The following is a 144179-nucleotide window of genomic DNA, read 5'->3' as shown; positions in this document are numbered from 1 at the left end:
TTTTTCTGTCCATCTAGACGGATTTCCATGACAAACGGAGAAAAAGTGCGGATGGCGGCAATTCGAGTACCGTATCTGCAAGCAGGGATTTGACATGGCACACGCCGTGCCTCACGAATGATTTGTAGAAAGCATCCGGCAGTGATTCCAGGGCGAGACTTGTCAAGTGCCGGGTCAGCATTCGAGACACGCCGGGTCACTAAGTTGCACCACGGGGGCACGGATAACCCTTGACAAGCAAATTGCACTGCCGGACCGCTACCAGAAGCACACCAGCTTTCACACGACACGAGTGGTGTACGTTCTTTGTCAAAAGCTTCGATTTGGCGTGCCATTGTGGAGGGAACTGCTGTGGCGCGGCCTAGTGCGGAATACTGTGGAAGGTGAACTGCAATATCCAAGCGAGACACTAGAATTAACAGCTCGGTTCCTTCCTGTGCCCTTCGAACAGCAAGACGCGATCTATGAGCGTTCCTGATAAATGTGCGGGGTTTGCGCGCGAGGTGCGTATTTGTGACGTTGCCGCGAAGATTAAGCGGCTAAAAAATTTGTTAATGTGACATGAGTGACGCCAGCATGAGTATGCTTCTAGCTGTTTTCATCATTGACAAAGAAATAAAACTTTTTTTACAACCTTGACACGGTCGCGCACATTGTGGGGCGAATGCTCTAATTTACTAGATTTATTGTTCGAAAGTGACAACTAAGCTCCAGGAAAGGTATTAGTGAATTGCAAGGCAATTCCCTATCACTGAAGTTATTGTGCAGGCGTATTTTTTGGCGAAGCTCTATATTGGTAGGTTCTGATGAACAATGTGTCAGCGGGCAAGAGCCATGTAGAATGGAACAAAATATGTAGTCGTCCAGCGATAGAGAAAGAAATTCAGCAAGAGGGAAGACTCGGCAAAAATTGGCGACAGGAAGCGCGTCACGCCTAGCGTTAATTCCATACGTTAGCTGATGCGAGCATGGGGGAAAAAGTTAAATAACTTTGCTTAGCGTTTTATTACCTTTTCTTTCCCGCTAGAACTAAAATAGTTCCGACTATATATGAACCTATAATTTGCGGCTTAGTTTTCTTGCGACCCGCCATGGTTGCTCAGTGGCTATGGTGTTGGCCTGCTGAGCACGAGGTCGCGGGATCGAATCCCGGCCATGGCGGCCGCATTTCGGAGGGAGCGAAATCTGAAAACACCCGTGGTACTTAGATTTAGGTGCACGTTAAAGAACTCCAGGTGTTCAAAATTTTCGGAGTCCTCCGCTACGGCGTGCCTCATAATCATAAATTGGTTTTGGCACGTTAAACCCCATAATTAAAAAAAGTGTTCTTGCGTTACCTAGCAACCAGCTATCGGCATGACAGGCTCGTCAGAGATGCCACCGAAGCGAGCGAGGACGGCGGCGCAAGTGAGAAATTTCGTTTGCCAGTCTGCGATGCATTTCAAGCAATTTAGGCTTTTACGGCCCATGAAGCGAGACGTGTAAAGCAGTTGTCGAAAACCAGCTCGGCCATGCTGGCGTAGTAAATTTGAGCTAATGACTCGAACTTAGAAATGTTCACAACGCTTTCTGGTAGTTCTTCATACGCCCGCCCCACCCGGCTTTGTGACGCAGTTAGTTTCCTGTGTACTGAATTTTACAGGGACAAGATTTTGCGCTTTCTCTGAACCCTAGCATTATTGTAATTAATTTCCCTACTTTTTCGGATACTTTTGAGGCACACTCACCACGCCTGATGTTGTGGCGCAGTTAGGAAAAAGTAGCTTGGTCGTGTTGAGAAAGCAAGTTTCGCGTTTACCGAGTCTTGCTGGAACAAGTTCGTGACGCATTCTGTGATTTCCAACGTTGTTATAATTTTGTTACTTTTGAGGAACTCCCTCCGCGCCTGGCGTTTCGACGCCGTCAGCGAAAAGCTACTTCCTGATAGTGAGAAAGTTAGTTTGCGGCGTACTCAATCTCAGTGGGACAAGTTTGTGACGCTTTTTGAGGCTCCGCAAGAACATATACCTTGTGTCGATACTCACGCTTGCTAAGACTTCACGAGTGATTGTCAGAAGAGTGTGAGTGAAGTGTAAAGAATGTGAGTTTGAGGTGTGTGTGAAGGGTGGGTTGCTTGCGCTGGCAGAACGCGCAAAAGATAATGCCGAGGAGCTCAAAAACCAAAAGCTTTGAAAACTCTGTCTTCTGAACGACTAAAAACAGGCTTTGCACCCATGAATTCGTCTTGAGTGCGAGTAGAAGGAATTCTGCCAGCGTCTAGCATAGTCTGGCTAGGAACCTGTCTCTGTAGCTCACTATCGCATCCGCTGCGGCGAAGTTGTTTTGTAAACCCGCAGTCGCCCGTGTATTTGTAATTTTAAGTTCAGCAAATAATGATCACGAATGAGGAATGCTTGTAAATCAGATGTTTTCATATTTTATATGTCGTTTGAAATGTGTCGCGTATTTTCTACGCCGTGTGTACGTAGAAGCGAATTGTTTTACTTTGTAATGTCACCCATTCACGACTTTCGCACGCTCCGCCTCTACACGTGGTATCCCTAAAAGGTCTAAACATCAAAATGACACATGCTTCTAATTTTTTGAGCTGATGCCATCGGGTAGAGCCTCGTACGAGACCTACTGCCACTTACCTGGTGCCGCAACGGTGGATGAACGCACAAAAATCCTGGGACGAGCATTTATGTAGAGCGAAATAAACATTTCCTCATATGCAAGGCGTATTGCGTTTGCTTTATGAAATTGCACGTGTCACAGATTCCATGGAGGCATGTAAAGATTGTTGGCAATCATTTTTACTAGATAACGAAACGATTCGGCACTAAGAGCGCGCGTGGTTCAGTAGCACAAGCAAAAAAAATTCATGATCTATTTCATTATGTGAAAGTGGATGACCATGGACGGTGATGCGATCGACGTTTAGCGTGGGAAGATGCGCCGGCCCACGTGGGTCCACGTAACCTTTCGTCGCCGAGAAACGTGGAACTGCACCTTATAGCAGAACTTGTGTACACGCGTTGCAGTGAAGCGAGGTACGTTATCCTTTTATCAGCGTCTTTCTTCGCGTGCCTTAGGCTCGAAGTTCCCCAACGTTCTCGCGTGGAAAGCATCGCGTCAGCACAACCACCGCCTTCTCCCGTCGCTCTTCCGACCGTATGCCATTGATTTGCAAGAGGTGGTTATTGAACCATGCGCGATCATATAATCGGCAGCTTGATCCAAAGTAGAGATCGGGAAAGTCTCTTCGGAACCTTGCGCAGGCGCCGTCGAAACCCGGCACCGTGCCTTCGTCGCGTCGGCATCCTCGGCGTCGCGATATGGTTCGTCGACTCTTGCTCGTGGCTTGCGTACCATATCGCGGGCTACCTCTTCTTCTCGGGCCGTCGGGTTGGACCGACGTCCATGGTGTCTCTGCCGCCGCGGATCCCGCTGTCGCTCCTTGTAGATACGCTGCACTTTAAGCGTATGCATCCCGATTGGCCTTCTCATAGCAATAGTGCAGCGAATTGGTGCCAAAAATTTCACTTGGTCACCTTATCAGGAGCACAGAGTGTCACGCATTGCGTCATACATCTACAGTTACACAGCTGCGATGGAGCGCCGTTTTCGACACAGGTGGCCTTTAAACCGAGCTTTGGCGCGAGTGGTGAAATGCATTTGCTCTTGTTGATTCTTTCCCTCTCGCTCTTTAGGGGAGAGTTTCTAGGGGAGAAAATTTATGCTTGAATGCCATAAAATCCCACATCCTAGCCATAGACAGCATCGCTGTACACTGTAACGAACGATACCATTGCCGACAGGAAATGCTGTCATGCTGATAACGCGCGTGCCGTTCGTTACTGGAAAGTACCGAGCTCGCAGCGTTAATGAAGGGAAACACATCAAGGCAGATGACGATTATCGTTGTGTGGCAGAAGGGGCACTTAGAGTGTGAAAAAATGCCGCACTGTTCTGCGCAGCCAGCGTAACCCGTGATAGCTAGCGTTCTAAACGCATCCGCAGAAAGCGGGACCGTAAGTGTGATTCAGGTGTTAATCGCGTACTCTCGGTGCGCTACAGGCACCTCGGCCGCTGGGCTCTATGGGGGTGTCCACTCTTATTGAATGTCTTCCTCTACGCGCCAACTGCGAACGGGGCTTCGCTGAAGTCAGCGGATTCATTTGCCTTTGTTGTCTCGTGCGTTACGGCCAAAATAGCGGCATTTTAATTACCTCATTTGCGTTCTTATTGCGTGCTAGCGCCAATAATGTGCTCTCTAAATACTGCTAGCTTTCTTTATAGTGTTGCTTTTATAGATGCCATCACTGCGACCACTACAAACCTTATATATTTATTATATCTTCTATCTAACCACACAATGTGGTAGTCATCTGGATGTTGCGTTGCGCTACTAAGCTCGAGGTCACGGTTTCCATCATAGCCCCGGCAGCTGCATTTCTATCAAGACGACATGCAAAAAGGAGCGTCGGGATTGGTTTACGTGCTCGTCAGATAACCTGAGTTTGTCCAGAACAAACTGCACTCTACTACTACGGCCTGCCTGATAGTAATACTGTGGTTTTGGCATGCAAAACCTCAAACTTATTCCCTATTATTTTGTGCCATACACGCCATACGCATACACGCATGCCATACACGCACTTGTATAATATGACAGCTAGAGCACTACAGGCGCAGCAACGACGCTAGGTGTGGTGACGACGCTATTGTCAAATTCACGGAGTATACCTCGGAACATTCCGTACGTACTGTTCTACAAACCTGCAGGCTCACATTTTAAGACGTCGACCGGTTGGGTCCTATGGATGCTACTCGAGCCGGTAGAGCGCGCGGCGCTGCAGCAGAGTCACACACGAGAGGGCGCCACTTTGAGATCCAGGGGCTAATATCAGCTTTCACGCATGCGATATGAGCAATTCACGAGAAGAGGAATTAGCACTGCCGGTGTCATGGAAGTAGGCGGGGCAACACACAAACGCTATGGTTGCACCCCGCAACAACATAGCGAAGCACGTGGTGGTGCTGCCACCAGAGTCGGTGCGGGCCAAGTGTGCGTGTACGAAATCTACTGGTGCATGTATTCATGTCGGCAATAATAGTTCTCGAGAGTTACATTGCACATATTGTTAGTTTGAAGCAGTTAACCGTTTGCTTACAAGCACGCTCCTCGTTTCTAAACCTACTTTTCCTTGACGCCGCCATAGGGCTTATGTAATGGCGCTATTTATGAGCTTTCGCTATGCTGGCTTGGGGAGAATGTTCCGAGTTGTATGCCAGGTATACACTAGGCAGCACTTGCTGGTAGTTGTTTTCTGGCTCCTTGTGCCTGCTTAAAATGAAGTGGCGCCTTTTACGTTGGATACGGGTCCATGGGATGCACTCAGGTGGTTCAAATCTGCCTGGCAGGAGTTTATGCTGGCGTTGTAACGCACCGAGCGTTCAGAGCGATGTGTGCTCGCATGTTCGAGCGTATAATCACTCTCGGAAATTTGTCGCGTATTTCTAAACATTCATTTCACGAGTTTGACGTTACTGCAACAACCTCACAGTAATTCTAAGCAGTGACGGGTCCATGGGATGCACTCAGGTGGTTCAAGTCTGCCTGGCAGGAGTTTATGCTAGCTTTGTAACGCACCGTGCGTTCAGAGCGACGTGTGCTCGCATGTTCGAGCCCATAATCACTCTCGGAAATTTATCGCGTATTTCTAAACATTCGTTTCACGAGTGTGACGTTATTGCAACAACCTCACACTAATTCTAAGCTGTCGTTCAGCAGCAATGAGTAGCTAAGAAAGATGGGCAACAATGGTAACGGCTCAATTCGAGTACCGTACGCGTAATGAAAAGACGTATGATCGTTCCCCACCTGCGGCAAGTTGTTCTTCCATCCCCTTTCATTCCCATTATTATTTCATTTCTTTAATTCAGTTAGTAAGTACAAGCAATTTCTCCTATGTTCTCCTTGGCGTCTTCATTTGTTAGCTTCTCCTCATATTATTATTAAAATTTGGGCACCTCCGTTAACTCCCTTTCTTCTTGTTCATACATAACGAGGGTCTCGAATACGGCAACATTGATGCCTTCAGCCAGCATGTGCGGGTTTATGGACCAGTTGCCTTCACCTACAAAGATCAGGTACTGTAACGCCTGCGGCAGAAAGGATGTTCCACATCCGCCGCTAAGGTTTGTGACTGCTGGCGCTGGCTAACACTCCCAAGGTTAGTTCTATTAGTAACACATATGCCCCAGAAAGTGGATGAGGAAACGTCGCCTCGGTAGCTCAATTGGTTAGAGCATCGCACGGGTAATGCTAAGACGTGGACTCGTTCCCGCTCTGCAGCCAGTTGTCTTTACATCCACTTTCATTAGCATTAATATATCATTTCTTCAATTGAATTAATAAGTAGTAGCAATGTCCCCTGTGTTCTCCTTGGTGTCCCCATTTGTTCACTTGTCATGATATAGCACAACATAAATTATATAACCATTTTGTTCCAGTGTTAGTCATCGCTTCATTAGTAGCCCCAGCGACGTTCAGAATAAGTTGTCACGCCGTTTGCGAGACCACGCAGTAGTTTTGTTCAGAAATTTGCGGCAGAAATCATAGAAACTTATTGTCAAAGCCAGTGATAGCTTTCTCGTCTAGTTTGTTTCATATCTTCATGTCATCTATGAAGAGCGAAACCTTCTGGGCATGATAGCCGACACATAAATTCGTAATCTTCATGCCAACCATAACTGCGAACGTTATAAGGACACAGTATATGTTGTAGCCGGTGCACCACTGTTGAACCTATAGATAGCGACTCCCACAGCCCATAGCATCGGGGCTGCAACTTCGTTGCAATGGCTACCCATGAAGTGGCCGTATTTGGCACGCAGGTGTATGTTGCGGTTGGGTTGCTCTCTTTATTATATTTTTGAGTGCATGTCTTTTGCTTCTCCGTGGTACGTTAATTCTGCACAATTCGCCGAGAATGGGGCCTATACGAATGTGGCACACGCATTGCGAAAGTTGTCTTTTTCGGGAAACCCCAAACGACCGCCATTGTGATGTTTACTAAGACAAACAACAACCTGTTTATTCGTGCACATACACGCGACCGACATTGACCTTTGGGCAACACAACATACAACACACACACCCAATGACCAAAGCTACTAGCTATGTTTTGTGAACAGGTATGTGGGACTTTTCTTTTTTTGTTCTAGAAGGTTGTACAATGATCCAAATCAAAAGAAATCACTAAAGAAAGCTATCTTTTTTAAACAAATGGAATTGAGTAAAAAAGGGATCGTTTTATGATACCGTCACTAAATATTGCGCTCTGCAACCGGCATATTCCTGCATTTTGTGCTCTCAAATATTACAACGACTGATGCAGATCTAACACAGATTGTTGAATATACGCATGTGCAGCAAAATTTGCCTGAACTAGCCGCTTAATAATTGCTAGAACAGTGCTCCTATTCTCCTATGTATTTCACAGCCAAGTGGCTACCAATTTGGCTGCCCTGCAAAACACGGAAACCACGGCCACCTGGCCTATGTAATCAATGTGACCACGGATAACATTTGGCACGAAATTTTGCCTGCGATTCATCACGCCATATGCGAAGTTAGCCTATCTATTAGATAGCGCATGTTTCAGGATTGGACCACGTTAGCCATCAAGAGGGCGACGAAGCAGAAGTTCCAAACTCGGGAAAAGGCGCAAAAAGTACTACTTCATGAAATAACGTGTGCACTCCAAGCCATCCATGTGTTGCAGTTAGGTTGGTGTTTCGGCGCCTTGTTGTTTCAATGCGTTGTTATTTAGTAGAAAACAGAGCTGACAACCAGCACATTCGTTGGGGAAGTACACACGGGCCCAGGTGCTCGATGCTGGTTCAATATATGAGTGCTGGCCCTTGTGCAAGCTACGGTATTCAGCAAGACGACAGCAGCAGTGGTCATCGCATTACGAGATGATTTTTGCTTCTCGCAGAAAGCTTCACATACAAACGAGTGGCCGCGCTACTGCTACATTGAATTCGTCGCGGCATTTCAGTGATCGTGCCATCCATTGCGATCTTGGAGGCCACTCAGTGACTTCTCACGAATATTCCTGAGCAAAAACGTTGCTACCATGCATTTTCAGCATGTCATCAAAGGCACATGTTTAAACATATCCGTGCTGTCATATAGTGCTATTGCGACACATGGCCAAGGAAGTGTAAGCACAATGTTCCTTTCCAGCCTATGGATGGCGCCATGCCCCACTCTTCGGGGAATGCTTTGAGAACACGTCACAGTATTGATCGAGTGGTAAATTTGTATCTTCTATACAGTTTCTGACACTGTTACCTCAGCGGAAGAATGGTGATACGCCGCTGTCGTGCGAGCAGACATTGGGGAATGTGTCGGCTTCGAATTGGCGTCGATCTCGGACAGCCAGGAAACCTTGAAGGCGCTTCTGCCTAGTTCCGCTCCCTCCATCACTATAATGGTTCATTTTCTCTAAAACCAGCACATAAATGTTTTCCCTTCTTTGTTAATACACAAAATCAATTTTGCTTCAGTCATGAGAACTTATGCTTGAATGTACAAGCACATGAAATGCGAGAGCTACGGGGGCCCCCAAAGTAGGACGAAAGACGATTAGATCTGCGAGCGCTTTGCGGTAGTTTGTCTTCTGTTATTCTTTGGCATCAGTTGCATTACGCGTGGATGATGAGTATATCTTTGGACGATATATGGGTGACTGCGAAGGATTTATCCATCTTTCATTTTAATAAAGAATTACCTGTGCAGCCGCGAGCACGCTTTAGGCAAAGGCACGTTCGAGACAGAGCATAGCACAAACACATCCCTGCATTCCTAAAGCACCACGGCGTCAGTTCAGAAACTCTCGGGGACAGTGCCGACAAGTTTTCTCCTAAACTATGTTGTGGAAAACCGTATGATAGGTACTGTGTCCTGGGAATTGGAATCAAAGAGATGAGACGGCAGGTCAATAGATCCATTGTAGAGAAAATTCAAATATTGCTGGCGTTGCTCTCATAGAATCAAGTGAGCGAAACAACTGGCTGGAATCAATCTGTATTCCGTTTTAAACACGCGACATTTTTCACAATGAACATCTATGAGTTAATTCGTCCACACAATGTTTGTGTAAGAAGTGTTCGCATGCTCGAGTAGGTAAGGCCAAATGGAAAGCTTCTAGCTGCCACAGTGAGTTTTAAAGATAGACTCAGCAATAAAAGAAATCATTGCAGTAGCAGTAAGAGCAGAGCTTTGCGCAGCCTCTGGCATCGGAGAATACGCCACAACTTTACGGCATATATATGAAGATAATAATTATTCCACATTTTGCTGATCGAAAGGAAGAGGAGAACCATTCCTTTTTGCAGCGACCTTGTAGACACACCCCTCCGTTATTCGTCCTTTTCCAGTGTCTTCATGGCCTTCCTATCAAAATGAACAAGCCCATCTTAACTGTTGCGCTGTTCACTATATTTATAGATATTAAAAAAAACGAAGACTCACTGATAAACAGAAATTTGTCCACAAACAAATGTAACTTGTTATTGTGACATGTTCTATTATGTGACACTTTCTATATGTAACATATATTTCACATATATGGAAAATATATGCCTATGCTGGGGGGGGAGGGGGGGCTCATGCCAGCTGCATGTCCTACGAGAGATTTGGGATGCCACTGTCAAAAGAAACTGACGCATAACCTGCTTACCACAACCGCTTGCTTACCACATACACACACACACACGCACACGCACGCATGCACGCACGGACTCACGCACACGTACGTAAGCACTCACGCACGCAGAGCAGCTCGCGCAATGAGTGTGGTTTGAAAACCCTTGTAAATAGTAACGAGAACACCAGACGCATAAACTACTAATACGAGCGCTAAACTAACACGCCTTCGGATTGGCATCGGTACCATGTGCATTTTACTAGTGACTGCCGATGCCCTCATGCACTTGGTCACTCACGCCCGCAGCACTTTCTCGTTGGATATTGTTGCTCGCGACTTTTACGAACAGATGACAATAAAAATAAATATCCCTAACGATTTCTGAAAACCGTCCTGTATCAGCAGCAGAAACTTGATGTGGGCGAGTTGGTTTTGCATACTTGAAGAAAAGAGCGCTACGAGGACGCGGACTAAAAAAGGAACTTGTACGACGGACAAGGCGCTACTTCTAACTAAATATTTTCAGCAGAAATTACTGTGTCGTTACCCAATGAGTTAACGCACGCGTCATCTACCTTCAAGAAACAAGGAGCGAACGGAAGGCAACATATCGATCTATTGTTGGAACACAGACTATGCTGTGGCGAGCGACCGTCATATAGTGCCGAGAAATTCAAAACCTTTGTGCACATTGTACAACAGCGACAGGCGATTTACCATAAAACAAGGTAACCCGTAGCTGCGGAAAAACACGTCAATAAAGCTGGCATCAAGCATCTGATTAGATTTTTCGCCCCGACAGTTCGGCAACTTGTGCTGTGGGTATGATATAGAAAAGTAAAAACACCCGTCGAACTGAAGCGGTATCGATGGTAAAAACAATCCATTTGTTGGTAGTGTTGTATGGCTCTCCATGGAGAATAGCAGTGACGTATGTATTCGAAGTTGATGTCCCTTAGATGTATACGCTTGATCTATAAATGACTCCTGCAACATTCAGCCTATCTCGAGAGAATGCTGCCTAGCCAAAGTACGATCGCGCTACAGTAAACTACAATTGACCAACTGTAGACGCGGTCACGCAATTTTCTCATTGCCAAAAAATCAATGACTACGCTACCTACCTATCATGGGCCAAGTGTCATTGATCGCGGAACGAGTGCAAAAACAGCGTGTCTCTTCCATAACTCAAGTAGTTGAATATGCAAGAAACCGCAGCTGAATGTCGCGAGCATTTTTCAGACGACAAAAGTGAACAGAATTGTGCTTTTCTGTTCTTTATTTTGCCAGCACGTGGAGTCTTTCCTTAAGACACGCTAGTTGCCATTTCAGATGGAGGAAATATTTTTATATAAAAGGAAGCAAAAAGTTCATTTATTAGTATCGAGAGAATAAAAGCCGTTAAGTATAAGACAACATTTACTAAACTCAGTTACTGTTCGACCCGCCTGTGAAACTCCACCCCAGTGAACTGTACTCTCTAGGTAGATGCAAGCCTAACTGACTTAATTAGAGCGGAAATAGTCAATACTGTCTCAGTCACTCTTCATGATCCTCAAATCACAATTGAATGCGCGTTAGAGCATGGATGAGTCACGTGTGGTTTCATTCGTGCTTAAGATCCAGGATGCTTCCTTTATGCTTCCCTTGAATTTGAGTCGTTATTTCTACGATTGCTGCGAATTCGTAAAGTTCAGCCCCAGCGAAGGAACGAGAACCGAAAACTTCGATAGCCAATAAATCTGGCCCCAGGACGAATTTTCTTTCGCCGCGACGAACGTCTCTTCAACTGAGAAACATTCTTTCTGTCAAACCCGTATAGAATGGCTTTTTTCAATGGAGGACACTTCCTTATATTTATGTGCACAAACTATGTTTAGCATTTCCTTTTCTTCGCAGCGTAGGCGCGTCTGTTCTTAGTAGACTCTAACTATAATTAGGGGCTGTACTGTCATTATGTGTTTTTCTAAGGAGCGGCATGTTATTTTTATAAAGATTCATTACATATCATTAGGAGTTGAATCTCCATATTGGAAAAAAACAAACAAACAAGTCATAGAAGAAGAGAGTGGCAATAATCGGGGACGCAAGTTCCTTTGTTTTTGGTTTTTTGTCACGAGATTCCTCGCATTTCGTTCATGCAATATGGCGTAAATACCGTGTTGATAACAAAGAGACCTTTACCATGATCGCGGCCTGGAACTTTGTGTCCCAGTGGTGCCCTTGGGTGCCCTAAGAAGTTTGGATACGCCAAATGGAAAAATCGCCTCGTATCTTGGATGGACAGCGTTCTCGCGAATTATAATGAAACATGCCTAATTATTTTCTGAGGTTTCTCAGCAACCTGACAACATGCACACGGAATATAGGAATGCTATTTCATTCAGCATGCAAAGCCACAATAGAGAGTAAACTCAGTAGCAGTTTCTTCATGAAATGGCTGCGGCTCGAGTTTGACGGTAACAATAAAGTTCAGACAGCGCTAGACGACGGGACCAGAAAGAGGAGGAGACAAACACGGGGCAGAAGTTTGTGCCGTGTTTGTCTCCTCCTCTTTCTGGTCCTGTTGTCTAGCGCTGTTTGAATTTTACTGTTACCATGGAACACCAACTCGCCAAATCCGCTGCCCTTCTGAATTTTTACGGGTCTTCTCACTTTTGCATCTAATATTTGCAGCACTAATTGATATCCCTATTCAGAAAGCAGTTTCTTGTTCGTCAAAGTCCGTACTTAAACAGCAATTCTAGGTAGCATTTTACAACTGTTGCGAAATATTCAGCTTGAATATACATTCCTATACGCGACCTACTACTGAACACATTGAAAGAATCAATTCCGCTTGTAAGCAGTCACTTTTAGAAACAGGCATCACCTTCCCTATTCATGGCTGAGTGCGAACCTACGCAAATGGAGATGCCCAAACGAAGAATAAAAATGCATCGTATTCCAATTTTTTTCTGTGGGTAACCTTTATTCGTTATTTGTTTAATGATTAGACCATGTATTGCTACACGACTTTGGCTTTTAATAACGATAAAATTAGAAAAGATTCTGCCTCTTTAAGGAGGGATTCGCCACTTATAAGGAAAACAAGCCATATACGCCTCGGCATTAGCCACATAAGAAAGTTGCTTCCCTTATAGAAATCGGATGACGGCGTCGTCGAGCTAACCACTGATTATAGGTACTTTGGTGTAAAAGTCGCAAACAGGGATAACGTGCCTGAGAAAAGCTGGCCTACGTTTCGATAGGGACACTTCGTGAAAGGCGGCCTTGTCATCCAAGGGGGGTTAGATTTCAAGCTAACCAGCCACCCTTTTGAGGCGCCTTATCCCCTTTCAAAACTTATATACCATATTGTGAAAGCCCATCTGTCGGCCGCCTTTTTATTATGATTACAGTAAGGTATTTCTTATCGCAAATATCTCAGATCTGGTCTTCCTTCGCACGAAGAAAAGTCAGCGACAGGAGCTGGAGTGGCCCGAAGTACCTTGAGCTGTCTCGTATGAGACATGATGCGCAATGATGCGTCCTAGTGATTTATGACATTAAATAGTCACACCACCATGCAAGATAGCGATACCGTATACGTCAGCGTCAGACGCTTAGATAAGCAACGTGAGATGAAGGCTGAAGGTTCTGCCCATAAGAGTGGCATTTAATTGCCGAAAAGTGGCTGCCGCATGGAGAGCATTCCTGTCGTGAGGCGGTCCATATATTCGAAGTACATGTCCACTCAGTGTTCATGGCTCGTCTGGGACAAGATGACCGTGTAAGTTATCAGTGCGCCCGATATCTGTAATGAGAAAGATAAAAAAATTCAAACATTTATTTGTTGCAAAAAGCACAGAAAGTCAACCGATCTATTATTCACGGAATAATGGCAAAACCTTTCAAAAGTCTACGGGTGTTATACATGTGGAAGCCCAAGACCTTACATAATAATAAAAATAAAAGGACTTGAGCACAGGACAATAACCTTCTACTCATTTATGTAAGCCGTTTTGCCACTGAAAAAGACATAAAGCAACATTGCTAGGTAAACATTGGGGAATCTACTTTTGCTCCATATATATTCTATACACATACTACACTCCGAAACCTGGAAAAAAGTGAATATCATGAAGGAAAAAAGCTCTACAATTTTTTAAATTAGGTCGACTGATACTTTAGTAAAGAGGAATTGCAAACTACATATCATTGGACAAATTTTTGGGCTAAACAATGCTGGCTAGTTCTGCTCGCCATGGTTCTGGAGGCACAAAGTTTAGACCTCTTGATATTGAACTATTGAATACAACGCAGTGTGATTGTTGATAAGCTATGTAAGCTTATGCAAAAATTTATGCTTACATTGCCGTGAAAACGAATTCATCATTGCGCCGTTAAGCGCAAGCAAGCATACGATGCGCTGAGTACTTTAGCACGGATAGTCGCGTTTGCGTTCTTCTTATGACGCAAGGCGCCTAATAACAGCAATAGTATTAGCATGCATGTTCTGCAGGTTCCATAAATTATGCCATGGCCTAGATACACACTTCGGAGAACTATGTATGAAAGCCTCCAGCATTATTAACCTTTATATATGCCAAACACGATTGTATTAGCTCTTGCGGCCAAGCTTGGCGTGGAGGTTTACGTACTGATACGATGAGGGATCGGTCAAGGCGAAAGAAGCCGCCGCCAGTTATGCACATTCGTTCAGGGTCAATGGCGTCATATAATAGTTGTGCCTGCGAAGAAAAAGAAATGGTTTGACAAATCTGATATACTCGTTTTGTATATATTTAGTTGCGCTATCAACTCATTCACGACTAGAAAAATGCGTGCGACATTTGTCGCACACATTTTTCGCACATTTGTCCGGATATGAATAGTCATATAAAAGGTTCTAATTTATTCTACCGAAATCAGGCGCCATCAGAGTTTTCGAGCACTGAATTTTGCAAGACCCGCATACTTTGATAGCGAATGATGAATAAAACTATATTTTATTGCATAAGTGTAAACTGGCAACGTTTTAAAGAAACGAAAATAAACTTATGAATGGTAAAAAACATATTACCTGTCTGTAGTACGAGTCGGTGACGGCACGCATAGAGGACGAACGCACGGCGTCTCTGAGTTTCTCGGCCTGCAATAGTTGATATACTGAACTCAGATATTCCGGTAGTAATGTCCATCTGCTACAAAGGTGCGTCAGTGTAAAACCTCACAGGAAATAGATTTATCCTTCACAACTACACTTGCTCCTTAGCCGACGTGGAATATTACGCGCCGCTTCCGCAGATGCGAAGGAGCTATCTCGTAAATAGAAATGAGTGCATTGTGTGAGCAAATTGATTTATGTAAGATGATCTTGTACCCCTTGAATTCTGCAACCTTCTCAACGTAGCAAAAAAAGTTGTAAATAGATAGCACAACATCTAACCATGGCTCTGACACAACTATCCTCTCGTAGTGATCTATCATTCATCAAATTAAAAGAAATAAAATGGTAAACGCAAAGCTCTCCACTCGAGATGTGCAATTTTAACAATGGCGGATCTCGCGAAAAACTTTCCAACTGTTCAAAACAACTTTCCTCGAAAGTTCACTTAACGTAGAGGCCGTAGGCTAAGGAATAACCAAATCCTTCACCGGATACTAGTTATCAATGAAACACATCATGAGATACCCTTAGTTGGCAATAAAGCTGTTGTTACAGAGCGAACCCTAATTAATGTTGCTACAAATTTTGTAGGCATTAGACCCAGTACTGCTCAGAGCGAAAAAGAGTTGCTGCAATACTTACCACGTCACGCAAAGTGTAGCTCAAAGTTGCAAGCTCCGCAATGCTCAGTGTGGAGTGCGTCGCGTACAGTGGCGTTAAGAACGCAATGTTTCCAGTAGTGCCAGCATTCATAATGCTGTACAAAGCCATGCAGTTGACCCACAGAAGACAAGCTGCCGAAATGCAGATAGCCGGATTCCACGTATCGTTCATCCTGCTCTTGAGTTTATTTATGCTGCATAAGTTCCCGCGCACCGTTTCGAGCTTCCTGTGCGCCAACTCGATGGACGAAGAGCGTGATTCAGCGGACACTGCTACCTGGGCGACCTCGTTCAAGCATTCTTCAAGAGCTTCGTGCTGTGCGCGCACGTACCAGACTAGGATTTCGAAGGTCGAAGTCATAACAAGGTACATGATCGTATCGTAGAACGTGAACGCAAACACAGAGAACAATCCGCTGAGCGCTGCTCCCACACCTCTTTGCCGTTCAATATTTCCCGCGTCCCCCTGTGGAATGAAAACTATGAGTGCGCATGTTGTGGCGACTTTGGATATTATGAAGAAAAGCCTAAAGAGATAGAGTAGCCAATCTTTTTTGAGCATTTCGCTGAATCGTGGACGCCGAAATTGCGAGAAGGTTTCGTACTCTGAACTCTCGCGAAAGAAGATGAGGAGCTTCTCGGATCCCGAAATCATGCAAAATAAGTTTACGTAGACTTTAGCTGTCGCTGTGACGGTCAGAATGAACAAAATGGCTTCCGTAAAGTCAGCGTATGATTCTTTTCGCATGATCGTCTGCACGATGTGGCTAGCTTGGAAAAAAGCCAATGAAGAGAGCCAGGTAAGTGAGTACAGAGAGTAAGGACTCTTCCATTTTAAAGCGCATTTTTCGGGAGATCTGTGGTCGAGGTTTTGAACAAACAGGCAACCAAAGGCCCTGCAAAGCAGGCGACAAGGAGAGAACATGAGAATCATGAAGCAACCGGCCGGTTTCGTTCGTGTATTTCTCATTTCCTGGGCATCAGAAAGATGTGCTTTTTTTCCACAATGACTGCCACCTGCAAAGATAACCCTCTGTTATGCAATGTAACACAAACAACTATTGGGGCGCAAAAACTGCAATCTTGTAGAAAGTTGAGGTATTTATGAGGAAGGCATACATAAATCAGCGCGAAGACTGAAGGCAACGAGAAGGATACAGGATGAACACCGTTTATCAGCTGTATTTTGTTAGCAGCAAGCCATAAAAAAAGCACCAGCTGCGCACCGGTTCCTCTAAATGGTGTCATGGACTACGACTCAGTTTACCGTTGAAATGGACAGCTGGGATATGCAGCTGCGCTACCTCTGTATATAGAAAGCATCTGCAGTTTCATGCGCATTGTGCATAATGTTGATTTCAGTCTAGGAAACATTTGCAACCATGGTCGTTATCTTGGTGTTGCCTTGCTTTTTCGCGCTGATTTCATATGTAAAGCTATAGAGAACCACTTTGCGGATTCTCGCGGTCTAATTTAAGTTTGAAGCGAACTCTTTCAAGTAATTATGAAAACTCAGGCACATCGAAGAATAGAAATCCAAAGGAAAACGTCCCTGATAACACCTTCCGTGTTGTGGAAAAGTTGACGGAAGTGCTCCTAAATTTATTTATATCATGAATAGCACGTTAGAGGCTATTTGGAAGTGATAAACACATTAGCCATGATTTTATTGCACATTCCTTTCGCTCGGATAAACAAGTGAGACAAATCTACATGTGGCTTTTCGTGTATTATGAGCGTAGATTTATTTTGCAACGCTCATCGTTCTCACATCAAGAAGGGCTATGATGCGTACCCCTTTATTGAAGGCATACGTAAATGTCCGAAAAAAAGATTTTTTTTCTACCGAAACATGTAGAACACGTCTGGAATAAGCATAACAACAAAAAAAATATATTTGGCGGATATTTTTTTTGGTAATGGGGGCAATGCCAGTTAGAGAACTAGAAGTCGACGTTCAGTTCAATGTACCTATGGCTTAGTTTAGATTTTGCACAGACAGGTCTCGGTCATATGTTAGCCACAGAAGTATATTTCATTAGCTTCCCGTGTGTAAAACCACAGGAGCTGCAGAATTCACAGCGGCCTGTCTCCTCTGACCATGCTTGCAAAAGGAAGAGAATCGAATAGCAATCCTATTCCTCGTCCAATGTTGCTGCTCTCAATGAAGAAAGGACAATTCCTGCCCAACATTCAGTGTTGACGGAATACATTCAGCAAGGAACTTTATATTCAACGCCCAAACTCGTAAAGAAATAAATCTAGTATGGTGCTCATGGGCAACACTTGTCAATAAAGACGTAATTTTGCGATAGTCAATGACCCTGACAAAAGTACGCAAATTTGAAATTTTCTCTTGTGATTTCTTCCAACCGTATAATTAAAGAACTGCTCTCGTAAGTGGACTTGTCTGAATATCTTTCAATACTAGAACACATCGGGATATTTGTGTCCTGATATTTCATGTATAGAAAGGGCTCATTAAATATCTTGGGCTGCTATACATATATTCTATAAAAACATTTATAATTTAGGAAGAACAATCATAATTTAAATCAATGTACATTGATGCTACAGAGCAGTTTTACAGAATGCAAAAATAACAAATAGTTTTCAAAACTTCGGGCCGCCATACTTTGCTTCTTTGCCCATGAGTACGTAATTTACACAAAATATTCATACAATATATGTGCTTGGTGCAAAATTTTTAAAACTTCGTTAGCTTGTATAATTATTCGGTGGCAGTATCTTGTTAAACCAAGCTGAGCAATGACACCAAAGCGTCAATATAGGAGTGCTAAGGACCATTCCAATAGTCAAAATGCATAATAAATGTTCAAGAATAGGGGTGCAGCCTAAAAGCATGCGTGAAATAGTACAGCCATTTCATAGCGCATCTTTTTCGGAGTTAGTTTCTGTGCTACTTACGTTGAGGCATGAAGACCATTTTTGCGAGATACCTGCTCTCGTCTTCTCGCTCGCGCAGCTTTTTGGGTTGTCGAGTACCGTGCAACCAAGCGGCTGCCTTCTATATGTTGGGAAAGAAACTTTGGTTCTTACACTGCTATTGGTTGGACTAAAGGGTGCATAGATAAGCTTTTGTATACGTACCTTGCCAGAAATTTTATGTCGATAAATTGTGGGCTAGAGCATTGATTGCCGCGCCACGAAGCATTGTGCATGACAGCGAAACTTCTGGGCGTGATGCCACAGACTTCGAAACTTATGATCGGAGAATGTCGTGTTTACGGACGCAGGATCGTTTGCTTTCCCTTGATGGCCGTTTGCCCTGCATCAACAAACTCGTCTTCGGTATTCAGAAACAGTGCAAATTGTGTGTGGACTGAAGTTTTTTTGTTTTTCTTTCATCGGTTACCCTTCAACGGGTCGTTATGTTGAATTTGGATCCATCATTTCACTCTCGTTTATGGAAAGCAGAATTTATTTTTATCGTTTCTTAGACAGAGCTTCTGATGGTCAAGATGGCTTTATTTTCTATCACAGTTCGGTAGCTTTTGAAGCTCTTGACGTAAATTCAACCCTGCCTTACTCCAAGTATAAAGAAAGAATGGCTCTCAAGGTAAGATACCTTCATCAGCGTCCCATACAAGACAATTACATAGAACTAAATATTGTTTCAACTTTTATTCTAGTATCCGTGCACTTAACATTTCCAGGAATTGTGAACGTGGTAGTAACGGTTCTTATCATAGTTTTATCCCTGTGCTTCAGGAACATAAAACTAACTAGATAATGAGCAGCAAAATTACAGATTGCCGCGCCACAGGCATTGTACAAGTGCAGTACTGTATAAAATCCCATGCGTGGTGGTATTCTTTCATTATTTGTTATTGCCGTATAATGATGGTTTTCACTGCCGTTTATTAGAAAAAAAGAAGTACCTATTGTGCTTGTTGAGCGGTAAGCCGATTTGCACAATGCGCTTACGCGGTGAGCTCACCATATTTGCGCAGAAGTGCTTTTGCTTGCGGTTCACCTTCTAAGGAAATCAATTTTAGCACAGAAAGTCCAGGCAGAGCATCTCACCACGAATGCACGGTTACTTACTAGGAAGCTACAGCATCTTTAATAATTCACAGCAATGACTGTGTTCGGCAAAATGCATGAGCAAGTCAGCGAAATAAATTCATTAGGTGAAGCTACCTACACTGAATACGCGTGCAAGAAATCGCAACATTTCGTTAGGTTTCAAGTTTGAGGCATCCTTGACTAATACCAGACATTTAGTTTCACTTCCTACGGCCACTCGGATTTAGGATCATGGGCTTCGTTCTGTGTGGAAGTTGTTATCGAAGTGCCAGATGAATAGTGCTCCACGGAGTATTAGCAAGTGTTCCTCGCACCGAAGTGCATTAGCCCGGAAAGGCAGTGTTATATCACAGGATCGTAATAATTTATTTCCCACTGCTAAACTGCTTCCCAGAGCATTGTAACTGAATTTTGTTCGCTACGTTTCATCTATGATGGTACCGCTTTGCAAGTAAGTGGCCCTTTGCACATCGGTCTAGGCATTCGGGCAACTTTAGGAGAGCTCTGAATCCGACTTCAGAATACTTGGGTTAAGGTGGCCTCTTAATTTTGCCTGGAATATTGACTGCGATTGCATACCATGCTAGACATCCAGCTCGTCAGACCACAAGCTAACTGGACCTCGGCCAGCCATCAACACACAACAAGAGGTAGATACCAAAACAACGCTACCTTCGAGCAAATATCGATGAACGCATCTCTTGGCACCCTAAAGCTAAATATGCACGCAGCAAATCACAGTCACTCCACATATCTAAGGCGACCATTGCTGTTAGCAGTGCCGCCTGCGACGAGACCCCAGGGTTGTTGGAGTTGTGAATCATCTGTACACTGGCGTGATGTATGCTTGTTGTACAGGCGTGATGTATGCGTGATGCACGTATGCTGATGTATGCAAAACAAGAATGTGTGGCCTCGTGTGATGCCCAAACTGAAACGTATCATCGCGTTCCTTCCGACTCGTGATTGGCTCTGCTCTACGACGCCCAAACTATCCCAGTACTTACTGAAGCATACCTATTCCTTCTAAGGCTGAAAGCGGGCGAGAAAGCTCTGCGTCACTTTGAGCGAGTGCATCATCCATCCTATGACAGAATACTTCTTATACGCTCATTCGCCACACTTTTCGTGCCATAGGATTGAATTTTCGTAGAAGCCATTCCTCGATTATAGTAGCGATGAATGTTGATGATTGCCGCATTATATTCTCAACCTATTGCTTTCTAACAGCCCAATTACGCAGCCTTCAGAGCAGCTTTCATTCCCTTATGGAAAATATTTCTAACAAACCTTTCGAGATCATCATTTAAAACGCTATGAAAACCTGCAAACCAAGGTTCACCTAATCTGGCTTCGATGATTTTCAGGTTCCACACGAATCGGCGTTTTCTGGGCCCTTACCTATTGTACTGCACATCCTTGTCGTGCTCAAGCAATACATTTGTAGCGTGAAACTCAGTGATGAGGAAAGGAACAAAGGACATTGATATTGCAAAGACCACGCTAGAATTCTTGTGTTGCGTGAGTCGACCAAATCAGTGTGCACTTTTCAAATAAGGGAACTTGCATAGCAGCAACGGCTATGTATTTATTCACAGAAATTCTGCAGATAGTCTCAGTGTCAAACTGAGCCCCGGAGGCTAAATGAAGGTGAACTGCAAGAAATTATTTATTGGTCTTCGCAATACGCTCTCTTGAACTAACCGAGTGGGTCAACATAGCCTATATTGTGTGATAGAGTAAGTAGAATTTTGTGTACCTAAAGGCTTCCTGGCATAGATAAATGTGTCTTATTCGTTACGAGTACTTAATTTTCATTTTCTTTATTGTATATGGCTCCTTTATACAAAATGCCTAGTAAAGTAGTTCTGGAGGAACAGATATATATACCACTTTCGGCTCATTTATCCCTAAAAAGAGACCAAATTATATTTCAAGCAGTAGTGTATGTATTCAAAATAAAAATTAGCAATACAATTAAACGAAGACATACACGCATCCCCGGGTCAGTCGCCTTTTTGACCTCTGCCTAATCGCGCCGTGCGTATTTGGTACGAACCCGAACCAACTAGCCAGCCAGCATGCGTTACTGATATTATGTTTTTCTTCATTTGAATATTTACCGCGGTGCCTCAAAGTTCAGCATCGCGGTTGTGGCTGTATGTCGCTGCTAGAAGCCCTCCCCCCACCCCCCCAACATTACGTTCCGCATAAGTAAACAGATTTATGAGTGAGGAGCTAACCGCTTATCCACTGCCCACCGGGTAGCTGTAATTGCAACTGTCTCTATAGACTCGCAGATTTGAGTGCGTGGTTTTACTAAACACCCACGTGCTTACTTCAACTATCAACCTTACTAAAAGCTAATTTCGCCAAGTTTGATCGTGTGCTAGCGTGCTGTGCATTTAAGAAGAAATATAGCTTCTGATGTTCCTATGGCTGAAATACGAAGATTGTCCAGTCTTTAGGCGAATGTTACCGTTAGTTAAATTTTATTCCAATCCCACGCCAATACCGCATTCATCATAACACACTACGCAGTTTATAATTTGTAAACAGTATAACTTAGATTGCAAATCGCATACCGTGATGAGAGCTTAAGGAAGCTCTAGCATCGCCGCTTTTTCTTCTCAATATACGGCTGAATAAATATTATTTGACTCTTTGAAAGCAATAAACAAAGTTTTTAAGAGGCACTTAGTCTTAAACAGCACAATATTGAATCCTCTCCACTCAGGTCTCTTTTCACTCTATGCGCGTCGCTCTTATTGATTTATCGGTGAAGGGGCTCTGCTGCAAACACCTCCTTTATATATGCATTCTAACATTGAACGGATTGGAACGATTAAAGAAAGAACACAAATGTTTAAATAAACATGAAGTGGAGACTATAAACATTGTCCTAAATGCGTTAAGGTTCAGTCCCCCCAGTAATCATTCCCCATGGCACTTTACTCGAACCCATTTGCGAGGTATAGATGAACTTGTACTTCGTCTACTGGGTGACTACTTTTTTTGTTCCAGGGAGAAGTTGCAGTTAAAAAGTCTTTTATTAGACATAGAGTGTCACCCTAGCTTCACAGCCCGAAAATTTAGTTTTCATTATGCACCAGACGCTCATAGACACTGGAGGAAGTTGTGCTCGGCAAGGATATACAGCAAGTGTCAAAGACTTTGTGATATACATATAAACGAGCGGAGGCAGGCAGCCTGCAAGCATTCAGAAGTCAGTTAGAAGCCGTCAGTAAAAAGCTCGTCTTCTTTTCCGCCGACGGCCCCAACACATGAATGGATTTGTCACACATCACTAGTAATAGCATTGACTAAATGGCAGTTGTGATGACCCCACAGCTGCTTGATACACGCATCCCTGAGACTAGAACCGCTGAGGGAGAGAAAGGAAGCTGTTGCTTAGTTCTCAACAATACTTTTGGACTGGTTTTTATTATTTTGACAATCATTTGGCCCCTTAGCACTATGCCCTGCAAAAGAAGGAGGGTGTGGTGACACGTGCGTAGCAGTTACGGTACTACTAAAGCAATCAGTCTTTACTCACCCACCCACATTCATGAAAGGAGGTTGCGCACATTAAAGAAAATTAGTTTTCTGCAGATGTGGCTCCTCCTCCATCTATGAAATGCGAAACTCGTGCCGCTTCCAATGATACCGGCGAATTCGCTAGCATCAACCGCACAGAGCTGTTGCTGTTGCTGTGATGGTAGCGTTTCCTGGGAAACTGGCCTCGTATATAGGCCTACTATTTTTTGTGAGCACAGTGTACCAGGTAAGGCCAACCAATGCATTCAACTTTCATATTACAGTACCTGTTTACATGGATATAATAATTTGCGCAGTTTTTCGTTGAAATGACATTGAAGAGCATGATCCCCATTTGTAGCACACCTAGTATAATTGTTCTTTTCGAGCGCATACGACTGCGGCCAAGGAGGAGCAGTGGAGGAGACTTGGAATGACCTTGCAGGTGTTTCACCAAATGCGTGCTCTCCAAAAAATGTTCACATCTATAAACTGTAGTATAGAGAGATCACTAAATAACCCCCGAAGCTTGTCAGCCAGGAATTAGGCATAATAAGGAAATTGACATTTTATTGGCATTACAAATTCGCAACCTTCTAGCAGTACTTGCCAGCCATATCTACTGAAAGTAGGTGAGAATAGGCCATAAATATGCGGGTATCGCACCCATGCTATGAATCTGATGTAAGGCATGTCCTGCTTGAGAGGGCTACCACAACAGGAAAAGATGACGAGACTTATAAACTAAGTGCATCTATTTTCCCAAGTACCTCAACCTTAATATTGCATTTAAGGCATGCAGCTGCTTCCCTAGGAGATCAAAACTGACACCGTGGAATGTGATTACACTTTATATAACGTTTCGTTTTGATAGTATTCTACAGAATTAGAAGGCCGTCAGTACTCACCGAAATTTTAAACACGGACCCATTCCTGGGGATATGCACAGAATATGAGCGCCGGTGGGGAGGAGAGGAGGGAAAGATGGGAGTCGCAACCCTGTTGCTAGTGCAAGGTCTGTCAGCACAAGCGTTATTCGCTTACCAATGACAGTTTCCCCTCAGGGGAGTAGCCTGAAAAGATTACCAGTGTAGCACGGCGACTCAGAAAGGAACAGCGGCCGTTTCGCTTGTGTGTCACGGGTAGGCTGAATAGCGCAACGCTGCCCACCACCCTTTTCTGTGTGAAAGTGGCTGTAATACATTCACTGGTTTGGCTGCTGTAGGCAAATGTGTACGCGAATATACCGCCTGTTTTGTTTTCCAAGAGATTTTTTTAGTTGACCTTTAGAAATATCAGTATTATGCTTTTTAATCGTATTTATACGACAGGCGTAAATAATCTGTATGAGCAATCGGAAAGCGTAGTTAGATAACTGGAAAAGATTCATTATATACTTTTTCAAAGATAACTTGCTCTTGCAACATTTCAGCTAAGCCTCAGGGCAGGCATGTTTTCTTAGCAAGATCTGTAATACTTTCACCACTTTCGAGATGTCGGTCCTTGAGTGTGCCACCAAATACCTTGTAATTTCTGCTCACGGCTTCCCAAAAATGTTGGAAAGTCGGACATTATCTAAACTGTAACGGTAGTGACTTCTTTATGAGGTTTCCGGGATTGGTATCTTGAAAGCCTTGATAGTCTAGGAATTTCTACTAAGGAGACATATTGCCGCTTTCACGCTTAAATTTCAAAGTCGGAGCATGTCTCTCAAATTGAGCGATTCCAAAGCGAATTTTTTTTTTAATTTACGACAAATACATTGCAATTTCTCGCTCAAGTGGAGTCCGTCAATCCCTTAATCCGTCCTAAAAGGCCGAGTTATTCTGTTAGCTTTTTGCAATAATAAAAAGAAGTTATTCTAACTAAAAGAACACATATACGCCTTATAGCGATGTATGATACCCTCAACATGGAGTGAGTGCTGTAGCACTAAAAGGCCGAATTATAGTGCTAGCTTTTTGTACTTCGAAAAAAAGGTATTCTAACTAAAAAGTCCACAGATACGCGTTATAGCAATGTATGATGCCCTCAACGTGGAGTGAGTACTATAGGGATAACCGCATGATACGTTACGTAGTGATTGCTGTGGTGTGTATGTATCGCGTTTGACAGTAACAAAGACGAAGCAATCGTAACGTTAGTACAACAGGAGGTAAACAAATAGACAGCAGCTATAGGCCCTAATTTCACGTTAACTCACCTGTCGTGCAGGTTTCAATAGGTGATCATCGAATGACAGGAAATGATAGTGCTATCGCATTACACCCTTTTCGTGGAACATGAGAGGCTAAAATATATCAACGGCGCTATAATAGAAACAGAGGTAAACCATGCAGCTACAAGGTCTGTCAGACGAACAAAACAGTCAGAGTGTCGCAGAGTAACTAGCATTCGAGAAGCAGACCTTTATCTTGGCCGTCTACAAAGCTACATTACTTACTTACTACAGCCATCATATCATGACTCCTTTTCTTTAGTAACCTAATTCGAAGTGGACTACGTTAAAGGAGGACAATGCTGTTCATTGCTGTCGCGCTTTGCCAATACAGGCATCTAATACCATGTAGTAGAAGGGCATGTGCATGCAGAAAAATAAAATTTGATAAAGGAGGAATTCAAGGTTAAGTTAACGAAGTTAAGCAATCGCCTAGCAATTGCTTAACAATTCAAACTGGTGGTTCGCTCCTACACAAATAATTTCCCGCTGTGGGCTTCATCTTGATGTATAGTGTCAAACTATACTAAGAAACACAAACAACTTGGGTGGCCTTGCATAATCACAATCTAAATTTCAGTGAGCAATGTACTTGAAAAGAGGAACGCAGCGCATGGCTCTATCTTTGCTGTGCCCCAGAAGGCTTTGGCGGCCAAGTCCGTATGTTCGAAACAGCATGTCCAGAGGACAGGCACTGCACCACGTCTCGCTCTGCGTCTTACTTATATCATTGGTCCTGTTTCTGAAGTTATAAATGTGAAGCTTAATCAGCTGGCGTAGCTGTCTCGCAGGAAAACGTGGTTTCCGTTTCTCGGAAATTTCTCGCAGCAGCTCGCGTGCTTTGCGCGGAGCCACGTTTTTTCCTCGAAGCCAACGTCATGTAGTCAAGTGTAAGGCGACTTTCCTGTAAGTGCGCAAAACTTCAACCTGAAATAAGGACGGATTGGTCACAGGCAGATTGTTGATATCTATCGTCTTTCCAAAGACGCCTCCTAGAGACTGCCACACATCTTAAAAACACCCTTCAGTCGTGAATGCCGATTAATTATACATTTTTCTCTAGGAAATCTTTACAGAAAGGGTTCTTCATGTTAGTGCAATCGTCGAATAACAAACGACGTACGCTTTTGTTCTGCGGACAATCATCAGAAATCACAGATATCAGAAATGTCATCAGTTCTTGTGGCGCGGCAACCAATCATTTAACTGTTGCCTGCTTCCCGTGCCTAGTTAGCGCAAGATAGCGCCTTCTCGTAACATGCTTCATCTTCGCATCTAATATTGCAAATCTGAGCTAACTCCCTTTGGAATGCACCGCGAGCCTCCGTAGCGTAGATAACCAAAATATCATAATTTTCCCCAGCCCTAAATTACTTCGCGCATTTCCACCGATGGTAGTTCACCATTCATGACATGCTTATATATCCCCTGGAAGTGTCATTGGTCCTGCTGCTACGATTTTCCGAACCAATTTTAGTAAGCAGTTTTAGAAAATATTTTGTAGGGTCGTTCGCCCGGAATGTTTTTTCACTGGATCCTCCTCTCTGTTTAGACGTTTATTGGTGTACTATAGTAGGCGTATTGCATACTAGTGTCTACAACCTAAAAGGCACAGCTGGGCACATAACACATCATGGGGTAAACCTAGATATGCATGAGCGCATGTTCGGCACCAGAACATGTACGTAAACATACATTTAGCGTTCCAAATGGAATCTGAATAGCTAACGTTCTCGCAATAGCAGTACTTCCCGCTTACTATTGCGATAGCCTTTATACATGAACACCCCAGGAGCATTTTTGCCGTAGCCTTCTTCGTGATGGTCCGAATCAATCCCAATGGCGATGGCACCACTGCCGCGCGTGGTATGCTGCTTGTGAATGCTGCTTGTGAAGTGAATGCACACGAGGGAAGCCAACGATCGCGATGCAATCAGGCGCACGTGAAAAAAGAAAGTGGAGAGCAAATGCGCCATCTTCCGTGGCGCGAAAGGCCGCGGAGGATGGAGAGAGAGGCAGGGAGGGAGGGAGGGAGGGGGGCGGGTGCGTTGTGTTCTGGCAGCAACTGGGCATTTTGCGACCGGTTACAAGGGGAACAGAGGACCGCTGCTCAGTCTCGCGCGCCCTATATGGAGGAAAGTGGGCAGGCTGCGCAGGGGGGAGGGGAGCGGCTTCGACTACGCCGACAAGTGCGTACTTTGCACGGCCGCACTTGCTTGCGCAAGCCGTATCTTGAAAGGAATCTGAAGAAGGCGCATACCTTAGCAGGCGCTGTGTCCTCGCCGCTCTTTCGTTGAAACGATAGACAGCAGGAAGGTCACTTGACTCGCTGCTGCCTGTCGTAGTCATACCATCGTTTTGACAGCGAGTTTCCGCGCTCGTGTAATGTGAAGTATCCACGTTTGTTCGTGCGTGCTGACACCGTGCTTGTTTGTTCAGTTAGGCAGCAAACGTTTCCCTATTTATACGACAGATAAAAGTAATATCCTTAAGTCGTATAGCCATCCGGAAAGAACTGCGCCATTTTTTTCGCAACTGAAGAAATGGAGGTTTGTATATTATGCTGGGATTCTGCGCGTTTATGTAATTTTTATGTGCACGTATCAAGATAAAAAAATATAGACGCACCTTGATATATCTGAATTTTCTATGTAATCATTCCTCACGCTATAACGAGAGCATCTTAATATATTAGGTTGGTTCTAATGAACGTAACGCTAGAGAAAATATTTGTTCATTTTTATTTATGTCTCAATCACAACCATAATACTTTTTCTTTTAGGCCATTGGCTACAAGATTAATGGGGGAGGTGAGCTGCTGTTATTTTATATTTATAGTGCACAGTGTTCTATGTTTTATTATGATTAATGAAGCACAGTAAAACACTGAATAACAAGCCTAACCTCATTCGCGCAATGATATGCCAACAGACGGAGTCATTACGACGAAACCCTTTTTCCACCACGCCACGCGGTAATTGCTTTGTGTACTGCTTCTTTTGAAGAGTTACTAACAAGTGAAACACTCTAACTAATAAACAAATGCGCCAGCCGAGTGTTCTTCTGGCTTCCTAGGGTGCTCCGACATTGTTTCTTTAATTGGCAATTTCGTTCATATTTTTTAGACCTTTGAATATATGTAACCAGTTGTTTTTAACGCGCTGCCAACACTTTCATAAGGTATTTACCAATTATTAATCATCTATATTTAAATAATTATTTAATATATAGAAATGTCCGCCCTGTTTTTCACTATACTCAGTTTGAAGGCAAGGTTCATGGGAATATCTACGAGAATCCAATATGAGGACTATATTGCGGAATTTTTTGCGAACACTAAGGGGGGGGGGCAGGGGAGGGTGTCCTCATCCTCATGGTCACTCATACTGTAAATAGTCACCTCGTATGTATATCTGAAGCACAAATACATGTCGACAAAAGATGTGACACAATGTGTTTTGATTACAAACGTCGACAAAAGGTGTGGAGGATAGCCAAATAAACAGCGGTGCGCTTACACCAAAACTAATCAGCCCCGCATAAAGTGTACGGTGTCCCGGCGCTACTGCAACGCGCAATTTTCGGTGGGCCGTGCTAATCAGGCACTAAGCTGTCGCACAAAAGTTGTCCTGAGTAATTTGTGCGATGCATTGCTCTGAACAGAGACCTCGATATTTGTCGCGTCTGTGCCATTATTTTTGAGCCAATGCTACATTCGGCGTTGGGGAATTTGGGCGGCCGGCAACGTGCTGCTGTAGCAGTAAATGAGCTCACAGTTCGAGGAATCGCTGTAGTCTGCTCAAAGTTTTTGCTCTTTCCTTCTATATATATATATATATATATCTCTCTAAAGCAACATGACGGGTTCTTTATTATCCGAACTACATACTACATAAATCATTTGCAATAAAGCCTACAAAGCGAGTGTAATACCTGCCGTCTTCGCGTCTGTGCCTGACTAATGCAACACGCCCGGAGATCAGTACTTTTCGGCAGGTATTCCAGTACTATATTTGTGTGTACTTGCACGCCAATTTTATATTCCCCGACAAATATTGTATTGTGCTCGGCAGCATGCTTTCAGGTTTTTCAAGCATTTTGTTTGAGAATTGCACCTCTTAGCGGAAAAACATTCTGGGGACAAAGCAATCAAAACTGGGAGCATTCGTGCTAAGATACTTCATCGGCAAAGTTTAAATTGAAAACTGCGTGTCATCGTCTGTTGCTGTTCCTGTCACCGTCATCTTCATCTTCAACCTATTTTATGTCCACTGCAGCAAGAAGGTCGCTCCCTGCGATCTCCAATTACCGATATACTACACCAGTCCATTCCGACTAGCGCCTGCGCATTTCTTAATTTAATCACCCCACCTACTCCTATGCTGTCCTCGACTGCTCTTTCCTTCACTTTGCACCCCATCTGTAACCTGCCCAGCTCAGTTTTTTCCTTAATGTCTATTAGAACATCGGCTATCCCCGTTTGCTCTCTGATCCGCACTTCTCTCTTGCTATCTCCTAACGTTGCGCCTAACATTCTTCATTCCATCGCTCTTTTCGTGGTTTTTAACTTGTTTTCGAGCTTTTTGGTAAGTCTCTAAACTTCTGCCCCATATGTTAAAACCAGTAGAATGCACTGACTGTAATATCTTTTCCATGATATTGGTTAGCTTCCAGTCAGGTTCTTACAATGTGTGCCTTATGCGCTCCGACCCACTTTTATTCGTCTGTAAATTTCCTTCCCATGATCAGCGTCCCCTGTAAGTAATTGACCTAGATAAACGTACTCCTTCACAGACTCTAGAGGCTGACTGGCAATCCTGAACTCATGCTTCCTTGCCCGGGAAGCCAATTCTTAAACAATCATAAAAGCCCTGCTCACTGTATTGCAGAATTGTAAGTAATAACCGAATGTTCAGAACATAACCACTTGTCATCGTGCTATGCATTTCAGATTGTGGCAAGCCTGAAATGTCTCCTACTGCTAGAATAGTTGGTGGAAAGAACGTCGTAAGGGAGACGCAGCCATGGGTCGTGAGTGCTTTGCTTCAACTGTATACGACATTATAGATGGCAGTATATCTATTTGTGATATAGCAGAAATATCTTTAAAATTTGAAGCGTACATTTTTAAGTCGTTTTCCATTTGTTCTCGTGCTCTTGACATGTGAATGGTCACCGGTCAGCATTGTACGATATTTGTTTCTGCTGAAGCCAAGATTTTATTTTAACCACAGCTTACTCAAGCAAGTTTCAAGTATCTGACAATAAAAAAAAGACTAATTCGTAAGCTATGAACAATATTGCATAGTGTGACTTGTAACGACAGAAAGCTGAGCTTGTTCGCAAAGATTCATAATGCAAAAAAGGGTAAGGCGTGCAGACACGGGCACAAGAGAAGTGGACGACATGAACGCCAACTACCACCTGAAGGAAGCACTGAGGCAAAAAGAAAAGACACAAGACTCTTCTGTGTATGCTCTGGAATGGTAGCGCCACGTGTCACTCGGGTACACCTGCCGGTGTACTTGAGAGATTACTGTTGAGGCACTGTAAGGTAATCAGTGTACTGTATGGTAATCGTTCGTGGTGTGTAGATCTCTTGTCTTGTGTCCGTGTTAGCAAGCCTGACCTTTTTTTGCAGTCTGACTTAACCTCACGAATACCCGATTTCGACACTCATCGCGCAAAATTTATGCGCCTGCTGTACTTGATTTTGCAGATATTTTTTTCTTGAGCAGTACTCAAAATGCTTAACAGTAGACAGTGGCAGGCATTTTGTTGGCGCTGGATTTTCCCGATTATTTCAGTTGGATTTTACTGATGATATCTGCAGGTAAACCTGCAGGTGTATTTTGTTGAGGACAAGAAGAAGTCGGCAGCTCATCCCTGTGGTGGAACGCTGATAACACGCCGATTCGTGTTGACGGCAGCCCGCTGTGTTTTACGGGCGTGAGTACTTACACCAAATACTTAGTACAAAAGTGATTAGCTAGTAATCGTAAATGGACTTATCAGGTAGCAGAGTGAGAAGGACAAATTGCGCTGCTTTTAAGCAGCCTGAATTTATTTACTATGTTCAGTGTCGCAAGTGTAACTCATTTACTTGTAGGCGCAGACCAAGTCTGCAAAGGGCTGCACATGCATGTCGACTTCAAATACTGAACATGTCGACTTCAAATACTGAACAATGCCTTTGAACCTTATTGCCCCAACTATGCGCCTGGCCTGCTGCAATAGGCTTGGCTTCAGAAAGCAGTCTCGAGCCTAGCCAGTTTATACAATCAAAATGGCAAGTTGGGCCAGTTGGTTGGGATTCATAGTAAGGTTCGTTACACTCTAGATAATGCTGTCTGTAGAGGGCGGCGTTGGACGCCATAACGAGAACAAAGCAAAGGACGCGTTAAGTATTTCCTTCATTTGCGCAGAACTGCAGGTACGTGTGTACGCACACCCAAGTGCTGCACAAATGTTCACAGATGCTTTCTGCATCACAATGTTTTCGTTTTGCGGTAATACAAAAGTATATTGGTACAGCTGCGTTCTGCTATAATGTTTCCTCCATCAAAGTTTTCTGCGTGAAAAGGTCCACGTTATGCACGATGCCCGCTATGAAGTGAAATATATCCTACTTTGGCCGCCGATGACACTGGCTAACATCTTGTTAGGTGGCGTCGTAATTGCGCCTAAATATATGCCGAAGCAAGTCTGAAAGTGCGCACACATCCCCGTAGCTGAATTGGCCGAGCACTGCAGGCGTCAAGCCGAGGCAGTGAGCGTTGCAACTACTATTGGTCAAGTATTTCTTCGTCACATCGTTCTATTAATTAATTAGCAATGTACAACTAGTCGCACTGCTTTCATTTGTTATTATTTCAATAATTTACCAAAAAGAGACACGTTCATTTTCCTGATGCTCGCCCTCGCTTCAATCACTATTTGTTTCAAGCAGTTATTTAGACCAAGCTCCACGGTGTTCCCGAATATTCTTACTGCTTGGTAATGGTACGTTCTCTACCACTTCAGCCTCGACAAAGGAAAGGGATCATTGGCTAGCATCGTTGAAGTGTACCACAACGAAACAGAGAGGAGAAAAGGTGGCTTCCGCCGAGCACGGGATATAATTATTCATCCAGGCTTTGATCCACTTACCAGAAAACACAACATCGCTTTGCTGAGGGTAAGTGTTCAATACGTGCGGACCGACTCACAACATTCAGTTTTCTTTTGTTTCGATGAATCGGTTCGTCCCAGAGTATAGCGATTGCGAATGATTTACGCAATCAGTAGTATCTTTTTTTGCACTCCCCTTCATAAGTCTTGCCCAGGGCCGCGAGTGCTAGTAATATTTTCTTTACGGGGGCGGCGTTCTCGCCAAAGAAAAAAGATAATTCACGGTATATTACAGGAAATTATCTTAAGCTTCTTTACAACTAATAAAGCTTATTGCCTAAAAAGTTAAGGAACTTGGTTTCGCGGCTTATAATAAGTTATTTCAGACTGTCGTGCGTTCTAATTTTTTACCAATTTCGGTTTCTCATTTTCGTTACTTCCCAGTTGCGTCCCGGTGTGGGCGATAAGGGAAGCAGTTACTCTCCAGTGGCAGCAGTTGTTTCGCATAGTTGCATGTGACTTAGAAAAATCTGGTATGATGCTAAAAAGTTGCTCCATGAAGTTCACAGGGCTAAATTTCATTTGGTGATATAAAGTTAAAAAAGTACAAAGAAAAATCTAAGATACAAGCCTTTTTTATTACTCATCTCTGACCCTTTGCCTGGGCTACAAAGATGCATTCAATTTCATTTATCTACAGCGTCATAAAGCTCTACTTTTCACCTAGCTTTCCTTTATGGTGCTCGAAACTGGTTTTTTACCCGTTTGTGTACGTGTGGACGCACGTGTGTTCCTTATTTATAGTCCGGTGTTCCCTTGTTATATAGTCGTAATAGACCTGTAGTAGCAAGCCAAGCCTTTTGATCGTCTATCCTCTTCACCTATCAATCAAATCGCTCTCACCGTCGCGCCTGTGTTTTAAGAAACAAGTTGTTTCACGCGCTTTCCTTGGAATACATTCTTGGAGTAGGCAATATGTCTTAATAGTGGCTGGTTGCGCCACGTGAATAGCGTGAAGTTGCAACGCGTGTTCAAAAGACTGTTGCCATAGGCGATTTTTTGCAAACGGCAATATTCATTGTTTATTTATTTTATTTTTAATATTAAAACCCGCCCATATTGTTTTATATTTGATTTTGCAGCTTTTTAAACCTGTTCCGAAGAGTAAGCATTCCCGTCCAATATGTCTCATGGACAAGACAGAAGTGCTCATGCGAAAGAACGCAACTGCGCTTGGATGGGGCTGTAAGTAAACAATTGGCTAGGGAATACTCTCGAACATTTTCAAGCTCAACATCCTTTCAGCGTGCAGCGATAAGCACGTTATTGAGGTTCTCTGAGCATGTTCTGGAAACCCGCAAATTAGAAACTAGGGCAAATGACTTTAACATGGAGCAAGTCAACGACGGAGCTAGTATTAAATAAAGAAAACAATTTCCTATTAAATTGCATGCGCATCCAGAGCTATAGCAAAATAAATTGGCCCACGTCAACGACTAAAACGATCGGGTGGGATTTATCAAGGACACATCGACGTGCGGGTACGTGAAACGCTTTGTGCCTGAGGCAGAACGGGCATGGCCGCTAGGGTACTAAAATGGCGTCAGGAATTGAAAAACTGTTACTAGCGCATTAGACAGCATACCTCCTTACCTTATGTTACAACTAGTGCGGGTCCTACGGTGTAATTTCGCAATCATGCTCATTACCTATTCGGAGTGCGCTTCTTTGTTCTCCTCAAGAGGTTTGGGGACTGGCGTATGCAAAAGAGCTCACTAGTGGTAGCGCATGACGTTGCCCTGCATTTGTCGAGCACGGCGCTCCCTAGCGTAGTTGGGCTTACTGCACTTCCATCAATCTTCGGCGCTGTAACTCCCCAATGGAGACGAACACGTTCGGCCATGGTCGAATGGCCCGAGTATTGTGTTGTCTTAATGTCCGAGTCTCTTCAAACTACATCTACATTCCTGCCAGTTGAACGCAACGACGCCATAGCCCACAAAACGTGAAATTGCGGCGAAAAATAGCACACTTGTGGAGCTAATAACTCCTGATGTCTTCGCGAAACGAGACCCCGTGCTGCTCGGATCGACATCTCTACTGCCAAGCTCTCTCCGCCTGTCTGAGCGCTGCGTGGAAGATTAAAATCTAGCTCCGTCCAGGTCTTACCGGCCGCAAGAACAGTGCCATCTGCGCCATTGCTTTTCGTAATTTTTTGCCTATACACATCTGTTGCTTCTGCTTGTTACTTGCATGTCTGCTTGTGGACACGTGAGCTAGGCAATTACTCAACATTGATACATCAGCGCACAGAGACTTCGTTAAGTCAGTAACTTATGGCTCGGCATAAGGGTATCCGTGTCAGGTCACAGGGCACCCCCTATAAAGCGATATTCTTCAGAGCGCGGTTACACCTGGTATAAAGCTATTTGCCTAAGGAACACACCTCGTAACTCATATAGACAAAAGCGTTAACTTTAATTCTAGTGGTGAAAAAACGACGTACCTATGTCTAATATGCTTTGATTTTATCTGGCCTATACTTCCCGAGGATTAGACAAGATTTCATCAAATTGTGCTCGCGTGCTGTGAATTGAAGCAATGTTGCTGCAGTTCGCCTAGGAAACATTCTTGTATCTCCCAGTGGCAGTTTACTCGGCGGTAATGGAAATACTCCTCAGAGGCAAAAGCCAAACGTTACGAAATGGTACTGTTAATGATATCGGCTGTAGACCCCTGTGTTGTGATCTACACCTGTATATCTATTCGCATGTTTATTTAGACAGGTATTTTTGTACCTATATGTACATTCGCGAATCTGAGGCAAGGGCATGCTGTGACATAGTGAGACGATTCGGGTTTCGTATAAGTGAAGCAGCTTAACCACAGTCCAACTGATTTTCCACTTTTCTTCATCATCTGTTACAATTATGGTTCTCTGACGCAGGGATTACAGAGTCTCTAGCGCTACGCTACGCCACTGTGAAGATTGTGCCATTCACGACGTGCCAGAAGAAGCTCGAGATTATCAAAAAGCGCAAGGTTTTAGACAATAGGACTATGATTTGTACTTCTGGGGTGAAGAAAGGGCCGTGCAGAGTAAGTATATAAGACGTTGAATAATTCATATCTGTGATAATGGACGGCGGAAAGATTTCGCTTTTGCTTCGTAATATCTTTCTAGGGATTAGCAAATTGATCAGATATCGTAAAAATAACATTCATTCACATTGTCGGTTCATGTGCAATAAGCATTGACGTTTTAAGCACTTCAACTTGGTTTGTACGAAGACACACACTGGAAGAACAATAAAATATGTTTCGATAATGTGATGTGTTGTTCGAGTGTTATGATGTTCGGACTAATCATACCTGAAAATTGGCCTGTTGATTAAAGACTAAAGACTTAAATTCTGAAAGTCGCTGAAAGTACTAACGAGGACAGAGCTCAATTTTTGCGGCAGCAGACTTAAGTGCGAGTTAGCGACGGATTTCCTCATCTTCGGGCTTCACATTTTCTTGTATACACCACAATATTCTTTCAAGCAACGCTTTTCAGAGGCGCATTCCTAGAGAATAAACCAACTAGCCCAAAGCAAATTTTGTTTTAACATTTATATATGTTTGCAGGGTGACGGCGGTGGACCGGTGACCATTAAGAGGGAAGGCAACCGCATCTATCAAGTCGGGGTGATATCTTTCCCACGAAGCTGCGACGCTTCAAGGGACATACCCAGTGCTCACGTGCGCGTAGACTATTATTACGCATGGATAAAGAATGTGGTGGAGTACTTCCACAAATGGCACGTAATGTCACATGTGTCAGCTCGCGACGGCGGTTTCTTTTAAAAGAGCAGCTGCCTCAACTACAGTGACGTATCTGCGGGCTTTTGTGAAGGGTCATAATATCAAGGAATGATCATATTTCTAATCATATTACTGTGGTTTCCTAAGTAATAAATTGCTGGCTCGAAGCTGTTGGCAGAGTTGGTCTTCTTTCGCACTATCGTAATTTGGCTACGCATTATTCCGTCCTCCGTAATGAATATGCACTGTGGAGGAGGCCAAAGCAAAGCATTGGTAATATGGAAATGGCTGGTTGATTCGCTTGTCATTGTTTAGGCGTGTTATATTGCCAAGTCGCACCTATGTGCATGGAAACACCTATTGGCGTAACATGAATTTCAGCAATTCACCTTGGTGCGCAGTTTCTTTGGCAAAATACTCCAGCACAAATTTGCGAAACATTCGTGTAGTGTTTTATACAAAGGGTGCTGAAGCTTTCTCTGATGCCCACTTCGCTTTTCTTCTTTCCTAAGACACTTACTCAGGCTCCTTTCAGCAAATAAACAATCCGATATCTAGTATTCGCTTCTTACCTGTTTTGGTTACATTAAGGTTAGTTTTGTATAACTTCGCCTCCATTGTAGTTAGGTATGCCAACCAGTACACTTGTCTACATCTGTTACTATACTCCAAGGTGTAACGAATAAACAGAGCAATATTCTCAGCCATTAAGCAACACTTCACAAGCAATTGAGTTATGCGTGCTAGGCATTGCACTCATAACTGCGTGTAGTGCTTTGCACGCATAACTGTATAAGAGATTTGGCTAACTTACATACATGGCAATCCGCAGGATGAAGTGTGAAAATTATTAACTTGAACGCTTGATACAATTTTATGTAATGCTTTTATGTAATGCGCAGAAAAGTAGAAATTTGAGCCTATGTGACCAAAAAAATGAAACCCTAAAATTCAATCAGGGAGCGTGTCCTTCTAACACGAATCTGAGGTACCTCGTAAATAATTGCAGTGCCCTAAATTTTAAGGTGAAAATTATTCATTTCTGCATTGCACAAGATTTTGTCCAATGCATGTAACTGTAGTGCAATTTCTGCACTAGGGCTTCCTAAAGCTGAGTTTTGCAAAAATAGTTAGAATTTGCATTCTTACAGTTGCTTCAGCTTAGTAGGTCTGGTCACGAGGTGAAACGAAGCACCTATTTTGAGGATTGCGAAATGAAAATAACCCATCACAATGTGTCAGAAAATGTCAACTGCTTTATGTGTTTAGCCCAAAATTTACTGCTTCCCCTGAACACATGCCCATATTTCCTACATTTGTGTGCTCTGTTCCTTGTAATCGCTTTCGGCTAAAGGAAGTTTCCTTCCAGAGACTTAGGGCTAGTAATACTGTCACTTTCCTCCAACTGGGCCTCGGATCGAACACCAAAATACCCAGAGAACTGGCCCAAGCGATCTGCTTCAGTTTATCCGGTGGACGTTTACCACCTTTTGTGGCTCAACCTGTAACAAAGGCTACTCGGGAAAAGCTGCTAACTTCCGTATTCTCCACTTGACGCTTTCCCTCCACTCAACTGAGTTAAGCACTAACCCGTCCCTCGGCTTTTATAGAGGTTATAGTACTCTCCTGAATTATTGCCAATGTGCATCAACGAAGGCCAGTGAACCATTGGGGCAAGGAGCTACGCTGAAATGTACTTCGACGAGTACAGGTGTAAGGCTGAGTGGAAGGACGTTGAAGAACAGGGAGCTAAGAGCTACGAAGCTTCGGATCGACCAGGCAGGCAGTTACAGGCGCTCGCTACTGGACGACATCTTGGCCAAGTCACTTCCATTGCAATCAATTATGCTGCAGGGCAACCTTCAGAATACACACATCAATGGGGAACACAGTGATCATTGCTTGTAGTTTTCCTCATCGTCTGGCCCACTAAAATTGACGCAGTATTGCATACACAAACTGTGTAGCATAGAACAATCTGCCATCCGGTCAGTCTTTATGGCTTTATCAATGAGATTTATTAGGTTTTGGTTGCCTTGTTCCCAACGTTTGCCACCCCACTTTTTGTCAAAACAAACAACGAAAAAACGACTGGAAACACATACCCAGCATCACGGTTTCATTCTTTGATATTGGAAATTAGGGAGGCGCCGCAAAATGTCCCTGCAACAAGCTGACAGCTAATATGTTCGGTTTTTATAACCTATATTATTGGTAAACTGATAAGGTTATCAAATGCTCCTGAAGAGTCAAAAGTGTGAGATATTGCGCCTGACAGCAAACAGCACGCATAAACCATATTCGACGTCTAACAAGGTGAACTGGCTCACGCATGCCAATCTATATTTGCCTCATTATTAGAATTATTAGAGCATATGCGATTCATGAACATCTAACACAACTTCTCACGTAGCGCTTCTGAACCCTTATAACACACTCTGTAGTTTCGTGGCGTTAAACACCCACAAAAATGTAGATACCTAACCATACCCTCCGTCTTATAAAAGGCCGAGACACAACTGTGACACTGCTGTTTGTAGGAAAAACGAAAATCAAACTTTTTACCTAAGTAAGCATGCGGAAAATTAGTTCTCTGTTGTGTGCTATCTTTTTATGCCATCATATAGAAGGTCTTGCGCCAGACTTAAGTTATATGGTGGCCCAAGGAGACATGCGTAGCTTTCTTTTGATTTTGAGATAGGTTTGCAGAAAGGTATAAATGTTTAAAGTAAGGTGTACCTAAAACACTGCATCGTGCACGAACTTCAGCTGTGTCTCCGTAAACGTCCTGTCCAGCAGTCAACAGTTTTTCTTGAGTCTGGTTGCCAGCTTGCAAGAGCATTTAAAACAGGTGTGCAGCCTCTGATATTGCCACAGCCGCTTTCTCAGAGGTTGATTTGTGCCGTGAAATTGTGGCGTGTCATTTTCCTTCCCAAGGATTGACTTCTGACACAGACGAAGAAGGGATAAGAAGCAACTATCTTTAGAAGTGGAACAGCATATTTGTTACCACCCGTTTATTTGAACAGGCCTTGCACCACTTGAAATTACAGCTAGTAGCCATTTATTCCACGTTGTATTTCACATTCCACGTATTTTTTTTTTGCTGTCGGCCATAGTGCATTGGACTAAAATATATTTTGAGCACGTGGCTGGCTGAGAAGTTGAAGGGAGAGTTTCTGAAGGCAATGCAGCTTTCGGCTGAAAGCCGTGTGTTTTCGTGCATTAAACTTGGTATGGTGTGGCACATTAAAGAAAAGCACATCGACGTCTTCTGCAAAGCAAGCTAAATTCGCAGTAGGAGATAATAAGCACATGGATTTATTGTGGGCGTAATCGTTCCCGAGTCAGACAAAAGTAATTGCAGCGCTCACGGATTCGGTGCCAAGTGAAACTATATTGTAGTAATGAAACTTGCATCGGCGCTGTTTAAGATGAACAAATATGTAAAATACCCATTGTATTCCCCATCAGAAATGGAACGCGACGGGTACATTTAGGCACTGAGAACCAGAGCCGTAATTGTTACGTGTTGACATTACGTGTAGGATACGCCTGTTGCAGATAGTATATATTCCAAACTTGGCTGCCTACATGATAAACCTGTAGTTGCTGTCCACTGCTCACTGCGTCAGCAGTGAACATTAGAGCTTTTAACGAAACATAATTCACGGAGGATTTAAACGCTGTCTATATATACACGAGAATTTGTCGGGCTTCAAGGAGGCTGCTGTCTTTTGCCGGGGACAGCAGCTACTGAGGAAAAGTACGAATGAACAACTACTATAACGCCAAAGGTGACACTCCGGCATGGTTGCCGCCAGCATTCCCTCACCGTGGCTTTGTAGTTTCCGTCGTCAAATTCATAACCGAGGATGGACGGCGCCGACAGCTAGCGACTGTGTTCGCGATTAAGTGCACTCGCCCTAAAGTGGTGTGCGAGAATTAAATATGCTCATTTGTGGGCCTTTCGTGACCGACAGTACTAGCATCAGCAGCTCACCACGTTAGACCCGAACGCGTATCTACAAGGAAGCAGGGTAAGCAAAAATATTGAAAAAAAAATTTTTGGCGCGAATTAATATCCGCTGCCTTTTCTGAATATGTATCAGTTGTTTATTTTTCTCAATGTGGCTTTTTTTGCCAAAAAATGCCATATTCCGAAACCTTTACCTTCTGCCGAATGTATCTGCTTGCAGCTAAAGTGGCTCCGAATCAGCGAAGCCAAGTGTTTGTTACAAAGTTAGCGGTAATAAAGCAGTTTGCCTGCCAACAAATGCTTTTTTCAGCCAAGTCAAGCTCTAGCCGCAGCAAAAAACAAAAATGCATATCTGGCTGGGGACTTGTGAGCAATGCCATCCTTGACAAGCTCCAGAAGTACTAGAGTTTGGCCATTAGAATAAATGCAGCAAGATTAGAGGACATGCGGAAGGCTGTCTAGGCCACGTATTTTCACGTAGCATCAACGGATACCAAACTTTGCCACGGCCTTTGCCCGAAAGACGCCGACACTGGGGTAAATTCCACAAAGCCCAGTTGAATGGTGAACCATGTGTTCATAATGAACATCTTCGAGCAGCCAGCAGTTCTTGAGGCTGTGAAGCCCATATATCAGCAGCTAGCTATGAGCCCGAGCTATTTGATAAATGCCTCTACGGGAAAACTCAAAACTTCAACGAGTATTTCGACAAGGTCATGTGGGAACGTGCTCCAAAAAAGGTTTTCCTGGGCCATCAAACAGAAATTATTCACGCTTAATGCTGCGGTTAGGTCTAATAATGGCAGTATCGCCCGAGTCAACGTGCTGAACTCATTCTGAATTTCACCAGGGCGTTACACAGTGCAGGGGCTACGCGACATTGACCTGCGTCGTCAGTACTTCGCTGACGGGGCTGCACAGCAGGCGACGAAAGAGGCTCGGAAAGCAAGACGTCTAACCACAACAAGAAAAAGTGATTGTGGTGACGGTTACCTGATTGGTGCCTATTGGAACCGCTCTCCGATTTGGTGTTCTTTCATAGTACTTTTGTAATAAAGCCCATTTTCCGCTTTAAACGCAATTATTTCTTCCTTTATCTCAGCAACCACAAATGCTCAGAACATATTATTCAGCCAGTGTATAAGTACAGTATGCGCAGAATGTACAGTAGCAGAATTATTGCTGTATAATGAAATAATTTTCTTCAAAATGAAATTTAATGCCCAGTACGGAGTGATAATTAGGTGTCTACAGCAAAATATTATTAAAGAATGGCGCGGTCATATTAAGTGATAAATCTTTTACGGTAAAAAGAGGAAAAGCTTCTAATCACAGTGATATTATAAAAATTGTTGAAAACTCTACGATTATAAAGTGAAAGGTACATAAACATTGTCTAAAATACATCGCAGGTATAGGGCCGACCTTGTTCACTTAAAAGTACCTAGTACTCAGAAAATGCCTGAACCGAAATGCCGGGCGAACACACAACTGATTAGTTGTTATATTTTGACACAACAGTTTCATTTCATTACTAACAGAAATACTGATAGCCGCAGCGTCGCTCATACTAATTGCTGGAAAATCAATGTTGCAGCAAGAATATTATTTCCTCGTACCGATTGAGAACGTTTGAGTGTAGGCGATTTAAACACCGATTTATTTTCCAAACTACGGTGCCTTGAGGGGAAACACATATATCGAGAACAATGAAGCGTGGTGTTGTTTATTCCGATCGCAGTTATATGGACACTCAGCCGCATTCGTGCAGTAAGGGCCACGGCCGTGCTGACGCAGCGCTGACCACGCACGCGCTGCTCGTGCGGGATAGCTTAGTTCTCCCGACCCTTTCCAGAGAAGTTCAGTGAATTTGACTGCAGAAACGAAGAAGCCAACTGGATCCCCCTCAGCTTCGCTCAGTTGGCTCTGTAGTGGAGCAAGAGCAGCGCTCTGATATCCACAGCTGGTATGAACACTGTGCACACAACCACAAGCTTTCCTTCTATTACTATAGGTAGCTCTGTGTACACCAATTTGTCGTTTGTAACTAGTTCCTATGCAAACGCACAGCTCACTTTAAGCTACCAAAGCTGACGTGTTTGTTCTTTTATCTAAGCTGGTCCACCAATGATTTCCGGTACCTGCAACGAAGACGGCGGCACAGCGCGCATTAGCGGGTTAATCTTCTATAGCTCCAAAGATAATTCTTTCTGCAATGGAGTAGCAGTAGCCTGGTGTGCTGTGTAGGACCAAGGTTTCTCGTCCGCGTAATATTTGAAGACCAGCGCGGCGCTACATCTAGCTATTGGTTCCCATTTCTTTCACTTTGGGCGAAACTGCTCAAACGTCTACGCAATGTGAGGCAATGCACGCTAGCGAAGACAGCTGTGTGCCCCAGACGCCACGCATTGATCCAAGTTTATACCGACTAAGGTTCTACGACGAAACTGTCGTGGAAATTGATGTGCGCCAGTCACCTTTCACTATTTCATTCTACGAATCCGTGAGTTATCTTTTCGTTTCATTTCTGAAAGGCATGTCAATATCTTCTTTCTGCTAGAAGGGGCATAATTCATTCTTGCGGGCGACAGCACTTTTGGCATTTCCATTCAGGCACTACTTGGTATTTATGCTGGCTGTCCTGAGTAAAGATTCTTTTGAACAACCCAGCTGCGACAAGGCTCTTTTGAAAGTGATCACGATACATTTCGTTTAAGCAGCGGCAACGTGACTAGACAGCTCTAAAGCGTGAGGCGTTAGGAAAATGGCTCTTCATGTGGGCTGCATGCACACGAAATTATTTCAGGACAGTTTAGAGTTCACTAACTAATGTTTATCGTGAAAGAAGAATGCTTATATAGTTCCCTTTCTCTCAATTCAAAAGCTTTACAGTAAAATAATAATGACTATGAAACAAGCAAACGAGCAATAAGGAACAATGAACTGCTGTATACCTCTCTCAACTTTGGAAGGCAGCCGTAGCCGTGCCGTTCGATATGAAGTGTTGTTGCGTAAAACTAGCGCAGGAGCACCACACCTCCCCACTCTTGGACAAACAACTACTGACGTTGCACAAAAGCCATGCCGCAAATATGTCTTGCAATTTTTATTGCGCATCTTTGTCTTCAGGTGAGTGAGAGTGGATTTGTTTGAGCCAACACTGGAGATGCTAGGAGAGGTACATATGGAGGAAGTGAGAGTTGCTTGTATAGTGTTACTTGCAACGTGTCAATTTTACACCTCGTTAAATTTAATCCTACTTTAAGTAATCAACGGATTATGAGTTTTGGACAACATGAGAGACGTATGCAGCAAATGCATAATTTGCACATGATTGCAATGATTCGTTGGTAAATACCAATGAAATTTTTCGTATTCCAGTAGAGCGAGGGTAAATATGAAGCAGAATATGAGATGTTCAGGGAGAAAAAAAGTCAACTGATGCACTGTATGCACAAAAATGCAGTAGAAACTCATTACCACACCAGACTCTGTGCGTATGTCTAGTCACATCAACGTTCATACATGTGAGTCAGAAAACCCCACACTTTTTTTCTATTTTGTTACATGAGATACATAACGTTTTTTTTTTAAACAGGATCTGGTCCTGCTGCTCGACTTTTCCCTCCAGAAGTTTATCTTAGTATTGATTTTTGTAGTACATAATATATCGCTTCATATTACAGCCTTATGAACCTTCAGAATAAGCCTATTACTGTAAACAAGATAAATCTGAATTGTCTTCTGATCAGTCTTCTTTATTCCCTTTCGCCTTGGGATACTACCATTTCCATATAAATAAGATTGTGGAAACAAACAATCCAGTTACACTTATTGTCCTTTTTCTTCCTGTTAGACCCAGTGTGTTTATTGTATAACATCTTAAACACTTTGTCATAACTTACCAACACACACACAAACACACACATCTATCCGTATATATCACCTAAACCGTTGATAAACCAAGTAACCTGCGGATGCATTGAGCCTAATGTTTTTCTGGAAAATTGGTTCAGCTCAAAATTACGACAATCTATCAGAATTAACCAACACAGTGCTGAGTAGAAATAAAGCCATAAGGAGCTTTTGAAATCTAGCAAAAGAAGCTTTCAATAATAGCTACGCATCGATCTGTCGACATTCGATGAATGTGCAGTTTGCCTATTTTATTGAAGTGAGAGGAAAGCCACGTTCACATACTTGCCAACATTGTTATTTATGGGTTTTTCTCTATTTCTGACGTGACCTTATTTTTCGCGCGGTTTCCCTCTCATTACAAAATGTTGTAATTTCAAAAAGGTTATATTATTGAGCTTGTGCAGCTATATCTTGTGTTGCAATTTTTTGTGCTTTTCCAGATATCCTGTGAACGCATCAACACCCCACGTGAGCGCAATTCAATCGCTTACCCTAAAGAGTGTTGAGGCTCATGCAAATACCATGTAAAGAAGTGTCCCGAGGGGTCCTGGTATGCGTAGAAGCAAAGAAAACAATGCGCGTAGACAGGAATGAATGTTTAGCGCACAAGCGCAGCATTTTACGAACAACAGTAAGTACAAATCAGCATGGGCGCAGATTCATACTTAATATGCCATGTAATTAACAGTGAGCTTGTAAACTGCGGCTCAGTTACTCAACGCTTTCTTTCACTGAATCATTTGCCGAACTTGAGTGAAAAGTTGTGACATATTTAACACTGAGTAGTCATGAAAGAAGGAAGCGTGTTCTGAAAGCTCACCGTTCTCATGCTAAAAGAGCTGCTTTAATGTGAAAAGGTACGATGCTTCTGTGTTGAATTCGTTGGTGCCGCCATATCTTTCCCACACGCACCTTATAAACTAACACAATTGAACTTAGCGCAATACGTTTTTACCTTGACGTTGTATTTCTTGTGCGCGGAATGTGTGCGTTTAAGTTTTGTTTACTACTGATTAAATACAGCAACAGGCGAGCACCACAGGTCACGTACCCTCTGAACAGCCGGACGCTAGCCTTTGAACAGCTGTTTTTGAATATGTTAGTCCTCTTTTCATGCCTTCTTCGCGTCAAGCCACCCGCCTGCAACATGCGACAGTTCCTGATCGCAGGTGAGCATTACACGCTCAAGCGCTCAAGTGAAGTGCCCTTCCAGAGCCAGGAAGCTGGGTGGGAGGAAAGCTACAATTGGGTTACCTGCAGAACCGCATTATGCCGAAGAAGTACCGAGGAAGCATTCATTAAGGGTTTCCTCTGTACGGAATTTTTCTGAACGCACGTAAAGCAACCAAATTGTTCCGCCGGCTTGTAAGGAAAGTTTCAGACGTGACCAAGCATATCTGTTTTTTCAACAGCAGAAAGAAGTGAATTACTGTATACGCAAGTTTCACAGAGGTTTCACACAGTCGCAAACAATAGTACTTTATTGTGAGCGTCACATGCCTCACGAGAACCATTTAGGAAATTTTTTGAGCAGCACGACAATGTTACTACGTTAACACGAATGGTTTTTGCAGGTTGCGGTAGAGCGGTTCCACTTTCAAGAATTGTCAACGGACAAACAGTTTCAAGGACAAAAATGCCGTGGATTGTAAGCTACGTTTACCAAATTTATTCCGATATTGAAACCGCGAACCTAATTCCTACTGTCTCCTTTGTGAGGGTAGGTCTCACGCAACACTAAGGGATGTTTGTTTTACGTCAGAAAAGAAGTTAGATGCTTCAGAAGCATTGTTCTCTGAATGCACACTTCAGTTTACACTTGCAAATTTTTTTTAAAATCAGTAGCTCAATGTTCATACAGCTGTTCAGTGAAAAAAATAGGCCCTTAGCATCAGTATAGCGAATATGGGTTTTCTGTTACACTGATGCATAATATGAAGTATGTGAGAGAAGAATACTAAAATGAGATTTCGCTGCGACCATTCTACTGCAGTACAAAGGGCAATATGATAAAATTTTACCTCTCATTGCTCAAAGTAATAAATATCTGGAAATTTAGAGTTCTCCAGTCATGTTTTAAATGCTCGTATAGTTGAAATGTCGTTTTACAAATATAAAATCAAAAATAGGGGCTGACAAATGGAATATCACGCGTGGTATCAAGGTTATAAACAGGGATAAGGTGCCTCGGAAAGGTTGGCCGATGTGGGGAAAGGCAGGCCAGCGCTTCTGAGGCACCTTATCCCTATTTATCGCGTTTATGATATGCTTCCCAAATATTGTAATTTGTATTCCGATTGGAATATTTGCACATAAATGAACTACTATTTTCAATCACGCTTGTTTGCAAAGTGGTCGTAACCAACAGGCCTTAAAGTAGGTACGTTATTCTAGTACGCCTGTTGTAATACAAATGGTCCTAATAATATAGTTGTGCAGGCGCGTTTTATGTTGCCTTCTGGCTAAGCCTAGAATGTTTGGCATTCGACAGATTGCATAATGAACTGCTTTCCAAAATTGAAAATGGTAGCAGACGGAATGTCGCCGGAGCCACGGATTGCCAAGGGGCCTCGTCAGACAGGTCCCCCTGCATAAAATTTTGGCACCAGCAACATTTCTCGTTCGATCGGCGTTATTGACTTCAAGTCTAACTTTTCCTGAGAAATCCAGTCTTGTTTGCATCGCTTACAGTTTTCCGGGGTACTTAGGTGTTTCTTCGAGCGTCCTTTCGTCGAGGAAGCCAAGCTCACAACGTCCTGACCTGCAGCGGCAGTATTGTATCTCCCAGCTTTGTCGTGTCGGCTGCCCACTGCCTAACTGAACCGTTCGTACTTTTTCGCACTATTTAAACACTACATCTATGTGGCGCATTTTAAGGCTTAATATACTATCTTAGCAAACGTAACTTCCGCGGTATATCTGATCGACTGTATGGTATTTTTCAAAAGCAGTGAAGAAAACAAGCTTTAATTCTGCATTATGGTAGCCATAATTGAGCACGATGTATAACACTGACGTCACTAAGAGGTGCATAAGCGCAAGCTATCTTTGAAAAGGTAAAGTTACTTGGGAATAATTTTGCCATATAACGAATGCACCAATGAAAATAAATACGCACGGTAGAAATACTTCTAGAATTGATTTTTGGAACATGCATTCTGCATCAGACAATTGTAATTTGATAAGTGTGTATAGGATTTGCGAAAGTATGACCTTTATACAAGTAAACCTAGGGTGTGAGACATGAAAGTGCGGGAGCAAATTAAAAAATAAATTACATTATGGGATTTTACTTGCCAAAACCACAATCCGATTATGAGGCACGTCGTAGTGGGAGACACCTGAAATTTTGACCAGCGGGGTTTTTTAAGGTGCTTGTAAATCTAAGTACACGGGTGTTTTCGCATCTCGCCCCCATCGAACTGCGGCCGCCGTGGCTAGGTTTCGATCCCGCGACCTTGTGCTTAGCAGCCCAACACCATAGCCAAAAAGCCATTACGGTGGGTACGACGCAAATTTGGTTGGGAAGGTGGTGATGTAAGGCTCAAACAATATTATGGACTGTGTATGCTATAGAGCTTATTCTATCTTGTCGGTTTACTTATTCAATATTCCTCAAATTTGTTTTCATAATTTGTAACAGCTCCTCAAATAACCCTTATGTTCGTTAATTCAGTTCCCTGAAATGCAAGCAGGAAACGATACTGGTGAGCTAATAGCCGCCTTGATCACACGCTGCAGCAGTGAGGCATTCATATCGTGGTACATGCTATAAAAATGAAACTGTTGACAATCTAACGCTTTTCTCTAAAAGAAATCTTTGCTGTTATATAACAACTAACTGCTACATCTCTTATAGGATATTGTATTTATTTCTATAATTACGCTATACAGAGTAGTAAGGCTTACATATATTCTATATTGTAAATTGTAATGCTTTGTATAACTTCTTCAACTGTATAAGATTGCCCATTTTGGCTGCCAAGAAGGAATAATTAATTTGACTCGATGGCATTTCATATATATGATTTTGAATATATTAATAAAAGAAATTTGTTGCATGGTGGACTAATGTATACAGGAAGCAGTTTCCATGTATTTCTTGCAGTGGCTATAATGCATAGTTTCTCATGTTTTTTTTTTCATTTGTTTGTGAAGGAACGACAAAACAGCCGCCTCCAGTGTCGTGGTATACTATAACAGCACGGAAAGAAAAAATGGGCCCGAAATACAAGCGAAACGTTTCGCTCGCCACCCAAAATTTGTACTGAGCGTTTACGCTAATGACATTGCGGTTTTGCAGGTACGTATGCAAAATAGATGACCCCTATACGAAACCATTGCGCTTTGTACACACCGCAGGCGGCATGGGCAGCGCTTTGATGCACCGTGGGCCGGACTATTAGTCTTGACTTGTCTTGGTTTCACAATAGCTTTTATTCAGAAATACTGCACCTGTCTCTACGTTTGACCAGGCCGCAGCACCAGTTGTATTTCTGTTCCCCATTCTATCGTCATCGTCACCCATCATGCACCTCTTCCCTCTTTCTCTCCCTCTTCCCCTTCCCCCAATGCCGAGTAGCTGGCTAGAGGAATATACCTCAGGCCGACCTCTCAGCATTTCATATCATTAAACTTCTCTCTCTCTCTCTCTGTTCCCCATTGGATGTTCACGTAAATATGGAAGCAATCTGGATGAATTCTTTTCATCGCATCTTGTATCACATGAGCTTGCATCTGCAGGATTCTTTGGTGTTTTAACGCGTAGGCGTAAGAGGCCCGCGAGTGTAATGGGCAATATTTAGTTTGAAGCACCGAATGAAACGAGTGCCGGAGGAGGAATGCGCCTGAAGGTAGAGAACGGAATCGCGCCGAGGTGAAAATAAGAAGGAGTGCTTAGAGCACGCGGTAAAGCAACGCCACCTAGACGAAAAAGTCTAGGTGGCGCTGAGTGAAGCGGGGAAGTAGTGTCCCTTTGCATGCTCCCACAGGGAGTAGAGTTGCGCATAGGACCGGCATTATGTTCCAGCTGTGTTGCGAAGCCACTCCTCACGCGAGCAGGAGGCAAATGCCACACGGTATTTCATTAGCTTTTTGGTCTGCTGGTCTCGAGCTACATGCTGAAACGGTTCGCAAGCGTTGAGTTAAATGGCACTTTCTAATGCAGGCTACGCTCGAATCATTGGCGTCGCCGGAGGGGGGTAGGGCACCAGCCCATAGAAATTTTTCGTTTATATGTACTAATATCAACGTGCATATACAAAGACACCCACGAACGTGCATATAGGCGATATGACGACCCTGACTACGTCAGTAACTCGAATATCCCGAGTACGCCCGCGGCTCGAATAGCCGAAACCTTCGTGTGCAAACACGCGATAGTTGGGGTAATAGGTCTGCGGAAACACACAAGGTGGAGAGAAGTAATTAATAAAGGGAAAATGAGACATCCACCCAATCGTATCAATTGCTACGATTGGGTGGATGTTTGATTCTCTCTTTATTAAACACGCAGTACCATACAAGCAAAAGCCATGCAACGTTTTTCAGCATGCATATGAAGTTTCTCGCAGAGGCTAGAAGGCAAGAAATGTTTTAAAAGTTGCTTAAAGAAAACTTCACACACGTAAGGTGTACAATTATGTGAGTGCGTTTTGGCTCCTCAAATCATCCGATTAATGATCATCGCCAAGCGAACTACTGTGCCTGCAGTAATGTCAGTGACCGTTAACAGAACCTCGTTTATCATTAAGCGTCATTCACAGCGGCTGCACGTTTTCGACATGTCAATTTTATGGAAAGCTTATTTTTACGATTCATTCATACTGTTACGCGAACGAAATATTAACAGCTGGAGACTATTTACAATGTGTACTTACAAAGGATAATGCAGCGCTGGCCACTTCAGCGGACAGCTCGAGAGCCAGGGAGCGTTCGTCGTCTTTGTCGGGGTGCTTGCATGCATCGTCCACAAGAAACAGGTCATATGCATTTATCATATTACTCCCGGCGGCAGAAGCATCGTCCCGGTGCGTCTAAATATCGGTGATAACAGGAGAGTGATGTGGTTTGAGGCGTGGGACATGCACAACGTCAGTGGAATTCGGTGCAGATGAGGCACTGGTACTGACTGGGGCGATTTCGCAGGTAACTGGAGTCAGGGCACGCAGATCCCGATATGGGCCTGTGTACCGCGACAGGAGTTTTTCTAGCGGGCCAGCGTGACGAGTAGGGGACCACAGGAGTACCAGAGATCCAGGCGAAAAGTGGACATCTCTGTGTTGGCGATCGCACAAACGCCGTTGCTTCTCTTGGGAGGTCACGAAAAGAGCGCGGGTAATATCGCGTGCTTCGGTTGCCTTGGTGATGGCGTCAAGTGAATACTCGCTGGTCTCTGCGGTGGAGTTTGGAAGGGATGCGTCCAGTGGCAATGTGGGTTCTCGGCCGAACAACCGAAAGAAAGGGGAATAACCGACAGTGTCGTGACCGGAAGAACTATATGCAAGTGACATAGGGCAGGGCAAGGTCCCAATCAGTATGGTCCGACGAGACATACTTTGCAAGCATGTCTGTTAGGATACAATTCAGACTCTCCCACAGACCATTAGTCTGTGAATGGTAAGACGTAGTCAGCTTGTGCTTGGTTGAGCAGGACTGCAGGATGTCGGCGATGAGTTCAGAAAGGAATCTCCGACCACGGTCAGTGAGCAGCTGGTATGGAGCGCCATACTGCAGAATGACGTCGCGTAAAAGAAAATTGGCGCCATCTATGGCACTGTTCGTTGGAAGGGCTGTGGTGATGGTGTAGCGTGTGGCGTAATCTGTCGCCACAACGACCCACTTGTTGCCAGACGTGGATAGAGGGAAAGGGCCAAGTAGGTTCAGGCCAACGCGTAATAACGACTCCGAAGGAATGCCGAGAGGTTGAAGGCACCCGGCAGGCAGTGCCGATGGTGTTTTTCGGCGCTGGCATTTCTCACACGCCGCAACGTACTTCCGGACGGAGTGGGCAAGGCCTGGCCAAAATAAGCGTAGGCGAATCCAGTCGTAGGTGCGGGAGACGCCAAGGTGACCTCCCGTTGGTAAGTCGTGAAGTTCTTCGATAACAGCTGCCCGCTGGTGCTTAAGAATGACGAGGAGTAGGGCAGGACCGTAGAGGCGAGCATTTTGCCGGTACAATATACCATCCCTAAGAACAAACAGATAAAAAGACGAACCAGGAGACGACGATTCCAAGCCATTAATGATGGAACGCAAGGTGGCATCACGGCGTTGCTCGTCGGCAACATGTAGCATCTGAGAAACTGAGGAAACGCAAGCGTCGGCATCGGGGTTAGGGTCGGTGGGTGGTTCGCCCACTGGATAGCATGATAAACAGTCATAGTCTTGGTGTAATCGGCCCGACATGGACAGTACTGCATAGCAATATTCTTGTAGCCGCAAAGCCCATCGACCAAGCCGGCCGGTAGGATCCTTGAGCGAGGAAACCCAGCAGAGCGCGTGGTGATCTGTGATTGCAGAGAAGTGCGTGCCGTACAAGTACGGGCGGAATTTGGAAACCGCCCAGACGAGAGCCAGGCATTCAGGATATGCAATCGAATAGTCGCGCTCCGCTGCTCTGAGGACCCCGCTAGCGTAGGCGATGACGCGATCTTGACCCTACCATACCTTTGTTTCAAACATCACTCACAGCTCCTACAAGATCAACGGACCAAAAACAACGACGAAGACAAGCGTTGTCCTCATCGTTCTTTCAGTCCCTTGTCCTGGTATGCGCTGTAAGTGATGTTTGAAACAATGAAATACCAACTAGCCCATACCCAAACCTTGCTCCGATACCGTGACCACTGGCATTGGTATGGACCTCTGTAGTAGAGGATGGGTCAAAGTGAGCCAGTGTAGGTGGCGTGGTGAATATGTTGGTGAGCTGGGCAAACGCGGCAGTTTGAGCGGGGCCCCACGTAAATGGCACGTCCTTCTTCAGAAGATCAGTAAGTGGTCGGGCATTCGCTGCGAAGTCTTTAATGAGGCGTCAGAAGTAGAAGCAGAGTCCTACAAAACTTCAGACGTCTTTGACAGACTTAGGTACAGGAAAACACATGACAGCACGAATTTGCGCCGGGTCTGGTTGAATACCGGAAGCGTCCACGAGGTGGTCCAGCACTTTATTCTGCAGGCGACCGAAGTGACACTTCGATGAATTTAGTTGCAGCGCAGCCTCGCGGAAGACTTGAAAAGCAGCTGATAAGCATCCAAGGTGTATGTCCAATGTAGGAGAAAATACGAGAACGTCATCTAGGCAGCAGAGCCATATTGACCATTTGAACCCTTGAAGCAAAGAGTCCATCATACGTTCGAGCCTTGCTGGGGTGTTGCAGAGACCGAATGGAATAACTATTAATTGATATAGACCATCACCGGTAACGAATGCGGTCTTCTCGTGGTCATTTTCATCCATAGAAATTTGCCAATAACCAGACGGAAGGTCTATTGATGAAAAGTATTTGGCACCATGGAAAAGTATTTGACACCTGGGCTCCAGTATCTATCAACGCCGTCAAAGGGACACCCGTCGACGTGAACATCACGTAGGTTCTGGTTCGTTGGGAGCGTCAGTGGAGGATTTCGACACGACGAAGATAATGCAACGCTAGCTGCAAGAGCTGCATGGTCTTGTTTGCCATACGGGAGGGTTCATAATTGGGCGGCGACGAATAGCGGCGTGATTGAGGCGACGGGGACCGACGGCGCTGAGGTGACGGTGAGCGAGCAGGACGACTGTTATCGACGGATACGGCTGAGGTAGGAGGCATACAGCGCGGCGAGTAACGGCGCGGGTCGGCATATGGGGGAGGAGACGGGGAAAAGGAGCTCGAATATGGCGACGTCCAGGAAGTGCGACAGTGGCGAGCGACGTGTCCAATGTGGAGGCAACGGAAGCAAATGGGCTTGTCGTCCAGAGTTCGCCACTCCTTAGGGTTGTGGTATCTGGGAGGGGAATATAGATCGCTGTGAGGCGGAGCTGTCGGCACCGGTCGGGCGTCAGGTGGGCAAACGGAGCAGGTGGCAGGAAAACCGAGGTTGGCAAATTCTTGCCGTACCACTGCCTGAATGAGAGAGATCACTGGGGCCAGTTGATCAAAGGGTGGGTTAAGTGGGCGTGTATGGAGCGGCACAGGACTTGCAGCCTTGAGCTCCTGGCGAACAATATGTGTGACGTGCTCATTTAGAGGTGGTGGTAAAGCAGTCAGGTCGACGCAAGACGACGTCGCAGCCGTGTTAGGTAGCCGGGAGAATTGTGGAATGACGCGGTGGCTTTTGGTGAGCTGAAAGCGGCGGGACTCCTTGACAATGACGTCGATGGTGGACACATTTTTGAATACCAATAAGTTGAACGCGTCGTCCGCGATCCCTTTGAGTACGTGACCGACTTTGTCGACCTTTTCGTCAACAAATTTGACAACCATTTGGTCGTAGACTTTCCATCAAAGAGCGAGCAGGTCTTGCATGTACGAGACATACGATTCAGTAGAAAACTGAACTCGAACTGAACTCGGGTAGCAAGCTCTTTTCTAGCAGCCAGCTGCCGACCGGTGGAATTGCCAAAGAGGTCGCTGAGCCTCTTCTTGAAAGCATCCAAGCTATAGATCTCGCCCTCGTATGTGTGGAACCAGACGCGAGGAGTTCCGCCCAAGTAGAATAGGACATTTGCTGGCATATTGGTGGGGTCCCAGCGGTTGTTTTGCCCAACACGCTCATACAGGTTAAGCCAGTGCTCAACGTCGACATTATCTTGGCCGGAGAATATGGCAGGTTCGCGGGGGTTGGTTTTGGGCGTTTTCGGCGAGGACGCAGGAGTAGAAGCAAACCAGGTGTCGTCACTGGGAGCCATGGCGAAAAGCAGGACGGTGCGGCCACTGCGGAGCTCTGTTACCAAAATATTACGCGAACGAAAGATTAACAACTGGATACTACTTACAAAATATATTTACAAAGGATAATCGAGCGCTGACCAGTCCAGCTGACGGCTCGAGAGCCAGGGAGCGTTCGTCGTCTTCATCGGGGCGCCCGCGTGCTTCGTCCATAAGAAAACACAATATGCATGTATCAATACCATAGACTAAGCAGCTGCTTCGTAGCAGCAAATCTGCGAGTGGAAAAGGATTCTGAATACTGGAGCTTCTAGATTAAATTTATTAGATACGAGCGAATGGATGATGACTGGCTGCTCGCAGAAAGGCAAGATCGCTGGTGCTTGGATCTTTGGCGGGCAGAATTCAAAGCAACTGGAAAGGCAAAAGCTACCTAGAGTAACAACAGGTTATTTTTATTGCACTAATCACATAATGATGGCAAATTTGCAAAGTATTTATTAACACATTGTTTACTGTAATATGAGGACACATCTTTCTTGATCTCTTCATACTACTCAGGTCAATTTACTATAACACAGCGCTCACGAAACATACATTCCTCCTGTCGACTAAGGCCGAACTAAGAAATTACTGAGCACTGAGCATATTTTGATTCTTGGCAGCAGCTATTTATTCCCGGTTGTCTCGTGTCGTCTTCCTTCGTCCGTCGTTGTATTTCATGCCTTCGGCGCAATCATGATCTAACAAGCAAGATATTGCGGACGATAAATGGTGAAATAATCCCAGCTGTCTCATAAGCGGGAACGCGGGAGGTTTTCGTCTATTACAAAAATAATGAAGACTAGCACATCAATCAACGTTACATGGAAGTTGAAAAGCCGACAAAATATAACATAAATAACACAGAAGGGAAAAATCAGGGTGATACGGGTGAATTGCATCTCCTAGCATTCACACTGTTTTGAATACTCTGTCTAGATACACGTAGTCAGAACAATCATACAAGCAACACAAGGAATTGGGCGTATTTGTAAGTTTACAGTAGTCGCGCATATGTGCAGCGTGACACAAACGTGTCATTCATTCCTTGTCCTGTGTTCCTTTTTCTTCCGCTACACATATACTCTAAAAATTGCACGAGTGAACAACCTCTCGTGCCAGGCGTACGCATCTCAGCGTTAACAGGGGTGTTACTCGAGACACTATCACATCCTCGTCCCTTTCGCAGACGGCTGGTCTCGGCCCATACTCAGTAGCCATAGCAGCCACCGGCCCACGTCTGTCCGTTCGCACCACACTGCGTAAAAAGCTTTACCACCGTCCATGCGGTTTGTGCAGTTTGGTGCGCTACACCAGATCATGGTGAAACGTAAGTGTCAATATGATCTGCTTTGTATCACTTCACCAAAGTGCTTCACTTAATATCAGCGAATACAGTACCTGTAACCCGGAGCCGATTAATGCAACGCACGCATGACGGTCCGCTGATTGCAATGTCGATGGCACTAACTGAAACAACGCATCGGCATCGCGCCCGTAAAGTTGGCTTCGTAGCGGCGCGTTTGAACATTTAAGGTCATTTTGTACCGCGTGATGGCGCTCGACGAATAGCTGTGCCTGCGGTGCTGCAAAAGTTACGTGCAATTCTGCTCCCTGCGGGAGCATATACAGGAACATTCCGGACAAGGAGATAAAAGGCGAAGCGTCGCGGAGGAGGAGGGTAGGCGGAGGCGCGCTGGGTTGACCACCCCTGGCAGTTGCTACGGGTGCTGGGTGTAGTAAGGACGTTCCGGGTTCGTCTCGAGATAACATCGCTCTCTTGCCCCCTGTCCTAATTGCGCGAGTGAAAGCGTGCGACGGTGAGCCGACGATGGTGGCTCAATCTAGGGAGAAAAGCAGGGTGGAAGTGTGTCGTCGGGGAGTGGGTCTACTCCGGCTAATGCTGCGTATGGCGGGGCCGCGCGAGGCCTCTCTTGAAAGGTATCTGCGGTGTGGACAGTCTTGGTGCACCGAGGGCCCTTAGCTTCCCGAACCTGTCCCAACACCCACTCAACAGAGTATACGTTTATCCTTGACTTCACAAGAAGTGGGTGCTCCACAAGATAAAAGGTGTTCCTGCACAGAGCACTACGGATTTGCTAACGCATATAGTAAATACATAGCATCGTAGGGACGAGTAAGAATCCGACTTAGCTGTTTCTGGACAGTAACGCGGATTAGATTCGCCAAAATGTATCCGCATTGCGCCGACGTGCTGTACACGTTTCCCGTCGCATAAATCACATAAGGAGGCAAATTGTGTTATCTGTTGCTTTATGTAACAGGGTTTAGCCACTAAAAAATTACCCATAAGTAATCGGCTGATCTCAATGCAAAAGTCGCGTTGCAGCATCGCTTCACTTTAAGAGCGATCCCACTGCTACTCCAGGTACTAACCCGCAGCAGCAACAGCGAGGCACACTCGCTGCTGCTGCTGCGGCACCGAGCAGCGTCTATGTGTTGTTTGTTTCTGGAATTTATAACGAGCTTCCTGCGTTTATGATCCATCTCATCCTTGGAAGTGGACTGTATGCATCACCTAGAATTTATTATTGATGTTCAAATCAGTTCAATTTCTTTCACAGCTGGAAAAGCCATTAAACTTTGACAAGTTTGTGTCACCAGTATGTCTCCCTAAAAAGCCGCTTAATATTGCTGGAAGGCCTCTACTTATCGCTGGCTGGGGGCTCACCAAGGAAGGCAAGCATGTTTCATTTACATTTTTTTCCTATTTTATTCATGCATGACGAGCAACTTCAAGAAGCCATTACTGTTGGATGAAAATTGCCGTAAAACACATCAACGTTTTCGCGTTAGAGCAGATCCGCAGAGAGTCAATTCTGACCGACAATAGTTCGTCGACTATTCGTGGACTCAGTATTGCTCCGCCGTTACACCTGCTTCTGTGCTGCCACAGTGGCGTATTAGTTAAGGTTAGTGATTCCCGGAGCTGCGCAGCAGGACTAACATACTCACTCTGATTAGCACACCTAGTCAAGCACGTAACTAGTTCTAACACGGGCCGAATTTCAGCGGTAGCGTTGATACGGTAGCGCCACTTGGTGCTTTTTGTTGTAAAGCAACAAATTAGCGATCTTCGAGGCCTAAATTCATTCGTTACAAGGGCAAATTTGATGTACAGATTTTTGCTGTAGAGACATTTACAATACACATGAAAGACAAGAATTTCGCGGAGACATAGAGTATCCTTAGTTTTATATTTAATTTTGTTGTAGGGGCAATTGTTGTTCACCCATTCGGATGTTTAGTGTAGTGTTAGCATCTTAACTGCATGCAAGAATAAATTAATGACCACAAAAAATTTTTCTGATAGTAAAAATGTTTATTGAGGTAAGTAAAAATGATTCTGGTTAGAAGTGACGTTAGAATGGACTGTTCATGTTGCAGGTGGCCAGGACTCTGACACACTCCGATATATTCTGAAGAAGGAAATGCCATATAAACAGTGCAAGCCTTTCTTACATACTGAAGCTCAACTGACACTTAATGAAACCATCGTGGTTTGTGCGACAGCGAGGTCTAAAGATGCCTGCACTGTGAGTATAAAATCTGTGGCACTTAACAACTTCTCATATGTCTGGAACTTGTGCATTGGACCAGTAGCGGAAGTCTTGTGTGGTTGCCTCGAAAATAGTAAGCCGTCCTATGACATGAGGAGCCTGTATGGCCTCACATCCTCATACAGATTCCATGACAAGAGCGTTACTAAGGTATTACGATGCAGATGTAGCGACAATAGTGGTTGAGACATAAAATTTCATTCGTTCTAAATGTTCTACTCCTACCTGGCGTACAACATACCTGAACGCACGCCTGCTGTTTTTAGCAATCGCGTTCAAAAAATATTACGACCTAGGTATATAACCTGCGCTAATTAAACCAATTGATCAATTCATGCTGACGGAATTAGCTACAAAAGCTCTACAATATCTGAGTAACCGAAAGACAGTTACTGTGATGCGTGGGCTTGAAATAGAAGGCTACACAGAGAGCTGACGATGATCAAGCATAAAGAGTGATACACGAAGGTGTTCACATTCAGAGGTGTCACGGACCTTCCGGACGAAGTGAAGCTGAACTAGGTTCAAAGGCATAGAAACTGAAAATGACATAGTGCATGAAGTTCGACATTATGAAGAGTCACAACTGATTAGTCGCTCTGAATTTGTAAGATGGTAAATCTAATAATCTAAATGAGGGGACGTCTCGCGAAAAACTACAATTGTCGTGCACCAGGAATAAGCACGAAACCAAAAAGGAGCATCTTAAGTACAAATAATCATCTGGAAAAGAAGTTTTGCGAAAGGGGTCGCAGAAATAGGTTTTCAAAAGACTGCCTCATGTCCAAGTGAGAGTAGTAAGTGCTGAAAATTTGGCATACCATTAGAAAAAGAAGATTTTCAAAATCGGCATAGCAAGCACTGTTTTCAAAGAGAAATTGGTTAACAATTAAGGTATTCTTCCGTCATTTAATATGTACATGGTGTACTTCATATCAACAAAGCTACTGTTGTCTGAAGGACATGATGCGGAGAGCCAGTGGATATGGCGTTCTGCATCGGTAATGGCGTGCGGCATCGGAACATTTACTTCTATATGCAGAGCTACAGATACCAATAGCTAAATGCAATTACACTCAAAAACGATGTCTGACGTGCTTATCGTTGTAATCTTACGGTAACTTCCCTCCCACTTTGGCTGACAAACTGGCGTAAAACGTTTTAGCAACAGGTCCGCTGTCAATGTTCAGGTGAATTTTCAGCGCACAGACGAATGGCGGCCGACGAATTAATGCCTGGTTCAAGGGTTGTACCATTGGAGTTGTTGTTAACACACCGCATTGTTATCACACCGCCGAAACCAATACTTCTGTCAAACTTGATGTTTAGAACATTTGCAATGCTGAGAACAGTGTTGGTTTTGAATGCTTAGAGCCTCCATAGCAAAAAAGGCCATGCCACATGCAACTATAAGGTGAGGTCGCTGGTTATTCCACGCATATATATCGTCAGCTTCAAAAGTTCCTAAACGTCTTAAAATTTTTATACGTTTCTTCGTAGTAAACACTTGCCTTTCTCGTTTCTTTTCCCCAAGGGCGACTCTGGTGGACCAGTGACTACATGGAACAAACGTGGGAAATTTTTTCAAGTCGGGATTGTTTCCTTTGGCTACGGCTGCGCCAGGCCAAATCAAGCGAGTGGTTACACGAGGGTAGCCACTTTTGTACCCTGGATATTGAGTGTAATGAAACGCTACGAACGAGACGGCCACAGCAAATAAAAACTGAAGTCAGATACTTCATGTGCGATTTCTCAAGCATTTGCTGCTTCAAAACAAACGAGCATCATAAGAAAAATGAAAGCGAGCTTGCCAAATAGTCGTATACATAAAAAAGCCAGTAGGGTTTCATAATAGCTGAAGGAAAGCCGGTAATTTAAGTGAGGCAAGTGAAATTTACCACCAGCAGCCTAAAGTAGTAGCTATGAAATCGCCTCCATTCGCACAGTTTTTCTTTGTCCTAGGTTACGGCGAATGAGTCTGCATACTACAAAAAATATTAAACAGGGATATATTACTTTCACTAAAGGCCCAAGCTTCTATGTTTGGCCTGCATTAAGGTGTGCAGATATTATCGCGATTATATTGATCGATCGCCAATTTTGAGGAATTTTCTCCAATAGCGCGCGTCTGACAGCACGAATGCACAACAGTGACGTGTCGGCAAATGCTTTATTTTGACGCGGACATAACAAGCTTCATAAGAACTGTATGTTGGACGTGTTGATTTGTCACCTTAAAGTACAGCGCGAAACTACAGAGCATGAAATTGACAGGGATTAGGCTGCAGCTAAAATAGCGGAAACTTCCTACGATCGCAAGACAGTTTATTTATACTTTTCAGGTTGAAAATTGAATACCCTGCTGCTAATTTTTAAGAAAGATGGTGTAATTTTACTAGTTGTCACGTGTTTGGTAAATCCATTTACTCAATTGGTTTCAATAAAAAAACATGCTGATATTTCGGAATGTGGTCCGTCTTGTCTTGCTTTTTTGTGCTCTTTAGCTTCGCGCTGTGCTTTCAAGTGTAACAGGATGCCTTTAGTTGGATTTGAAAATTACATTAAAGTTATGTGCCATTTCTGTACATTTTATGGCTTAAAATGCACATTACACGAGCCTGTTGCATAGATCAAATGCTCGAACGATCGACCGAGCCGTTTAAATGCAGAACTGCCGCCTAGTCGATCACTGTTGCGTTACATGCGATGATGCAACGTTGGTTACCCTGTCTTGGCCATGGTAAAAATTTGGCGTGTCGAAAACATGCTGACACTGATCTTTTTTCTGCTAAGTGTACACGCACACACACACACACACACAGATATATATATATATATATATATATATATATATATATATATATATATATATATATATATATTGTAATGGCTGCACTGAACAATTCCGACGGTAACGTCTCTTCGTAACCGAGGAGGCAGGTGATGCAGAGGAGGAACAGCTGGTTGCCCGAACGGCTCACACTCGTGCCAAGCACTGGCGATCCGGCTGGCCCACTGGTTGCACCACAGGAATGGAAGAGACGATCTGGCTGGCCTTGTTCTTGTGCTCTTCTTCTTCATTACAATTACCCCCGGTGCAAAAGCGGAGCCATCGTGGCGACTTACGACGTGGAGACGAGCGGGTCATAGAATTGTTTCAGGCGGCGCACGTGCACAACATCCCGTTCACGGCGGCGCTTCTCGGATGTCAATGTAAGCGGTTCTATGAGATAGTTGACCGGAGAGGTGTGTTCGACGATGCGGTAGGGTCCATGATACTGCGAGAGAAGTTTTGTCGAAAGTCCAGGCGTGGTAGAAGGCACGGACAACAAGACAAGGGTGCCGGGAGCGAAGTTCGGATTCGTAGCGTCGCCATCACGATTGGCTTTTTGTCGTTGTTGGTCAGCGGGGGTGAACTTTCGGGTTAATTGACGGCATTCCGCGGCGTATCGGGCGACGGCTGAAATGGGAGCACATTCTGACGCGTCTGGTGTATAAGGCAAAACCGTATCGATGGTATGGGAAAAATGGCGACCATGGAGAAGAAAGTATGGATAAAATCCTGTGGTACTTTGTGTAGCGGTATTATATGCGTACGTGACAAATGGCAGGATGATGTCCCAGCTTGTATGCTTCGATGAAACGTACATGGCGAGCATATCACCAAGGGTGTGATTGAAACGCTCTATAAGTCCGTTAGTTTGAGGTTGTTGCGCCGTGGTGGTCCGGTGAACTATGCGGCATTGAGCAAGCAGAGCGTCAACCACCTGCGACAAAAACACACGGCCTCTATCACTCAGCAGCTCCCGAGGTGGGCCATGACGAAGAATGAAACGATGGAGCAGAAAGGATGCAACATCACTGGCGGTCGCTGCAGGTAAAGCAGCGGTTTCGGCATAGCGTGTAAGGTGATCAACTGCGACAGTAATCCATCATTTTCCACCGGGTGTTAGCGGTAGCGGCCCGTAGAGGTCAATTCCCACACGTTCGAAGGCACGAGCAGGGCACGGAAGCGGCTGTAATAAACGGTGGGCCGGATGAGGCAGATATTTGCGGCGTTGGCATTGCGGGAACGAACTGACAAACTTCTGGACAAAAGTAAACATTGCTCACCAGTAGTAACGTTGTCGCAGGCGCTCATACGTCTTCAAAACGCCTGCGTGTGGACATTGTGGGTCAGTATGGAAAGACGCGCACATGTCGGAACGCAAAGTCCTAGGGATAACCAGGAACCACTAGTGACCATCGGGCTGGTAGTTGCGTCGATACAAGAGGTTATCCGGGACAGCAAAATGGACAGCCTGGCGACGCAGGGAGCGGGAGATGGGAGATGCAGGCGAGCCAGAAAGAACATCCAAAACAGAGGCCACCCAAGATCCTTGCGCTGTTCTGATGCGAAGGTGTCGATGCGACCGAGGATACCGCCTTAATGGTGGAGAGGGAGGCCGCGTCGGCTGGCAGCGGAGAGCGGGAGAAAGCGTCAGCGTCAGAGTGCTTGCGACCTGAGCGGTATATGACGTATATGTCGTATTCTTGAATGCGCAGAGCCCAGCGGGCAAGGCGTCCAGACGGGTCTTTTAAAGAGGATCACCAACAAAGGGCGTGATGGTCCGTAACCACATTGAAAGGCCTGCCGTATAAATAGGGGCGAAACTTCCCGAGTGCCCAAACGATGGCCAGGCATTCTTTTTCTCTGACGCTGTAATTGCGTTCCGCTTTGGTCGGCGCACGACAGACGTAAGTAACGACGTACTCGGAGTAGCCAGACTTGCGCTGCGCAAGGAAAGCGCCAAGGCCAATACCACTGGCATCGGTATGCACTTCAGTTGGGGCGGTGGGGTCGTAGTGTCGCAGTATAGGCGGAGACGTCAGGAGATGGCGTAAGGTCACGAACGCGGTCTCGCATGCAGGAGACCAGGAGGATAGGTCGTTGGCGCCACTTAAGAGTTGTGTCCGAGGTAATCTTATCGAGGCAAAATTGCGAACAAAGTGTCTGAAGTAAGAACAGAGGCCGATGAAGGCGCGGAGTTCTTTCAGTGTCTTAGGTTTCGGAAATTCTGCCATGGCGCGAAGTTTTGATGGGTCGGGGAAATGCCGTCTTGTGTTACGACGTGACCTAGTATCATGCGCTTGCGCGCGGCGAACTGGTACTTTTTCAGGTTCAGTTGCAGGCCAGCGGGCAAGGCGTCTGGACGCCTTGCCCGCTGGGATCTGCGCATTCAAGAATACGACATACACGTCATATAACGCTCAGGTCGCAAGCTCTCGGACGCTGACGCTCTGTCCCGCTCTCCGCTGCTAGCCGACACGGCCTGCAACTGAACCGGTCAAGGACGTGAACACTTGCCTAAGCCGGAGGAGATGCGTGCTGAAATCAGGGGCGAACACAACTATGTCGTCGAGATAGCACAAATACTTGCTCCATTTTAGGCCGCGCAAGCTATTGTCCATCATTCGTTCAAAGGAAGCATGCGCATTGCATAGACCAAATGGCATCACATTAAATTCGTATAAACCATCTGGCGTAATGAATGCAGTTTTAGGGCGATCAACTTCTGACATCGGGGCCTGCCAGTAGCCCGAGCGTAAATCCAACGAAGAGAAGAATTTAGCGCATTGCAAGCTCTCCAGAGCGTCGTCAATGCGCGGTAGAGGGTAGACATCTTTGCACGTTATCTTACTGATACGGCGATAATCGACGCAGAACTGAATGGAACCATCTTTTTTGTGGCGAGAACCACCGGTGATGCCCACGGGCTGATGGAAGGTGGAATGGCACCGCGCTGAAGCATGTCGTGCACGTGCTCACTGATCACCTGACGCTCCTTTGCGGATACATGGTAGGCGCGCTGCCGCAATGGCGCGTTGGAGCCAGTGTCGATGTGTTGGCTGACGGTTGACGAGCGACCCAGATTAGGCTGAGCGACATCAAAGAAGAGCGGAACTGGGCTAGCAGGTGAAGAAGCTGGGAGCGCTGCTCGGAAGTAAGGTCATCGCCAATGAAAGGTGTGAATAAGTCAGGTGATGGCGGAGCAGAAGTGGAAAGTGCACAGAAGTCAATGAGCTCTGCATACGAAGCAACCGACACGTCCGTTATAAACATGTCATCAAGAGGCTGAACATGGCCAAGTGCTTCGCCGCGAAGAGCCATCAGGGCGGTAGGAACCGGATTGCAGACAACGATGGCGCTGAAACCGGCTGAAATGTCAAGCGCAGCGAAAGGCAGGGGAACGTCTTTGGGGGGTCATGAAGAGTTTTGAAGGAGTGAAGACGACAGCGCCTTCAGAGACAGCGCCACAGAAGGCGGAAACAACGGCAGACGAGTATGGCGGTATGGCGATGTCTTCTCGAAGAACTAGCTTAGCGGGAAGTGGCGCCGACGAGGGGCACGTCACACAGGGGCGATAATTCGACTATATATATATATATATATATATATATATATATATATATATATATATATATATATATATGTCGTACTGAACATTATGACTAGACGCGATGTCTTCAGCAGCACCAAGGAGCAGGTTAAGCTCAATAAACCAAACTTACCAATCGTTTATTTTGGTAAGGGCTTGTGCCTAATATACGCGAATTCAAAACACGAAGCCAAAAATGAAAGGACCGGCTCATAGAAAAGGACACAATTATTTAAAATTTACAACTCACTTCTGTCGGCAACGTGTGTGCTTGGGAAGTTAACGGTTTATTGGACTTTGAACGGGCTCTTCTGACACGAACCTGCATTCTTCCATGATCGTCTAATACTGCCTTTGCTCATCATCACGCCGCGTATCTTTATTATGCTGCACTTCCTCTTCGCTCTGAACAGAGTAGCTGCCAAGAGGATATTACCCCAGGCAAAACTCTCTACGTTTACTCAATAAACTCTTCTCTCTCTACACTGCCTTTCTTTTCGGTAAGCAATTGTAGCCCTCTTACGTCACGTTGTGTCTATATCCGTCCATTTACTTTCATTACGCTCTTTCTCTTGATTATGCCCGCCCACCGCTGGTTGGCGCAGTGTATTTAGGGGGAAACGCATGAGAGGAACCCCGCTTCTGCGCACCCAAAAGGAGGAAGACTTCACGCATCCGTCCCTAGAAAGTGCAGTGAACTCGCTTCCAGTACCTGGCTCATAGGTTATGCATTTCTACGGTTGCAATACGGTGTGTTGCAATATTGCTTGGATGTTAGTTACAATAGTGTCGGCAGGCTATCATAAGTTTGGTTGGGCCTGAACTTTTTTTTATCATGCGTATCGATAGAGCGTCCACCTTTGTGGTTTCATGAAATATCACCCGTAACAGCATTACTAGTCCTGGGCATCCTCCAAACTGAGGGAATTCGTGTCTGCGTTAAAGCCTGTTTATACCGATGCCTTCTTGCAGGCGGAGATGGAAAAATTTGTACACTCAAGCGGTATGCGTGCCACAGGATGGAGGATACTGGCAGGTACACTTTTTTATCCTTTTCCCGGAGACTGCACTTCGCCCACTAACTTGAATATATCACTCAGTACAAGACGCGTCTGAATGATTTGGAACTTAGGCGAACCTTACTGTTATGCTACCTGTTCCGTACATTCTCGCCGAAGCATGTATATTATGATTGTGGGCGCGATGAAAATTGTGTAGTACTTTCAGAAACACACGCACGCACCAGCGATTACGATGGAAATTTGTAAGTGTCGTGTATAAAAGCCGACGCGCTTGACCCACATTTTAGATTTTCGAAGATCGCCGACTGTGCTCCTCGTTATCACTGTGCTTCGAGTGTCGCCTGCTCTTTTCGGCACAGGTTCGCCCATAGAAAGTTTGTTTCATCATGCACAGTTTTTGTACTGTGTTCTTGACCGTCACTACAGTACGACATATAGCGATGCGTTCTTCCTCCGATTGCCTATATGAATGTGTTTATTTCAAGAATTCCAAGAATTCAAAAAAAATTCTGATATTGATTTCGACGCCAGCCGAACAAACTCCGAATTACGAGCGGTGGAGAAGCAGCCCTGGCAGATATTCGATAGAGCATTGTTCACGCGCTTTTAAATGCGCCGTGGCTATTGCGAATTCACTCAGATTGTAGCTCATCAAAACGACCAAGTGTATTGACTCCTCATAACATGTATATTAAAATAATAAGGAGAAGTACCACGACATAAATTGGTATCACACGGGGGCTGCATGCGTTAGTGCCTGAGGTGGTAGGTGAGTAATTCCTTACACCCAGCACTTAAAGCACGCAAGGATTAATGGCTTGCATCTCTTTGTCAAGCCCTTTGACAGCGCGAAGCTCGCGTTCGGTTTTCTTGGCCAACTCCTGGCTGTCTCCGTTTGTTATACAATGGAGGACAATATATATAAAAAACTCGTTGAGCGTCCTGTCATAGAAATTGGCAGAACACGAAAGTTAACGCGTGTCTTCAGAGAAGCTGTTCAGTTCACGCACCCCAGCACTGCGCAAAACTGGCATAAACAACAGTCGTTCGTAAATCGTACAAGTGAAACCGAACTGGTTTTAGGAAATCGTTTCACTGTTCACTGAACGATCCGTGCAGCCAAACGCACATGAATTGCCGGTCGAGCGCGTTGTTTCGGGATTGCTTGGCATGCGGCGTCCTGCGCGGCAGCAGGTAAGTTGTATTCAGAGGCGATATTCTCGGGCCATCTTTTTCCGGTAGAGCATTCTCTTCGAGACATTTCACGTGTCTAAGAAGACTAACGTGGAATCCTTTCTGAGACTGCCCCGAAAACGCTGCCTCCAGAGACCGCATGCTGTATTCATAACCAAAGGAGAACGCGACGTGGCGGCCGTGATGCAGATGCGGCGGAAAACCATGGAGCAAACGATACCACCAGAGCGAAACTTTACCACAGCCGGAGTCAGGCCTATCTTGCCATGACTTTACATGCACATTGAACCAAGCCCACGGGTAGACCGGGTAGGGCTTCAGGGTAGACCCCTCGAGCCCGACTGTCCGTTACTACAGATGGCGGTAGCTGTCTGATCGATCGACGAGTCCGGCGTTTCCAGCGTGCCAGACAGCGTGCCGCTGGAGTGGGATACGTCATGCCCAAGACGAGAAAATTTCGAGAAGTTTACCGTGCGGAATAAGCGTGACCGGCAGCAGCCCGGCATAAGTTGTTGCTGCAGCGCAAGCTAACAAGTGCAAGGCGAGTGAGTGCTTTGTTGTTTGTCGAAGGCGCAAATGTAACATGCTCGCTTCAGTGAACCAAACTGTATATAGGCCAGCAGGCGGCTGCTCAGCCAAGCCAGCGAGCAATGGACTTTGCTCCATCTGCTCGGGCGTGAGGTAGGGTATGTTCTATTCCCGGGCCAGCCACGTTAGAATGTACAGCGTCCAAGTTTCACCCAAGTAGCGTATTTTTGCATCTCGTTAGTCGCGTGCGCGTTACGCCGAATTATATTGGCGCCTTTAGCTTGGTCACCCCAATGCGCTCTTCTCCGAGCAGACCTTGAATGCATCGACGCCCTGCTCGCCGTAGACAAACCAGACAGAAAAAGCTGGCTTCACTCGTAGAATACTACGCATTAAAAAGAACATCATAGGCGCCCAACAGCGTGGGCATAGCGCATGGAGCTGCTAGCACAGTTTATTAATTATGTAGCTAGTAGATATGCGGGATCTACTCGCTAAACACAGGAACGGTGTAGAGGCATGGGGACCAGATGGCCTGTGCTCTGGCTCTCTAGTCATATTATCAAGTCATTGCCGGCGAGTGGCAATGGCAGCTTTTTCTTTCAGTTTCAATATTAAAAACGTCGTTTCTTTGAGAGCGTCTTAAGAAGCACCCAGTTGCGTAGCAAGCGTGAAATTTCACAAAGAGGCTACTGTATGTCTAGATTATCTCAATTGGTGGGTTTTTAGCGGTCCAGAATTTCGTTGCGATTGGCCTTTCAACGCTTCGCGCTCACCACAGATGATTACTGAAACTCTCTGCAATATGTAAATATTAATATTTCCAACCGCACTGCGCGTGATAGGTATTCCACTAGTGACCAAAGGCCAGTAAATGTCACGCCATAAATAAAGCTGTGCGTTATAAAATATGCCAATATATTTTCTATATTTCTTTAATTCTCTAAAGGTTTATGAGTATCTCATTGTTGACTATTGTGTGATTTTGAATTGTGCACTTATTCCAAGAAAAGTGCTTTAGATAAAAACAGGTGCGTTTACAATTTTTCTTCGTAATGATGTAAATCAACGAAGGTCTCTTGTGCCCTCCAGGAAACTTTGACCATTTGTCTTTCTTTTGTTCGTAGCAGTGTGTACGGTCTCCTATTCTTTAGTCAGAAATAGAGCACCGTGTACTCTTTCGTTATGAATTTGAAATTTCAACAAATACAACAAAAATTTCACAATGACCTGTTCCTTGGAAAAAGGCAATCGGGTTGCAGCGAAGTAGGTACACTGGTATTTACGAGCACAAACGTGAAGCGCCCTCATTTTGTCGCCTTCTCGGACGAGCGAATAGCACTAGATATGCAAGTAAATAACAAACAAAAACGGTCATTCTTTATTTACAGTCTATTCGTCTGTAAAATTGCCAGAATGTTTTCAAGCCACGGGTGTTTGCGCATGCCAAATCCTCATGAGATTGTTCTGCGACGGTAGCCAGTAATGTCTTCATGCTTTCGCAGAAGATGTGATGATGGAATTTTTCTCTCTGTCTAGGGCCACCTCAGTGAAAGTGCATGGCGAAGATGGGTACCTGTGTGCAACTATAGTGTTTGTTCTTTCTTTTTTTTATCGGAATATTGTCGAAGTACTTAGCGCTGAAGCTTCCCACGGAATGTTCATATTATAGAACGCAAACGCTAAGGAATGATAAGCGCTTCAAAATCAGTTGTTGTTAGCATATTATTGGGTTTCTGCCTGAGCTGGATTACCGGCACTTTTCAAGTAAGCACGAACGTTTCTTTCCCATCAACATTTTCGATCCCAAAACTATAAGAAACTGCTGAACTTACGAATGTTTCAGTGGGAAGTTCGTACGAAATTATTGAAGGCCGCTATTTTTGTGACCTTGTCTTTGAAACTGCAGCACTGTAATTAGTATCTGTAAACATATCTGTTGGGTAAATTAGCAAGAGTAGCTTATAATACGAATTTTTATTGCGTATGAGAGCAAAAGCGCAAAAAGAAGAGACAAAACATGTCTTATGTAATTTTGAACTGACCGGTTTATCACATACATTTTAACAAGACCTTCTCAAAAAATATCTAAGTGTAATAGGTTTGTAAGAAAACATTAGGATTAGCATTGTTATTTCCACGATTGCCATTTCAATAATGAAATTTCACGCTAAATAAGATCATTTTACGCCTGAGCTCCAACGACAAGAAACAACAGGGAGTTACTTGATTTTGTAGGTAAAAAAGTTGTGTTCGTGACAGATTTTCTTTAAATAAAGGTATTAGTCTCAGATTGTTTTCCCAAAGGATGTCCTCTATAAATTTGGGACCACTCCTACATGGAAGCGACTAAATCAAATCTTTGCAGTTGAAGTGTTTCCGTAAATATTCCGAGCCCTTTAACGGGGCTACTATATCTTTTCTTGTTACCAGGGGTAAATATTTGCAGTGAAGTAAAAGGAAACTTACTATGTGCACAGATTACTCCTGCTCAGCGTGGCGGTCATTAATCCTATTCTAGTCTCATATAATCCTTCTGTGTTTCGAACCAATAATACTGCTTTAGGAATGGCTGATTCGCGACTTAGGTAGAGAAGGCGGCAGAATAATTGTATATTAAGCCACGATATGCCCCGGTCAGTTTGCAATCAGGGATTTTATGACCTAAACGCTTGAGCTAACTTGTATTCATTTTTCTTCTTTTATTTTCAGAAGGAACAATATGCACTCAATGGAAAATGTGAGTACAGTGAAGCGAAGTTAGGTGTCCTTTTTTAAAATAAGAACAGAAAAAAAACGAGGCGCTTTTCTTGCTTCTGCAGCATGCGGTTTGTCGGAGCCGGAAGCGAGAATTATCAACGGAAAAGTGACATCGAAGCTACATGTGCCTTGGGTGGTAAAAAAAAATCTGTTTCGTAACAACCACTCCTCAAACTGCCAGACTTTCCTCTTTTGTTCAGGCGAGGTGACGTCGACACGAAAAGCGGCTAGATCAGGTGGACTGCCAAATGATCCTTGCCAGAGAAAGCGTAATGTGTCATATATTACATGAAACCTAACGCACAAAGCAACGCTCCCAGAGGTATGCGCAATATCAAACGACATTAAACATTTGACTCATTAATAAACACGCCTATCGCCACACGCCGAAAGGAAAAAAGATATGATAGTAATGATTTATAGACTATGAACACTCGCGCTCACTACGTGGGCATCACGATAAACGCTTGCAGCCCGGTAAGCACGCACTTGCTCGAAACTGAGCGTTCCCCGTCCGCTTCCTTTACTATTCCTCCTCGTCAGGCCTCATAAACTACGTAGATCATGCGATTTTTGAAACTGTGCATGCGACAGAATAGTGCCTATCTAGGTAAAGGCATTGCGGGCTCGATTACGCTTCTTTGTCGTCAAACCCTCAAATTCCCTACTGAGTTGATGTACTGCATTGTGGCTAAATTCGTGCTGGTGTCAGTAACCTCACTGAGATAAAACCAGCTTTTTACTGAGCAGAACAATAAGAACACTATTTATGTAAGAAGTAAGAGATGAGCGCAGATTATCGGGAAATAATGAATAGTGTTCAATGCCTGGAGTTCCGATACTGGGAGTGTTCACTCATTGCAGATGACTTTACTTGATTAGAAAGATCGGCAGCAGTTTTGCAGAACGTCGATGATCTTGTTCTGAATAGAAGATTGCTTGGGTCTCCTGCCTTATGAAAGCTCCTGCATGGTTGAAAAACAGTTGTTTAGGAAGCACGCATTTATAAAGTTAAATACAGGGCGTCCAGCACACTCCGCACAACCAACCCACCAGTCATTTTGGACATATACATAGCCCCGGTTGTTTGAGACGTCCCTGGATAAAATAGTCTCAGAAGCAACGAAAAGAAAACAACGTAGAGGACTGCTTTTTGAACGCAAATTCAAGTTCGCATGGTTGACTGCCTAAAATTGTACTACTGGCAGAAACGTTTTGCTCATGAATTTTCATTTCGTCCTAGGTTATTGTCTTGCGGATACTGGACAACTTCCACGTGCGAAGTTGTGGCGGTAGTATCATAACTAGGACCATCATTTTAACCGCTGCTCACTGTGTCCTAACCGAGTAAGTTGACAAAATTTATTCAAGCTGAATAGATTGAGCCCTGGCTTAAGTTAGGACAATTGGCAGGCTTATGCGCCCTATATTGTGTATTTCTTTAATAGTAACATTACAGCAGTAGCATATGTCCACTTTGTAGTTCAGAGATGTCTTGTTTATCCATTGCATAGTTACTTCCCGATATATGCTTATGCCTTTCTCACTTTTTTCTTTCAAGGAATATATTTATATAGCCATATTTACAGAGTGTAAACTGTCATGTTCTACGTCAGAAATTATGGAAACCAAATAGAAAAAAAGAAAACGTAACCAAGCCTTGCATTTAGAAGTCATATTCATACTTTATTTTGTTCTCTCTGTTTGTTACCCTTCTTTGTATGTTTACGCACATGTTCGTGGTTAAACTCATGGCGATTTTGTAAACATTTATTTTTAGACATGTTTCAACAGCTCAGTTATAGTGTTGTCGCATATCTAGGTTTCCCTCATATTAGTGGAACACCGCTATTTTTTTTAACTAGCTGACCTGGGCGCGACAATGCGCACCTTCTTTTAAAAAGTCTGGGGAGAAACCAAAGAAAAAGGTCAAGTTGGTAGGACTAGTGCGATTGACTTGTTGAGGCCGCAACACATCCGTTAAGTACGCTCTTTTTCTTTAGCCAGAGGTCAAACCTGAGCGGGTGACAGTGAACGTGACATCAAGTGGTGCTAGGCAAACAGCACCATTGCATTACAACAACATTATTTCAAAGCCAGTTTCTCGCACAAATCCTATGTTTGATTAATGCTAGTGGCGGTTGAAATGTAAGAGCGTTCGTGTACACTTCTCTCTGTTGACCCGAAAGAATACCGGGTGGTCAAAATTACTCAGTAGCCGCACATCATTCACTAAACGAACTACATACTCAGCTTTAGCGTACGCAGTTGTTTACGAGCGGGCCGCTAAGAGCTCTAGAGGACAATAACACTTGAGTTCACCTTCTGAAATATGACAAATAATTTGTCCCATATGAAATTATATAGTCATACAAAAACCCCGGGATCGAGGCTACTATAGTGTTGCTGACCCTTGCGTAAATACAGTGTAACTTTCTTAGCCAAGGAAATTTTCCATGTCCCAGCAACGGACTCGTAAATATGGCCTCAATAATGAGAATAAGAAAATGCAAGAAAATACTTCAATACCTATGATTATTTGTGCTCTATATATTCTGTGTTATTCATTTCGAGGCACACTCTGCAGAATTGTGCGCAATGTTTATAGATGCGGTACATTTTGGATAAGTTAATTTTTGAATTCTTTTTGTTGAACGTGCCCTTAAGCAGATGCAATATTTCTTTATTACAAAATTTCTTTTTCTTTTTTTAAAAGAGAGAAGGGGCGATCTGTGCGACAGTTGGTTGTTTACTACAACTCCAGTGACTTCTATTCAGGCCCCTGTATTGATGTGAAAGAAGGACTTATACACAACAAGTACATCGATGTATTCCGAGGCTATGACATCGCTCTATTGAAGGTAATGAAATTTTTCTTTATATTAAAAGCTATGTCAAGTCATTTCCATAATCCATGACAATATTGTAAAATACACATGGCGTCCGATGATATATGGTGTTGCTGGCTGCCGACTAGAGGAATGATATAACCATTACGCGTCTAATGCAGCAATCTTATTTTTGTATAGTGACTGTATGAACTCACATGAGAAAGAGCTACATTATATAACAAGATGACTGAAGCTAATTACCAATGTATATCTTTTTGAAGCTAATTTACCAATGTATATGGAAGTGAGTTACGACAACGAGAGCAGTTTAATGCACGCATGACACAAAGCGGGTGTTGTTTACATATGGCATTGCTGACAAATTCGTCCTGTTCAAACTCTATCCGGCAGCAGACCTACAGTATCGTTTTTCATTTGTGAATAAATATTACGTTTTCCTCATTTTTTTATTCGGAATTCTCGGGTCGGTTACAATTTGTGGATGAATGTCTGACATGGCAAACTTGTTTGGTATATTTGCGACTAAAGTATGCATTATTTTATTGCTGTTGAGAGGAAAATAGTGAGACTTTATATCACTCAGCAGCACGTTCAAGAGTACTGGTCAATGTACATTAGGAAGAAATGTGTTGTTTTTGACAATGTGCAATAAAAATTCGGAAACTTATTTTATAGACGAATCAAGCGAAGCTTATAAACTTTTTTGTCATTTGCACACTTCTGCTTTTTATGCTATATCGCTTAGGGATGAAGCGCCCATCCTAGTGGCGCTTATGATGACTTTGTACAGGTTTACTTAGTTCAAAGATATCCTGCTTTCCGTCGAATCACCAAAAACAAAGTAATATCATTTAGTAGCCTTTAAAAAGAAGACTGCAAAATTAATACTACTGCGATAATTTGAACTTTTCTATATAAAAAAATTCTCATGTGAGCTCTGCTACAGTAGAGTTTATAAGGACAAGTTTTCGAAAACCAAGCACAGTATAACTCAATATTCCACTGCCTACAGCTTTCAAGAGCTTTACCAAGGTTCGACCGATTCGTCAGGTCTGTTTGCCTGCCTAACAGAAGAGCCCCTACAAAGGAAGGTCCCATGCTCTTGCCAGGATATGGTACCACAAGTATAGGTACGTGACTGCATTGCATGCTTTAGACGCGTTAACATGCGCTCATATTTATTCATTTTTTGTTAGAGCCGTAACATTTTGCTGACTTTCATCGGTGTGACTAAACCTAACAGATGAATATCAAGTTTCCGTATTTTTCAATATCGACCGGCAGATTAGGTGCCATGGCAGCAAAATCACTTTGAACATTTGTATTGGAAGTGGCAGTTCCACGCCGATATAAAATTCACCTTATTTTGAGTTTACTCATAATCAACAGAATAACCATATCATTATCTTACCAAAATGCAGGTCTAAAGACAGAATACGTTGTTTTGCTAGATTAATTCGTCCCAGTCAGTGAAAAAACTGAATGCCTTATAACAACTACCTATATTCGTACTCTATTTTATTAATGCTTCCCAGAAAAACGTATGATTAAGTGTTTCTCAAAGGCAGGAAGAGATTTTCGTGTTAAGCTGTAGCACTTTTTCAGGAATGTAATAGAAGTAGTTCATGAACTATTCTATATGGTATGAGGTGTTCTTTCGTATTTTTTATAATATCAGGGTTATCGATCATGCGCTATTAATACCTCTCCTTAAGCTTCTACGTTAGAGTGTCCTTATATATACGTATAACTGATGAATAAAAATGAGCGGCTGCTGATCACCGAATAGCTTACTTCAGTTGACTAGAAAGGGAAAACATGCACTTCCGTCAGATTGAAACAAAATATATAAAAATATAGATTACACTAGATGCCTGAGGAACATATGTGAAAGCAAATGGTATGTAAATAAGCCTTCCGAAATTGTGCGAGGTCTTGTAATGCGAATGTTTGCACGACAGTTGAATGCTCATCCTAAACTGCATCGATTTTTTTTTCATTCTGTGGTTTTTCAGAAAACACATTAACAGATCGGCTTCGGTTCTACACTGCCCAAGTTTTCTCGGATGTGGATTGTGACAAAGGACTACATAAACAAGGCCGACACACTCTGAACAGCGACCTGGTTATTTGTAGCCGTAGCCACTTCGGGATGACATGGAATGTATGTTCACACTTTGGAAACGCAATTTCGTATTTCTGATGTAACCAAATGCCAGGAGTTGTAACAAATTGTTGTCACTGTTGATTGTAATTTTAGAGCGGTTGCCTCTCGCAAAAAGCGGGAGACACTATAGCTGCTTAACTCAAGCATCAGTACACTTGAAGTATTTCGGTATGTTGTGATGTGGAATGGATCCGTTAAAATTAGGCAATATAATCTTGAGAGTAATGTTTTGCATAAAACGCTTCCTGAAAGCCAGATTCCCATTATCTTACAGTAGCGCTAACGAAGCTGTGTCATCATGTTTTAATTGTATATCTTATGGTTCGTCATGCTCTGGCACTGCAGTTTATCAGCGCAACACTGACTCAAGACCATCCCAGATTAGTGCATGTGTGAGCTGCATCCCTTACCCTCACTACCAGTGTACACAGGGGAGGAAAAAGACCGACAAAACCAAAACTAACCTGCATGAACTTTTAAAAGAAGACACGGCAGGAATTTCATTGAGGACATGAAATCTAATAGCCAAATTGGTTTATTGTGTTCGCCTTGTATTCTCAGCGCGACTATGGCTGTATGTGGCGGCCCCGTCCCCGTGTTTGTGCGGATAAACTATTGGCGTCGCGTATTGAAACGTGCACGGGGCCGCGTCACTCGGTGATTTAGCCCTACTGTTTGCAATCCAAAAGCGTTATGCGGATGTATTTCCCTCTAATATCACACTTTTATTCAGCGAAACACGCTGATAGTCCCTGTTATACGTGAACAAAGCGCAAAGTGTTATTTAAGGAAGACTGCCACTGGGTAGCGTTCTTACGGTGGATTATAGAGTGGGCTCTACTTCTCCTCTCACACGATATGCGTAGCTGCCTTTTCTTTCCTTTTTTTTATTCTCTAGGTATAGTCACAAAGTCCAGTTTGGAAAGCTATGTCTCTATGATTGACAACCTGTTAGAATGATCGCCACGTCTCCTCACAGATGTTCATACTTGTTACTGTATCAGTAAAAACCTACAGTAAAAGAACAATTCCCTTTTTCTATGGCTCCGTGCACTACAGGTTGCAAAACAGTTTTCTTATGAAGACGCAGTCACATTGTTTGCTTCATTTACCGTAATGATGGCTGCTACATTGCGTCAATCGAACAACACTACAGTAATGAGCGATTGATAATAGCCACTTTCAACTACTTGTCACGAAGTCTAACGACTGTAACGTTACACATGATCGTCCCGTTTTATTGCATTCTTGCTTTCGTTTTGTAGCAGTAATTCAAAGTCACTCAATTCTAGAACGAGACAAAATGACGCTTCCGTAAGACATCAGAACCGCGTTTTGAAGGGGCACTACAAAACAGCTAAGACTGGTAGCGCACACTCCGAGCACCTGCCTAGGTTGCTTAGTGGCTACGGCACTACGCGCCTAAGCAAGAAGTTGCAGGATCAAACCCCGCCTTCGGCAGCAGCATTTCGATAGCTGGTGAAATGTAGAAATGCCCTTGTGCCGTGCTTTAGGTGCACGTTAAAGAAACGTATGCGGCCAAATTTCCCCTAAGGCCTCGGCTACGGTGTGCCTCGTAATCATGCCGCCATTTTCGCCCGTAAAACACCAGAATTACTTTTTTTACAAACTCGAAGTGGCAGTCAACACTTGCACCCCTTAGAACGTGTGTTATAAGGCGATATGTAAATTCTTTTGATTTTTTTCTCTTCTCGTATTGATGGTTGACCTTTAGGCCGCTTCACTTATGCTGCCTGGTAAAACAAAAATTAGGAAATAATCATCCCACCGCGACAATAAATCGCTCAGTCGCAGCCGTCGTCACTTGCTGCCCCCAACCGATTTATTTAAAGTGATTCGAAATTCTGTTTGCGATGTGTCTGAACTACTAGGTGGCAATGAAACCTAAATAATTTTGGCGAACAGCGTGCACGACTATAACGCATCACGTGCTGGACACAGGAAGTGCCTCCCCTTATTTCAGAGAAAGCCCAAAAGCTTCTTTACATCGTCGAAAAATACATACCACACTTACGACTGCACTCGACAACACACCAAGCTGCCTTTAGAGTATATGCACTCGGTACGCACACATGTGAAGTCCTAGTGGCTAGATGACGACGCATGATGACATCCAGACTGCGCGAGCTTAGGCCAATGTCTACCAGGTGGAGCTTGCACTCCGTCTCGCGGGCGACAGCCATCTATTGTCATGCAGTAAAATGCCGGCTATACTGAAAGCTCTATTTATTTATGTATTGATTTAGTTACCATACTTTCAAGGCCCGATGGCATAGCAGAAAGGAGTGTGGGAACATAAGAAAAAAATTATGCCATGTACAAAGACATATTCAAGGTGGCATTTCCTGAATGATGGTTTTGAAGGTGTCGGTATCCAAGAAGGCTGCGAGGGGGCGGGGGGGCGGGAAAGTGGTTCCAATCTTTACTTGTGCTAGGGATGAATGCACTGCTACAAAATTTAGTATTAGTGCTGGAGAGCCATGGTCAACTCTCTGGAAAGTTTGGGCATAAAATATTTTCCTGTTCGCAGCTTTCTTTTTCTTCTGTGTCCTGGCAAAAGGTAGTAGATGTAAGTAATTTTAGAAATTAACCTTCTGTTTTGCAACCTATTACTGCAGGGCGACTCGGGAAGCCCAGTGACAGCAGTCATGCGAAGCGGAAAATCAACACAATACGGCATCCATTCTATTGGAGGCGAAAACATGGACCTTCCTGTGCCGGCTATGCATACAAGGGTGGCCACGTTCGTTCGGTGGATCCGGAAGTCACTAAAGCATGTTGACGAATGGCCGATGGTCGTCACCGAAGGGCCAGGGAATGATGAGCCGTTGTGCAACCAACTTTTGACAGCAGCGGTATAATTGTTCCATTTCGCAGATATTGCAGCACGTTTTTATGTTACAGTGACGTTTGAGAGATGTCTTGCCGCACGCGTCGAAATTGGCATGGTTCTTATTTAGACTTTCGATATGCTAAGATGAAATATTTTTTTTCTCGTCAAACGTTTAACCTGCGGGTTGTCTATAAACGTAGTTTAAAGATTTGTTTTCGGCTTTTCCCGTTTTCTTCATGATTTAGGCACAGCACGATGCCGTCTCTCCTTAAGTGAATTTGTTTCAGGTTGTCGTCAGCTAATCGTATGGCCAGTTTATTTTGTTCACCTATGGGTAGATGTTGAGATTATGCTGACGTACATTTTTGTTATTCTACGTTGCATGTAGCTGAGGACTAAGATGCAACAAATTTTGACAGGAAATTAGATGCTTTTCACATATTCAAGAAAGCTTATGGAAACCTTGAAAGACAAATACGGAAATATTATGTCACCCTCACACTGCCTGCTATTGTCCTATTCGTTCGTTTAGATTATACGGCGTCTGAATGTAGGAGACTCTGCCTTTGAGTTCCACCGAGAGAATAGAGGTAATATTTTCTTAAGCATCTCGTTTTGCTTTCGGAAAAATGGTGCAGTGTTTAGAATTTTGTTTCAGACACACCAACAACGAATACTTTTCAATTTGAGAATCGTGCCCGTTTGTTTGGCAAGGTGGGCACTTTTCTTAACGTAAAATAGAAAACATTTGTCAGTTCATAATATGCAAGGAGTCTGGGTAGGTGATTTTAAGTGATTTTGCCTGTTAATTGCTGCCCAACCGAAATACACTATCTGTGTAAATATGGCTTCCGAAAATACTATTTTAGATGAATCTGTTTGAATTAGATGGTGTCTAAAAATTATTGCACAGAAATGATCAATATTTCAATCTGCCGATCACAATCACCGGCTCTTAATGATGTACGGTCGTGTGAACATGCTAGTGTGAGTTTTTCATGTGCAAATTCTAAGTAATAAAACCTCATTGACATTTTTATGCGTAAGTTGCACTTCGAAAAAAAACATTAACTACGCTACCAAAGCTACGGTTATGCGATATGGTACTGCTCGAACTTTCACAATAAGTATACATTCTTTATGAGAGATGTGAGTGCTTGCTCATCAGCAAAATACGTATTATTGTGTTTATAAGATTTGCGGGATTGTACTAGTCCTTTATTATTTCCGTGCAACAAAAAGGCTAAAAAGAACATTGCGAAATACGAATATTGCAGAACTGCTAAAATGTAATTCAGGAAAGCTATGTACGTGTCTCCTGCACGTCCAAACATATTGTGTACAGGAAATTCCACACGGCATGTGGCCGAGGAGCTATAGTGCGGCATGTTTCTAGGAAGTAAAAAGAAAGTCTCTGAGAACTTGCGGAGCATATGGTGAATACGTTTATTCACCACGAGCTTTTGTCGCTCAAGTCTTTGTAACGACATACATATATATAACAGGCCTCGATCGATCACGGATGCAGCAGAAAGAACGAAGTACAGCACGACTTGTTTTGTTTGCGGCTCGTTAAGTTCTCTTGATGCAAGAAAAAGGTCGCTGGAATGACCTGTCAAGGACATAGCACGGTAAATTTATAGGCTGTATGTCGTGTTCGGCATTTCTACACAGAGTTAGTGGAGCTGACGCTCACTTCAATGAAGTGCGCATTTTGTAAGGTGGTTAGAGAGACTCACTGGTTTGAAGTAAAATATATTATTATTCCTTTATTCAATAGCGCAGTAGCTAATAATGATGACGTGTTCTCATGATCACGTTAAAACCACATTATATTCGAATTGAAGTATTGTTAACGTGTAACGATTCCACCAATAAAGTATGTTTCATTGTTTCAGCTAAAGAAACAGCGGTGTTTGTTCTTAGTTTATTTGGAACAAAATATTTATTGTTCAAGATTTCTAAGGTACAGTGGATTTTAGCAGATAACTTGCCGCAATCGATAGGAGCAGTTCTTTTTCTTCCTTTGCGGAAAATGGTGCGAGACTATTAAAGGATAGTTATGCGAGAACAGCAACGATTTCCGCGCATTGTGACTAACATAAACGTGTCTTAGAGATGAAAGTAACATTGTATATTTGTACGTGGTTAAAGCTGATGGCCACAAGCATTCGAAATCACATGAGCTACCTTGCTCAGGGAATCGATTGGTTCACAGGTCCGATGGTAGCAAAGGTGGGTCTACACGTTTTCAGCTGTGAATAATCTTTACTGCAACGGCACCAAAAATGTGGACTTACATTGTGGAACTACTAAAGGTAGCTGCCGTACAAATTCTGGGTGGCGCTTCTTCAGTGTGATTGTGTATAATAGCTGCAATTCTTGGTTATGAGTGCCATTGCGACGCGTACTTTATCTTATCTTCGGGTGACCGCATTCCATCGGCTAACGAATGGTAACGTAACTTAGCAATGCTAAAGTTTTGACTAGTCGGTGGGTCATGGTTAATAAATATTACAGCACGAGGCTTCAGGTGGACGTAAGAAGAGTCGAGGACACAAACAGCGCTGACTTCCAACTGAATGTTTAACGACAGCAGTGCTTCTGTGCTCGCGTTTTCATTGTGAAAAGGCACATAAGTGCATTGTCGGTGTTAAGGATTTAACTGGAAAGCAGGGCTGTCTGGGTCCTTACTCTTCTTTCGTCCACATGAAGTCTTGTGCTGTAATAATAGTTAGAAATGTTAAATGTCATCGCTCAGCGGAAAGGCACAATCTTTATTCGAGGTTTCTTGAATGTTATCGCTGCTTTTAGATGTTACCTAATTTGCCCCTCAGCCTTGTATAATAAGATTGTGCGCGTGAAGCGAATACCGAGGCCCTTCGGTGATGAGTCCCTGATAGCCCCGGTCTGCTTGGGACTGATGTGTCACATTTGATTTTGATCGGACCGCTTCGGAAACTACGCGCACTACAGCGACAGTAATCAGAAGCGCGTTTTCTTTTTTCTTCTTTTTTTAAAAGCCGGAAGTTCCGGGCTGCCCGCTGACTGTCGGAGCTGTCGGAAGGTTTTTTTCTCGCGCAAGCGCAGACAGCTCTCCGACGATGGCTGTCTGAAAAAGATGCTTGGGCCGTCTGCCACCACGTTATGAAAGACGCCATGCGCTTGTGTGTAGTTAGCTCGTTCCAGACAGCATATATTGTACACTGAGCTGTCACATCTGTTATACCGGTGCATTGTGTGCCATCATGCCATCTGTTTCTGAGCCGTGTAATTTCGCAGTCTTAGTCCGTGTTTTTTACGAGAAGCACAATCACACTGATGAGGCGCCACATGCTTATTTTTCTTTATGTGCATTCGTGGAATATGTCGTGCTCGTTACTATATGTGTAGTAAAGAGGTAATTTTTGCCTCTTAGGTGAGTGACACAGGTGAGCTCGACGTTTTCTCGCCTGTAGCTGGGTGATAAATTACCGAAGCGTCGCCGGTTGTTTTTCACATATGTTGATCCCTTGTGTCGGGGAGTTGGAACACTTGCTTCTTGAGATGCAGGATTTGTGGACAGTGTACGTCCTTACTAAAGCTATCATTGTGCTGAGTGTTATTTGTATTGCTAACCACAGGTTGACCCATAAACAGTACTTTCGTGTCTCACATTCTGCCCCTCTCTTTCTTAGTCGTCGCGGCAACGTGACAATACAGTAACGTTGCTTAACTTGACAGCGCTGTGTTACCGCCTCAAGATGTAGATAACAGAAAAAATTGGCACATTTAAATTTTTTCGGTGATCGTGAACGCTGTATGTTCGACGGCTCCACGAGTTATGTTTTGCTTTGCCTGTTATGCGATTTAAGCCCTACTTCACATCAACTTCCTTTGGAAGTGTAGGTTGGCAAACCCATTCAATAGTCGACTGATTCAGACACAGACTGAGTTGTGACTGTGAATATGAGCAAGCTGAACGGAATACTAGGGGTTGTGCGGAAGCAAAGCTTAGTATAGCTTTCACATGTGTGAGTTCGTGTGAGGCCGGATGAATAGAATCTGATGGGTTTTAATTCGTGAGTGAGAAGAAAGTTAAAGAAAGTGTATTTTCTGAGTGACTTTAGGTGAGTCCTATGTTTTTAGCGACCTAGGTTTTGAAGTGTCAGTTCAAATAGTCACTACATTCATTACGGCAAGTATTTTTGCCGTGACACCCAATTGTGCTGGTGCTCTAGCTCTATAGCAAACAGGCCACGACACCCAATACTTCATCTCACTCAAAGAGAGTAAAAATGGACTTGCAAAAATTCTCATTACCAAGCGACCTCAATACTTGTTTCTGTCCTACACTGGCTGAAGGTCCAGACAACAGGCTCGGTATCCGCTCTATGCCCGTTACTTTAGTAAAATTTTGGTGTCTCTTGTAGGAAGATTGTTGGCGCAAGAGAAACAGGCTGCGTGCACGAACTCCACACATGTGTGTGTCACTCGTCGCTTGAAAAAAATCGCTGTAATTTCTTGAACTCATCCTCTATAAAACACTTCGTGGGAAACTGCACACCGTGTTAACAGTGATATCCTTTCTTCTCCGCGTAACAAGCATAACATTCTTGAATGAAAGATGAGAGCAGAGAAGTTAGATGCTGTTTCTATGTGTACTTGTGTGTGTACTATGTGTACTATGTGTGTTCTATGTGTGTGACGAGGACGCAAGGAAACAAATACCACAGACCGCGCTTGTCTGTGGTATTTGTTTCCTTGTGTCCTCGTCTTTTACGCACTCTTTCACCTCAGTTCTAAGTATGAACCAACTAGCCCTCATCGAGATCTTCTATGTGTAATTCTCAACTCACAAGTTGGTTCATTGAATGTAGAAGTTGGAGGATTTACGGCATTCCTTTACCTGGTACGAACTACTACACTGTTGAAACACCAAGGTACCTGAGTATAAGTGAGATATAAGTGCCTGAGTATAAGTAACGTATAAGTGAGAGAACACAGCAGCAGGCTAAACGAAGGTGTTACACCATCTAATTTTCTCGACATTCGCTGGGAAGAGTACCAATGCTTGCGCAATTTAAGGACATCGTCGCTGAAGAAGAAGATACAATCGTCTTGATTTGCCAGATGAATGGGGCTGAACAGCTGACAAGCTTTCGGGCATCATGTACCGCGAAACTCTCAGTGGGTCTTTTCGAGAAGGAGTTTTGGTTCCTGCTCATACCTTGATCCCAACCCTTCATTAACTGATTGTTTGCAAACGTTTTTAAAAGCAAACCTCGCCAGGCCGCGCCTGGCTCTTCTCTAGTCCAAGAGACCAAGCAATCTCAGGGGACTAAGCGCGCTGCGCGCACAGCTGAGTTCCATGCACCACCACCTGTGACCGCTTGTCTCTGCGCATCCGCAGCAGCGGGGGTGCCGGCCGTGGGGCAGGGAAAAAAAGAACCAGAAAGCTCATCTTCGCGCTTTTGCGGCAGCAGTGGTGGCATTGCATTAGCCTCTCTACCACGTTTTAATAAAGGCTTCCGTGTCATTTTATGCAGACATTCAATAAACACAAACTCATGTTTACACTCTTTGTGCACTCACAGAAACCTTCACTGCGTATGGATTTCAACACATCGTATCTGCTGCATTTTCCCGGTGTAGATTTTTCTACGTGTTTTCTCCTTGTTCTGTCATTTTGTTTGTTGTAGGTTCTTGTTTTTTTCAATTGGCTTTCAATGAACCTGATTCTTCTCGCTTTACTCTAATTGGTTGACGCTTCTAAAACACTGCGTAATGCTACGCCTATTTTAGAAACCCAAGTTCATGTTGACTTTATGGGCGCATAAACTCATTTACATAATGTGAAAGAATTTTTACGCTCAAAATATCTGAAAGATGTACGTAGTATATTGCAGCAATCCCAATGAAAGCTTCGGAAAGTGGCTGAACGCCATCATCAGGTTGTAAAATTATCATTACGTGCTGAAATACAGCAGTCACAGCATCATTATCGAAAATGCAGAGCGTAAATCTGCCTCATCCATTGTGTGGAGGCACTACGCTAGATATTCTTGATAAAACAATTGAAATAATGCACGCGCTGCACTCGGATCGGGCGACTCTCTCCCCGGACACAGAGACGCTCCTCTCACACACAACGAAATCACGAAATTCTTTTACTTAGAGAGAAGGGTTTTCCTCCCGCCTCACTCCAAGCTAAGCAGGCCGCAGGCGGTCACACTAAGACTTCTGCAAACGAACTCGTACCCAAATCCAGCGCCCCTTAATAGCATATATCCGGATATTTATCCGAATTGTTCTTGCGTGGCCTGTGGTGAGGTAGCTACGCTGCCTCATATGCTCTGGGAGTGCGGGTCGCTGGGCCCGAAGTTCACCAAGGAAGAGTGGGACGCGCTCCTACGAAGTCCCATCTTTGAGGACCAAATCCTGGCCGTCCAGCGCGCCCGCGATCGGGCCGGCAGACTAGATTTGTCAGTCCCGTCGTGGGATTAGCCGGGTGCGCGTTTTATTGCGCTGTGCTGGACCAAATAAAAGTTTATTCACTCACTCACTCACATACGGCTTTCTAAATTATACTGGAGGAAGACGTTTGAAATGACTTGTTTTCTGCGAAATAAACCTGCATTTGAGAAATGTGACTCCAAAAGAGCACGAGTTTTTATTGTAATGTTTCACTTGTAGATGTAAAAATGCCGCAAACAAATAAAACAACAAAATGTGCGAGCGTAACGATATATTTAGTGGAGACGAAAGCAATCAACAGACAATGACAACCTGTGCGAAGTCGGTGAGCAACGTTTTAATAAACGACACGTCTTGGATCGCAAAGACCTTACCACGTGCAAGAGTGGTCTGGTTCTGCAGCGAGCTGGGCAACGACGGGTTTCCAGCTCCGTATATTTTTCAGCGACTCCCGTATCCAGGGAACAAATACGGAAACGCGCGTATGGACCGTCGGGCCATGTGCATTTCTTTTTCCAGACCCAAAGGACACCATTCCATACAGAGTTGACTTCCCACTCTTCGATATAGCCGTTAGCGGTCCTCCGGAATCACCCTGCGCGAGCAAGACGAAGTTGTAGCTCGTAGCATCCACTTTCACTGCATAAATCCCTCTGTATTAAGGCTAAAGTATTTCGAGTTTGTGTTCCTAATATAGGGAAATGAAAAAGCATGTGGAAGCTATGGCAATGATTTGCAAAAAAAAATGAATTCCTCGGTAAGTTATTCACCAACTTACTCGCGCGCGCAAGTTCCTTAGGCCACGAAATTTAGGGAGATGCCTTTAAATATCAACCCGCTATTGTTTTTCCGTGATAGCTTTGGCATTCCATCTATGCCACAAAATATTGGCGTTCCTGTAGTATTTGGCTGATTTAGGAGAAATATCTTGCACTGCTCGCGAGAGCGGTAAATGTTGTGGAACGTCAGAATAGCCATGAAATTTCTTAAGCGTTTTATGATGCGAGTAGTAAATATTTTTTTTTTACTTTAGGTTGGCAACAAAATGATGTTTGCTTGTGGCTGTTACTCCCTGATATAGTTTGTATTGAGAATTGCAACAAGGTAATTTCCATATATTCGTCTGTCTCAACGCAATAAAAAGGACAATAGAAGATTAAAAGGACAAATGTATTTACCTTCCATGCCCTTTGGTGGCTGCTTGTTCCGCAGATTACGCGGGCACTAGTCGCGTGTATTCTTTGATCCTTCAGCGCAACATCACACTTTTTATCTGATAGAGCCTTTGTTGCATAGTACTGCAGGTGCTTTGATTCGGTATGATCTAAAAAGCAGGAGGTAAAATGTACAGATAAAGAACATTTGTCATACGATGTCATTAAGCTACAATATACAGGTTCCTGCAATATTTGCCTTGCGCAGGGACAAAGTTCACTGTGCTCAGTGAAAAGTGCAAAGGACGGTCACGTGACTGGTGAACTTTAGCAGTTGTAACTTATAATAGTGGCCTCGTGATGAAACACGTACATGTTTTCAGTTTAACGCGCACATAAATGTGGCTAAAACTTCGCTGGCCCAATACTAATGCAGGAATTGAGGAAAAAATTGCCAGTTGGAATTATAAGATTACTACTTAGCGTTGTCGAACGCACGCCGAAATATGGAAATTTGCGTATATACGCAAGTGACTTTTGTTGATATCTCTCGGGTACGTTCGCGTCGTGAAAAATAAGTTATCATCCCGTGATGGCTCAACACAGGCAAGAACACAATAGAACTAGGCGTATAAGTGTTGTGACCATATACGGTATGTTTATCGGCATATATTTAGTGAAATAACATAGATTGAGCTGTAAGAGTTGTTTGTCAGAGGCACTTTATTTTTTTTATTTTTTGAGTGCTGGCATTAGACATGCGTCACTCACGGGCTCTGTTCCCTATGAAAATTTGCTTCGAAAGAACAAACGCTTCCTAAATATTCTCTAAGCACGAATTGTGTGCCCTAAGGCGCATCAATTTTCTGTTAAATTGGGCCAGTATTCATAAACAACTAGTACGCTAGAATTGCTCGTAAGAACAAATCCTAAGCAATTCTGGTGCGGAACATATCATTATCAAAGGCGGCCGACCAACTGCAAATATAACTTAGTATTTAAAGGCTAGGTGAATTCGGCCCATGTAGTTTTTTTTTTCGGCCCGTTTTTGTACTGTCCAAAAGCGCTTGCTTTCGTACCACCAAGTTGTCGGGCACGCGTGCTGTTACTCTACTGACTGCAATGAAATATCGCGGCATCCGCTGTTCCTTAACCTCGTTAGGAGATCAAAAAAAGAGTAATTAACTTCATTTTTCTAACTGAGGAGTTCTGCGCTAAACTTATGTCTTCGACACTCCTAATACAAACGTATTCTGTACTCTTTTGTAAACTAACTGTTTGCTGTTATGTGTCTGTGCATCAAACTTCTACTTTTTGGATAAGTCTGTGCATAACAAAGTAATAGTGCAAACCGTGTTACCGCCTAAGCCATGTCATTATGTATAGCTAATGTGCATAGAAAAATGGTTCTCCAGCAAAGCATTTTTCCTCTCTGGCCGTGCAGCAAATGCAGTGACCCAAGCAACCACGATCCAGTTGCACTAATTAGGCATCAGCCACGCCTCACACGAAAGAGTACAGCCGCCACCCTGCGTTACGTATTATCGCGTAGGCTCACACTTGGAGCAGTCAAATCATGTTCTTGAACCCGCAGCTAGCAACAACGTTGAGGATAAGCAGTGTTTAAGCAGCAGAATTACTGTAGGAAAGCTGCAAAGGTAGTTTCCATTGATTTGTGTGTTAGATGCACTTTTGTTCTGTGGCGCCACCAGAGACTTCACCTGTCGCGCCTCTCAACGCCTGCTCATATGTTTGTCACAAGCAGACCACCGTTCAAAGAATAAATACAAATCCACTGGAAAGAATTAAATGTGTTGATGGCCTCACCTTTAGCGTGCTTACTTTTCACAAGCGCCCACTTCGAACTTAATTACCATAAAGGACTGCATCCCACAAATGAAATTGATTTATTTACGATATAAAATGGCATTGAAAGGTTTGAAATATACGTAGCAAACAATCCACGACAGAGTGTGGACGTAGAATAGATATTGGAACAATAATTGGCCCAGTTCATTACAGATTTCGGCTAGAGGCCACTATAAATTTAGAGTAACGGAATTCACGCACAAGAAGAAAAACCTGCCATTCATTTATTCGTAAGCTGATTCAGTGTTCAGCTATAACGTAGGTTGTTTTCAGGCGTAAGCTGTTATAAATTACCGCGGTCATCGGGTGATTGTCTATAATGCTGTATCACTTGCACTGACGGATAAAGTGGCACTGATGACTTTCACATGTTGCACGTTGTCAGTTAAGGTTCAGCCTCACATCATCTTTATTGTTTATGACAGCTGATCTGGACTAGATAAGAAAATATTTAAAAGAGTGGAAATATCGCGTTTCTTAAGGGGAACTCTATAGAAAGCGTACACTTACTGAAATCAATAGCACCAAATCCCACCACAAGCAACGAACGAGCTGGCGTTTTCGAGCTTGCCCGAGGGATACAAACAGGCCTCACAAACCTGCTGAAACCCGGAAGTGGTTTGACAAGCTTCCGAGAAAGAAAAAGGACAGCGTATGTCAGTTTCAGTTTGTTGCTTGAATGGGGTAATACATCAAGGGTATGTATGTTTAATACATATCACTGGTGCATTTGTTTTGGCAAAGCATAGCCCAGTAGAGGGCTTTGAAACGTCTTATGAAGGCTGTTATTGTTAAGCATTCGACTATGCTAATGCATTTTAATAGATACATACTAGAAATAGTCGTAGCAGCAAAGCTTCATTTTTGTCATTTTTCAAGCACGAAACTTCCGATATTAGCCCTAACTAACCCTTTTAATGTGTCTAATATTACGTTAACATCTTTAGAGTATTTCATGCACTTTCTTGGGGATAAATATTGATCTCAACATGTTTTTATGCATTTTTCTGTCTATGTATGTTTGCATCAAACCATTTTCGCGCCCAGCCTGGGTACTGTGTAGTTCCTGGTCGAATGGCTAGCACATAAGGCTGCTGTGCTGAGAAAACAAGGTTCAAAAGCAAGCGTCGGAACAAATTCAGTCACTGAGTAAATGTAATTTGTATATGCCTGCCGCTCTTCAACGAACCTCGTTTAAGCCGACATGGGTGCAGGAGCGTCTATGGAATGCACCACTGAATGGTGACTTTCAGTGATCAATTCTAGAGCGCGAGGTGGGATAAGAGCGTTATAGCGCGTTTTCCTTTGTAAATTTTAATGATGGTGAACTCTATGTTTTCGGTACCTACATATATTGACATACTTGAATCTAGTAATTAATTCGCAAGCATCTAGGGTGTTCCAGATGTTGGGCCGTCTTTTTGCACACGTCGGCATTTAGCATAACATTCGCCTTAGCTCTATACTAGCTAAAGTAGCCCCGAAAATAAAGTAATAAACGGATGTAATTAAGAATAGTTAGAGTGTCCACACACAGTTGCCGCTCAGTGCTTACCGTTAAATACTTAATAAAGCTTAATGAGTAGTTTACTTATAAACAAATTATGGAATTTATAAAACATTCGGATTCTTGTTTTTACTTTGGCAAATATAGCTTTATTAAAACGTGATAGTTACAGTGTTCTAACAAATTTGCATTTGTAAATTCGTAATTATTTTGTTGCATCATATTGGTTAGATTGCATAGTGCTACACGGTAGGCGCTCCATCTATCGCTTAGTCTTATCATCTTGAATTATTAGCGGAAACAACTGCACAATCTGTGGCTGACTTTTGATCTGAAGGGTTAGTATACATCAGGTCTACCTTTATGAGGGCAATGTCGTATCCTCGTTCAGGTCTTACATACTTTTGGTGAATAATCCCTCGTTCCACAGTCACGCATGTACCTCCTTTAGGAATCGAGGTATTGTAGAAAACGTGCATCTTTAGAATTGTGTCGCCTCTGTGAGACAAAAAGAAACAACGTAGTAAACGTCTTCATTACAAGCATTTCTCTTCACCCATACTCTCGTCTTCACATGTAGTATAATGCTAACGGGACGCGAAACAAAAAAATAACTCAACTTTGTTGCTAAACTACATTTCTGTTGCATTAAAAATGCACTATGTTCTTCGATAAGAGGTTCGATAAGCCACAAGAAAGAAAGGGATAACGAAAAATAGGTGGCGGCACTGCATTGACGTTCCTAAAGCCCCTGGATGTTCGGAAAGGAGCGACAAGATTTCATCTCATAGCCGAGCTACGTGATTGGAAGATAACTTTTGCGCGCCCCCTGGATTGAGCTAGGACCAGCTGCTAGACAAAACGCATTTATCGCGCATCATTTTGCGTTGTCGACCAGCACGCAAGTTTGCTCCTGGAAGTGCCGTTCGGTATGAGATAGCCTTGATTTAACGAGCACCCATTTCACCGTTGCCGGGTTCCCTGCTTGATCACGCAGAGGAATACAGAAAGCAGCGGATGGCTTAAGAGAGAGGCCGAACTCCCGCATTGGCTGCCTGCTATTACACACCCACCTAATATAACACAGACCGTAGAGCTTGAGCAAATGAGCAATGTTCTTTTGCCAAAAACTGCGAGCCGCTGCCGGCGGTTGTCGCTATTTTTATAATGGAGTTTCGCACGTTCCCACACCAGCTCTCTTTCACGTCGCACTTTTCCCCGGCGTGTGCCTGGCTCTAGAAAATATTTTTTTGTGAATAACAAGGGGTCCTATACCATGAAACAATTCCGATCTCTTTTTATTCTAATCCCTTGATGTGAATTTTTAGTAACCACTTAAGCAAGCACCGGGCGCTAACTCTTGCGTTGTTTAAAAACCCAATCGAACGCGCTCCTCGTTTGTAGGAGGTCACCTTTTTTGTTTAAAAGCGAACAGCATTGCCCATATTGAGCTTATTTTCTTATCGCATTGGCTGACAAGAGGTGAGAACCACGTTCAAGCGGAGAGGATTTCGATGAGGTCGAGCCAGCACAGTGAAAGTAGATAGCCGGATGGAGAGAGTGGTGCCGGTAGTGTCTGCGTCTGGTCCTCTCTCTTTTTGGTTAGGTTGTGGTGGCTGGTCGAAAATCGCGGCGGCGTGCAACGGAACGTTAAAAATGCAGCCATAACGGATCCTAAGCAAAGAATCAACCGTTGACAGAGTGATGTCGGGCCAAAATTGCTCGATAAAGTTATAATGCCGCGGAAAACAACTATATACTAAAATAAATGCATGCTGCCCGACAGCTTCGAAAAGGTATTGCCAGAGCGATTGGCGGGAAGCGACCTTCAATTGCTTTCAGAATGGGGCCACCTCGAGCTGTTCAGAAAAAAGAAAGGTTTTGTTCGCCATAATAATGTGTCTTTAACGCGTGCACGTCGCTTTGTCGCAGTGAGTTATTGCCGTTTTGTGACGTCACGTGACAGAGAGGCGAAGTGGACGCAAGCCCGAAAAGGTTTGATGAAAAGGAGAATCCTAATGGCGAAAAATACATCGAGTCAAAATAAGATTTTTTTTTCATTCGGTATAATCAGGCGTAATCACTGTGCAGTCATCATATCGGGTTTGGTTTCCGTGGCGTTACGTGACACAGAGGCGTAGTGAAGGTGGCCCGAAATTTTTTTCGGCTATCGTGAGATGCTGTTGCAGAATTGGAATAGAAATGTTTGTAATAGCTTTACGTTATAGCACCCACAGTCTCCATTGTATTGAAGAAATGCCAAAGTGCGAACACACCAAGTTTAGAAACCTCTACTGTGCTGTGGCAGCCCACATGAGATAAAAACAGAAACATACGATGTCATGCCTAAGTGCCAATGCAGTTCTTCTGACGCGAAGTTAAAGAAAGTGATGGTAGTTTAGCTTTCATTTTTGTTTGCAGTAATAAACAAGTTAACACAAAATGAACGAAAATGGTGCTTTGAAAGACTGCGTTTATTCTTTAAATTTACTTTGCGTTTCTCTTTAGTGTACCTATAGGTATAGAATACCAGAGCACATGAAACGACCTCTGGGGTGGAAAAAGTAAAAATTGAGAATGCCTTTCCACAATATATTTAGCGAGGTGCTATAGCGGATACAGTACATCAGCATCGACCACGACGAATTGGTGAGCCTCTTTGGTACGTCTTTGTGATCCCCTTTCTCCGCGTCTGGGAACGACCCGTAACAGTTTTGAGCATCAACATAATATAAAAACATACTACGGGGAGCATCGCGAATAATTATACATATGCCGCTCCCTCTTCCTGCTTTCAAATTATTAAAAAAAGTTGTTCGTTATTAGAAGAATTATTGCACATGGACTTCCTTTGATTGATGTTTACTTATAGGAAAGTGAATGACTATTACCTTGATTCAACACAGTGAGCCGCTGTTGCGATGACGTTCTTTGTTATTATGCTTCCAGTACAGTACCGCAGATATCCATGGTATACCCTACTAAGGAAGACCTTGAGCGAATAAGAAAGTGCATTTCATAATTGGATGACATCTTCACGTGTCATGTACCAGCAATCACGAGTAAACAAAAATGAAGCGAGAACAATTCACGATCGTCTACAGAGTAGAACTCTGAATTATTTCAGAATGAATGCAGCATCGGTCTCTTGTTGGTTGTGGGGCATAGATACACGCGAAGACATTGCCAACATTTTTCAGAAATGGTTTGATGATTTCTATCGGAAGCATGGACTCCGAACTGCATAAAATTGTTCAAATGATTAACTGCAGCAAAAGAGCCACAAAATGATACCATGACATTGCTTCATGCAATATATTGCACTCGCCCAATACTGAATTTTTTACATTACCGCATTGCAGTGCCTCAACGACCCTTTCATGCATGGCAAACCGCTACAAAATGTCTAAGGAAGCCATTCATATTCTTAACTTACGCTGCCAGTGGTGGTTGGAGGCAGATAATATGACTTTCATAACTATTAAGAGTGCGTAAATTTCACACACTTCTAAGTAAAATTCCCACAGAAACATTTCCGTACCTGCAAAAACGCTTTCTTTCGAACGTCTTTTCGCACGTGCACATACTCATGACCTCGCTAAAATACGTATTGTCATGCAAAGGGCAACCTAAAGTGTTATCACATGCAGGAAATATATTCGCTTGTCTTGCAGCAAGTTCGGCATTTTTTGTCGCGTCGTTTACTTTCAAGCAGGCCCCCTGCTTGCAATTGTAGTTTCTTCTTGTACACACGGGTGAGATTCCTTATCTTACCCGCCGTTGTTGCTCAGTGGCTATGGTGTTGGGCTACTGAGCTTGAGGTCGCGGGATCGAATCCCAGTCACGGAGGCCGCATTCCGATGGGGGCGAAATGCGAAAACACCGATGTGCTTACGTTTAGGTGCACGTTAAAGAACCCCAAGTGGTCGAAATTTCCGGAGTCCTCCACTACGGCGTGCCTCAGAAAGTGGTTTTGTCACGTAAAACCCCATAGTTTAAAATTGCTTAGCTTGCTGCGCTCTGTAGTTCAAATAAGGCAACTACTATAACGATTACCAGATTTTAGCGATAAGTGATTGTGGACGAAAATTTCCTTTTGATTGTGGACGAAAACATGCCCTGTATTCTGGATAAGTATAAAGAATTCGTTAAGAAGTTATTTCACAACGAACAATTCATAAATGTATGAATGCGCTTTCCATGCAAATTTATTCATTGAGAGGTTTTCGTGGAGCCTTGCTTGTTTATTATGCGCACTGCCACCCAGGCTGCACAATAAAAAAATCAAGAATGTTCCCCATTCATGGGATTCGGAATTCTCAGCTTAATGTTTACTTTCTCAATTCCTAGTTACGTGACTTGATCAAATTATAGTCATATTCATAGTTTTCATTTCTGCGTGTTAGCGGATCACGTTTCATTTTAACAAGATCAAGAAATAGTGGGTATGAAGTGAAGTTCTAGGATGTAATTATACGTATTTATTTCTGAATTATCAAGAACCAAGTCGCTATCATAAAGGAGCCAAACCGTAGTGGCGGAAACAACACATTTTTGAGTTGGAGTTTCAGGCATCTGCATTTGTATGCTATTGAACCATCCAAGACGAACATACAGCGCATGCTACTGAGGAGGAATAAAGCCATAATTAAACAGCGCTCTTGCCGGCGAAACGCAATAGCCCCAGTAGACTTCTCTTACGGAGCCTTTGCTTGCTCTCCATGCGATACTTTGCTTTAGAGAAAATTTAAAAAAATTGTTTCATTGCGCCAACGAGTATTGAGCTGTTGGACATACGTGAATACAATGAACGAAGTATGAAAAGCCACTTCTTACCACCCAGGGAACATGGGAGTGTGTTATATACCTCCCATTTACAACTCCACCTACTGGTTCGGACACTCCACATTCTACAATAAAAAATAACATATTTGCGGTTTACACTTTCAAGCAAATATTTCTGTTTGAAGAGAAAAATTTAGGCACAGTGAAGCAACTGCTGTTGTACTTACCCTTTGTATTCACTGGAAAGTCCTTCGCCTGCGGAACAACAGCAAGTTTACACAACAAATACCAACCAAAAGGGAGCCTTAAAAGTGTACAAAGTGTAAAAGTGTATGGAGCCAAAGCTCTAGTCCAGTTAAGTTATTGTATTAATATTTCCTTAGAACGTGATTGCGTACAGATTCAAGAGGAACGGAATCAACTGCCGCCAACTTCAAACTTTCCTCCGACTTCTATTTCCAACTTGTAAACAACTTACAGATATTCATATTTTAAAGCCCAAATAACTTATCATGTAATTGTCGGTGTGGTGCCGATTTTCAAGTATCAACTCTGACAATATTCACCATCAAACAATTTGTGATTCCATAGTATGTAAGGCACCGTTTGGTTGACCTTAGCCTTATTCCCAGAATGTTGCTAAGAAAACCAATTTACATGAGGGATAACCATCCAAAGTTTTTACACATATGTTCACCATGTTGCTACACTTTTAATTATCCCGTTTCTTTCATTCTTGTCATAAACACTGCCTACATTGCAATGAACATCCTAAAACTGTTCGATTGCTTTGGGGTACATAGAACGATTTCAGCGAACGAACACTACTTCAAAGACATGGCTCTTTAGCAACGGGATCTTATTTATTTGTGTTAAATCCAAATAAGAAGAAACCTTCTATTTCACTGAAAATTTCTTAGTCATTCTGATGTAAGCACTTCGGGCCAAGCAAATCACGCCCGGTTATCACGGTTTATGTTGAGGTTACATATTCACATTATGAAATTGAGGATATTTGTTTGCCGTCAGTTCGGCACCAACAAGTATAAGCGTAGCTAGCGCTTCGCATCACCAATAAGAAAAAATGCCTTCACATTGTACCATATGAAACCGTTTGCAATAATAGTTGTTTTCTTTAAATTTACAAACAAGCATTATTTTTGACCTTATGTAGCGTCAAGGTCAGAATGAAAATTCATTTATAATGCCATATCATCACACGTGAGTTGTTAGAGTAAGTCGCAAGAACGATGCAACAACCGACAAGTACCTGTTAATTGCCGTAACGTCTGCAAAAAAAAATATTTGTAACATTCTGTAAGATTGCACATTCTGACATCTTCCACAGAGGTAGTGAAAAAAGAAGACTATGAAGGAGCTGTAGCCCAATAAACTGGTCGAGATTGGTCGAGGTAGAAAATTGCAAAAAAAATGAAAAATAAACAAACGATTACAAAGCAACGAACACTTTTCGGTAGCTCGAATATTTACATTATTTTTGGAGTACATTACGCAAATACTACATAAATACCTAACTTCTTTAGATGAATACACTTGTAAAAATATAAAGGAACTCCTTCATCGGCAAGAATAAATATCTGAAATCATATTTCTCAGAGTCTAGGCGGTGCCCCAGACTGTACACGAATCACCCAGTGCGAAGATTTACCACAAACAAAAAATGATCAATCCCGCCTCCCAAGTGCAGATTCTGGACAGTAATAGATTTCCATTCCAAAATCCGGCGTTTGCGCAATATAAAAACGGTGCTGGGTCATATAAAGACGCGAGTGTAATCATTCGCTAATCTGGACATATAATTGCTTGCGTATAGCCGAGAGACAAATATTTTATCAATACAGATATTACGTCGTAATTTATCATTCACTTATCAACTCGGAGTGGAGGGCCGCTGACCGATGATAAGTTCCGGGCAAAACGGTCTTGTTATGCAGGCCGGCACATTCGGGCTTGAAGTCACGTAAGTGCCTTTATTAGAGTGTCGGTCATGAGTGCGCTCTTTTCGTGCCCTCTGGCAAGGCTGATATGGAGCAGTATATGGTCGATCTCACCGTTGCGGAGGAGTATATGCCGAACGGGCATGATCACCCTGCGGGACGATGACACATGAACGACAACAGTCATCGCCGTTCTCGTCAACGCTTTTAACAGCATGGAGTGGCATAGAAGAGCCAGTTTCGAGCTACTAGCTGCTGTTGCAATAACATTGACAGGCTCATTGGTAAAGGCTCAACTACATATTGCATCTAGATAATGCACCGTATAACTGATGCTCCTTAGTGGTTGGGTGCTTTTAGAAGAGAATACGTGGTGTCCCATGTAAAATTGTTTCCTTACCTGAGCAAGACGAGAGTAGTGAAGGATAGCGCTGGTCACATAAACAAAGAAGAAAAATTTTTCGTGCATCCTTACGGTCATCTGTCTATAAGAAAGACCTCTTGGGTGATGTGGTATGACAACAAGGCATGCTGTCTGTACAGCCGGCCCGAAAACTAATTTTCCCGCGCACAGGTGGTACTTTCATCGACTAACACTTGGCGCGGTGAAGTCGCCTAGGTAATATATTGAACCTAGTGACACTATACGCTCGAGTGGAGCTATATTTTGGCTTGTATTTTGTGGCGTTGAACGTTTCAGGTTCTCGTTAAATATTGCTTCGTTTTGATCTGTCATACGGAGCGCAGTTGAAACTTCAAGTTTGAAGACGCCCCCACAGAAAATGTAGTGTCAACAGACATGACGGCGTATTTAACGGATGTCTATGGAACATATTAATAGGATCCTGCTTCACCTTCCTGGAAAAGACTGAAACTTCAGCTGAAACGTAGCCTTGGCCCTGCATACTCCCACACGTTTTCGGCACCTGTATCGAAGAGCAAAATTTACAGCACCAAGAAAAAAAGATGTGCGCAAGTTATGTCGCAAAGAATATTAAGGCTTTCCTGAAGCACCCCTCAGGCTCCGTGAAATAACATAGCCCGCGGAAAACATAAGCTAGTGTGAGCACCTCAGCCAAGTTTCGCAGTCGGACGCGGCGCGTGGAGCTCTCGAGGGGAGCTTAAAATCACATTTTACTCAATCGAGGACTCTTGAACAAAAGCCTGCTACACACTCTTTTCTGTATGCTTTATTTCGTGCTATAGCGGATTCCCTTAAGAGGCGGCTACTGACCAGTAGCTGGCATCAATCAAGACGGTTGTTGAGACCAGTGCACTTCTTCCTCGCGCTACTGTGGTGATTTATAGATGTATTTTAATAAACAGGCTAAAGTAAGCGAAAATCTTTCAAATTTCGATAAAAGTTACATACGTTCTGAATAAGCCAATTATCGTCCGCTCACGCTTTGGAAGTAAACTTTGGCCACAGTGCGTGTCATTCCGGTAAACATCGGGCTTTGCGAATTTCTAGTAGTTTTGGACACTCAACTAGCCTGGAACCACGCAGAACTTAAGGTCAGACTATGCGCACGCTTTCCAGCTCGTGCTCACTCTAAGCCGCTCCTAGTTAGACGTCTTGGCTGACTTCGGTTCGTACTGAGCTATTGATAGCGCTTCAAAGTGCTCAAGTTGGAAGTGGCTACTAGAAATGGGTCGATGTGGTGCAGTACAGAGCCGGTCCGCACCGCGTAGCGTGGCCACATTGGAGCATATTACCGCGGGCACGCACTCAGGCACTGTCATACACAAAGAAAACGCTGCCCATAAGCACTACAATTGCATGTAGCTACGGTCGGCTACTTAGCGCAGGGACCACGGCCGCCGTGAGGTGACGCGATGAGTCCGCTGGCTCAGCGCACTGCGGCTCGCTAAGGACCGCCGGGTTAGGTGAGTCGTAGGCGCCAAAATCGGAAGTGGCGGCATCTGCGCGAACACGAAAAATCAAAGTTTAACTGCGCGTCACGGTGACGTTCAGTAGGAGGATTGTCTTGGGCACGCCCCACTTCGCCGTAGCCTTCGCAGTGCAAGTCATTGAAGAGGCAGCGGAAATACCGCCTAGGGGATGTTTGGTTCCGCTGAACGCATTGAAGTACGTTTTACGAAAAGCATTTCTGCAATTACCTGATGTAACTTGAGATCCCTTTATTGCATTTTTTTCTGGTGTCGATTAACTAAACGATGTTTAAAAAAAGTGAGCTTAAGCTGCTAGATTGAAAATTTCTAGCATGTAATATTGGTTCCTATCCTAAACTAGTCGTTTGGTGACTTAAGACACCGCAAAATGTTAGAGCTAGCCGCAAACTGAAGGAACCAAGTTTTACCTCATTAAGCAAAATATGTTCAACGTATCAGTTCATCGCATTGACTACTCCGGCTCGGAACTCTTTTCTGCATAGAAGGACAATATTTCAACGGAGGTGGTTACAGCAGGAAGTTGTTGCTGTTATGCTCTTAGATATAAATTTTGCACAAGAAAAAGATTGGTAGAGTGCGAATGGAATAAACTACACATAAAGACAAATGAAAAAAGGAAAGAGAATAAGCAGGAAGCAATTATACGTATTTTGACAAAAATCTATATTCTGCATTCTTTACATAAAAAAAGACGGCAGATAGTAGAAAAATATTTTATTTTGAGACGTAGTTCAAAGAAAGACATGACGACTGCAATTTCATTTTAATTTGAACTCTTCGCTAAGCAATCATCGCTTTCGTCTTCCATCGGCAACATTTTTCATCTTTCTGCTTCCTGGTAACCCGTATGTTCTAGGCAATAGTTTGCAATGTGAGTTGCATACGCTCACACATACAACGGGTGACGGGTGAAGAAGTGCCTGCACGTGTTTATAATTACCGTGATAATTTCTGACAATGGCACAAAGACAAAATGGGGGCAGTGGCGATGGCGCGCGTGGTACAAAATTAAGTCGTGGACAAAGAGCCGTTTCAGAGGATCACCACTAGTTTATAATTTTTATAATTTTTCTTGGCATGCAACATGCCCACAAGGGGCGATCTGCCAGGAAACGGCTGGTACATTGAAAATAAGTTAAATAAAATAAAAAAATGCAAGCCAACATATAGCATTTGCCACATTGCGGGGCACGGATGCGAAAAAGCACATGTGCGTGACAGCTTGCTATACACCAAAGCCGTAGAACAGAAACGGACAATTGTATAGCATTTAGTTGACCACTCCATTAAAAAATTTCTTCACATAGATTGACACATGTGCATTGGATCTGCATAATTTTTACCAGATGACGCAATAAATACAGGCTTGCTGTTTTATTTTAAATGCAAAATTATACCATCAGCTAGATAAATTATTGTGGTTCAACAATTACACAGATACGTGCTGAAACGCAATATAGTATGAAAAATATGAGCGAAAACAAAGGCATTTGATCCTTTTTGTTTTTACCATTTTTTATGTTATCGCTGTTCTGCTTTATACAGAACATCAAGGCGGAGGCCGACGCCTACGACGATTCTGGAGACACATATACAAACCTTGAGTGTTATATAGTTGCTATCGGAAAATAGAACAGCTGAATACACTTCTCGTTCTTCAGGTGTGATAATGCCGCAATGCGCCATGCCATCATGCTCCATAATCAAATTTCGCGCGAAATTAGGTTTTGAACAAACTCTTACATTTGTTATAATAAACAAACTCTCCACATCTCTGTTGATGACGTGGGATAATTTCATCAAGCATTGCAATTAAAATATTTCAGTTGCTTGCGGGCAATAATCATCAAATGTCTACACGTAGCGATGTCCATAAGTATGGAGAAAATAAAATGACTTTCTGTAAAATTTCTTATGAAATCGTAATATTTAGAGACGCTGCGACCCTAAACATGCATTTGGCTGAGCATCTGGGCCTGAAAATGCTATACTATACGTGAGAATGCTGAACACTATGTAGAGAGCTTACATAGAAACACAGACAGCACATTCAAAGGGTCTATGGACGCCAGCATTGTGTAAACTACAGCGAGCCAGCGTAGTAATAGCTGGCTCGCCGGTTACGTTGGTTTAACACGCGCCCCCCTCCCCCATACATACATGTTTCCTTGACACGTACTCTTAGGAGCTCGAGCACGGCGCTAAACCAGTCTCTTCTTAACCGTACTATCTCATTGACCGATTTGGCCGTAGGATGCGATTTCGGCTTTTAAAGCAAAGCTCTCCTATTGCAACATTCTGGGGGTTTGCTGACAGAGCCTGCTGCTCCATCTGCTCTCTTGCCGAATCGATGCGTGCTTCACGGCACCTCGATGAGGCAGAGCACGCGGGCGAGCTCTAGTTTGATCAGGTTGGAGGAGAAAGTATGAAACTAGGCGATGATAGTCAACTCTGTCACTGTCTAGCTGGGTACATTAGCGTGATTGCATGCCCTTTTACTGCGAACAATTTATTGGAACGAATTATCCCAAGATGCAGATCACCGATGAGAAAACATAATCCTCCTAAAAGTTTTCGATTTGGGAAGCGATAGTCTAATGCCGCTATTTACGCACCGAAATAATTTCTCCCAGCGTTTTCTGATTGTCAAAATTTTGCGATATTTCTTATTTTTTTTATTTATATGTACAAGTACCGGCCGCACCACAAGAGCACTATTGCAGGGGGGGGGGACAATTGAAGGAAAATCAACATGTGACAAGAACTTGAAACAGCTGAGCACCAGGTGGTAAAAGTAAAAAAAAATACGTAACATCGTTGAGTCATCTCGACGGCAAAACGGTCTTCAGTGAACTGCGGCGCAAAAGTTACAACACAGAAATGTAAAGGTACACTACTACATGAAGCGAAACGCCAGTCAAATGACATAAAGTAAACGGGATGATATACTACAGCAGACTGCGTGACAATAAAGACACAAACTCTGAACACATTTTACATTCACCAATACTTTTGGGAAGCCTATTCCAGTGCGCGGAAGCATGTGGAAAAAAGGAATTACGGTAGACATAAATACGACAGCGCATTTCAAGAACATTCAGCTCGTGATCACATCGTTTAGAGATGAAGTGGGGAGGGAAAATGTACAAGTTCTTATTTATTCCTTTGGGATTTGAGTAAATTTTAAAAAAGAGTTCTAGTTTTGCAGTTAATTGACGGTGTGCCAGTGTTTTCAAACCAAGGTCCGCTTTAACTAATGCAATACTGCTCCGGAAGTTATAATTACCAAAAATAAATCTTGCAGCGTGGTTTTGGACGCGTTCAAGCTTTTCTATAAGTTTAGAGCTTTGAGGGTCCCACACCTGGCAAGCGTATTGAAGTAGCGGAAAAACATTTGCTTTGCAAAGCAGTTCTTTTACTTTCTGGGGGGGTTTATAAAAGTTACGTCTAACAAGGTTTATCACACGAGGTGACATTAAGTTTAAGTATTCAATATGTCTGTTCCATGTTAAACTTTCTGAAAAATAGATCTCGAGGCATTTGTAGTGTTGCACCTTTTCAAGAAGTAGTCGGTCTAATTTCTACACTGATCACACAGGAAAGCTTTTAAAGGTGAATGACATAAGTTGACATTTAGCCCTTTACAAAGACATGCCCCACTTAATGCAACAAGCAAGAATTTCGTTTGGATCATTCTGAAAACTACTAACATCACAATCATTTTCGACATTCCTGTGTATGGCACAATCATCAGCATATAACGTCACTTTAAATTCTAGATTCTGGGCAATGCGATTTATAAAGAATAATATAACAAATTCCCCAACAGAGAGACTTGGGACACGCCAGAGGTTACTGTGACAGGTGTTGATTTTGTGCGGTTTATCAAAACATGCTGTGTTCGCCCTGACAAGTAATTTCTAATTCAATCTAAAATTGCAGGGTGTATACCGAGACAAGATAATGTAAAAGCAATACATGAGAAACGGTGTCAGAAGCTTTCCGGAAATCCAAAAATACGCAGACTACCTGAAATCCAAGGTCAAAAGAGCAAACGACGTCATGCGAGAACTCTACCAGTTGAGTCGTACATGACAAGCCAGGCCTGAATCCATTTTGCACATACGAAAAAAAAATTATTGCTTTGAAGGTGTTTCATCACAGTATACCGGGTGTCCCACGTATGCCACTAAGATTTCAAAAAAAAGCAAGAGATCTAGAGAAATGAGGCCGACTGCATAGTAGACGTAGTCGTGTGTACTAACAACCAGTATTTTTTTCATGACAAAGTATTGACACATAATTGCTGTTAATTAGTGAACCTATTTATTATTGCGTGAATCGCAAACATATCAATTACAAAGTTGTAGGTCACCGCAATTAACTTCCGAATCAAGCATTTGCTTTCTCCTGAAGTTTGCCTCGTTGGTTTTTCCCAGAAAAAACACAAGCGCGCGAAACATCCAAAATACGAAACAGATACGCGCTCGCGCCGTGGTTGCCGTGGTACTCAAGGGATCCCAAGCGAATATCCACGGATACGCGGGCTTACTACCGGCGGCAACTTCATGCAGGGCTTCACGCTATGTGATTTGCGCGGCATCATAACAACACGCCGCTGACGCATTGATAAGCGTAGCGGAGCCACAAGGAGGAGGGGGAAGGAGTTCAAAGCCGGGAAACCGCGACGGTGCACTTGGCCCTGTAATTTTGGGTGCTAATCTTGTTCTGTCGATAAGCGCGTCCTGAACGCATGTTTTTTTTCCTTTTAGCAATAGAAAAAAACCTTGCGCAGGCTTTGTCCATCTAATGCGTTTTGGCGGATCTGTACGGCTAGCATTTGCTGTTCATTACACAAGTCATTTTGGCTTGACGTGTCAGCGACCAAAGAAAGGCGAGTTGCGGTTTCAAAGAACATGCGCGCTCCTAGCGGTTGCCGGAAAATATAACTTATTTTCTTTATTTCTGTTTTTTGTGAATTTTAATTCGAACGAAGCGCGGGAAGTGGTTGTCTTCGTGCGTCCGTCGAGTTTACCGCCCCTCACCCTTGCCACTCGCTCAGTGATATCACCAGTCGCATCGCACTACGTCATCTGCTTCTGTTGTCCTCCCAACTATAAAGATGGGAAAGATGAGACACAGAAGCTTGTTCCGGCGTGCAAGCAACGGATGAGGCAGTAAACCAGGTCAACCAAGCATAAGACGAAGATGGCTAAAACGGGGCATCACATGCGTTGCGCGGCTCTGTGGTGTTCTAACACCGGGAATTCTACTTCTCCGAAATTTTTCACGTTTCCTAATCACAGCAGGTAAGCGCAAGTATTTCCCTTTATTTTCAGAGCTGGTATCATTTTGCATGAGTAAATCAGTTCTGTCCAAACCTGCGTGGACTGACATAGGAGCAGAGTCGCTTGACCCATTCTTCATGACGGCGGTCCCTTTGCTGTCGGTGAAATACTTGTACTGAAGGGCTTTAGTGTCTATTTGTTGGGCTATACATTTTGTGCACTCTTTACTTTCTCAACACATACAGCCAAGACTAAAGTAAAGAAAGAAAGACACAGCTGGGATGTTTTATCAAACGTCAAGAGCACTGATGGCAAAAGGATGCACGCACGTAATTTCTCGTTGCGTTTTGATGAACCACTACTAAGATATGGTACTGAAGTAGGTTTAAGCTCTTTATTTTATCTGAATTTTGGAGCGTAGACAGTACCATACACTAAGAACCATACCATACACCATGAATAAGCTGAGTCCTTGCGTTGCTGCTGGGTCAATATAGTGTTCAAATTCCTGCCGTGCTTTTCTGTATAGATGAATATGTCATAAAGTGGGATCACAGTTAGTATATACGTGCTTGTAAGTGCTATATAAATCCGCTACCTCATTCGGCATGTGGTTCAAATATTGAGAGGAGTTATAGGCTATTTCCTGTTCATGCAGATGCATGTATCTAGTTAAAAAATTTGTGGGTCCTTACTTCTCATGCTGTCAATGAAATACATGTATTGTACTCTACCTTCTTCCTCTAAACCACAAAATATCTCGCTGTCATAAGATATGTGATAGTCAAGTTCCGTATGACCAGCGCGTGATGGCTCATTTTGCATTCATTTGGGTTTTCTCGAATTAATGTTCGCTCATTATGCACAAATTAGAGTTGGGAAGCAATGTTGCTTCTCCAGATTGGCACTTAAGCACTGCGTGCATGGAATGGGAGGGTATTCTGTAAGAGTCCCCCTAGTGGACTGTCCACTTCTGCCGCTGCTGATTAGCCGGGGCCACTCGTCTCCTCCTCGCTCGTAAAGCTGCATCCAATCAGCAGCGGCCGAAATGGACCGTACACTAGGAGGACTCTTACAGAATACCGCCCTGGTTAGTCTGTTTGCAGTACGCAATGTCTGAATAAGAAGAAAAGAAATGGTCAACTTTGACTTCTGCGAAGTTTTGACTGACTGAAAAATCAGCCAGCTTTAGTTGCTAAGTATGGACAGCTGGGCTAGTTGGTAGTGATTAGCATTATGAAACATCGTTCCAGCGCACAGTTCAACACAGACAATGTTTCATAATTGAGCTGGAACAATGTTTCATAATGCTAATCACAACCAACCAGCGTTCGTGTCGTCTTTCTCTTCTCATCCGTGTTCAACTGTGCGCTGGAACGATGTTTCACAAAGCTTTAGTTGATTCACTTCACAACACACGAACAAAACAAGCGATGGTGCCAGGAAGTTTTCTTTATAGTACCCACCACTATACCTGTGGACTCGTTGAACTGTAGCCCTAGACTTCACAACGAGTTAGGAATTTCAAAGTGACTACATTCAAGAAATGACGAAATGTAATATACTACCTGCAAATATTCGTAGTTAACGACGGTTTGCTATATAAATATTTTTCATTTTAATTGCTTCGCACTGGTTGGTTCGAGCGCTGTCCCAGTGCTTTAAATGTGAATAGAAGCTTAAACTCGCCAGAAAAAATGCACTTAGTAAACACGGCACACTTGACCGGGTTGTTCTCCGCGATTTGGCCGAGGTCGCCGCATGACGAGCAGCCCTGCAAGAGACCACACAGCCCACTTATATGCGAAGTGGGAAAGCTCGGCTTCGCGGCAAGCCTCCTCCGGCAGCACGCCCTCTACCTCTACCTTCTGACCTCATCAGTGACGTCATGGCGGAATTGTTTTGAATTTTTTCAGTTTAGTATTAAGGAATTGCCAGTGGTGGAAGCGGCGCGGCCATGCGTATCGAGATGGGACAAAGCGTCTCAAGTGGTATAGGGAGTTTGCGCACCCTGGTTTCAGTGCGAAAATAATAACGGGAGATCTGAACAGTAGCACGCCAGTGACTTTCTCTTCAAGATGACAGTCATACCCTTCACGAATGATCAGAAGGCTAAAATGATCCTGGCTCTGCGGGCTGTACACGGCAACAAGAGAAAGACAGTCAAGTTATTCCGGATGTGGCATTGTGGAGGACGCCCTAGTCCGTCAACAATACTTAGAACGTACGAAGTCCTCAGCGAGACGGGTAACTTCATAAGAAAGCGACACAGGACTGCGACGCTGGCTCAAGAAGCGGAAACGTGTGTTTTTGGCTTCTTTGCTGCTAAACCTCGCGGTAGTGTGCTCGATGCCAGTGCGGAAGCCGGAACCTCAAGGTCGTCAGTGTGGAGGATTTTCAGGAAAGTTTATATGCACCCGTAACATTTACATCTTTATCAAAAACATTAGGACCGAGATTTTGAATACAGACGACTTTGCCAATGGGATTTTCACGTAATGTGAAGAACCCGACTTTCTCGCTCGAGTGCTTTGGACGGATGAGACAAATTTTTTCTAACGCACAAGGTAATCTTCACAACGCGCACTACTGGAGTGATAGCAATCTCCACTGGCTGGCACAGACAGTACACAAATACCGGTGGACATTTATTGAAGGGTGAAGTATTTTTGATGGCAACATCCCCATCGCACCCATCTTTTTTCACAAAACACTAAACGACGCAACGCTACCTTAACGACATTCTCGAGGGCCCTGTGAACAACGTCTGTTGTAACTTTCCACTTGGGCACCTTTGGAACATCTGGGTTCCACACGATGGTGCTCCTACGCGAAGCAGTGGTTAGTCTCGAGCGTGGCTCGACAAGCTTTTTCCTGGACAGTGCATTGGCCGGCAGATGCCTGTACCCAGACCTGCGAGGTCACCGGAGATGACGGCGCTGGGCTTCTTTGTGTGGGGCTACGGGAAAGATCGCGTTTATAGCAGCAAAACTACCAGACCCGACACCATAAAGGCAAGTATAAGCAGAGTGTGCCGCGAGATTTCAACGTCGCTAGTCAAAGCTGCAACAGCGCAAATGTTTGAAAGAACCAATTGCTGTACTTCTTCAGATGTTCAAATGTTGGAGCACGCGCTATAATTGGCAGAGGAAGATAACCGCTCAAAAGTTGTGCAAAGCGTGACTGTATCATGCACTTTCATGATGTCAACCTTTCCCTACATAAAAAAGACTTGCCACAAAGACAGAAATTGGTAGAAAGCTGCTTTGTCTTGCCTCTTTTCCGGAGTTCAAGAGAAAGAAGGGGTAAATGCATAAACCAGTTGCACCTTTGGATGTTTCTTCGTGGGCTGATGAGACGCCTTACGTGCTTTTAGTTTATTTTTTATGGAAATAAACTCATCAGTAGCTCTTTTCTGCTCTTCCTGGGGCTAACTTTTTATTTTTTTCGTGCTATTTGGCACACTGTTCTTTTTAATATTGGCTGAATATCTTTTGTAGCTTTGTTTCATGATACGCGAAGGTTGAAGCTATCCGGAGTGCCTCATGATCGAGCACAAGTCTTGCGTTCGCAGATGCTGACGCTTATCGCACCAGGCTAGTTAAGTCGCGAAACCTCTCGAGCCACCCTACATGACGAGGCCTTGCACCATGCTACGATAAACGAATGAAGCCGTGTATCTTTCGAAGGTTGCTTGGAGGCCTTTGAGTAGCGGCGTGCGAGCGCACATCTATTTCATATTTCGTGTATTCCGCAGGCTTTTATTTTTTCTTCGAAAAAAAACAAGGAAGCACACTACAGCAAAAATCAATGCTTGATTCGGTGATACTTTGGGGTGCCCTACAACTCTATAATTGCAACTTTGCGATTGAAGCAATAAATTAAAGCTTCACTAATTAAAATGAATGATTTATTAATACGTTATGGAAAAAATACTGGCTGTAAGTACACGACAGCCGCTATGCAATCGGTAAGATTCCTCTGAGCTCTTATTATATTTTTTTAAATCTCAGTTCAAGTTAACTGGGACACCCGGTACAAGCTATCAATAGGAAATGAGGGATATTTTTTTGCAGGCATTGGTACCTAGCAGGTGCAGAATATTTCGAGGTCCCTGAAAATGAAAATCTTGAAAGGATGACTAGTTTGTATGGCTGGTAAAGCGTTAACGTGATTTATTCGGAAGGATTGAAGAAATAGTAATTTCGGCCTTTATTTACAAAAAAAAAGTTACTTGTCACAAACGTAAAGGCAGCACACAGTTAGACCACAGGAAAAAACTTTATCGACAAAAAGCGTACATGATTTCACGTCTCCTTTATTTCTACGTTGGCAATACAGACCTATGGACTTATCTTTCTCCAGCGCTTGATTTTCTTTAATGACCTTTTAATCCATTTTACATAATGAGCTACTCTTGTGAATACTGCAGGTGCGAGTCCATGATTTGAATTCCTTTGAACGTATGACGCAATTCCAAACTGAGTTGACCTTCCGTTCTTCATGTAAGCTGTAAGAGGGCCTCCGGAATCACCCTGCATGAAATCGTAGAAACCGGTTTCAGAGACTGCAGTACAAAAAACATATTTTTCGAGGCTAGATATTTGTGTCAGATGCGGTCAGCATAGCTTGAAAATGTTTAGACAAATGGTTTGAAAGACTGGATTTTAGATAGATATTACACAATAAATCTAATTCTCTTCAGGGAATTGTTGGAAAAACTGAATTTATTGGCATACTTAGGCAAGTGGTTGTGGCACTTGGGCCAAACAGCATGTCAACTACGGCTGCGACCCTCCACAAAAAAAAATGAATTTGAACACCGTATAAGTACGTCATCAAAGTTTTCAAGAAGGCAGACGGTTGCAGATTACGCCTATTAAAAGAACAAAACTTATTTCAAATTGGATCGCTAAACCACTACGGAACACTGTTTCTATATTTCTGCTTGAGATCAACAATAGTTTTTTAAATTGGCAAATACACGAGAAAAACCTGTTTTACACAATAAACGTAAATTCTGGCGCAATCTATATACCTAGACCTATACACACGTTTAACTAAACAATACTGTAACGACGTGGAACCACAATTGAGCTTTCTGGTTCTAGCAACCGCCTTGTCGCATGACATGTCCCTCTCTCCCCTTTACCACTCAGTATGTAAGCCTGCTTCAGCAAAAGCGCGAGTTATTTCTTTCATCTATTTCTCGGGAAGCTAGAAACTGGCATTTTCCTTCCTTTTGCTCGTGTCGAAGCGAAGGGCTGCAAACAAAGGGTACAGACATGCCTAACGGTACGCGGCCAACGGTTCTCGCTGGACGAGCGAAACACAATAGGATCGTTGGTTGCCAGCGGCAAGTGCTGGTCACGGTGACGGCCCGCTTTCAGATGGGGTCAAGCAGGACGAAAGCGATTACTGGTAACCAGATGTACACGGGAGCCGGCTGGCGCTGTGCAAACGCGGTGGTTGAGTCACAACATAATTAGTGCCCACTAGTGGACAAATGTGGGTTCTTGATGTGTGCGGGTCGGGCGGCTCGTCCGTACCGAAGGTGTGAACACCGTAAGACAACTTCAGTTTGTCCGGTATACTAATAAACGCAGGCGGACTGGGTGCTGGGGCGGAGGCGTAAATGTGAGCGGCCTGCACTGTGCAGCGACCTAGTGGCACAGATCACAAATAAAAAAAAACAGGTAATACTGCAGTAAACAAGTGTATTATACTTTGTCGCTGTTGTAAATTTTCGGGAGGGGTGTAATCGGCCGAAAATTTACACCCGCCACAAAGTAAAATACACTTGGCTACTGCAACATTACCTGTGCTTCTCTGGTTCACGTCTGCGCCTTCAGGTGGCTTCACCATGCGGGCCGCTCGCGTTAACGCCTCCGTCCGCCGGCGTGTATCCGAATACCGGACAAGCTAAAACACTCTAACTGCGTGCACCACTCCTATCGTAACATTTGGAGCAACCCGTTTCTGAGATCATGGCCAATTGGGCATTGTAGGAACGACTTTGAGAGTGAGTGTTCACTTGAGAACTGTACGCCAGCCAAAGTGTCGCAATTACAGCTTTCGTTCACATATGGCCCGCACCTAGTAAGCTGCTATGCTACCTGTTTTTCGAAAGGACGTGCCCAGTTACGAGCGACGGACGGGGCGGCACACCATATATCAATCACCCTGATGCCTTAGATTGCAAGTGCTTCCTTTTATACAGTATTTTATTCGGCCCACAGCGTTGGGCTCCGCGGCTTTGTGCAGGGTACGATTGCTATGCGCTTGTAATGCTCTCCCTTGTGTTTTAACGCGACAGCGTTAAGGAGCTCGTGTCGTCGAAAAGCCTGTGGCGTCGGTGTCGGTGGCACTGGCCGTGACTGATAAATCCCGGGAGGCACTTCATAAATAAAAAACAACTTGAGCTGCGTAGGAATCGAACTAAGGTTCTGGAGTGTCAGACGAAGACGCTACCACTCAGCCACGACTTCGATGGTTGAAAGCGGCACAAAAGCGCCTCTAGTGAAAGCGGTGTTACCTTAGAAACGCGTCGTACAAAGTTATACTGGGGTGTAAATCGGTAATTATGAGCATGTAACTTAAAGAAATCGCAGTTACACGAGTAGCGAAGTACGTTTCCATTACATTTCTTATCCGCTCTGCGCACACGCAGAGCCATCTTGCAGCAAACACAGAAGACCCCCTCCTCACTATGTGCGGCGCTGCCCCGACCCGTGGCGCGCCACTCGCACCCTTCTCCCCTTCGGGCCGTGCGGGGACCGGTGCGAGGATGCCCCACTACCCTTGCCTTTAATAAGTTTTCTCGCTCTCTCCCCTTCCAGCTTCCAGCGTGCGTCACTCAACCCTAGTGTTTAGGCGACGCGGCTCCTCTTTCCGCTCACAGCGCGATACCTTGGTGCAGCGTCCGATGCGCGACGCCTCTGACGTGATCGCTGCGCCGTAGCGCGTCTCGTGGGAAAGCATCCCCTGCGAAGTGTGCCGAGCTGCTTCCGAGGAGTCATGCGTCTGCGTGGTGCTCCCAAGCGAGATAGAGGACGATCACATGGAGGCGTGAGGCCCATGATCGCGTCGGCCTTCATGGCGCGTCGCGGCCCGGCTGGCCGTGCCGATCACGACGTTTGGCTCAGGTAGATAGTTTCTCCCTCCGAGACACCGAGTTCTTTGGTTCGTTCCACTTGCTCAGGCGCACGTTTCGTTGCCGCGCCGAACGCTGCGTTGCTCGGCCCTCACCGCGTGATTGGTGGGTGCAAAGTTCGATGCGGGGCGCCTCATAAGTGATCGCTGCACCATAGCGCATTGTCTTACACCCATTGGCGGGTCGACGGGAATGCTATCGCGTTCCACTTTCGAAGGCGAAGCTGAAGCGCCCTCCAATTTTTCCTTTGCATGTTGTTTTAGGGAGAAGGGTAAACACCCAAAACTGAGGTATACACGTAAGGGGGCGTACACGAGGCCCCATGCTTGAATGCCCGGCGGACCATCGGGAAAACCACTCGGCGCCAATTTGGCAGTAAATGGTTGGGGTGCGGTCTAATCACCTCATGGGGCACCTAACGACAGAGCACGCGACCCCGTTTCCCCGACCGAGTGTTTTGAACTCTACTTGCGGTGCTATGCACCATAGGCTCTCTCAATATGGGGTCGCCCTATTCGTTCCAGTTCCACCTCTTATTTCTGGGTGTAATTTTTTTTAAACTTGAAAATACGAATTGTCTTCGAGTTTAATGTGTCTGCTTCTATTCATCTGAAGGCTCCAGCGAACCAACAGCCGCTCTCTGCTGCGGCAGTGCCCTTACTTTCTGTAGACCGTCTCTAGAGGTGCGCATCGGTCGCCCAAGTGGAGAAGTAACAACCATACCCTAAAAGGGAGGAGCAGGAACCATGTATCTTTCTTCCGTCTATAGGTAGTTTGTATGTTGGTAGTATACTGGTAGTCAAACTACTAATAGTTTGTAGTTCAGGCTTCCTCTGTCTGCGTCCTTGTTCCTTAATGTGTAATTCTTTACCAGCGTGAAAACTTTGCGCAACGTAATCATGTCCGCCATTAACATGCATATAATCTGGAAGATTCGAGGCATGCGTTTTCTGTATCACGTCTACTTGTCAGACGACGCCTGTGTATCGAAGCAAAATACCTCTAGTTGAAGTCGCGTCTCGAAATAACGAATAGACAGCTTTCTGGCAATTCATAGCGTTCATTCACTGTGTCTTCTCAATAGAGGAAGGGGCGTGGAAGTCGTTCTTACTTATGGGTTGGCTTCGCCAATCTTATATGCAGCAAACTACCAATTTTGTCGGTTACCAGAAAAGGCTGAGCTCGCATGCTATGACTCATGCACCAATACACTATCAAAGAGCGATATTTTTCGCTCCAATACTGTATACAATTTGTATAGTTAACATGAATGTAGTCCTTAGGATGAATCCACGTAAAACTACCTGCATGCGAAACTTTTTACATTCAATTTTAAAGTCTGTAATGATGTTTATCCCGCATACATTATTTTAAGGCTGTGACAAATGAAATTGCTCTTTGCATCTTGTCACCGGTAATATGAGCAATCAAAATCGAGGTCTTGATTGGGATGCCCTTCTGCGCATAGAATCTAGAGCGTTCATGGCTACTTAAAATGTGATAAAGAATTATTGTCAGCTTTGTTATTGTATTATTAGTGTTCGTGTATTCCTTTTGCTGGTGCGTGTACTCTAGTATTCTTTATGATATTTAGTTCCGATTTTTAACCCCTTCACTGTATTTCCCTTACGAAAGCTCTCGGTTTTAGGTATGAAGAAAAAATGAATGGCTTGGCATCTAATATATATATATATATATGTATATATATATATATATATATATATATATATATATATATATATATATATATATATATATATATAAATGTAGGATACGTGTTCTTATATGCCCTTTTACCGGGGACTGTATTTCACTCACTCACAACTCAACTGTTATCGCTATGCGCAAGACACGCCTGCATGATTTGGAGATCACGGTGAATGATGTCATTGTTTCTATCTGTGTGCACGTTTTCGTTAAACCTTGTGTAATCAGATGGTGTGCTCCTTGAGAATAGCTTTGTATTTTCTGGACGGTATGCTAGTACCAGCATTACGCTGGAAGCTTCGACGAGTCGTGGATAAAAGCCGCAGATCAGCGTTCGACGATCGCCGACTCCGTTCGCCGTTCACTGCGCTAGAATTCACCACTTCGCCACTGTCGTTGTGCTTCGAGTGTCAATCACTTTTGTAGGCATAGGTTCACCCAATAAATGCTTTGTTTCGGGATTCACAGTTTCGCTATAGCATTCTTCATCGGCACTGCAGCGTGACACACACACAAACACACCCACCCACACACAAATATATATATATATATATATATATATATATATATATATATATATATATATATATATATATATATATATATATGACACCCGCACACCACCAAACTACATGATTTGCTTATTAAGCTTGTGTTGAGCGTGTCCTCTTCGAAATAGCCACCAACCTAAAATCAATATGAAAAGGGCACATTATGTAGCTCTCATCTTGTATACTCGTATGCTTATTAAAGTTTTGATTCCTACGACACTTATTCACCCACTGGAGTATTTTTACATTATATTGTCCGGGAACTATTATTACTTACGGTATATACGCTGACACTATGTTAAAAGTTATCTAATTTAATGGAGCTGTCCTTTTTTCCGCCTATGCGGCATGTAGTTTGGGGCATGATTAGTGCCCTTTATGCGCCACTGTAACTATCAAACTACGCTACCGGAAATGTAAAACTATGTTATTCCCTTGTAATTGTCTGGTTTGCTTAAACTACCTGATTACCATTTTTCAACTATATATCCGGATGCATGTAGGCGTGCACAAATCATCATTATCGCTTTTTAGAGTCACAATCACGTATGACATTTATTATTCATCGTCGCTTTTAATAAAATAAACATTAAGAATATAGAGAAATAACTAATTTCAAGGCATAAACGACGTCTGCAAAGCATGGGTAAGACAGGAGACTGCATACTGCGTATCGCTTTTTGAGTGGCCATTATTTTTTTATTATGTGCCAATATCCAAAGAATGTACGTTAGTGAAAAAAAAATGTACGCTCGTAAACCTAATCAAACTAGCTGCGATAGAAGAAACAGTAAGCACTTCTCAAAGTTAATGTTCAGCATAGTTGCATATGTTCTTTTTAAAGTATATTGTAGCAGTGCCTATACACTGCACAAATGTACTATTTTTTCTCCCAAGGTGAATCGATCCAAGCTTTCCCGGACCACCACTGGAAGGCAGTGTTTGTTATCGTTTCCTTGCTTTAGTGCTGCGACGAACAAAGCGTTTTAAAAGTAACAAAAAATTAGACCTGGAAACAATACAAAAACCCTCCAGATGAATCTCACTATGCCCTACTGTGAGTTATGCGGATGGATGATTCTAAATAAATTGCAACAATTTATTGTCCTGAGGGTATACTTACATCATATGCCAAGCTCCGAGGGTTCCTGGCACATATGACGCGAATATTTTTCGGGTGGTTTTCTCGCCATTCTTTCGCCATAGCAGTTCGGCAATCCTTGTCTCTCAGTACTCTTGCCGTATAGCTCAGAATAACTTGTGATGGCGGCTTTTCTGAGAACATGAAAAGAAAATGAGAAATTTTTGTTTTGCTGTTATTTGGTGCCCTTAGGTACGTATAGTACTTTTCAGTACAGATAACACCGGACGCTGAAATTATCAAACAGGTGTTTCATAATTTAGCTTGTCCATCTTGCTAGCAAACTTACAGGATAATGCAGATATATTTTTTTCTACGATGGAGAATGCAGGTGAACATACAACACGTAGTTTGCGCATTTACGCTGTTCTGGCAGCAGAGCCTATTGTAAGCTGGGCTAGTTAGTGTTAGGTGTAACGAGTCGGCACTGAAGTCGTGGTGTATCGTTATGAAACTTGTTTTGTGGGTACGGTGCGCGGTGCTTTCTATGCTTTGCTTGGTCGGATTCATTGCAAGTAGTTTTGCGTGTGCTTCGATCACTGCGCTGGTACCAGTAGATTTATTATGATTTGATCAACGCACATGAGTCCGTGATAACCTCCTACCCAAGCTGCGTTAGCATAGGATTGACGCAGACAAGGTATCTGTTGGATGTATTGTGGGTACAAAAGAAATGAAATACATTATCTGGTTTGCTTCTTTTTCCCGCAGCACTGAGACTTAAAATCCGCGCTTTATTTGGAATGCGTGCGACGCGTCGTGTAGTCACTCAAACAGTGACAAGGCGCAGAAAGCACCGACACAAATAAATGTTTACTTCTTTTTCTTCTCACACTGCGTGAATTTATCGCAAACCAATTAATTTGATTATTGTGATTCGGTACTTTCGTCACTCGGCGTAGGCCATTCTATTCTACTTCAGGCCGTAAACTGCTTGGTATCCTTCCTAAAATCTGCTCTGCACAATGATTCGATGATGATCATCCGCTATGAGATGCATTGGCCCAATAGTAAAAACGGTCCCATGGTATGGCTACGGGTCCGACTACTACTTCAAACACGTCGGAGACTTAGTCAATAATGTTCCCACCTAATTTTCCAATGCAGCCTTTAAGACTACTATTTTAAGGTGTTACAGTAGATGTCACGCTTTTTTGAGCAATAGAGTGACAAGCTTTATGCTTGGCATTTCCCGTATGTCGGAAAGGTCTGTATCTAGGCAGCTGCGCACGATATATTGGCGCTGCACTGATAAGACTGTATTTTTAGCCTCTCAGGAAACAGTGCCACACACGCCTGCTGTCGCCGTTGAAAGTTCCGCAGGGCCGACGGAACATATGCAAAATATGTGTCCGTGCGCTGCAGTGAAAATGTTTTCCTGAGGTTGCTTTGACGTAGAGAATGGACTTTTGTCGTCATCCTGCCAGTCTAATAAAATTATACTGCATACTTCAAGCATATCCTTTCACGGTGGTCCATGTCATTGAGGGCTCAATGTTAGAAATGTTATCGTCTCCTAGAGCGTCGTTTAACAACATTATGAAATGACGTACACTACGGCTGGCATCAAAATAGGTTGACCAATGGCACGGAAGACTTTTCTCAAGTCAGACCAAAATTCGGAAAAATACAAATGCGGAAGAAACAGCAATGAAGAACATCATTTTTGAAAACCTTAACTAACCACAGTCGGTTACTATTCTAAATGTTGGAAATTCGCCGGGAACTGAAACGCTTGAAAAAGAGCTACGTAGTAATGGAAAACGGTAATATTCACAAAAAACGTTAGTTTCGTCATTCTGTTTTGCTGCTGTTATATTGCATGCGCTCCCAGTAATAAGCGCAATTGTGGAGCGGCAATGCGCCCTTCTCTCATTTGTTTTCTCCCCTGCCCTTTCCCTCTTTTCTTTAGTACATATATTCTCCACGCAAAACAAACGCTTCGTTCGGCATGGCCGCACGAACAGCTTCTTCTCAGAGGTGACGTGACCACCGCCAACATAACAGCCGCCTTCTTCACCGTCGGTACTACAGGACACTATGATAATTGGAAAATTTTCGGCCCGAGTTCGAGGCACCAGTCACAAATTCGAGCCAGATCTATGCGATAGCTTAGCGCGAGAAAAGGGTATTTTGGATTATGGCAGTTTTAGCAATATTGATAAAATTTACGTCTCCATAAGACAAGATGAACCTAATCCCTCCTGTAAAGAAGTTCATGCAGCGAAGCAACACTTGCGAAAGTTTAGAGTGCCGATCAGTATTCGGAACGAAGCAGATTCGCTCGAGTGCTCGCTATACTTATATAAGGCTATCAGACAATGGCTCCATCAAAGTTGGAGACACCGAGTAATTGAAACTAACAAAGGCTACTTTATTAGGCCCGTATTTACGTATATGCACAATATTATTTGTCAGCTTTGTCGGACCGAGCCAGGAGATGATTAACCTTTCAATTACTGCTTTATGTTGTTGAAGCTAATGCGTTTCAACTTACAGCGTAGCCCAGCACAAACTATGAAAGTGGTATCGAAGTTATGTCCACATGTAATTGTCATTAAGGCAGGCTGAACTCTCGTGATCGTCAGGGCCTCACAGTTATCCTTGGCGTGGCCGAAGAACATGCGAGTATGAAGTGGCTCGCAATGCTCGGCTACTACCACTTTGTGTTTTCACTTTTCGGCGAATACTTGCACTGTTGTCGACCGATGGAATTTCACCTTAAACGACTTCTCCTAAATCGCATTGAATGACGTAGGCGGTGTTTCCGCAGGACCCTCGAAATTCTGGAAGGAGGCGTCTCATAGCTTGCTAAGGCTTCTGAATGAAGTGAGCGCAACATGTGATTGACTGTATTCACAGGACTCGATAGAGAACGTTGTGTCGTTGCAGTTGCCGGGCTATCGCGGCATGTGCACTGGACGACTTACAGGAGGTGGGCTTAATTATTCAAGTAAATCCGGGGTTTTGTGTGCGAAAACTACGACTGCACCACGCTGTACTGGGCTACTCCGAGTTCCCATACACCCAGTGCACGGTAAACGGGAGTTTTTTCATTTAACCCAATCGAGATGCGGCCGCCGCTACCAGGATATTGTGGGACTCATTCGGCTTTGGCGGCGCAACTGACACAACGCGATAGTCACTACCGCACAACAATGGGACCAACGGCGAGCTTCCATCCTGTTGCTGCTCTGCATTCATGGCCAATGAGGGAGTTAGGAAAACTTAGGTTAATCAATCGAAATGAGCTTAGAAATAGGATTTCACATGCAAATTTGTGGGAGCTGGTTCCGTCTTACTGTCGGGCCTCGTCTTCAACCGCCATACTCCATTACTTTAAAAGGTGACGTTCTGAACGGCATAGCTACGCATTTTACTTTTGCTTAGTTATTCTGAGGAGCGGCCCTTGCGAGAAGTGATTTGCGAGATTCTTGACGCCCCTATGTGGCGAAACTCGTGCTCCTTCTCTTCATACGTGGTCGAGCAGCGTGCCTCGTTCGGGCATCTGGTTGGGAGCTGCTGCAGTGCATTCGAAGGAACTTTTCAGTTTATGTTTGCATGACCAGCTTTTTGTATGTGAAAGCACACGCCGAAAGTCTCCACCTTGAATCCTCTCACACATTCATCTCGCTTTCGCCAACATTTAAGGCGAAGCAGTCTTGAAGAGGTCCTGGCGGTGTTTCGTGCGTATCTAGCCCCTGACGCCAAACATGCTCAACGGGATGGTACGTTCTAAGAACAGTGCGGCGAAGAAGTACTTTGCCATTTCAAGCAGGAATATTCGTACGATAATAGGAATGGAAGCTGTGGCACTAGCGTCAACGGGAGCTGCAAGCAGCCCCATTCAACCAGTATGGGTAGTACATGGAATTGCCTAAACTTCGTTCTTGTGGTTTCAAACGTCTTCGTTACCTTGTAACCTCATTGTTTCCAACAAAGTGTGGTGTTACATAACTAAAAAAACATTATAACATTGTCCTACGGCAAGATTTGATTACAAGACCTCCAGCACAGAAGTCCGATGCTGAAACCATTGGGCCACGGACGCATGCGCGGTAAAGTGGCGTATAGAGTTCATTTTCTCGCGGCCAACCCAGTACGTTGACACGCTTGGTGCGTTTTGATCCGCAGTTGCGCAAGTTGCAACCCATGTATCAAACACACCACCACGAGTGCCACCAGGACATTATATACTCAAATAAAAATTTCAATGAATATTATAAGTATGGCGCGCTGCATCTAACTATGTCTAATAGTATACAGCCTGTCTTCAGTTCACTGAAAACAAAATCATTTTTCGTTTATACTGCTGTTCTCCAATAAAAATATTTATACTTCGAAAACCACATTTCTTATACACTTACGCATGGTTTATGAGTCAAGTACAACAAGAACGCTTCGCTTTAAGGTTTCAACTAGAATTGAGACAGAGTTTTTTTTAATATGGATTCATATATATCCTGATCGTATCACAATATGTACCCTTCTTAGAGTGCCTCTTGCCTTTATAAGCGTTGAATTGCTCTACTTTGACGCAGACTAGCCGTACTGTATTGCATATTCTACCAAATTATGTTTCTTTCTATTCTCAACCAAATGCTAGCTATCCCAGTTTTCCAGCTATGCTCATTGAGTGGTGCTGATAAATGCAGTGATTATTTACGTTCCTATCTTAAGTGGTATGCATTCCTAATGGTACAACGTCAGCGAACGATTTAAGCGCAATATAATCTCAAGACACAAATTCTTCTAAACAAATTTTCGCTTGACAGCAGGATATGGAGAGCGACGGGAAAAGATTTCAAGTCGTCTAATAGCCTCAGGCCTGTCGAACGCCTATACATGTCGGACGCCTCTCTAGAACAAAAACAAATTCACTGTTAGTTTATCTGATCGCGGTGCCACAAAGTGCCGAGTTTTAGGAAGATAAAAGATGTATAGCCATGACCTCTACCAATTTGAGGTTAAAGTCGAAGTACTACTAACACGCGAGACAATATGTTTATGCAAACGCAGTATGCAAACAATTTATGTTTGCATACTGCGTTATATGCAAACAGGTACTTACTGTAGCCAATACGACCAATTCCAGCGAACAGCATTGGTCCCGGCTTGGTCTTCTGGCCTTGCTTTGGTAGGCACACTGGGCGAACAAACCTATCATATTTTGGCAGCGGTTTCTCAAGCTGTACGGAGAAAAATGGAAGGTAAAATAATTATTTTCTAGAGGAGCACCACCGAACTTAAATACCTTGTTTAAAAACGTGAACTGCGTTTGTATATACAAATACGTTGTGTGGCTAGGGAGAGAGAAATAAATTTATATAAAGAAATATAGAACGCAACGCGCCAGAAGGGCGGGAAGGGGTAATCTAGTTGTGAGTTTGGCTATATCGCCTGGTCCTTGCTCAGCAATTTTGTTCTTCGTGAGCTACAGAGACATTTACATCAAAATGTTGTGCAGCAAGAGATAGTAGTTAATTACATAAACTTTTCTGAAACCAGTTGTGAGGCGGTGGGATTGCGAAGTGACGTAACCCAACGCACAATACTAACATACGCGAGTTCCTTTCTCCAGAAATTATGAACGCAAAATGCATCACACTCAAGTCTCACAGCAGAGCAGCCGCCTCAGATGTAACCTGGGAATCCGTTAACCACGCAGAATGTACGATCGGGTGTCAGTAGCTTTTCCGTGGCACCCAGCCTGCTTATGGAGGTAGCTCTTATTGAGGCCGTCGATGTGTGCCGGTCAGGATGGTGCGGCTCGCTGACGAAGCGATCGCGTGGCGGAAGATTTGGCAGAGCTAAGTGTGCAGTCGAGCCAATATGGCATCACATCACTGCCCACGTGGAGCAGTCTGGTGAATGTCATCTGACGTCCTTAAAGGTTGTTTAAGCACAAAGGGGCTGCTGATGGTGTGCAACCAGTCGGACAGAATGTATGCCAGTTTGGGTCGGTTGATGCAAACGCGGACGTCCTTCTAGTTGATTTGCAGAGTCAACGTTTTCTCGTCGCGACGGATAACATGGTAGGGGCCGATCTATGAGAGCTGGAAAGTACGACGGACGGCGTTATCTCAGCGAAAGATGGTTGCGCATGTTCTAGGGTCCTTGAAGATGGAGGATGTCGGTCTGGAACGATACGCCACTTGAGATTGATGGAGGGCGGTCATGGTGCGGTGCAGCCGGACCACTGAATCGGAAAGATAAGAGACGGCCGCGTGAGACGATACCAAAGGAACTCACTGGGAACGTGCATTGGATCCCATTAAACAAGCTCTGCTGGTGTCGCTTCAATATTGGGTTTGAAGGTGAAGCAAAGACCCAGGGTGACAAAGGGAGAGCGTCGAGCCAGGTTGTGTAACGGTGATCCATAATGGCTGCTCTGGGTTGCCGGTGAAAGCATTCGATTATTCTTAGGGCGCCAGAGTGGTAACTTGTGATCTTTGTCACTCAAAGCCTGTGCCGAACCTGAAGGTACGAAAGAGCTGAGCTTAAAACTGCCTTTCTTGGTCGCATCTGATGCGAGGACAAGGAGGGGTATCGAAACGGTATGTCCAGCCGGAGAAGAAAGTTAGCGCGACGCCGTTTTCGGTGATGCTTACGAGTGGCCCTACTTCCCGCCATCGAGTGAAACGACCTATATTGGGGAGATAGTAACGATAAGGTTTGGCTAGAGGAAAGGGGTTATTGATGTATAGGTGAGCGTGTTGGAAGCATTGTTAGTGGCGAACTGACATACCGGGTGATGTCGGCGCGTTGGCAATACATGCAAGTGTGCGCCAAGGTACGTAGTCATGCTGCATGAGGCGTTTAGGCACAAGACACTTAGATGTGCGAATACCAGAATGTTGGAAGTTGTGCAGCTCGTTGAAGAGTCAACGACACTGTGATTAAGGCAAGAGGTGTTGGGGTTACCCGGTGTTTATGTTGAAGTAGACAGTTGTTTTTAACCGAAAGAGGGGGCTGCTGGAGCTTGAGCGAACATCCACTCTTGAGGAGTTGCTGCTGTTTGGCGCAGGCTCTCTTAGGCTAGGCGAGAACGTCATCAGTCAGAAAGCGAAAGATTGATCTCGGAGACATGGGATGGATAGTGTTCCGGCTACTGCATTACCCTTACTGGTGAAAGTCGGGATGTTTATGGTAACCTCGGGCAAACGCGCTGATAAACGACAGATAGTTTTGCTGGACCAAGGAAAGTCTATAGAGGCATTGAGAGAAAGCGTATGTGGTAGGGTTGTAATTGGTATAGCATAAGTGAGGCTGTACTTCGAGTATGTTGTGAAGGTGATAAATCATTTCGTTGATGGCAATAATCTATACGTATAAGCCGTTGCTCTGCGCCGGCATCATAGCTTTCTCGGTAGAGCTCGGGCTATAAGAATTGTCTTGTGGGTGGTAAGCTTCTTAGGGACGAACGTGAATGGCCTGTAGGTTTTCTCTAGGCGTTGTACGAGGGCTGCTCCGGCAGCAGTGCTGGACGTAATCCAGAAGAGTCCCAAGAGAGAGGCGTCTCAGAAAGCGGCTGTGTGGTCCTCGAAGGCTTGCGTCAAAACTGACGTCCAGATGACGGTTTGGTTACCTAGTAGAAAATCCAAGACATGATGAACAAAAGCCTCATAGACAGCGGCTTTAGGCAGGACACGCCTGTATAAGTTAAGCAGGCGGATGAAACAACATAGACGTTTTGTGGTGTTTGATTTACGTTAACATTGTAAGGCCAACGTGCCAGTAGGCAAATACCACGTCCCTTTTGCCTAGACTCGGTAGCCGCGAAAGGTGATGAGTGTGCCAAGAGAGATCTTATGTAAACGATGAACAGGCCGCCATGTTCGTATACGCGGAAGGCATGCCTCATTGGGCAAAACGATAAGGTGGCGAGGCTTAGGCAGATCTATGCATGCGGTTGTCGTGTCGGTGCATCGCCACAGGGGCAAGCCTATCACAAGGCAGCAGTACCGTTTCTATGGTGATAAATACCTTGGGGCGTTGGAACCTGTGACATCAAAGAGGGAGACGGAAGACAGAGCAAACAAGAGGCAACAGCCAATTTTCCAAGAGGCTTGGCACAATCGCCCAAGTGCCGTAAAACAGTGCCAAAGCTGGCCACACGCTGTTGATGAGAGCATAATGTCAGGAGGGGAAAATCCTACCTATGAATTAGTGTGTGTGAGCATGAGGGTCTTACGATAAACATCACGGATAAAATAAACGCATTTAAGTAAACGCCGTCCCTTGCAAGGTGCTAATGACTGCAGTACATGATATGCTGTTGTTATTCGGAGGACCATGCCAGGTACAGACATGGTTATTGTGATATTGAGTGGCACACTTTCGAGCCTAACAAGACCGTCGATTGCAGTGTTATTGTTTCCTTTTTCTAATTTTCACAATGAGGTGCTTAGACGTTTGCATCAATCCCACTCACGTAACATGGCTCTTTCAAAAAGCAGAATTAAATTGACCCAGTTACCTTTGAGGGTCTCAGTAAACAAATACATTTAACCATTTCCCCCACAAAAAGAACCTAAGCACGATAGAGAAATCGGCAGAACGGATATTATAAACAAAATTTTTGTGCCTAATTTTTGCCAGAACATCGAACACAAACGGTAACAGCACCTTTAGCATGTGCAATCACAACACCCGATTTTCCTTATGACTTATCACCCCAATGTAAACATTTGGGTGCTCGTATTGAGCTAAAGGAGCAAATATATGCACAAAGAGGAACAGGCTATCGCGCACATCGGCAGGCGACCAAATTAGGACGAACTTTAGGAAGCGTTCTAATATTGAAAATACTTTTTCTAGATTCTGCAGGCTGGAGGCACGTGCAACGTATATGTCCTATTTCCCTACACATGGTGAAATTCAGTAAACGTTGTTCAGTTTATAGTAAGTTTCCCCTTGTGATCTCTTACTCACTCGTATTATGAGATAACTGTCATAAGTTCTAATACAAATTGATCCCTCACTCACAAGCCCGATAGAGCAGGTGACCGGCAGCTGAGGCATGCGATTCTGTTGCCTGGAACTTTGAGCGGTTCTGGATACATGGCGGCTGCCGCTACAACTCGGGTTTTTTCAAGGCGTTTTATTTTGACGAATAACTACAGTCCCAGCCAATAACAGCTCTTTCATAGATGTCCATATCTCCCATCAAGCGTTGATGCTCCAGCTAATTTCAGTATATATATATATATATATATATATATATATATATATATATATATATATATATATATATATATGCATCTTGCAGGTGGACCATCAGCTCCGAATCCGTAACCTTCAATATAAACAAGGAGAGGAAATCAAAATCCCTGTAGGAGAGGTGTAGTAAACAAATAATGATAATTTTTGACAAGAGGCAACCCTCCGACGTCGTAGATATTGAAGACACCGACCCTGTTCTACTTAGATAAGAAATGAGATTCCAGTGCCCGATTTGATCGTTCTTATTCTATCACAAGAACAACGACGCTGAAAAGAATACTGCAGACTGTTTGCTACGTCGATGAACGTGGCTCAGTTGAGTGTGCTTCAATGAGAAATATTTTCAAGTATTAACCCAGAAGGGGTTATTGAAAGAAAGGTGGAAGGGCGAAGTGGCATGAAATTTCAGATAGAAGACGATGTAGCGTAATTGCACTGAGGAGAGGAGAAAAGGAGAGTTTTGCTACACATGGTGGAATTCAGTAAAATTTGTTCAGTTTATTGTGGGTTTTTCGCTTGTAATCTCTCACCTACTTGTATTATGAGATAACTGTCATAGGTTCTAATGAAGATTGCTCCCTCACTCGCGAGGCCAAAAGAGCAGGTGACTGGCAGTTGAGGCATGCGATTGTGTTCCCTGGCACAGCCGACTACCTTGAGCGGTGCTTGAGCTGAGCTATCACTCAGCTTCAGGCGCGCCTGCTTGATTTTGAACTTACTAGAATGTTATCGTTGATTCTATCATTTCTGTATGTTCTCTCTGAACCTCATGTAAGCATATTATATGTGCGACGTGAACAGTGTTGTACTTTCACGAACATATGCGAGCACCAGCGATTACGGTGGAGGCTTCGACTAGTCACGCATAAAAGTCGACTAACCTGACCCACAGATTAAATTTCGACGACCACCGACTGTGATCAACACTCTTGTTGGGCTTGGGGTGCCACTTGATTTTGTTGCCACAGGTTCGTCCAATGGAAAGTTAACTTCATGATTCGTAATCTTGACATAGTTTGTACTTTACCGTCACTACAACGTAGACTGCAGTCACTTTCGTCGATCACTGGTGATACAGCTGGTATTGGTGCTTTTACACACACACAGATGTATATGTATATATATATATACACACACACAGATGTATATATATATATATATATATATATATATATATATATATATATATATTGCCATGAAAAACGTGGAGTCGAGGGAGATGCATGCGCGATAAAAGAATAAGTAAGCAAAAGAGCATTCGAAGCTTGAGGACATATTATTTCTATCACCAGTAATCTACGGTGTTAACTCTACAACTGGCCGAATACTTAAGATTAGGCTTAGAATATCTTTATTGATTTATTTCTTCTTTTTATTACCAAGTATATGCAAGATGAAATGTAAAAACTCTTCTCCAGAAATTCTGCCATATACGGTAGGTCAACAGCACTCTTGAGCTGCGGATTTAATTTAAAGTATTGTTCAAGACTGGTGTTTGGTAGGTGCTTGTAAAAGGCGGCAGTGTACCGTCTTTTATAGGTATACTAACGGTGTAGAGAAGCCAGAAAGGTTGCTTCTACAGCTCAAACACTGGAACAAATTGCAATGTGAACAATTGAAGTTAGAAATGCCTGTGTGCCACAAACAGCCATTGTCTTTTCGGTAACTACAGCCTAGAGGGAAACTGTAGGATTACTTCCCACTGCAGCTAGGCAACCTCCAGCAACATTTTGTGGCATTATAATTAGTAGTATGGAAAGATTTTTCTTCAGAAATTTTTGTTGTGCTCCATTTTGTAGACTTTGCAAAGTAGAGGACCCTAACCCCTTAGGCGCACGCCGTTTCTTGTTGCCAGTAATGACATTGAATACGAAACATTACCTACTCATTGATGCCGAAGAAACGTTAGTTTGCTTAACACACAGAAGTTATTGTTCCACGGTGGAGTTGATACCTCAAGAAAGACAATCAAGGGACATTTTTGTTGTTAGCTGACGGATTTGGTGTTTTGAGATGCACGTTTTGATGAAGTGCATTATCGGCTCCTGAACGAACATTTAAGTGTCTGAGAAAAAGTTGAATTCTTGAGCTGCGCAGGTGGGCTTCATATGTATGCCACAGAATATCATTTTCTTCACCGCTAAATAGAGACAGTATTATTAGATTTACTGGAAACTCGCAAACCGCTGTTCGAATGGAAGTGTGTGCGTGAGCTGCCCAAAACGGATTTTTTAAAATTTCACAAGGAACATGCTGTGAAAGATGCCATTTAAATTAGCTGCTGCGCGTACACAATAATCATTAAGTAATTTCTGACGGGAATTCATAAAGTCCGTGGAAGGTAGTAGTCCTGGCGCGCAGCCCGAAATGTCAGCCTCAACCCTTAAGTGTGTACTCAATAATTTCGTTAAGCGTGACCATGCACCGCCTACTGGCTATATAGTTGCAAAACAACTTTGATAAGGTCACCTTTACGGAGATGTAAAACTAGAACTTCCTAAATCAAATGAAGTATTTTTGCTGTTGTAAATATACGACCAACACATGTACTATAAGAAAAACTGTAAAGCCGGCAAGTTTAGTCACCAAAGCATCTGGTGATGCTCAGAGCCAGCCTTTCTATGAATACAACTGTTGCGCAGGCAACTAAATGAAGGTAAATTTAGAGACACAGACTAACATTTCGATTTGACTTGTTTTCGCACTTGTTTTTTTTTTCGGGCAACAATGTTGTTGAAATGCCAGTTGAATGGTTAGGCAGCGTGATATTCAGCAATATGTCCGGGATGTTGTTTGTAGTACAGAAAATTAAAAGGAATTGTCTGTCGCAGGTAGCACAATTTAGTGCGCGTCTTAAATAACTCGAAGATGACCGTATCATGAGACACCAACAAAGACACCAAGAACAACATAGGGAAAATTACTTATACTTACTGACTGAATAAAAGAAATGATACATTAATGGCAATGACAGTGGATGAAAAGAAGGAGAAGATGATATTACTTGAAGGAAAAATAAAATGCACATTCAACTAGTTGACAAAATTTATTTGATTCACTTTTTAATGGCACACCTCAAATATTACAAATTGTAGCCGGTAAATTCTTCAGCGGTATCTACTAGGGAAAAATTCGGAGGATGTCGGAAGTTTTCAAATTTTCATTCCTAATCTTTGCGACACGATGTTTCTCATGCTATCAATGTCTGCGCCATTCTTAATTAAAAGGAAACAATGTAGTTAAAGCTTTGCTGTGAATGTTTCGTTCACCATGTCTCCCTTTCTTCCAGCTTCATTGTCATTTTCTCCCTTCCTCAGAGCTATTACGCTACATAATCTTCTATATGAAGGTTCATGCCACTTCGCCCTTCGACGTTTCTTTCTCTAACCGCACGTCTAGGTTAATACTTGAAAATGTTTCCCATTGAAGCACATTTGATTGCGCCATGTTGACCGACGTACCATACAATCTTCAATATTGCTTTCAGGGTGGTTGTTCTTGTGACAGAATGAGAAACATAAAATTTGGCACTGGAATCTCTTATTCTTTATCTACCAAAACGAGGTCGATGTCTTGAATATCTAGGATGTCTGAGTGTCCGCTCTTGAGAAAATTTATTTTGATCGTTTACTGCACCTCTCCTCCAAAGATTATGATTTCCTCTCCTTGAAGATATTGAAGTTTACGGAGAGCCCTAACTGATGGTTTGTCTACAAAATAGGTGTTTCTCCTGAAGAATGGAACTGTGGAATGCATCGCAAGCCATTCGTGTAAGAGCGATTGTGATGTTTTAGAGCTTCTTCTAAACAGCATTTCCATCGACCAGAAAAACTACCATACATCAAAATACACTCTTTCGCATGTTGTATTGCATGGTCTGTGAGCCCATTCGCTGGGTGATATTTCTATAGATAAGTAAGCGGTACCACAATGCCTATTTATTGCAAGTTTGACGGTGGACATCTGAAGACGGGCGCCGTACTGATGCTTTAGAAATTTACCGGCCATAATGTATTTGGAGAAAGGCCAAATTATGAAATTTTGTGAAATAACAAAAATTAGATATTTCTATTATTGGTGTACACAGTCTCCGCCTTTTCAAGACAAAATTACCATTGTTCAATCTGTAACAGGCAAATTTTCAAAATTCAGTGTTGTCTCAGAAACAGTTTATATGTATAAGCCACTTAGACAAATAATAATGTTAATCGAATGACAGCTTTGGCGGAAAAAAATGCGTTGGATTGTTTACACCGAACCGCGTCGAAAAAGGAATTACTTCGAAAAAAGGAATTTCCCTGTTCTTACCAAGTGCAAGAAAAATAGCACATTATAACACTTACTTTTATTAGTCCAATGTCATATTGCCATCTTCCATTGAAGTGGTGTTGTTTGTGAAAAACACCATACTTCACCTGAATAAATGGGCCTTGTAGAAATCTTGTGGTGTTGTAGTGCACATGAATTCTGGCTACATTGAGTTCGCTTGGAAGAAAAGACAAAAGGTGAAGCGTTGAATATGCGAGCTTTTCAAACATGATTTTTGTGTTCCCGCAACAACATAATTTCCTCTGATGGCTCTGGAAACAACCCCAAAGGCACCCTCTTTGCGACAATGTAACGGCTGCGTAGAATGAGTTGCAATAGATACACTGCCTGGGAGGTCGCGATCTTTTCCGGGAAAGGACCAATGTTTAAATTTCGCGACAGTTGGACCAATAGCAATGAAAAGCCGGGATTATCCACAGGGTCAGTAGACATTTGAGCATCAGTGACACCATGATCAGGTTATTTTGCTTGCGCCGGAATATCCGCACAATATAAAGGTTGGGTTCGTATTTTGCGCATACTACGGCTAATATTGCGAGTATTCACAGTGAACGACCACTATATACATAGAGTGCATTCTGTAGGTATTGTGCCGTTCCCAGATAATATTTTGGCCGTTCGCATAGCAGAATTTCCGCACGCTGGGGTAGACGTGCGTTTGGTAAAGTCAATAAGGTACACTGGTAGTTGCAGCTGTAAGCATCGAAACTTGAAAACAGCAAAACACAAATGTTAAGAAATATTCCATGAATTACGTGTACAAATACTTACAAATTATCTGGGTCTGGAATACAATGAGCGGCTGTGAGAATGATATTTCGCGTTATGATACTACCACCACAAATTTCTTCCCATCCATTTCTTTTGTAGACAACGACGGTAACCTGCAAAAACGAAGTACCCTTAATAAAAATAGCAGTTTTTTGTCGCACCCTATTTGAAGGGTAACGCGAAACGGTAATAAGCTCTTCAGTATGGCAGTTCGGCGGGCTTCTGGGTACCACGGTGTATTATTACAAACAGTGCAATACTGTGAATAAGATTAAGGAACGTACAACACGCTTAATGTCTCAAAAAGGGGTCAATAAATATAAGAGTGAATAAAAATAGGATTTAATAAATGTTGCAGGAACGGTCGAAAGGCGAATATTCGATTGAGACAACAAATTATTAGACAGCTACACGATGTAGTATTAGTAGTTTTATCGGCCGTACACACTTGCAAACATTCGCCGACTAAACTAACAAGCACGGTGTCACGTGTACCATAGCAGGCATGAACACATCTCACTGAGTGACCGCGCACACTCTATATAAATATTCTCGAGTGAGGAAACGCGCGCGCAGCAGCGAGCGAACTGAACTTCGTAATTCATCTCGCTTCAACGCGAACTAAGCAGCGAAAACTGCACACGAAGCTATAAGCACTAGGCGTACTCTGTTCCCATCGCAGATCCCTTCATAGATACGGCCCACCTGGCCACGCCATACGCAGCTGTCGCAGGAGTAGAAGGCCTTCACTGGAACGTTGCGCGCGATGGAAGACGGTGCGCTACCTCCTTGCTTTCCTCCCTTGTGCGAGCGAGATGGAGCCACCATCGCCAACTCACTCTAACCCTCTTTCACTCGCACATACTGCATACCGTGCGGCGCGATGGTGCTATAGCATTTGGACTTTATACGGAGCATCAAGGCGACGCTGACGACCACAGTGCGAATGCTCCTGGACTGTCCATATACGATGGCTGTCCGTAAAATAAGGTTCCCAATTATTTTTCGCAATGTAAACGTGCTCATTGGCATCGACAATTACATCTTTCTGAAGCTTAGACTTTCCCTATTTTTCGACAAAGTCGCCGTTGAGATCAATGCATTTTTGAATGTGGTGTAACGTCGTCTTTATGCCTGAATCGTAGAACTGTCCCACCGGGCCATGAAGGTAGCTTAAATGTTCTCATTTTTGCATCTCTCCAGTTCCTAATTGCGCCTCCCCCTCCCAGCTGTTTTTTCAATTCAGGGAAGAAGTGGTAGTCACTTGGGTTCATTTGTGGGCTGTAAGGCGGGTGTGTGAAAGTATCTCATCCAGATTTGTTGATGAGAGCGTTTGTTACACGGGCGATATGCGGACGAGCGTTGTCCCGATGGAAACGCACTCCCTTCGTGAGCAAGCCCTCTTGTTTCGAGTAGAACGGCGAACGTCCTGCAACGTCTCACAGTAGGGGTCCGCATTGATTGTTGTACTGGCCGCCATGAATTCACGCAACAATAGCTCCTTCCTGTACCAAAAGATTCTCGCCATCACTTTGCCGGCAGACAGCGTTTGTTTGAACGTCCGCGGCTTCGGCGACTCTGGATGTTTCCAGTGACGGGATTGTTGTTTCTTTTCCGGTGTCATGTAGTGGACTCAGGTCTCGTGCCAAATGACAGTAGAGTACGAGAATTCCTCGCCATGAGTTTCGTACGCCTGAAGAAATTCGTGGTCCGCTTGAACACGTTGCCATTTGTGGTCTTTCGCAAGCATTCTCGGAACCAACCTTGCACAAACTTCGGCATACCCTGAATGGTCGTTGAAAATTTTGTCAATGCAGGTCTTGCTCACATCAGGGATCATCTCGCAGAGCTTCCTACCGTCCCACTTGGACCTGTCAGCATTGTTGCTTCCACTTTCGCAAGTGGAAGCAACAATGCTGGCCGTCCAGAACGCGGTTCTTCCTGGACGTCTGTACGTCCGTCTTTGAATTCTCTGCACCACTTGCGCGCGTGTTGTACGTCATACACTTTTCACCGCATACTTCACATAGTTGGGCATAAATTGCCTCTGGCGCAGTGCTTTTTGCCCCACAAAAACGAATAGCACTGCGTAATTCGCACAAGGCGGGAGAGTCGAGCGCGAGCTTCATCTCTACGGGATGCCAAACCATGACTCAGCGTCGCAGACAGCACGCCGGGGCGGGGACTGGGAGAGGGGAAATGAAGCTACACGCCAGTGTCGCCGGATCCCTCGTAACCGCGTTCCTCGCGACTGCAGCTCCTTGAGAACCTTAATTTATGGACAACCCTCGTAGCTGCTATTGCTACAATAACAAGGAGCCTAAAATAAGGAGATGAGAAACAGCTTTCGTTTGTTTTCGAATAAAAATGACATTTAAATGAGCCGACCACTAAGAAGGAAACGTTTACGAACAGATACTGTCATAGGCACAGCGAACTAAGTTTGATTAAAGATAATAATTTGCGCTACGCACGCGTAGTGCCCACTTTCCAACCGGACTAGAAATCAGATATCTACGGCGACATTTACCGCCGTATTCAGAAATACATCGCAACGTCAAGCACATGCTTGATTTGATATGAATGACGTCTGCCGTGAATGCGTTGAAGGATGTAATGTGCGTCGTATTCATAACATGCATCAATTAGTTCAACTCAAATATGAGCTTCAAGATAAGTTGTTTCTGAATACGTGGGTTGTACCCTATCCGTAAAGGAGCGGCTCGCGTGAAATTCTGAACCCAACTCGCAGTTTCTCGGAAATAAATATACGCTCTAATAAAGAATATTACGGAACAAGTGTACGGAAAACTATGAAGACAGTAAAACTTAATTACATTAAGTTCTTTACTGGGGCGTACTTTTCCACCTGAAGATAATTTTATTTTCAGCCACTACGGATATAACATTTCTGTGCACGCTATCGATGCGTTTATCTTTATCTAGTGCAACTATACTGAGCACAAAGGATTCAAAAAAGCCGGATTTTCGCCCGAAAGCAGTCATTCATTGCGATATCAAATTATTAAACAGCAATACGAAGTTAGGTCACTAGTTTTATTGGTCGTAGGAACTACTTTAACCATTCACTTACTAATTAGCTAAATTACCAATCGTGGGTTACGCGCGCGCAGGAAAGCAGGAAGACCTCCCACTCGATGACTGCCGACACTCGCTGTCAGAACGCTGACTTAATGGAGCGGAAGCAGCGGCTAGCGAATTTCCCTCCGTGCTTCCTTTCCCTTCAGCTCGAATAAGCCGCGCAAAAACAGAGAGCACACGACGCAATCAGCTGTCTCATGTTTAGCCAACCTATGCCCCCAGCGTAGATTACCTCCAAAATGGGTCACGTGAGGCCGTGCTCAGTGCTACCATTCGCAGCTGCGGCAGGCGTAGAGTAGTAGAATCGTACTAGTTTCCCCCTGCTTGTCATTCTGCTAGAACGCGCACATCTCTACCCGCCTCCTTGTGCACGATCAAACATGGCATGCCTCCTCTCCGCCCACCTTCCTTGCGCGCGCGAGGTAGAACCACCATTCGTCTCGGTTTAACCCGACGCACTTTTTCTCGCACCTACTGCATGCGGGGCCAGGATGTTATCACCCTTGAATTTCGCACGCCACAGCGCCGCGACGTCATTGCCTACGGCGACGGCTCAAATTCGCCTTATGATTGCCTCCTTATGATGGCGATCATAAGGCAAATCTATTTATGTTGTTGCTATCTATCTATGCTATCCGCTAAAGTTTTGCGCAACGTTCCTTTGTTTTTCAGGTCGCATTTGAAAGCGAACAAAAGTTTGGAAGTAGGATTGATGAAAATGAACTAAAATTTAAAAACGTTCCTCGTGATCGCATCAAAAACTACAAAATTTTCTGATTCGTCCCACGTCACTTGAGATACGAGCTTGCGATTCTGGCTTCCAAAGCAGGCTCTGAATGCTGCGGTGAGTTCACCCTCTTTTCATATCGCCTGCTTCTAAAAATTTTAAACTGCAGCATTTGAAGACCGTTCAGAGGCAGCAATGTCAGAAGAACCTGCCATCAGTGTTAAAGGAGTGAAAACGCAAGCTATATTTAGTTACTATTTTTAGTCTAAAAAGAACCTGTTTTCACCTCTAAAGCATTCTACTCGGTTTACAAAGACCCTTAAATTTTTTTTCAGATATCGCTAAATCGCCTTTTTGCACATTCTATTGTCTGCGGGAAAACAAGGCTCATCGTCTGCGGTTGTGAGCAGGAAAGCGTAGAGATCAGTGATGACACATCCTTAGATAATGCACTAGTGATGTGCGTATGCCTTTATTATATGAAATATATAACATATCCGGCAGCCTTGGGTTAATTTTTATCCAAGGAATTATGAATCCAATACAAACACAGAAATCTCATGGGTGTAAACAAGATTAAATTTTTTTTCAATGCGTTGCGCATTTAAATCTAGCTTATATAAGGACATAGGCATTCTTAGCGATGTGAAAATACTCCAGGTTTTGTTTTTAAACATCAACATTTTCTGGGAATGAACACTTTTAATAAAAAGTTTACCTCAGGAAGAAATATGTGTCATAGTTGTCTCGCTGCTTAGAATATTCCTACTTCATAGCGAAAACTAATTTGACAAGGTATTTTAGGACAACATACAAAAGAAGATTGCAATAAAATGAAGATTTTAATAGGAGAAATCCTGTCCTGACATCCTTATCCTGAACATGGCTGCATACCTTGGAAAGCGTGGCGCCGCAGAGTGCTGTTGAGAGGGCACACGTCCTCATGTGCAAGCAGATACCGAGGGTCTTGGTTACGTTTTACGCGCCTTAGCGTCGTTGAAGTGCGCCGGAGCTTAATCCCCCTTCTTAGTGGATTATTTTCCATGTCACGGGTGGGAGCCTCTTTCTAAATCTCTCTGCAACATATTCAGCGGCTACTCAGCCTGCCTGCTGCCACTGCCATAGTGTTTGGTCAGTCGCAGTCTGCACCGGCGAAGGTGATGTTAAACAGCAGGACTTCAAAGAGCTTGATGAGCAAAGCTCGCTTATTTCGAGAAGCGAGCCAAACCGGCAAGAGCCGGTGCTTGTTCGTTGCTTTTCGCACATGCACAGAAGAGGTGAGGGGGGATGGAAATTCCCCTCACCCTATCTCCCTTCCCCTCGGGCGCCTTCTCTAACTGGGTAACGGTCACGCAATAATAACCGTGCGAACAAGGGTCCCTATGACGCATTCTAAGCGTGAAGCGGGGTGGCTGATCACTCCTAGTAGGCGTGATCGGTAAGCGTGAAGAAATATCATGCATAGATTAAGCGTGTAAGAAACTGCAAACGCACGCTTAAATGTGCGTGAATTTTTTTAGAGTGCAGAGCCCGTGCAAGTGGCCTCATGTTCGGCCTATGGGGACACTTCCTTGGCTGTTTCCTCCTATGGCTGCATTCGCCCGGCCTTGCCTTCTCGCCTGCTCGTCCTTGAACGACCTTCCAGTGCTGCAGAACAGCTTTTTTAGGGACTAAGGTCAACTACTTCGAACCGTGCTAGCCTCCAGGGAGATTTTCAGGAAGTGTCCCAAAGGGGAGGGGAGAGACAGAAGCACCACGCGCGACACACGAGGGCGAGGTAGCCAGCCTGTCTGGCACGTGCGGTAGCATAGTCAACGCGCACAGGCGCAGCATAATTTAAAGGCGACGGTGAGTGGTTATGCTTCCAGAACATGACCAACGCTAATTAATGGTCCATACCTAACAGCTCCTACCCAGCCCGGAATTTCGGAATGGCCGGTGAACTCATTTCCGTGGCCATAAAGAACACTGTTGACACTTGTAGTGCAATGGGGACGAGCTTCATGTGGCGAAATTTTAGATTGCGTGCCCCGGAGAACGTGCGTCAAACAAAGCAAACAACATAACACACCGCTGCTCCGCGTGCAAGCGCAGGCTCTTGGCCCTTGACTCGTCAGGCTTTTCTTTTTTTTTCCCCAATTTTAAGGCGTAAGCTTTTAGTGGCTCATGAGTGTCCGGGCGCAGTGCATGGTGGACGCAGGAAAGCGGTGATAACCGGCGAGGCGAGCAAGGAGAGGAGGCGCCATTCCAGTGGCACTCTGCGAGTGGGCGCGTGAGAGAGCGCGGACATGTGCGTGGGGGTGCGCGCACATCGGCAACAAACCTTGCAGCCATATGTCTGTGATTGCATCCAATGCTTGTGGCAACGGCGGCGTCCGTTCGCAGATCAGTTGAGACAACAGCAACAGAGGCAGTCATAGATAGGCTTTCGCCTGTCACAGTTTAGCTCAGCAAAGTGCCCATAGATGTTGATAATGAAAATTCAACCACGTTTCTAAATAGCTTTCCATATCTTCTCAAATGCCGACAAGACCACAATGATATTGCCGTTGCAAAAGAATTCTGAGAAAACTAAACAATTTAAAAAAACAATAATTATAACCATACAAAAGCACAGTTTTGAAGCTACGAGGATGACTTCGAGCCGATGATAAAACTAAATACCTTGTTATTCAGAGGAAGGAAGGCAATACGTCGGTTTACGCAAACAAATGGCTCCATATAACCAATGCTTCAAAACACCTTAGGCAGCCTTACTTTATGAACAGCCTCTTCATACTCTTTCACAGTGGACTACTCATTACATCCACTAGTAGCACTGAAAAGCCGCGTCAACTCTGTCGATACGTACTGAAAATCGCGCCAATTTTCTCGTCACTGCTCACAACGCATACTTTCGTCTCACACTGACGTTTCCTAATGCTTACTCACGTTTCTTCCCTTTGTCCATACAGGACACACCTTAAACTAATAACAAGATTAAAGTTGCATGATTAAAAAAACGCGCTCGCTATTAACCAACTGCCCCCACGCTTAATACAAAACTCAGAACACTGTCGCTATCAACTCACACCTGCGACTCAGTTGCTTTCTGATTCCTTCCATCCTCATAAGACACGCACTAATGGAATCAAACTAATGCTTCTCAGTGGGAATGATGCACTTATTGAAAATCAATGAGCGTACGCTGAGAAGAAAAATTCGGAAACACTTCTGAAAAACGTTAATACACACGCGCGTTACTAAAGGCGTTTCACAAAATTGACCTTGACATTTCAACTCACAAACAAAAAAAGAAAGCCGAACTACTCGATAACGATCACTTGGCGAAAGTAAAGCTTAACTCTGAACGCACCTTTGGAATGTCAGGGCTTCTGAAGCGAGAACGTTAATTAACAAAGCTTATAACTTGCCAATGAAAGGAACTCTTAGTATCACATCGTGAAAATCCCCAAATGCTCAAAAGATAAACGAACCAGAACTGTTGTTTCCTCGGAATCACTTCCGTCGTCACGCGCGGCCGCTCCCGTTCTACAGAGATTGTGCGCTTATTGCGCTTATAGCATTTCATACGCCATTCGCCGGCATAACCAACGGCCCGGTTAGCCGCTTCCGTGTACAGGAGCAGCACTGTGAGCATTATATTTACCTTCCATCTTCTTCGTACGTATATAATTATCATCATGGCCTCCGTCGTGCACTTGAGTGTGTGCCCCGGCTGAATAAAGTGTCGAGGTTTACCAGTTAATAGCTATGGTAACCAAACGTATGTTTCACGTCTATAATTGGATAAAGTTGTTTGATGTCATTGACGGCACAAGGCTTTCGGTTCTAGTCTATATGCGTATCTTCCGACTTATGGGGTCGAAATATTCATATTGGGTCTTGATTTTCCATTGCTGCAATCTGGAGATAATATTTTAGCCGTCAGCTGTTAAATACGAAATATGTTAGGAAAGTCGAGATAACTCAGAAGGCAGAAAAAAGCTTTTTTAAATCAAATATATAAATTTGGCATTTATGACTGAAGGAGTGTCTAATGACTAACCCTACGAATCTGTGAAGCTCTAGGAATCACTCCTTGAGTGCTGCCTACCTAAATATTTTCCATGACTATGATCTAAATTTGACATTTCTCGGACTCAGATAAGGTAGGCCACTATTATCAGCAATTTTCATTTGTTTTGTCTAGTGCTGTCTTCCCCTGTTTAGTTTCACGTGTAAGTATTGTATTTTCATTGACAAAAACGATAACTAGAGGAATACGGACTAGTATGGTAATTTTGTCAGAAGATTCATGCGGACCACGTTGTAAACATTTAAAGAGAACTAATTGGTGGCTTATCTTTTGGACAACGCCATAAAAATGTTTTTTTTATTTGTTGGCATTACCTATCCTAAATGAATACACCATATCAAGTTCCAGAAGTTATACACTATAAACAAGCTTCAACAAAAGACGCATGAGCGAAATACATATTTACCAGCCAAGGAACTTGAGGTTTCGATATTACACTGCCATTGATAATCTTCCCGACAGGCTCAGATATACCACATTCTGCAGAAAAAAATATTTATAAATTTTGTTCGACCTTGGGGACATCCGGCATCAGCAGTTTCTTCTGAAATATAGATGTTTAACCTTTACGCACGTTTACTGTTGATTCGGCTTTCTCCCTGCAAATAAGTGCACAAAGATAATCAAAAGTGAATTATTAGTCAGTTTTGTGAAAACAGGAGTGATAACAGCGCTTTCCAACGCCTAGAAATAACACGAGAGCAGGCATTTCAGAGGTTACACAGAACAACAGATTATGCTTTCTTTAATTGCAGATATTTTAAGGCGCAGCAATCCTTGGCTTCATGCCCGGTGTTTATCTGTTCCGTTCCGCTTACCTTTCATTTCGTGTTCCCAGAAACCCTCATGGCCATTTATTCTTAAGTGGATGAATTTCTGTGAATTCACAAACTTCTGTATGCATGCCGCCAACTACTTGTCGGCGCCTGAACCTCCGACGCAATAGTTCTTCAGCCAGCTTGCCTTGCAGTGACGCTTAACATATACATTTGCCTAAACTTCGGTCATCTGGCTTCAAATCGCTTCGTGACTTTGTAAGCTCATAATTTTAAAGAAAGTAATTTCGGTGAATGAATATTCAAACTCTATTAAAACTGTCAGACGACGTGATTCGAACCCGCGACGTCGAGCACCGAAGCCCGATATTTAAACCATTGCGTGCATGGACAAGGCGCTTAAAATTGGAGGGCGGTTAAGCTTCGCCTTTACGAGTGGAACGCGATAGATTTCAAAGATCCCTGACGGATTGTCACGCTTCCTGGCAAGCGCAGCCTTCCTGCGAATGCGCGCAGCCGAGCGCAATGGCGCTGTCGCAAGGAAACGAGCGGGCCGCGCCTCTCGGAAAAGGGGTTTGTGCTTGAATCTCCGCGAAGCAGAATTACGTTTTCCGGCATATTCAAATTAAAGTACTACGTTACCATGACTGCTTCTTGGGTTTAGGTCGTACTTTACGATTTTTATGACGTATTTTTCTTTGAGGAATTCAATTACTTGAGTAACGCCCCTGCGCCGTGCGGAGGGCCTGCTTGTTCCAGGTTCAGTATCATATTTCGCTAAGCGACGCGCGACTCCGACATCGGATTTCTTTTGCGACACAGAGCCAATATGAATCCCTCGCGGCGAGGGCGTGGAGACGCTCGGCACCTGTCGACTCCCCTTTACTGAAGCGCAGTTCGAGCGCACGCGAGAGGCTGCGCGGAAAAGGAACACGCCGATAACGCAAGCAACGAGAGAACTGCATCTGGAACAACGGCGACAATGCTTCTAAAGAGGACGCGTTGGAACGAACATGGGAGTGGCAGCGTCCATAATATGCAAGGAAAGTTTACTACAGCAACATTTCTTTGGTTTACCAAACACAAGGTTGGTAGTAACAACACGTTTACTGGGGAGATCCTCATAATGTACATGGTATTCTTTACAGTTGCTTATCGCTCAAAAAAGGACAGTGTTGGCTTCAAGGGTTCATTAATGCTTCATAAGTAGAGATTAAAAAGAATTCTACGTACTGTACGCAAATACCATAGAGGGGACTTTCTATCCTATATTTTTCTTACGTTGAAACTCTCAAATCTTTTGTCTTGATGGACCATTAAAGGAAGGGTGGCTAGTAGTAGCAGAAGGGTGGCTAGGGTAGCATTACACGAAATTACACCGCATACACTTTTATGCTTATACGGCTGTTTAGAGAGAGAGAGAGAGAAGTCATAAAGGAAAGACAGGGAGGTTCACCAGGCTGAGCACAGTAGGCTATGCTGCACTGGAAAAGGGGGAAGAGGAGTGAAAGAGGAGAAGGAAAAAAGAAGGAACATTCCAACAGCCCTATAGAACAAAAAGCACACAATAACCAGGAGCACCATATGAGCTGATCTTTAAAGGCAATCAAATAAATAGTAATTAAACCCTCCATTGGGAGAGGGGAAAGGAGACTAAAAGAGGAGAAAGAAGAAACAAGACAAATTGCAACAGCTCTACAGAAGAAAGAGCGCAAAAAAAGAAGAAAAATTGCGACAGCTCTACAGAAGAAAGAGCGCACGATAAATGGGAACACCATATGAGTTGATCTTTAAAAGCAATCAAATTAATAGTAATTAAAATATCTATCAATCTAAGATGGGGTTTCACACAATGATATAAGAGAACGGCTCGGAAATACTAATCGATGATGCAGACACCATGTCTATCGTTTATCTATTGTATGCATTCACGAATCTTGAACAAGCGTACCCTCTCTCAATTCACCTAACGATTACAAACAAGATAAATTTGATGTGCTGGCTACCTTGTATTCAAACAAAGTATTCGTTCTACTTAGCTATTGGCAGAAACAGCCTTCTGTGAAATCGTGTCCCACACCGTTGCGCAGCACAGTATTCTTGCAAAGGCTTGTCGCCATGTTAGAGAGTATTTACGTAAAGTATTTAGTATTTAAAATACCGAGCTGTAGCCCAAAACTAACATGTTGCAACCGTTAGGTGTATCAATTCTGATACGCGTAGGACTCTTTGTAGTGTAACACAATCGAAAAGAAAGGACATTCTACGTATTCATCAAAAATCTATGTACGCTCTAGCAGTAGACTACTTTGCAGCTTTAGTCCTGCACTTGAAATTTATGCTAGCTGCTCAATCAGGCAGCGTGGAAAAAGTCCGTAAATAAGCCGGTTATTCTCATAAATATTGTACTTGTATTCCGTACGCAAATAAATCGGAGTGTTTACTTGCGGTTATCAGCGTTCTTTGATGTTTTGAACAAGAAATTTATCAGTCTTGATGTCTCAAGCAAATAATAAAGGCTGTATCACATACGACAAAACATGCAATTATGATCTGTTTGTCAGTGACCGTAAACATTTCTTTGCTGCCGAAAAAACAAAAGTGGGAGTAAAATACTACATTTATACAGGGCATACCTTTTCTTTGCACCAATACTGCCGTAGATTAGGTGAGAAAAAGTACCAGCAGTGTTAAGAATAAAGATACCATGAAGTTCTATGGTATGTGTTCTATGAGCCAATAACAGCCACAACAGAAAGCTTTCGGAAGAAGAGGAACAATGTATTGTTTCAAATAACGTCACACTCCTAGAGATAATAGAAAGCAAAGGTCAAGGTTAAAAATCTAAATCAAGGTCACTAAGCGATTCGGCATTCATGTTAAAGCTGTAAATTAAGCAGGAATAACTACATAAAGTTTTGTAAAATCTTTTGCTAGCTGATGCTGTAAGAAATATAGTCGATTTCTTACAGCTATGTGCTAAAGTCATTTTATAATTCTACTTTTCTTCGAATGTTTCCATGCAATTCAAATGTAATATGGCATGGTCAAAATATACCTTTAATTTTAAGCTGCATTGGGTGGGCAATTTTGGGTCATGAAGTTGCAATTAGGCATTTCATAAAAGAAATGATGGTGATTTAGTGATTTAGATTTGTTTGAGCTATGAAAATTTCTGTCAATTTTTGCATAGGCAAATAAACGTTCATGCAGTACGGGTAGGCGTGCTTCCATTGTGCTGTGACTACCTTTCTCATCTGGCCGCCGGTGTGGCGTAGTAAATTTGGCGTTGCGCTGGAAGAACATAATCGAATCACGTACCCGGTGGCAACTGTACGATGTTGACTGAATGCAAAAAAAGTCCCGTGTGCGTTCTAATGGGTGCACGTGAACGAATGCAAAGTCGGCAAAGTTATTTCGCAGCCGCCGACCATGCTTTCCCACATTATCATGTTGCAGTTAAGACACATAAAATTCAGAATTAGTTTTTTGTATCACCATCTGTGGTAATGTACAAATATCGATGGAGATAGCAAAATTTAGCAGCCTCAAATTCAATAGACATTAATGTCGAGTGAATCATGCTTGGCTTTGTAGAGCATTGTGCAAAATTGTCGCCATTTCTCAGGCATGGTGCGACCATGCCTATAAATTTTTCGGCATTGTACGTTCTAGGTAAACATCCTGGTCATCTGTACGCTGCACGTGAAACACATGTTCAATATAGTGCATGTCACCTACTTCGCGTAAAGCGTGTAGTGGGCCACCGTATATCCACTCTTTTCGCTGAGAGATTTTAGCGAAACGAGATGGTGGTTTAGGCGGTGCGCAGCACTCTACCTCAGCGACAGCGTACGAGCACGAAGTCTTTAGCGATTCCACCTTGCTTCGGTGTGATCAGCTGTCTAATGCAATGAGTTTTCACTAACGCACTGTTCACCAATGATAATGGATTGAATGGTGCGGCTATCAGATATTTACACTACTTGGCTGCAACAATAGTACCGGCATATAAGCAATGGAATGAATCTGTGGTACCAACTTCGCGGACCGCTTGCTGCAACTGTCTGTACGTGTTACAGGCACTTGGATATGTACTACTTTTCTCGACTTTACAGAAATTTGCTCATCCGCAGGCGTTGTATAGCTAACCTTCAAAGAAAGGGCAGCCCCCGAACATCGGCAAAAGTTAGTACCGCTCATGAAACAATGACAAAGGGAGTAGCACCGCCTCCCATCAGAGTAAGTTTCGCACACAGTATCTACGCCCATCGACCCCAACTGGCACGTAAGCATGCGCCAATTCTATCACCAACGTGTCAAGAATAAGTCAATGAGCCCTTACTGGAATGTATGCGCACTATATACGCACTGCCTCAACCCCTAGGATCCGCTTTTCTGCGGGAACGGCTAAGCCGCACACGGTTACACACGGGATGGTCCAATCCTCGTGTGGTCGGGTACGCGGTGTCTCAACACACCAAAGGCCTGCTTACGGAGCCCTATACCGATAGTGCACAAATATTCGAAGCTGATTGTTTCCCCCTCACGATGGTCCACAAGAGTAACCCAGTTAGTTGCTATAATACAACTTTGCTACAAGGCATTAAAATGTACAAAACAGCTACGTTTCGAGCCTTGTGCGCAGCAAGAACAAATCTATCGAAACTGAGCACACCCGCAAACTATTACGCATAAAAAACGCACCAGGGAAACTTACTAACTCCGAAACGTGACAAGCCGCTACTTCACAACATTCGCCAACTACGGAAAGAGCAAAACCCACTAATCCTCATTCAGCTCAGGAGATGAAAATTTGGAATACATATTTAGCCCCGCTTTTAGAACAAGCATAATATACTCTGCAGGCGCCCTTTCGACGAAAGTTAAATGAGCTCCGAAAGCGCTTTTGCATCTTCTCTGGAGCTGTGGCCAGAGTCGTGTCGTCCGACCAGTAACAGTCTACGATATCTCCCGAAACAGTGGTTTGCTAAGCCGCATCGGCGTCATACACATCTATTCTAAACGAGGAGGCAATGGAAGCAGTTCAGGCAAGCAGTGGACACGTCACCACGTGATCAAACATAGCAGTGCCACGGGCTAGCTTCAAAAAGGTCAGTAAGGATCCAGTCTTAAGCAGTGTGATTCGGCGCAAAGAACATTACCTATAGTATCTTTTCTGAGCTTTTCAGCTAAGTTCAAATTTTACATTTGTAGAACATGGTGCCACTCGAAGAACTGTAGCATTTTTCTTTCGATACCTTACCTCTACCAAGGAATACTGGTAAATTTAAAATGTGGTGTATTGTTTTCTAATAATGAAAATAAATGTCCTCATATTTATAAAAGACAAAATTTTTCGTGGTCGTCGTCACCCACAAAACTGCTGCCATATAGTACATCCGTGCTAGTCTTAAGTGCAAGATATTTTTGTGCTTTAATTTTGTTTGTATAATTACAGACAGCGATATATATACTCCATATAAATTGCATTTCTCTTCGTTGAGATGAATGATTACTGCTTCAATAGGATACAACAGGCGATGAAAAATTCATAATATACCACTGTTCTCAATTGAAAAAGGCTTTTTCATACATGTGGATGTATATCGAATTCGCCCTTTACGGGATGAGAAACTTCTATTTTATTATTTCGCACAATATTTAAAAAGAACATTGCAAGGAGTTAGGCAAGGGGCTGAAAAGTAAGACATGTGCTGAAGGGTGTACAGGGAGTTCTGCTTTCACACACCCCATATTACTCCATCTCTTATGGGCAGCGAAGAGCACTGAACGTTGCTATGTTGAACGGCTCTGCTTTCGTACAAAAAAACATGATTGCAGCAGTAAATGGGATATATATTACGCATTCGCAACATGTATGAGATGAAACGCAGCTGTGCATCAGAATCCTTCTTTTCGATGCACAAATTGCTACCGCACCAAAGGGAATATATGGGCTTAAGCAAAAGCTAATGATTAATTAGGTTTCGGTATAAATTCGAATGCAACAATAATAAATTAGCGGAAACAAATAATTATGAAGTTAAAGCCTAATGTATGGGAATATTTCGCACAAAAGGTAAAGCATCCATTGATGATTTTTTTTTCACTAGCTATATTTCACTGCGAAATACTCATTTCAGCGTAGGTGGGGTTACCCGCCGTGGTTGCTCAGTGGCTATGGTGTTGGGCTGCTGAGCACGAGGTCGCGGGATCGAATCCCGGCCACGGCGGCCGCATTTCGATGGGGGCGAAATGCGAATGTGCTTAGATTTAGGTGCACGTTAAAGAACCCCAGGTGGTCAAAATTTCCGGAGTCCTCCACTACGGCGTGCCTCATAATCAGAAAGTGGTTTGGGCACGTAAAACCCCAAATATTATTATATATTATTAGGTGGGGTTGAATCGCCACAACCTGTTCTAAGCCGTTCATAACACACAAAAAATGCAGTGCTTTTCAGCAACAGGCAAAATAAAGTGTAGCTTGGTGCTCCTAATAAGAGCAGGTAGTGAACTGAACATTATATTTAAAGCAAGACCACTCCTTGTGACTGCGTTGGATATAGGTATCTAATAAAATGAAAACGCTGTCATGAGGAACGACAACAAGGCAGCACAAAATCGGGGGAGAATCAAGGACACACTCTTGTCTAAGAAGGCAGTTCACATGGGCCAATATTGCTTCATGGACTAATTTCCACGTTTCATTAAACAATCGGAAACATTTAGGCAAACTTACCTTAGCACTGATGGACGAAGACACAAGTGAGCAGATAGACGTAAGATAGAGGCACACTTTTAAAGATCGCATTGTAACGATAGGGTTTCCAAACATGGGAGGCAAAGATAAACAATTCGGGAGAAATTTCTCCCGTTCGTGTCATTATCTAATGGTTATGTCTTCTGGTGATGCTTTTCCGTGGTCGCTTTATTTCACTAAATTTGGTTCGCCAGCTACCATTCTATTCCCTATAGTGCATCTCGAAATCTGGTATGTGTTTATAAATTTCAGTAGTCCCCTTGCAAGCGTTTCTCATGTACGTCACTCTTTTAAATACAAAAGTATGTTTGCATATTCTATCCTCAATATACAAAAAATCAGTTTGATGCGAACCCTTCCCAGAACACTAAAGAGAAGGCCTTTGTGGATGAGCGCCTTAAGCATTTTATGAGCTTTTCTTCTGAGTAGCCTTTGCGTGTCGGTGCATGATACGGGCACATACGCCGTATAAAATGAAAAGTTCTTTGAATCACTAAATTTATCGTGCACTTGATAGATGTCGGCCTTTTAGACGTCACCGTAAGCCATAGGAATACTTTTTTTCACTTCCTCTCAGGTGGCCGCAGTTTGTAGATCAACACAAGTTTTTTGCTGTAGATGAGAGCCCCACTAGTTAGCGTAAATTTTCCTTCTTGCTACCAGAAGTAATATTTCTGTAAGTTTTATTGCTTTATTACGCACATCTTTTAATCTCTTTAACTGCTGAAGTTACATTTCAGGGAAATTTAAATGCTTTGGAAACATCATTACAGATTTTTACACTAGACTCTATTCTTTAAAGATTACAAATTACCGAATTTGATTTTTATCCGTGATGACCGTGCTGCACTTTTTTAGGAGAAATTGCAATCATAGTTGCAAACAAAAACATATACAATTTCTCCAAAGCACGATTGAGCAAATGCGTGTTTACGTGCAAGGTTTTCGACATAGGTGCCAATTCGACTTTGGGTCGAATGTTTCCTGTGCCACTACACAGGTCACAGAATGTCTTTCAAACTCTGCAAGCGCACAATCTCGAGAACTTCGCATTTATCGCCCGACATTCTTGATAAAGCAACTAAGTTTGGCGGCCACTTTTTTTCAGATTGTTGAAGTACATGAGATAGCCACACATTCTACCAACATCTGCGATCAGTTCGTAAGCAGTACTCTGCATTTAGATTTGCAACTGAAATCCCCTATACTTACCACCTTCTTTTCAGACATAGTCGTGCTAGAGACTAAGCGGCAGACGCCGATGTGTTGTCTGGATAGTACGAGATACTGGGGTGAGTACGAGATCACAATGGTTGGTTGAATAGGCTTAGCGACAGTTTTCTCATTAAGCTAAGATGTTTAAATGCATTTGGGCAATTCTTTTGGGAGGTAACTATGACAAGGGGATTGAATTGGGGCCAAACTGTCCCTCTTACAGTGTCACTCATAGACCACAGGGTGCCGTTGGAGCATAGTAGTAATTATTACTTACCTGCA

At 43.6% G+C, this 144179-nt stretch overlaps 6 protein-coding genes across 14 annotated transcripts in view; 4 read left to right on the top strand and 2 right to left on the bottom strand.

Moving 5' to 3' along the window:
* Nucleotides 1–625, top strand: part of LOC142564203 (uncharacterized) — a 1767-nt gene extending 1142 nt beyond the window's left edge. Inside the window, exon 2 of the mRNA XM_075675111.1 lies at nt 18–625. Coding sequence (XP_075531226.1) covers nt 18–31 — 14 coding nt within the window. The 3' untranslated portion in view covers nt 32–625. The remainder of the gene's footprint in view (nt 1–17) is intronic.
* Nucleotides 626–23193: 22568 nt separating this feature from the next.
* LOC142564202 (plasma kallikrein-like) lies at nt 23194–36407 on the top strand. 3 transcript variants are annotated; one of them, XM_075675109.1, is made up of 8 exons: nt 23194–23352; nt 28106–28133; nt 30275–30354; nt 31157–31272; nt 32347–32500; nt 33576–33678; nt 35381–35532; nt 36064–36407. In XM_075675109.1, exons 1-8 carry the CDS (start codon nt 23284–23286, stop codon nt 36280–36282), a joined length of 921 nt encoding a protein of 306 aa, XP_075531224.1. In that variant the 5' UTR covers nt 23194–23283; the 3' UTR covers nt 36283–36407. The 3 variants fall into 3 exon arrangements, with proteins under 3 accessions (XP_075531224.1, XP_075531223.1, XP_075531225.1); XM_075675110.1 differs by lacking the exon at nt 23194–23352 and adding an exon at nt 23367–23550; XM_075675108.1 differs by lacking the exon at nt 28106–28133.
* Nucleotides 36408–42974: 6567 nt separating this feature from the next.
* On the top strand, nt 42975–59957 carry LOC142564895 (venom prothrombin activator porpharin-D-like). 7 transcript variants are annotated; one of them, XM_075676091.1, is made up of 8 exons: nt 43204–43348; nt 44578–44605; nt 45712–45785; nt 46846–46961; nt 48296–48440; nt 56637–56751; nt 57460–57608; nt 59167–59957. In XM_075676091.1, the coding sequence occupies exons 1-8, from the start codon at nt 43301–43303 to the stop codon at nt 59350–59352; spliced, it is 861 nt and encodes a 286-aa protein (XP_075532206.1). In that variant the 5' UTR covers nt 43204–43300; the 3' UTR covers nt 59353–59957. The 7 variants fall into 7 exon arrangements, with proteins under 7 accessions (XP_075532205.1, XP_075532206.1, XP_075532211.1 ...); XM_075676092.1 differs by having other exon boundaries at nt 43278–43348; nt 44578–44768; XM_075676090.1 differs by lacking the exon at nt 46846–46961 and having other exon boundaries at nt 42975–43348.
* An 8264-nt stretch (nt 59958–68221) lies between these two features.
* On the top strand, nt 68222–81082 carry LOC142564893 (chymotrypsinogen A-like). Its single transcript, XM_075676085.1, has 8 exons — nt 68222–68562; nt 69508–69535; nt 69618–69691; nt 70799–70902; nt 72272–72416; nt 73420–73537; nt 74423–74571; nt 77214–81082. The coding sequence occupies exons 1-8, from the start codon at nt 68485–68487 to the stop codon at nt 77454–77456; spliced, it is 939 nt and encodes a 312-aa protein (XP_075532200.1). The 5' UTR covers nt 68222–68484; the 3' UTR covers nt 77457–81082.
* A 3124-nt stretch (nt 81083–84206) lies between these two features.
* Nucleotides 84207–95730, bottom strand: LOC142564200 (chymotrypsin-like elastase family member 2A). The gene is made up of 8 exons (XM_075675105.1): nt 95558–95730; nt 93427–93454; nt 93251–93324; nt 91306–91406; nt 88774–88912; nt 87418–87535; nt 85063–85208; nt 84207–84479 (listed from the first exon to the last, which is right to left on the bottom strand). Exons 1-8 carry the CDS (start codon nt 95636–95638, stop codon nt 84255–84257), a joined length of 912 nt encoding a protein of 303 aa, XP_075531220.1. The 5' UTR covers nt 95639–95730; the 3' UTR covers nt 84207–84254.
* A 10903-nt stretch (nt 95731–106633) lies between these two features.
* LOC142564199 (mast cell protease 4-like) lies at nt 106634–142928 on the bottom strand. Its single transcript, XM_075675103.1, has 8 exons — nt 142662–142928; nt 135718–135742; nt 135550–135623; nt 127237–127349; nt 126480–126621; nt 117983–118100; nt 112894–113045; nt 106634–106894 (listed from the first exon to the last, which is right to left on the bottom strand). The coding sequence occupies exons 1-8, from the start codon at nt 142755–142757 to the stop codon at nt 106703–106705; spliced, it is 912 nt and encodes a 303-aa protein (XP_075531218.1). The 5' UTR covers nt 142758–142928; the 3' UTR covers nt 106634–106702.
* Between the last annotated feature and the right edge of the window lie 1251 nt (nt 142929–144179).

Source organism: Dermacentor variabilis, chromosome 11, assembly GCF_050947875.1.
Source record: "Dermacentor variabilis isolate Ectoservices chromosome 11, ASM5094787v1, whole genome shotgun sequence".
Classification (NCBI taxonomy): domain Eukaryota; kingdom Metazoa; phylum Arthropoda; class Arachnida; order Ixodida; family Ixodidae; genus Dermacentor; species Dermacentor variabilis.
This window is presented reverse-complemented; position numbering and strand designations above follow the sequence as displayed.

What these genes read in the sequence shown, in the direction of transcription:
- LOC142564202 (XM_075675108.1), top strand. Translation starts at nt 23,229, where the DNA reads ATGATACCGGCGAATTCGCTAGCATCAACCGCACAGAGCTGTTGCTGT. An exon ending in TTGTGAGCACAGTGTACCAG is followed by an intron (nt 23,353 to 30,274) that starts GTAAGGCCAACC and finishes TATGCATTTCAG; the next exon opens with ATTGTGGCAAGCCTGAAATG. An exon ending in GGGAGACGCAGCCATGGGTC is followed by an intron (nt 30,355 to 31,156) that starts GTGAGTGCTTTG and finishes TGATATCTGCAG; the next exon opens with GTAAACCTGCAGGTGTATTT.
- LOC142564893 (XM_075676085.1), top strand. Translation starts at nt 68,485, where the DNA reads ATGATAAGCGCTTCAAAATCAGTTGTTGTTAGCATATTATTGGGTTTC. An exon ending in ATGACATCGCTCTATTGAAG is followed by an intron (nt 72,417 to 73,419) that starts GTAATGAAATTT and finishes CACTGCCTACAG; the next exon opens with CTTTCAAGAGCTTTACCAAG. An exon ending in ACTTCGGGATGACATGGAAT is followed by an intron (nt 74,572 to 77,213) that starts GTATGTTCACAC and finishes CTATTACTGCAG; the next exon opens with GGCGACTCGGGAAGCCCAGT.
- LOC142564895 (XM_075676089.1), top strand. Translation starts at nt 45,120, where the DNA reads ATGTGTGCGTTTAAGTTTTGTTTACTACTGATTAAATACAGCAACAGG. An exon ending in GCGACAGTTCCTGATCGCAG is followed by an intron (nt 45,307 to 45,711) that starts GTGAGCATTACA and finishes TGGTTTTTGCAG; the next exon opens with GTTGCGGTAGAGCGGTTCCA. An exon ending in GCCCACTGCCTAACTGAACC is followed by an intron (nt 46,962 to 48,295) that starts GTTCGTACTTTT and finishes TTGTTTGTGAAG; the next exon opens with GAACGACAAAACAGCCGCCT.
- LOC142564200 (XM_075675105.1), bottom strand. Translation starts at nt 95,638, where the DNA reads ATGACCGTAAGGATGCACGAAAAATTTTTCTTCTTTGTTTATGTGACC. An exon ending in ACGACATTGCCCTCATAAAG is followed by an intron (nt 87,536 to 88,773) that starts GTAGACCTGATG and finishes CTTTCTCGGAAG; the next exon opens with CTTGTCAAACCACTTCCGGG. An exon ending in GCCACCAAAGGGCATGGAAG is followed by an intron (nt 84,480 to 85,062) that starts GTAAATACATTT and finishes TTGCTCGCGCAG; the next exon opens with GGTGATTCCGGAGGACCGCT.
- LOC142564199 (XM_075675103.1), bottom strand. Translation starts at nt 142,757, where the DNA reads ATGTTTGGAAACCCTATCGTTACAATGCGATCTTTAAAAGTGTGCCTC. An exon ending in CTTCGTCCATCAGTGCTAAG is followed by an intron (nt 135,743 to 142,661) that starts GTAAGTTTGCCT and finishes ACTTATTTGCAG; the next exon opens with GGAGAAAGCCGAATCAACAG. An exon ending in AACCTCAAGTTCCTTGGCTG is followed by an intron (nt 127,350 to 135,549) that starts GTAAATATGTAT and finishes TCGTTTTTGCAG; the next exon opens with GTTACCGTCGTTGTCTACAA.